The sequence below is a fragment of the Rhinatrema bivittatum genome, chromosome 14 (assembly GCF_901001135.1).
Source record: "Rhinatrema bivittatum chromosome 14, aRhiBiv1.1, whole genome shotgun sequence".
NCBI classification, from domain to species: Eukaryota; Metazoa; Chordata; class Amphibia; order Gymnophiona; family Rhinatrematidae; genus Rhinatrema; species Rhinatrema bivittatum.
In genome coordinates, this window is record NC_042628.1 from 39,959,554 (window position 1) to 40,103,732 (window position 144,179).

Genomic DNA, 144,179 nt, shown 5'->3' on the forward strand with positions numbered 1-144,179 from the left:
CCACTCCAACCCTTCAGATCTAATTATTTACAATTCCCCACCCTCCTGACACCCCCAAAACTTGCCTAAAGTCCCTGGTGGTCCAGTGGGGGTCCCAGGAGCAATGTCTCCCTCTCGGACCATCGGATGCCACTAATCAAAACGGCGCCGATGGCCCTTTGCCCTTACCATGTGACAGAGGCTATCAGTGCCATTGGCCAGCCCCTGTCACATGGTAAGGGCAAAGGGCCATCGGCGCCGTTTTGATTAGTGGCAGCCGACGGCCTGAGAATGGGAGATCGCTCCTGGAACCCCCGCTGAACCACCAGGGACTTTAGGAACTTTTTTTTTTGGGGGGGGGGGGGGGGTCGGGAATGGGGGTTGTAAATAATTAAATGTGAAAGATTGGGTGGTTGTTTTTTTTTTCCAGATCTGGACAGCTGAAAACCAAACCGGTCAGAACTGCGGGAAAACAAATTTCCCGCGGTTCTACGAAAACGAAACCGGAAACGATTGCTGATACCATACACATTTCTAGCCAGTAATGCCAAAGAAGGGAGTGCTGTGATGGATCCACTACCAGTCAGCAGGATTAGTGTTGGAGCTGCTGCCAATAGTACGGTGTGGGTTGCATGACTGAAGGTTCACCTAGCATGCCAAATACTCTTGAATCAGCCCTGGTTGTGCCACCCCTAAAACTGTGGCACGCAAGGCAACCACCTAGCCCTTGCGAGACTGGAAGATTGGGCTTCCAAATGGCAGATGAAATTTAACGTAGACAAGTACAAAGTGATGCCTATAGGTAAAAATGATCCTTGCTGTAGTTACACAATTTTAGGTTCTATCTTAGGAGTTATCACCCAGGAAAGAGACCTAGGCATCATAGTGGATAATACTTTGAAATCGTCGACTCAGTGTGCTGTGGTGATCAAAAAAGCAAACCAAATGTTAGGAATTATTAGGAAATGAATGGCAAATAAAACGGAGGATGTCATAATACTTCTGTATCACTCCATGGTGAGACCGCACCTTGAATACTGTGTGCAATTCTGGACACTGCAGCTGAAAAAGGATATAGCTGCACTGGAGAATGAACAGAGAAGGGTGACCAAAATGATAAGGGACATGGAACGGTGGCTGCCCTATGAGGAAAGGCTAAAGAATTTAGAGATGTTCAGTTTGGAGAAGAGATGACTGAGGGGGGATATAAAAGAAGTCTACAAAATCATGAAAGGACTTGAACAAGTTAATGTAAATCGGTTATTTACTCTCTCAGATAATAGGATGACCAGGGGGCACTCCATGAAGTTAGCAAGTAGCTCATTTAAAACAAATCGAAGAACGTTCTTTTTCACACAGCACATAGTTAAGCTCTGGAATTCATTGCCAGAGGATGTGGTTCAGCAGATAGTGTAACTGGGTTTTAAAAAAGTTTGGTTAAGTTCCTAGAGGAAAAATCCAAAAACTGCTATTACGGTAATTAATAAGTAATAGAAGCTTATGATTTATCTAATGATTGGGTACTTGCCAGGTATTTGTGAATTGGATTGGCCACTGTTGGAAACAAGACACTGGGTTTGATGGACCCTTGGTCTGACCCAGTATGTTATATCTTATGTTCTCATATAGCCAACTAAAATGTATCTCCCACCACTATCCTATGAAAATTGTTGCGTCCATCGGTTGCAGACGGCTGCGACCGCTCTGCCTTACCTCTTTTTCTCCCCTTTCTCTCTCTTTGGGCAAGATGGCTGTCTCCGGTGCCAAGTGCCATGGGCCTCGGCGTTTTCAGACCAGCATGGGCGTCCCCATCCACCATGCTCACTCCCGTGGTCTCCTAGGGCGCGAGCGCGCACATCTCCGATCCTCAAATACACATCATGGCGAGAACATCGGGGGTGGTCCCACCACATGACATCAGTACCTCTGGGTATAACTAGCCTCTGCTTCCGCTGCCAATTTGAGTTAGCAAAGACTTCGCTTCGCTAATCTGCCTGCTCTAAGCTGCCAGCTTAGACGCCTCCTTTCGCTAAGGGCCTCGCTCCAGCAGAAGCTCTAGACACCCGCTCCTCAGGGGTCTCTCGCTTCCAACTTCCCTTCAGGATCCTCACTAACCTAGACAACCACTCCTTGGGGGTCTTTTCTCATTCATTTCCAGGATATTGGACCATTTGGGTATTCGCTCCTCGAGGGCCTATCTACTTCATATCCTGCACCACGGACCTTCGGTCCCACCATTCCACCATCAGGAAGACGTCTTCACTCTGTGAGTACCTCTACGAACCGGCGCTCCAACTCCACCCACCAGCCGCGGCGTTACCCGCACTGCGGGCTCCTGCCTATCGTGAACATCTGGGTGAGACTACACTTCTGAGCCTGTTGAGCGCATTGGCACCTCGTGGATCAGTGCCTTACCTTCCTGCTTTACCATCTATTTACAGCAGTACAATAAAGACTCTATCCAACTGTGTCTGTTAACTGTGTCAGCCTATCACAGTGGTTCCCCATGGGGCTCCTCCCCATGGACGGAGTCATCTCCATTGCGACCAAGGGTCCACAATGCCTCAAACACAACAAAAATAACTGAAATGTACCTAACACTACTGTCATATGAAATAACCACAACCGAAATATAAAGAAAATAACTTAGCTTGTACAATCAATGAAGCCCATGAAAAAGTAGAATGCAAAAAAATTGTCCCTTTTCACTGACTCTTCGTGACTCAGAATGTCCAACAGGAACCCATGTTTTGGCAGACTACACTGCCTGCCTCAGGGGCAATGTAAATGGTGACAAACATATCATATCCAATCGCCCTAGAAAAAGGGTCAACAATCTTCAAACATTCTTGGGCAGTATATCCAACCAAATATAGGAATGATGGCAAAAAACATCATTGTTCTTGATTTTTCCCCCTTGGAGTTTCATATTGTGACCCCTAAGTCTACCGCTTCTTTTCTATCAGAAAAGGTTTGATTCTTTCAGGTAGTTAAAAGTCTTTATCATATCCTCTCCCCATACCTCTCATCTAAGGTGACATATTTAGGTCCTCAAGTCTCATCTCATATGTTTTTCAGTGCAGACCCAACACCATTTTGTTTGCCTTTCTTTGGATCGCTTCTGTCATATCTCTATCCTTTTTTAGATTATAGCCTCCATAACTGAACATAGTACTCCAGCTAAAGCCTCACCAACTTTTTCATGTTGATTATGCCTCTCTCTGTGCAGCCCATCATCCTTCTAGTTATCGCCTTGTCACACTGTTTTGCTACTTTCAGATTATCACTCCCACTCCATGCTCATCAACATCTTGCTCCCAATCACATACAACTCCTTTGGATTATTGCATCCCAAATGCATGACTCTATACTTCTTGGCATTGAATTCTAACTGCCAAACCTTCAACCACTATTCAAGCTTTCTTAGATCACTTCTCGTTCTCTTTTTCTTCAGGTGTGTCTACTCTGTTGTAGAGCTTAGTGTCATTTGTAAAAGGACACATTTTTCCTTCTAACCCTCTGTAATATCATTCACAAAGATATTAAACAGAATCAGCCCCAGAGCCAATCCCAGAGGCACTCCACTAATCACTCTTCTCTCTTCAGTCAGCTTCATTCACCATCACCCATTGTCCTCTATCAGTCAACCAATTTCTAATCCATTCCACCACTTTGGGACCCACTCCCAGGCTACTCAATTTATTCATGAACCTATGTGGGACTGTGTCAAAAGCTTTAATGAAATCCAAGTAAATCATATAACGTGCTTACCCTTGATCTAATTCTCCTGCAACCCAATGAAAAAATAAATCAGATTTGTTTTTACAACCATCCTCTGTTAAAACCATGTTGTCTTGGATCCTGCAACCCACTGGATTGTAGATAGTGAAGTATCTTTTCCTTCAGCAGAAATTCCATTAATTTTCCCATCTCTAGCCGGCCTGTAATTTTCAACCTCCTTTCTGTTTTCACTTTTGTAAAGTAGGACCATAACTGCCCTTCTCCAATCTTGTGGAACCACGTTCATCTCCAAAGATCTATTGAACATGTCCTTCAGTGGACCCGCCAGCATTTCTCCAAGTTCCCTTAGTTTAGTTTGGATTTGATATACTGCCTTTCCATAAAATCAAAGCAGTTTACAATTCAAATCACATAAAATTACAATATAAATATACAAAACACAACTTTAAACATAACAAAATTAATCATTCTAATCCTTCTAATACAATAATAAAACAGTAATAAAATGTAACATCTTCCCCTGGTATCTTGGAAGGTAACTCATCAGGCCCCATGGCCTTGTTCACTTTCAGTTTTGCTAGTTCCACGGTTATAGCCACACCAACTGATTTGAGGATACCCCTTAGGCAGGTGTCTGCGGGGGTCAGGAGCAGGCACGTCAGGCATGTGGTCTTATGCCTGACCAGCCACCTTCCCTTTAGGTTGGCCCTCCCATGCTGGTGGTTGGCAGGTCTTATGGATGGCGGTGCGCAGGGTCAGGGACAGGGCACCCACTGGAACCAGTAGGCAGCAAGAAGGAAGGGGATAGGAAAGAGCCCTGGCCAACTGAACACAAACAGGGGTGAGCACCAAGACAGGGACTGACCAATAAGCACAACTCAGGGTAGGTCCAGATACAAAACAAGGAAGCAGACAAAGCATGGAACAACAGAAAGCACAAAGGAAACACATGGACAAGGGGGTCCAACACAGGACAGAAGCAAAGCTAGGAACACATATGGGAGGCCTAGTACAGGACAAAGCAAGCTAGGAACACACAGGAAAAAAAAAGGCCACTGGGAGGTCTAAACAGAGCAAAGAATCAGGCAAGGTGTTCAAGAGCAAGAAATCCCAGAACAGGGATATTAGGCAAGGAATACAAGGTAAGGGACCACATGCAGAGAAGAGATTCCACACTGAGGTGGGAAGTAACCTGTGAGGGAGGGTTATATAAGGTTGGCTTTGCTGTGTCATGCAACATTCGAGGCAGAGGCTAATGAGACCATGTGGCTCAATGAGGACCCCTGCTGGCAGGGGGCCACTAGCAGCCAGCACTGTTATATCCATCTACGACCCCATTTACCAAAGAGAGTGTGTATCTTCTTTACACCCATCTGTACTCTTGCCAAACAGCAGCAGTCCCTCCTCCAAGGTCTTCTTTCGTGAACATCAAATTGAAATAATTGTTTAATATTTCTGCTTTTTCCTCATCTCTCTCCACACATTGCATCTCGTCAGCTTTGAATCTTACAATTCCACTTCTAGCCTTCCTCCTTTCTCTGACATATCTGAAAAATGTCTTGCACCTCACTTTAGCTCTTTGGAGATCCTTTCTTCCACTTGAGCTTTTCCTAACCTGATTTACTTCCTAGTCTCTTTCAGCTTCACTAGATATTCTTTCCTGTGTTCTTTTTTTAGATCCTTTGTACTTTTTAAATGCTGATGTCTTTGTCTTTATTTTTTCAGTCACCTCTTTGGAGAACCATACCGGTTTTCTATTCCTCTTACTTTTAATCACATAAAGATGTAGAAATTCTTGACAGTTATTTGATGCTGCAGTGCTGGGCGGCGTCTTCAAAGCTATGTGTGATTTGTCGGCGCAAAGTCATCACTGAAATACAAAAGAACTGAGTATTTTTAAAGGCAAACAATTTTTTTAATGTATTTTTGACATTAGCAGCTTGAATATTTGGGGTGGGTTGATGGCAACATGATTAAATCAATGTTGCTGAAACCAGTATTGTTATGGTAGCCAGTTATATATGAAGCTACCACCTTCCATCAAAAACCTTTTTCAGCAGTTAATGTGCTAAATCATCATGGTTGTATGATACACAGAACAGCCAGTTAAGTAGCTCAAGGGAGTGTTGCTTGATAGTTGAGGATAAAAATATTTTTTTACTTTATTATATAGCTCCTTTTAGTTTGTCCCACAATTGTTCCATTTCATCTATCTTCTTCCAGTCTTTCAGCTTCTCCTTAAAGTAATTCCTCATTTTACCAAAGTCAATATTTTTGAAGTCCAGGACTTTAATCTTCATTTAACTTTTCTCTGCTTTGGCCATTATGTCAAACCATACTTTGATGATTACTGGTTCTCCAAGTGTGAATACCAGATCTAATATTGCCTCTTCCTCGTGTGTTCCATCACCATTTGTTTGAGCAGAGTCCCTTGATGAGCATTCATCATTTCTCTACTTCTTACAGATTCTGCAGAAAGGATACTCCAAGCCACACCTGGCAGATTAAAATCTCTAACCAGCAAAACTTCTCCCTTTCCTCCTACCTTTTGGATATCTTCAACCAGATCTCTGTCCAATTCCTCTGTTTGAGTCAGAGGCTTGTAGATCACTGCTGTATAACTGGAAGTGCTATCACCTGTGTAACCAAATTTGGGTACATAAAATGATGGGAGGGATTTCCTGTTGGGATAAGAGTCACCCTCCCAAAATATATTTAGTGGGTTCTGAAGTTAAGTTATGCGGCTGGTGAAATGGACCTGTATAGAGATAGCTGGGGTGGTAGTATACAACCACTTTTTCCTCTGACTGGACAGAGAGAATACCACCAATCTCCTTTCTACAGTCCCCTGCTACTCCTTAGTGCTGGCCAAAACAAAGCATTGCAAACACCATGTTCAGAAAATCAACTCAAACTTTAATTTTGGGTTGCTCCAGCCAGCAACTATGTACATATTTAGCATAGGGTAAACATTGTCTATAGTGAATACTCAGAATTCATAGGATTCAACAGTCAGTAGCGCATTCTACCAACCATACTATAGGGTAATTCCCAGATTTAGAATACAGTCCCTCCACCTTCACTTAAAATTCCATTAGATCTAGGAACACCAATTTTCAGGAACATAAGGTTTACATTCCCCAAATTACATCTTGTTCACTGGCATGGCCGTAGGTACTCTTCCTTTCTTCATCACCTGACCCAAATCCCAGGGACAGATTCTTCTTCATTTTTACCCAGGTCTCAACCCTCTTTCTGTATCTTACTCACGACTACTCAAGTACTCAAGTTTCTCCCCTGTATACCCTATCAAAATTCACATCCAAAGGGGATGTGAATAGTTTGGGGAATTTCAATTCCCCAAACTATTCACGACTCCTCGGACATCACTCCTTCCCTGTGGTTTCCATACATCTCCATTCCCATGGAATTTCAAGACTACATTTGGAAACTTCTGATTAAGATAAGTTTTACTTGCAATTCAAAATTTAAAAAAAATGAGTTTTTGCCATATGATTAGTGATAGGGCAATGAAGTTTGAGAAATGACCGGTAGTGCCTATTATGAAAGCAATTTAAATCTTTGAGTAAATGAGTGAGCACTTCTATTTTACGTCTTCCCTACTCAGAACATCCTATACAACCAGAAACCAAAAAGAGGATCCAAACTTGGGGTCTCCCCACATCTGTTTTTAAGATGGCCCATAGTGCTTCCTCCTTTCATTACATCCATTCTACTGGGTTGCTGACCAAGCTTTAGCCATATGGCATATTATTCTTGTGAGGTCTGATAGGAAGTTCTCGCCTCCCACCAGCAGGGGCTGCTATGGGCTTCGGGAACTAGCTGGTCAGTTCTCCCAGCTCCTTGGCCTACACTTCCTGATGGGAGCTATCTTGTTTGCTGTCTGGACATATATAATATCCAGGCTTCCAGTCAACTGGTTGCCAGAGCTTGATTCTCATTCTGCAGCATTTTCTTTGCTTCTCCAGATCTGCAGATTTGTCTCATCTAGTCTTCCTGTTTCCAGTTTGCTTGTACTTCAAATTGTGTTCCTGCTTAGTCCTAGTTTGGGGTCTACTATCCAAGTCCTGCTGGCTACAAGCATCCAAGAGCTCAACCAGAGGGGAAGGTGGCTATTACAGGCAGAAGATGCCCTGTTGCTGTTCCAGTTGAAAACCATCTGACTTGCCTTGTCAGTGTACTGGCTACTCTAGCCTCAAGATCACATCCCCAGCAGACTATGTCATCACAAGTCTACATTGTAACAATATAAGGACCCAGGCACACTGTGAAGTAAAAAAAATTAACTTTAATCTATATCATCATCAATATTTGGCTCCATATTGGTTCCACAGGTATTGAAGGGAGGAAGCCTACTTTTGGAACTAGAACACCAGTATTTTGGTGATAACATAAAGTTAATTTTTCACCTTACAGAATAGCAGGGTTTTTATAAAGCTGCATCTTAACTGGGGATTTTTGCCTGTGGTTTACTGTAGCTCCCATAATCTTTTTTCTCTTTTATTTGTAGGACTTGTATTGATTGGAGCACCACCAGGACTTAATCATTTGGCTTTCTAAGGCTATTTTAAATTTAGTTGGACATAAGAGTTTCAGTGTTTATGTTGTCTCCATGCCTAATTATGAAATACTAGAAGGGAGTGAATCTCTTTCAACAGAAAGCTCCCACGAGCAGGCTTGCAGGCACATGTCTGTTTGACCAGATGCTTGCTTGCAGCTGGAATAAGACAGGAAGATGAAAACAAAAAAAAAAAAAGATGGGCAGCTGGTGCCATATGGAAATGCTGCTTATCCCACTGCGAGTTTCTCATGTGGTCACTCAGATTGCTAGAAAAACTGAGATAGGATCTGTGGGGATAGGGTGGGTAGAAGAACAGGAAGACCACAGCAGCTGTTACATAAAAATAGGTTCATACAGTGAAACAACTGTGTAGGTGGTAGGATACATCTAGCAGATCAAAGTCATGAGGATTTATGATAAAAGATCATAGGCAGTGAGCATGTGGGAGCTTCTCCTACCCATGCTGTACTGGGGATTTCAAAAGCTTACAGAACTGTAAGAGGGGTATTAGAGGAACTACAGGTGGAGGGTTAGAAGCTGAAGAAGTATAGGTGAGGGATTTTGAAGTACAGGCAATAACAATAAGCATATAGATGTACAATATTATACAGGCTATGTGAATAGTTTCCAAATGCTGGAGCTACAGGTTGGGGGTTAATAATGAAAATATGAGTGAGGAAGCTAGAAACACAGACAATATCAGCAGTTAAGGATGATACAACATATGGAGAAATTAATGGCTGTGAAACACGACACACTTTCCAAACATCAAAAAATGTGGGATCCACTCTTGGACTGCTTTGCGAAACACTAGACTTAGTTACATTTGGAGCTATATTGGCTGAGAAGTTAGTGCGAGTATTCAAGTACAGTATATCCATGGACTTGATAACTATGATTTCAATAGGATGGGGGATGAGGGAAAGGGAGGATAGGTGAGGGATAGGGAAGGAAGAGGGGTAAAGGGATGGAGATGGGAATAAATGCTGTAGGGTACTTCTATTGTATGGGGGAAAAAAGTTAATGTATGAGTGTTAATTGTTTGGAATTTTCTCTCGTTACGTTTGAATAAAATATTAAATTGAAAACAAAATATCAGTGAGGATTTCAGACGAGTTTTAAAAAGGGCACAGCTACATAAGCAAATTTAGATGTGGTGGCAGGAGTTATACATAGAAAAACTGTTGGAAGTTCTGTACAGAAGTCACACTGAATAAAGTAACACTAATATATGCCTTATTGTACTAATAACCAGCATTAAAAGGAAGCAGCTCCAAACAAATAGATACTGGTGGTGTAGCTCTTTAAACTGTTTCTGCATGCTTGTGGCTGGCCACTGTACCTAAAAAAGTCAGCAAACTTTAAATGATGTATTATAGTGCTACACCCATACAATTTCAGAAAGAAACCTGAGACTAGAGTTAATTTCCCTGTGGTTGTAGGGCTTGTTTCCTGCTACAATGTGCCTGGCTAGCAGAAGCAAATTGTTTCTAAGAAGCAGTATATTACTGTTGTATTTTGGGACCAAAAGCATGTTCATTTCGGTGCAGGTGAGTTCCTGATAGGGAGGGCAGGGATAGTAAGGGGTGCCCCTTGTCTGTTTAGCTAGAGGAATTCAGATTTGGAAGGGTTGAATTTGAGTCTGTTGAGCCATTGGGCTACTGCTGTAAGACAGAAGTTAAGATTGGCAAATGGGAGATACATCCAGCACAGAGATTTTGAACTGGGTTCCAGGATATTTTGCACAGTTATTAATATTCTCTATCAGATAATAAAATGGTGGCTCTGGCTTGATTTTCTCATTCTCTCTTCTAGTCTTTTATTTTTTTCTTTTTTCTCTCTGGTTTTTTTTCTTTTCTGTTTCAGGTCTCTCCTTCAGAGTGGATACTTTAATACTTTCTTTCTGCTCCTCCTCTTTTCTTCTCCTCCTCCTCCTCATCTAATGTTTCTATTCCTGCCTGCTCTTCTTTTCCATCTCAGAAAGAGATGGAGATGTAGTGGCAGGGGCCACTACATCTCCATCTCTTTCTGAGATGGAAAAGAATCTACTTAGGGAATAGCCACTGCTATTGATTGCATCAGTGGCATGGGATCTTCTTAGTGTTTGGGTGATTGCCAGGTTCTTGTGGCCTGGTTTTGGCCTCTGTTGGAAACAGGATGCTGGGCTTGATGGACCCTTGGTCTGACCCAGCATGGCAATTTCTTATGTTCTTTCTGTCCTCACTCTCTTATGCCCTCTTCCATTCTTTCTCCTTTATGTGTTCCATTTTCCCCACCAAATCCTTTCTCCCTCTCCCACCACCCAATAACCAAACCCTTTCCCGCTCACTCTATCCTTTCTTCCTCTCTCCCCCCCCCCCATTCAAGGTATCCTCTTTACTTCTTCCTGGCCCCTGCCACTACATCTCCATCTCTTTCTTAGTAAGTCCTTAGTTTGCTCCCTTCATCGCTTCCCCCTCCATTCTGGGTCCTCTACATCCCCCCTTTATCCAATGACCCTTCTCGCGCTCTCTCTGCCCCCCCCCCCAACCCTCACCTCAGTTCCCAGAAAGTTCTTGTCATATCCCCTCCCACCAACCCAAAGAAAGCTATCACTACAACCCTCCTCACCTGGGAGCTTGAGTTGTGCTCACCACGAAATGGGCATAGATTAGCTGTGGATGGGGGAGATTTGACAAGAATGTGCAAAGTTTCTTTCTCATCTTACCAGACCTTACCACATCGACATTCTTCCTACACTTAACCCCAGCACTTTCATCCCAACCCCACCTATCTCCATGCCCTTATATATTATTGATCTAATGAAGAAAGCAGTTTATCATATTATTTGTGATATGTTATAATAAATAAAAAAGATACGGAACCAACAACCAACAGCAGGAGGTGAGGGAAATTGAATGACTGAGATCTATAACCACGCCCTCCCCTGACGTCACTAGGAGCTCCGGCGACGGTTGAAGAGCACCTCACCATCAGGCGACGGCGAGCGGGGAGGCCACCCTCCATCCTGGGCCCCCGCGAGAACTAAACAACAAACTGAATGGCAGGAAGAAAAAAAAAGATACGGAACCAACAACCAACAGCAGGAGGTGAGGGAAATTGAATGACTGAGATCTATGACCACGCCCCCCCCTGACATCACTGGGAGCTCCGGCGACGGTTGAAGAGCGCCTCACCATCAGGCGCCGCGCGTTGCGCGCTGAAGGGGCACAACAAAGGGGCCCTCCCCTTTGTGCACCCCTTCGTGCAACCCTTGTGCTTGTAAAAAAAAAAATCTTTTATATTTTTCTTTTATTTAAACTTTATTCCAATTCTTTACCTTTTCTTTTCGCTTGTTAATAATTTTAATTAGAAATGTTCTTTGTATTAGACTATGGACATTTATTTCCTGCTATTCTGTTTAATGTAAACCGGTATGATTTACATCAGATGTAAGAATTTCAGTATATAAAAATTAAAAATAAATAATAAATAAATAATTAAAAAAATAGAAAATCTAATTCAAATATATCAGCTCTTTGCTAGAAACCAAGTACTAAGCAAAACACTCTTCATCCTATCAGTGCTTACTATCCCCAGTAAATCAAGCAACTGCCCAGGGACTCACACCTTAGGGGATCCCAAATTTTAAGCTGGGTGAAGATTTTGCAAGGAAGTGTCTTTATTTGCATTGTAATACTTTATTTAGCCAAGTACCCCAAAGAATATTAAAAAGGATCCACAATGCAATTTCATGGACAGGGAAAAGTGAACTGAAATAAAAACTATCCAACTTGAGTATAGGTCTTCATAACCTGGGCATGCCATATACTCCGCCCAGTATACCTTCCCTCTTGCTCCTTAAGCCATATACACATATGAATCTTTATTCAGTAAATGAAAAGGGCCACAGCAGCAATGCAAAAATCCAACTTTACATAACAAACCCTTATCAATGTGCCCTCACTAGCACAGGGAGGGGGACATAACCCATGCAATTTATATTTTTCTGACTAATCCCTCAGCTAATAAGACAGCTGTCACAAAGGGCATGCCACAATAGCTGTTTGCTTTTGGCTTTGCCTCACTATTATATAGCCTTCCCAAACCCCCCCCCTACCATGGACTGAGTAAACACTAAAATGGTATAATTAACTACCCAGCTCTCCCCCACCAACACTACTGGGGGGGGGGGGGGGAGGGGCTGGGTCACTAAAGTGCTCTTAAGGGCACACTGCCTGGTACTCCTGATCTGCCAATTTACTGTATAATGTAAGAATATGTTTTAATAAAATATTTTCAAACCTTTGCATTTCTTGCTCTTTTATTCCCCTTATTTTCATTGTGTTTCTTTCTTGTTACTTTCTCCTGGTCCCACCCAGATTTTCTTTATACTTAGTTTAATTTTTATATCTTTTCCTTATTTATTCATTTTCCATTTTTCTACATTTCCTCTCCCCTATGATTTCTGTTTTCTTCTCTTTTACTCATGCTGTTCTCTCAGACTTTCTTCTAGGTATTTCCACCCTGTTGACCCTTTCTTATTTATTTATTTATTTAACAGTTTTTTATACCGACCTTCATAGTAAATAACCATATCGGATCGGTTTACATTTTAACAAGGGTAAACTAAGATAACAATTCTGGTTAATAATAGATAACAAAGGAAAAAGGAATAAGTCAAAGTTACAATCAACAAGGAATGGAAAAAACTTGGAGGCTTGAAGACAAGCTGGAAGGAAGATAAAGGCAGGTAGAATAAATATAACGTGATACGAATAATTTAACGGGTTAGAGCATATGCTTTAACCTGGAGATGCCAGTGTCCATTGTTCAGGAGGAAGTGTGTCAAAGACCTTGTAAGAAGTGAGGCTTAAACTAGTAATTATCCGGTGGATCTGGGAAGGCTTGGTGAAAGAGCCACATCTTTAGTCTTTTTCTGAAGGTTAAGAGGCAGGGTTCCAATCTGAGATTTGCTGGGATGTTATTCCAGATAGATGGGCCTGCTATTGAAAAAGCAGGCCCATCTATCTGGAATAACATCTTCTCTTGCTTATCTTCTTATCTTCTCTTGCTGATCTCATTCCCAGATCTATTTTCTATCACTTTTTCCTTTTGCTTCTCTTTATCCTACCTCAGGATATATCCCCTTCTATCATTCCTTTTCTCTCTTTCACAAACATCCTTCCTCCTCACATACACATCTCACATATCCCTCCCCAACTCACACATACACACCTTGCCCCCTTTGCTCTCATACACTCATCTTCACCTCTTCTCACAATACTCATTATCTGCTCCTCCCTCACCTATCTTCCCCACCACTCCTTCCCTGAGCTCTTCCATCCCTATCTTCTACTCCTCCTTTTAATTTTCCCTCTTCTGCACTTCTCCCTTCCTCCCCCATCATCTTTTCCCCACCTTTCCTTCCTCCACCCCTCCTGTTCCCCCCAAGCTGTCCTGAACAGCGATAGCAGCACAGCACAGGTTGCAAATCTGAGCAAGTATACTGATACCGGTACCTGCACCTCTCATTTAAATAGGATGGAAGGAGATGGGCGACAGGGTGTCTGAGCAAGTGCAGCCCATGCAGCTGTCACTGCTCTGTGGGCTCTTGAGCAGTGCTGGCAGAAGGGAGCATAGAGTGATTGGGCCTGTGTTGCATTAGCAGCCCAAGTGTCTCTCATCTGTCAGGAAATGACCCCTCCCATTCGGGTGATAGACTCCAAAAGGAGACTCTCACAAGAGGTAGGAGACTTGACAGGACTTGTTTAAAGCTTTTTCAGCAAATAGCTTCTCTAAAACTATCCCTGTTCCCCTTTTTTCAGCAGCTTCCCCCTCTAAACTCCTCTTTATCTTTAACTCCCACTGTTGCCCTCCCCTAAGTATCAAAAAGTTCCCACTTTCTTCATCTGGCCCTCTCTTTTCTGAAATCCACCTAGCTGGTCCCACACCTTCCCTCTCCTTTCAAGCTTACCCTACTCCACCCCTCAACTGCAAACAGTAGCTCTGTAAGCCAATGTTTTGTTTAAACTCACAGCTAGAGCTGGCTGCACATCAGAGAGACAGACACCGCCCCCTCTTACAGTGTAGGAATACTTTTCTCTCTCCTTAGAGTGCTGCCAGCCGGGTTACCGAAGTTTTACGGGCTGTTCACGTCATTTCCTGTGCTCGGATGGGAGCACGGCTGGGTGTGATGTCATTTCCTTTGCTGGGAGCCATGGCTGGTCTTTTCCCTTTCGCCTCCGGAAAGCTGCTGACCTTGATTTCTTAGCGGAGCCGGCCCTTTGTTTTTCATCCAGCGGGCTAAGCGGTCAGGCAAGTGGGCGGGAAAGGGGAGGATGTGCGCGGCAGGCTGTGTGTGAGCTGTGCCGGCTTGCGCATGCGTGTAGGGTACAGGAAAAGTGGGTAGGAACTGGAGGGAGCTTCAAACTCCGGGAAGAGCGAGAGCTGGGATTCGGGGGTATCGGCCTCATATGCCCATCGCTAACCACGCTCCTGTAGGTGTATATTCCTGTGGATAGATGGAAGGGAGGAGCTGTATCATCGGTTTTCCTGTTTGTAGTAGATGTTACCAGTAAGCCTTATTAGTGGTTTCTTACAAATGTAAAAAAATTAAGCAGCCTGTAGAAGGGCGGCTGTCGCTTTGTGAACACATTTGTTCTTAGATTTCTGTCTCAGTTAAAAATGTTGTGCTGTTCCCCCTTGCCATTCAAAGCTAGCCACTGTAGTACTTGAGCCTGTGAATTTTGCATGCTGCAACAGGATCACTGTGTAAGATTGTTTTTTTTTTTTAATCACACACCAAATATGAACTTTAATTGCAGTAGTCTTATTTTGATGCGTGCAGCAATTTAAGTGTGTTATATTTTACAGAAGTTGCTGTCCCCCTCCTTATTCGGACTTCAAAATGCTGCCAACAGACTGTGCTGGCAGGTATGTGAAAAAGGACTTGTGTGCCATTATTGAATAATGCTTTCCTTTAACGGTACTGATACTAAATAATCAGGATGATCAACTAGATCCCTATTATTACACGTAGATCAGTCAGTGCTGCTATTTTAACTTCTATTTCAACGTTTTTCAAGTTCAGAAACTCCCAGAGTACAACTGAAACAGTAATTTGGGGGGGGGAAGAGTGTGTGTGTGTGTGTGGGGGGGCGCACATACCTAACTACCTGTTCTCTGGAGCCCAGGTATTTATTTTATTTATTTAAATTCTTTTAATATACCGATGCTCAAGACCAGGTCCTATCGTACCGGTTTATTTATGCTCAGTGGTGCCATACTAAGCAACATTAAAGGCCTGACTCATTAAGCTCTCCCGCCTCTGTACAGAATGGGAAAAAAGCCTTAATGATTCAGGCTGGAAAGGCTATGGGAATCAGTGATGCAGTAAGGGGTTACCATTTCCTTCATGACAGTGTTGAACCAGTGCATCAACATGGAGTTAATGAACACCATGTGGCTGAGGGTACTGTTTTAATGGACATGTTGGCCACTCTAAAAAAAATAAAAAATATAATAATAATAATAATAATAATAAAATAGACACATGCCAAGGAACCTTTAATTTTTATCTCCATTTTAACACACATTTCTACAAAATGTTGCAACATTAGGGATAGTATACGGGCATGTATAATCTGACATGCCAAATTTCTTGAGGAAACAAATCGGGCTCAAAGAACCTGTCAGACTGCCCCTAATTTGGGTGCCTTCCACCCATTAATTACCCCATTGTCTTCATTTTTTTACCTTTCCATTTTCCAAGTCACTCCTCATTTTTCTTTCACAATTCCCATCCTTTTTGTTTAAACCTTTTTTTCTTCTCATCACCTCATTTGGTCTCTCGCCTTTCTCCCAGCCCTTTGTCCCACACTTATTTTTAAAGTAGCACAGGAAACTAGTCAGTGTACCTATAGCTGCCTCTCCTCAAGACATATATTGCCTGTTGAGAAAGGAAGGGAATGGCATTAAAGGGGTAACCACCCAGATTCCGATGGCCATAATAATACCCTCTACCTTCTTCTTTGGTTGGTGAGATGAGGTCTGCTAAATGCAAAAGATGTTTCTGTTCAGTAGACACAACAGTGGTTTTTCCTTCAGCTCTGGCATGCCCCTTCTTCCCTACTCTGGATACGTTCCCAGGCATACCCTCTGCTTTGTGTACCACCAATCTAATGTACAGAACTTTGAATAAAAGCACAGTACAAATGAACTAATAGTCCATTAAGTTCCCTGTATGGCTATTGTCTGGAAAGTAGACTAAAGCAAGAAGACACAAAGGAGTTAATCAAATACAGAGCTTCTTAAGGAAAGCGTGCAGTGGTATATTCATAGAGGATGAGTTTTGAAAGCTGTTTCCATGGGTAAAACAGTCTTTGAAAATTGTAATGTGCTATGTGAGTAAAGGTATGCGCATAGTTTTGGATTTTCGTAACTATGTGTGTTTTCGTTGGAGAAAGTATCTGAGCAAAAGGAGGTGCAGATCTCTCTGCAGATACCTTTTCTTGGGTACTTGGAGAAGAGACAGCTGAGGGGGGGGGGATATGAAAGAACTTGAATGGATAAATGTGAAACAGTTATTTCCTGTTTGCACCCCTGTTCAGTTCAGACTAATGGGTTTATGCATCCCTACCAGCAGATGGAGACAGAGAACAAAACTTTGAGGCACTGCTACATAACCGAGAGTGCCCCCTAGAGATATTATCCTTAATAAAATTTTATGGAGCAGCAAAATTCCTTTTTAAAAATAAAATGTTTGTTTTGCAGACTGCTTGGCATGCTGAGCCAGGCCCATGAAGATTGCGCAGAACAGAGGAAGCAACTGGAGGAACACCTGAACATATCTCGTGCTTTAGCAGGAGACTGGTGAGTCTTTTGGCTAAGATCCGAGTGCAGTGTGTGCGCTATGAGCAAGGTTAGTTCCTTCTTGGCTTTTTGACTGAAACTGAGAACCTGCACAATATAGGGAGTTAACACCCTGCTGCCCAATGCCACTGGGACTACAGCTGTGTCGGAACCATAATAACCAATGCAGGAGCATTAAAACTTCTATAAAAAGGAGATTGGTGAAACTCAAAGTAAAATATTTTATGGTAAACATTTACTTTAAATAATTTGGATGATCTGTAAGCTCCAGGTTGTCCTGTATACACTAGTATTTTTTCCACTTGTACAGATTTTTAAAAATTATAGCATTTGCATAATGCTGGAGAAATGGAAGTTTGAGGGGTTCTCATGCACCTACTAATGTCACAGATGATTTTCTGAGAAGTGTAAAAAAAAAAAAAATAATAATAATTTGTGCATTTGACTTTTCTCATGAACACAAAAGTAAAGATGAAAATAAAACTAATGCATTTTAAAAATGTAAAGCAGGGGCAAGTGATATGCACTGCCATGCGGAAGACCTGGGTTTGATTATGGGACTGGTTTTTCTGTTGAGGATGTGTGTTCACAGCCCCTGGAGGGGGGAGGTAGTGATGAGGTCAGGGATCACACCTAAGGTTCACATTAATCAGGTTCTGAAGGAAGCATAGCTTATGGCCCATGATGACTGAGTTGGGAGGGAGATATAAAAATCGGGGGAAAAGCCCGCTAGTTGCAGATGAAGATGCATAGCCCTGTACACCAACAGATGCCAATTCCCACTGAGTAGGAAGAAACTGCTCTGCTAAAAAAAATAAAATAAAGCATCAATACTGTAGATTCTTAAGTATATCAATTCATCTGCTTCTTGGCTCAATACCTTTGTTGGGTTTTATTCCCATGCCTTCTTTCTTTCTTTTCTTACTATTTCTTATGTTTACTGTAACCAATTTTTAAAGAAGCCATGGGCCTGCAAATCGATTTTCAAAGGAAAATGCTCCATCTTGCTTTCCTTTGAAAATTCAGTGGCGGCAGTGTCCGGGGGCCCTCTATCCTTGCATGCAGTTCACCTCACCCACGCTAACTCTGTCCCCAGCAGCAGCACTTTTCCACATGGGGACAACGTGCATACTTTTCCCAGCCTGGGAGGGATGGCCCTTTCAAAAAGACTTTTTTTTTTTTTCTTGTGGGCTAACTCCTGTATAGATATAGAAATTATTTTTAAAAATGAACCCCCAAACAGCATGCCCTCTTATTATGGGTGCACCACTTGGAATAAAATTTCAGACCTGGAGTTGGATACCAAAGTCAGATGTTAAGCATCTAAACTTTTAGAGTAAATTTTGACATAGGCATCTAATTTTGGTACTAAAATTCCACCAGTTAAATGCATAATATTTTAGATGCATACAACAGAAGCTAATTTTCATGTTAGATGCTTATACGTTCAGTGCATGTAGATTACTTTATATATTCTTGAGACATGAGAGGTTGTCACTGATTACAGCTGGAGAGGGTCTTCCTCCTGCATGTGAAACTGTCAACTGCTGTGCACAGTGAAGGTCCCTCTGCCCATCGCACCTCAGCAGTGGAGAGCAGGGGCATGGGGTGGAAGGAGGAGCGGTAGTGACAGGAACTGAGGGGGAGGAGGGGTGGAAGGGAGCGGGGAAAAAAAGAATGAATGAAGGGTGGATTTTCTTCTTTCCTTCACCTGCCCCCCCCTCCCCCAACCCTGCCCAAATGGGATTGTAGGGCTGCAAGTTGAGCTTTTCTTTATTTCTTGTGGGGCTGGTTTGTTTCATACTAATCCTAACATGGTGAAAATATCTTAAAACAGAAAGAGGTACAGCCAGACTCCCAGGATTTTGTATTAAAGGGAGACAAGGTTAACAGTTCTGTGCAGCTCTGGCAGGCCAATATTCTCCTGCTGTGAGCCAGAGTAAATATATTTTGGGTTGAGGGCTTTTAGGGGGTGAGTTATAAGGGCATATGTGTGTGGGTGAATAATCTCTTATGGGCCAGTTTGTGAGGGGAGGGCATTGGTAAAGTAACTTTGACTTTTTTCTTCCATATACCCTTTTACTTTTTTTTTTTTTTTTTTGAGCCATGCTCAATATTTTTTTGGCGCCCCCTCTGCCTATATCCCCGGTAGATCTTTTGGGGGTAATTGTTAAACTCTTCACATTGGAACAAAGACTGCACAGATTTTTCCCCCATGGGCTTCTTCCTGGTGATTAATACCCTTATTCAATAAACATACACACGTTTAATGCGCCTCCAACATTGCTCTATGCTTCAAAGGCAAGAGGAAATGTGGGACAAAGGATTTGCATTCACAAATAAGCGTGGGAGTAGCTTGCTTGTTGCGGTGGTTACTATCCCAAACCAATTAAGCCTGATACTTCACTTTGAATACATATACAGCGCAGCTCACTGCTTCAATGGCAGAGGGGAATGAAGAAAAGAGGATTTATATTAAGACAACCAACAAGGACTAAATTGCACAGGCTGGGTAAACAAATAAGCGTGGGAGTAGCTTGCTTATGGCTGTGGTTACTAACCCTAACCAATTAGGCTTGCTACTTCACTTTATGCAGCTCCAGCACTGCTCTCTACATCAATGGCAGGGGTGGAAGGAAAATTAGAACCAAAAAGTTACCAATAAGGGCCCTGACCTCAGCGGTCAGAGTAACAGATAAGTGTGAGAAAAATAAATGGGAAAGCTTGCTGGGCAGACTGGATAGGTGGTATGGTCTTCTGCCATCACTTCTATGTTTCTATGTATCAGTTCTCCAAGCGTGTTCTTTCACTTTGAAATGTGGTGTGGGCACAAAGTACTATGCACAGTCACATGCACTTCCTTTTACCTACAGGTAGCGTTTTGCTGGAAAAGTAGGTGTGCATGGCCCCTGGAATGTCTCCTCCTATTGTGACTAAAAGTCATGCAAGGACTTATAACCGCATTGAGGGAGGGAAGTTTTGGACAGCTGATTAATGGGGTTAAGTCTCTTTGAAAATTTGTCCTTTATGGCACAAATATCTCCACAGATATTTGCCCTTTGTGCCTCCAAACAGGATTTGAAATGTTAGGTTCCGAAGGAAAATGTAGCCTATTCTCTTTTTTTTAAAAATAAAAATCTCCTTTCTCTTACTCCTGTTGTGCATACATTAGTTCTGATAAAGATCAGCGCAGCGGCATCCTGATTTCCTCATGTTCACTATGGGGAAGGGTGACTGATTAGGAGGCTCTTTGAACACTGTCGCCTCTGCTGTGTGGATCGGAGAAATTGAACTGCGCACATATCTGTCTAAGTTTCAGGTGCACGTGCATTTCACTTTGCACAGTTCGTTTCCTATATTAATGCATTTTATTTTGGTTCTTTATGCAGTCGCGGTGCATCTTGTCTGGCCCTTCTGGTTTGTAGAATTTTTCCTGGTAGTTCCTTCTGAAATGGTTGCCTCATTCTTCACTCGCTGCTCAGCTGAACCATTATTGCAACCGATTTGCATTTCTTCCTTCACTTCATTTGGAGCAGATTTGCAGATTTATTCATTTAGAGCTTTTGTCATCTAAACTTTATCCAAGATAGTCTTCCCTTTGGATTCTAGTGATCCTATTACTCTTGAAGTCTCCAGCAATATCATGAGGAGGGCTATGAAAATAGGTTGAGTATTAGCAGAATTGTCTGAGGACAGTGACATGAAAAGGTCTTAATGAAATATCAGTAGAGGACACAACACCTAGTGGAGAGAGACAATCGTTTGTTCTGTTTCCTTTTTTTTGTATTAGGAAGGTAAAACTCCCAGAGAATCCGAAGCAGGATGCGAGCAGTGAAAATGAACATGGTAAGCTGATTTAGCCATAAGAAGACTGTGGATCAGGGTTTCTGTTTTTATCCCAGACCTGTGTATTGGCACAGCAGTGTGTGGTGGACCAGGACTCTTAACCGCAGGGGATATTGTGGGTCACAAGTAAGTGGTATTTAGTTGAGCAGTAAAGATGCTCAACTAAACTAGAATAAATTAGAATAGCAGGGAGTAATACAGATCTGGATTGTGGTTTATTGGTACAATTGTGTGGAGTCTCGATACTGAAATAACAGGTAGCATAGGAGAGGATGGTAGAAAAAGACTAATGGCCCATCTGGTCTGCTCAGTTACTCCTGTCCACGCTGTCAAGGATGTATCCTAGCTGCCAGCCAGAGAATGTGACTATTTGTAAGATTTCACTCCTTATCTAAGACAGTTTGTGTCGTCTTCTTCCTTTACCATCCTAGGTAGAGGAGCATACAAGACCAGCCCCCCCACTCCATGTAGTTCACACCCAGCACCTCTCCCTTCTCATGTCTAACCAGCGACTTTGCAATAAAATAAGTGCCTGGACATTTATTTATCTATTTAACTGTTTTAGATACCGACATTCATTGGGAATATCACATCCAACCACCTGTCTCCCCTTGGCCTTTTCAAATAGTATCCCAGCTTTTTAATCTTGCTTCACCAACCTAGCCAGGGAAGTTTATAGCTTTATTTACACAATCGTAAAATTTAGAAGTCATCAGTAATTATTACTTATCATATTGCTTTTCTATTTACTGACTATGGTCAGGACCTGCTCTTATGGTTCATTGTTGATTTGGCACACACTATAATTCCAATTGATTACTACTGGTTTTATGCAGCCTGCCTGGCACATCCACTTGCAGTTAGTCTGCTAGAATTAGCAGAGCTAAGAGGAAGCTTCATGCTGGGAAAGCAGCGGCTGCTGTAAATCAGAGCCGTGTAGGAGCACGGTTCGGGACTGGCAAGCTGAAACATGTCAGGATGGTTCTGCACTTGGTTTTCCTCTCCTGGAGAGGGCAAAATATATTTACATTTTTTTTAAATGGCTTCATCCTCCAATCACTTGTATATGTTCTGCCCTTGCAGGTGATGAGCCTTCACCAGTGGAATGCCAGGAGTTAGAGCTATTGAACAAAGCTCTGGCAAAAGCACTAAGAATCCGGGAAAGGGCCCAGGGAGATGCTGAAGGGGTAGAGAAGGCAGTAAGCAGGAAACAAGTCCCCAGCAACTCTGCCGTGCATCAAAGAGCCATGTCTAAAGAGGGGACGTCCAAAACCATCACGCCAACATTGACTCAGAAAACCTCAGAGCCCACCAAAAAGCCCTCGCACTACCTGCTGAAAGCCCCTTACCGGACTGATCCTGAAAGGAAAAGAACTCGAGGGATGGCAACTACTAGGCCGATACCCACGGCGTCAAAGAGTGCTGGGAGGAGTGCAGCGAAAGCATCTGTACCCCACAAAGCCAGAGGGTCTGCCTCAGCAGATAAACTGCATCGTGATCAGAGCCACAGTATCGCTGAGATGGTGTCGCCTAGGAAAGAATCAAAGGATTCTAAGCAGCTGTCTGGCGGCCCAGAGACCGATCGTGGTCTCCCGGGAGAGCCTGTCGTGCCAGAGAGTCAAGCGACGCAAACCAACTTCAAGGAAAGCGCGGCGTCGATGCCTCCACCACCGCACACCTTCACTTTAAAAGAGCAGGGGTAAGTACTCAAAAGTCCATAACAATTTTGGTTTAACTGCAGCCTGAGGTCAGCGGTCGTGTCAGTCTGCACCCCAGTTCTGTGTGAGTGTCACTATGTGCGTATGCATAGACCCATTGCTCACCCAGAAACCCTAAACTTTTTATAATAGAAAGATAGATCCATATAGTTTTGTGTGGCACATCTCGATGACATTTTGCTGAAGATGGCAGTGTAAGCTGATTTGGCTGCTGTTGGAGAACAGCACAGTTCTGTAATTATCACAAATTGGAACCTCTTATTATTGGAGCCAAAAATGAATTTGTGTAGAATGTGTGTGTTTTTCCAAACTTGATTACTCACACTGTTTGTTAGCCATCGGAGCAAGGTATGATCTAAAAAATCATAACATATATAACTTTCATCTCATTCTGTAGACTAAAAGGACCATGACTGTCGGGCTAGTAATAACCAAATACTGCTGTTTAGTAGCTGTTAGGTGACCTGTGTAGAATAAAAGTAAGATACATTTGGTCAATCTGTCCACCAGGGAATAGGATGCCACTCCATTCCACCTGGGGTCCATTTTATTATAGTGGATTGTCTTTTTCTAAATGAAATAAATGTTAAGGGGAAAGGGCTTTCCTTAACCATTGGTGGATTGGTTATTCTTGCCATCCCCCTACCTTTTTTTTTTTTTCTTCAAAGATAATCCTCAACTAGGGATTCCCATTTGTGTGGCTGATCATCCTTGATGAAGGAGACAGCAGTACAATCACATCCCCTCCCCACCTCCTCTTTTTGGAGTTGGATTTCTAAGTTCTTATGCAAGATTTGAGGAGCTTATGCATCAATAGGGGTGTGCAGAACTCCCATGCGTACTCGGGGGGGGAGAAGCCCTCTAAGATTTCTGCGATTGGCACCATCAGCAAAAGTCACCCACTTGTGTGGTTGATTATCCTGCTGTCCACAGAGACCACCTGTTACAGGTAAGTAATGTCTTGTTGGATGCCAGGATCTAAACAATAATGGGACATAAATGCATGGACAGAAGTCCATGTTGCAGCCTCGCAGATTTTCTCAATAGAAGCTGACCCAAGAAGGGCAGCTGATGTAGCCATGGCTCTAACATTATGAGCCTTGATGTGCCCATCCAGTGTTGGAACATCCCCCCCACACACACATTACTTTGGGAGGGGTCCTGCCATGTTGCAGGTCCTTTCCCCTCTCCCATTCCTTGGGGGGGGGAAGCTGCCACGTCTGTATGCCAAGCTGTGTGTGTTTCTCCATCTCAGGCTGCCCCCCCTCCCCCCCCCCCGCCTAAGGGTGAGAGTCTTTCTGACCTCTGCTTGCCTGGCTGTCCCTGACACTTGCTTAGGATCTTAAGTCTGTTGCCTCTCTGTGTGCTTTATATTTGTACAGGAACTGACAAACAAGCACATCTGATGAGGTATCCTTCAGTGTATCAGGACAAGGCCTCTTCATTTTCCAGAGAGACAAGGATTTTAAAGTTCCCTTGGGCAAAGTTCCTTCTCTTGCCGTGATAGTGCCCTTTTGGGGCCTGTCAGAATTTGGCCTGTACATGGCTATTATAATTCATAGTTGGTGCATCAGTGGTAAACATGAGGTATCTCCCTACACTTTTGGTTCTGAGTGATCAGCTGGAAAAATTTTCCAATAGGATTGCTTTTCTGATGAATAACTCCTAACGGAATGGAAATTAAGTGTTTCTTGGTCAAGAAGGCTTTATGAGGATCATGGTGTAGAAGCACTGATAAATAATAATAGTATTAGCTTCTTGGTCCCTTCTGAGATCTTTATTAAGGTTTTTGCACCCAGGAATATCAGAGGATATGTACATGAAAGGCCTGTCCTCCAATGGAGGGGGGAAAGCATATGATGTTAGTGTGCTTTCTGACCCCTTCAGAAGCTGCAAATCTTCCTGTTTGGCCACAAGGCAAGCATACATATCAGGTGTCCTCCATCTGATAAAAATCTCATTAGTTTTGATTCGGGAACCACTCGTGGAGGTCCAAGACCAAAGTAGCTCATTTAAAACAAATCAAAGAAAATTCTTTTTCACTCAGCGCATAGTTAAACTCTGGAATTTATTGCCAGGAGTTGTGGATTCAGCAGTTAGTGTAACTGGGTTTAAAAAAGGTTTGGATAAGTTCCTGGAGGTTAAATCTATAAACTGCTATGATTGTAATTAATAAGCAATAGTAGCTTGTGATCTATCTAATGTTTGGGTACCTGCCAGCATGTGAATTGGATTGGATTGGAAACAGGATCCTGGACGTAATGGACCCTTGGTCTGACCCAGTATGGCATTTCTTATGTTCTTGTATACCAGGGCATTGTCATTTCCTGCCAGCTATGTGATTGTTAATCATCCCATGTGAAACAGCCCAGTATATTATTTATTTATTTATTTTTAACTTTTATATACCAACATTCTTGCATTAAATGCAAATCATGCCAGTTTACAGTGAAACAGAAAAAGCAGGAAAAAATTCCTTAGTCGAATACAATGAAACAGCTTAGTTAACAAAGGAAACATAAAAATAAATTTTTACATATACACAAAGGTTTGCATGAAGGGGTGCACAAAGGGGAGAGCCCCTTTCTTGCGCCCCTTCGGTGTGCGACGCCTGGTGTTGAGGCTGTCTTAACTGTCCGATGCTAGTGACGTCATGGGGGGGCGGGTCTAATGATCGCAGCACTTACATCGCTGCTTCTTTCCAGTTCCAGGTGAAGATCAAGCTGTTTCTTTCACTTCCCCTCCCATGACTGTGGGGTGAGAAGCGCTGCAGGGTGCCCCTTGATGTTATCTGGCTTCCCACACGCGACGCCTGGTGTTGAGGCTGTCTTAACTGTTCGATTATCTCTGAAAACACACATAAGTAGCACATTTCAATACAAGAGGAAACCAATAAATATACATTTCATATCTTATCAAAAATTGCATCATTTCATAGGGAAAACATAGATTTGCAGAAACAATTTTTTAAGAACTCTTCATTGAAGAAAGTGGTGGGATCATATGGAACAAACCACAAACAACCGAGCCGTGGCCAGCATTCAAACTGGTTATATATAAATCCAACACAAATGCTGGTAGTGAGTAATACAGTCCCAAACACTTCATTCAGGTATATAAGTATTTAGTTTCATTTATTCAGAAATTGGCAACTCCATTGTTATAAAGCATAGTTTTTCATGCACACGGGGTCCCCCGACACGGTCCCGTGTTTCGCCAGCGGCTGCGTCGGGAGGGATGCCCATAAACTTAAACAGGAAATTCTAAAAATAAATTACAAAGGACTGTATAAGAAATGGTAATGGTACAGAAACAGTACAAATTAGTGCACGCATACATTTTACCTTTAGACGGAGTTCTTAAGTTCCTGGCATGGAGTGCATTCAAGCAAAGTTCCGAACCAGCTTAAAAGCTGTCAAAACTCGCGCCAACCAGATTTTGCAAACCAATCAGAGAAGAGGAAAAGCCAACCAATCACAGATGGAGATGTGACAGCTGCAGCCTATCAAAATCATGTAAAATGAAACCATTCGATTTCTTTGTTGAGGCCCTTCGGTGTCACACAATCTAAACGATGTATCCACCTTTGTTCACAACGTGTCAATAAAATGTCAAAGTCACCACCACGCATTGAGGGTGTAACAATTTCTAAGACAAAAAAGAACAAGTCAGATATTGTGTGAGAATGTGTTAACCAATGATCAACTAGAGGGGCCAAGTTGCGGGAATGTTTTATATTTGATCTATGTTCAATCACTCGGGTCCGAATCTGTCTTTTAGTTTTACCTACGTATAACATGTCACAGGGACAACGGATGATGTATACTACGCCTACAGAGGCACAATCTGAGTTTTGACGCAGGGTATAGCATTTTGTAGTAAGGGGATCAGTAAATTGGGAGAGAGTGGTTGTGTGTTTACATACCGAGCAGTTTCCACAGGGACTGTGAGTGCCCATCTGTATGCCACTTGAGCGTGTTGATAGAAAATCTAAAAGACAGATTCGGACCCGAGTGATTGAACATAGATCAAATATAAAACATTCCCGCAACTTGGCCCCTCTAGTTGATCATTGGTTAACACATTCTCACACAATATCTGACTTGTTCTTTTTTGTCTTAGAAATTGTTACACCCTCAATGCGTGGTGGTGACTTTGACATTTTATTGACACGTTGTGAACAAAGGTGGATACATCGTTTAGATTGTGTGACACCGAAGGGCCTCAACAAAGAAATCGAATGGTTTCATTTTACATGATTTTGATAGGCTGCAGCTGTCACATCTCCATCTGTGATTGGTTGGCTTTTCCTCTTCTCTGATTGGTTTGCAAAATCTGGTTGGCGCGAGTTTTGACAGCTTTTAAGCTGGTTCGGAACTTTGCTTGAATGCACTCCATGCCAGGAACTTAAGAACTCCGTCTAAAGGTAAAATGTATGCGTGCACTAATTTGTACTGTTTCTGTACCATTACCATTTCTTATACAGTCCTTTGTAATTTATTTTTAGAATTTCCTGTTTAAGTTTATGGGCATCCCTCCCGACGCAGCCGCTGGCGAAACACGGGACCGTGTCGGGGGACCCCGTGTGCATGAAAAACTATGCTTTATAACAATGGAGTTGCCAATTTCTGAATAAATGAAACTAAATACTTATATACCTGAATGAAGTGTTTGGGACTGTATTACTCACTACCAGCATTTGTGTTGGATTTATATGGGATCATATGGAAGCCAGCAACAGCACATAGTGATGGTTCATAGGTAATCATCTGCCCCTAAAATTCTTTGAAGTTTAATTTAGCATTATGAAGCTTCTGTTGAAACTCTTCAATAAAAAAACTTTATGGGGTAGATTTCCAATGAGCTACCATTGCACGTGTGCTGTAGCTGGCTCCCATATGAGCTTCTCTTTCTCCTTAAAAGATTTCTTTATAAAAATTCTCTTAAATTTGCATATGTGTTTGTGCCTATGAAATAGTGCAATTTGAGATAAATTTGAAAATGTTTATTTTTGCTCCCCATTTCTTTTTAAATATTTGTGCACAGGTTATCCAGTGCATCTTTGTTTCATTTGCGTTTATGCACTGTGATTGAATCCATACTGTTCTCTAAATCAGAAGCTTCTCAGTACCGCAGTACAGTGCACTGTGTAACTAGCAGGAGGGGAATTGAAAGATCAGCTCCATTTTCTGAAGTGCGGTGTTCTGAAAAGTGAAAGCAGGTTGAATGCTATTTTAAACCCTTCCGAACGCAGGACGTAATTAAATTTAGATCTGATTTTTTTTTTTCTACCTCCCTTCTGTTACTGACTGTTAAAGAGCTACCATGTTCTGTTAGAGTTGCTTGTTAATTGTCTTCAGAGTTGTTGCAAGCTCTGCATTTCAAATAAGGTGTGATGGTGCTGGAAAGATGGGAACTGGAAGCGGTAGATGAAGTAACTCCAGGCCTTGATTTTCCTAGGACTGATAGGCCTGTGCCTAGAATGGCAAAATTCTGGGATGCAGCAACTTGCCACTGAGCTCTATTGAGAGTCATCACTAGGAACTGCTGCCACAATTCACTGCCCTGTTTGGATCTAAAAGGGGAGAAAGATTGGAGTCCAGGGGAGGATGAGCAGCATTGGTGGTCTAGATCGAGGGGGAAGAACTGATAGTGCCTAGGGGTGCTACAAAACTAATTCGGTCACTGAGTAACTCAAGCGCGATCAAGCTTCAACCATTCTTGGAATGAAGGGGAGGAACTTTTAAGGGCCATATTTAAGAATTCTGTAAAGGTAGGGCAAAAAGAGTGCAGGTCAGTTTGCTTGCACAATTTTTAAATAGCAAATCCTTTGCCTAAGGTTTTAATTTCTTGCAACTGCTGGAAGGGAAAAAATTTCACACAAAAAATTGTGCGTACAAAAAGCGCTGCGGCACTTTTGCCCCAGGAGCTAAATTTAAGGATCAGGCAAAAGTCCTGCAGCACTTTTTGTGTGTGTGTATATATATATATTTATTTATTTTTTTGGGGGGGGGGGGGTATGTAGAATATTCTCCCCCTCTTCTAAATATTCAAATGTCTAGCAAGTTTCAATAAAGTTCCAAAAGGAAACCTTTTCCATACAGTGGAATGCTCCAGAACAAGGGGATAGCTGATGATGCTGAAGGGAGGGAATATGAGAGAACACTTTTTCACAGAGAGCTCTCTGGACACCTGGATCAGACTTCCAGTGGGGGTGATTGGCAACATAACAGTGACAGAATTCATGCATGTATGGGGTAGACACAAAGGGGTCTTAGTGCTGGAAGGAGGACGGAGACCACAAAAGGGATTATGTCTGGTCCCAGCACACTAGACAGGTACAAATGGTCAGAATGGGTGAACCAAGTGGTCCTTTTCTGCCAACATCTTATGTGTTTCTCAGTTGGAGGAAATTTAATCTTGGGCAAAAGATGCATGCTTTCAAATTTTAGCAAGCAAGCTTATTTGCAGGATTTTTACATAGCCCTGTGAATATACTTCTCACCAGCAACATCGCCTGCTAGCCCATGTGTTCTAAGAATGTCCCTGCTGTTCCACTACTGGGGCTTTCTACACAGCTCAAATAGTATTTGGTAGGTCATTGTGATATGGTGAAAGGCCAGATCTGTAGTTGGGAAATGACAAGCATATTAATCTATAGTATTGGTTCCAGCTATAAGATGGACCTTGCATACTCTACTTCTACAAGCAGCTGTCTAATGGAAAAATTACTTACCTGATAATTTCATTTTCTTTAGTGTAGACAGATGGACTTGTGTTGTGCTTCCCTGCCAGCAGATGGAGACGGAGTTGGGTTTCAAAGCTGACCTCACCCTAGATTCACCTCTGCAGTGACCTCAGCCCTTCAATATTCTCTTCAAAAGCCACTGTGGACATACTATCGAAAAAACTTGATTAAAAACGGATAACCGTAACTGTACTCAACCAAACAAATCGAACCCCAATAAGATTATAGATGCCCTGATCTAGAGACTGGACGACTGCTTACCCATAATCTCTCGGAATGGATATCCACTCCATGGGCGAATCCTTGGCACTGTTCTTGGGTAGCCGGGGGTGGAATGCTAAGTCCATCTGTCTACACTAAGGATAACGAAATTATCAGGTAACTAATTTCTCCATTTCCTAGCGTGTAGCCAGATGACTCAGGACCAATTTGATGTACAAAATCTACTCCCGATTGGGGCAGGGGGCTGCCTTCAGTCTGGTTAACATTGCCCTTGCAAAGGCTGTGTCTTCTCAGGCCTGTACGTCCAGGTGATAGAACCTGGAGAAGGTGTGCAAGGAGAACCAGGTCACCGCTTGGCAGATATCAATGGGGACCGCAGTCTAACTTCTTCCCATGAGACTGCCTGAGCCCTGGTGGAATGAGCTTTAACCTGAGAAGGTAATGGATTTCCTGCTTCCACATAGGCTCCCATGACCACCTCCTTAATCCAGCGAGCTATGGAAGCCCACAAAGCTGGTTCGCCCTGCTTCCTTCCACCATGAAGGACAGACAGTCCGTCTTTCAGACTGATTCTGAAACTTCCAGATACCACACCAAAAGTCTACCGACATTCAAATGACAGAGGAGGCAGTATTCCTCCATGTCACTGTACTTATCTAGGAAAGGCAACGAAATGGACTAATTCAAATGAAACTCCGAGACTACTTTGGGCAAGAAGGTTGGAATAGTACGAAGCTGTAATGCTCCTGGAGTCATCCGGAGGAACAGTTCCTGACACAATGCCTGCAGTTCAAAGATGTGATGTGCCAAGCATATAGCCACCAGGAACGCTGTTTTCGAGGTTAATAAACACAAGGAAAGACTGTGCAGCAGCCGAAAGGAGGGCCCTGCCAAAAATTCCAGTACTAGATTAAGATTCCACAAGGGAACTGGCCACAGTAGAGGTGGCCAAAGGTTCTTCACCCCTTTCAGAAAACGGACCACGTCCGGATGAGCAGACTGGGAGGTTCCGTTCACCTCGCCCCTGAGCCGCTATCTGCACCTTCAAGGAGTTAAGGGCCAAACCTTTATTCAAGCTGTTCTGCAAAAATTCCAGAATAAGTGGGATTTTGACCGCCTGAGGAGGGGGGACACTGTTCCTCACACCAGGCCTCAAATACTCTCCAGACCCCCACATATGTTAGGGATGTAGAGAACCTCTGAGCGTGGAGAAAGGTGACATTTACTGCCGCAGAATATCCTCGCTTCTTCAGGCAAGCCCTTCTCAAGGGCCAGACCGTAAGATAGAATCAAGTCAGATTGTCATGAAGGACCAGTCCCTGCTACAGCAGGTCCTTGTGCAGTGGGAGGCACAAGGGATCTCCACCAGCAATCTCCGCATGTCCGCATATCACAGACGCCTGGGCCAATCTGGAGCTACTAGGCCTGTGGTGCTTGATTCTGCGAATGATCCTGCCCAGAGGGGCCATGGAGGGAGGCGTATAGCAACTCTTCTTCTGGCCAGGTCTGAATGAGAGCATTGATCTCCAGGGACCACAGATCTCTTCTGCGACTGAAGAATTGGGGAACCTTCACATTGTGAGATGCAGCCGGCAGGTGGATGGACAGGAGGCCCCAGCGATCTACTATCAGTACTGGGAAGTAGCAAGAGGCTTTGCACAAGGAAATCAGAATGGGATTCTTCTTTGGTTCTGTCATAGATTCTACTTCAGGAACTCCCAGCGTTTTCAGGGTCTGGAAAACCAAGGCCGGCAATTCATCTCCATGAAAGAACCATAACATTGTTCAATACGGTTCTAATCCCGGGGAATTTTCCCTTCTTCCAAGGGATCTTGCTCTTGATCTGTGCCATCAGGGTCCCCACTAGGGGGGTATCCTTGGTCAGGCAGGACATGCTTCAAGGTCTGCCAACAGGAATGGGAGAGGTGGCCGGCTAGGGTTCCATCCAAACAGGGGCAAGTGAGGAAGTAGGCTGTGCCTGTACAAAGGCCTGATAGTCCCTGAAAAAATTCCACCCAAGTAAAGGCCGCTGGGTCCATGCCTAGCCCAGGGGGAACTGGTATGGGCCCAACCAAGTTTCCCCCTCCCTTGGAAGACCCAGCCAAGGGGTTACTCAGATCCGGAGTATTTCCAGTTAAGGCTGCCAATCCATCATCTGAATGGGAGAAGCCGGGCTCAGCAAAGTCCAGGGAGGCCAAATCCCCTTGGGCTTCCTCACAGTGCTGACACAAGTTGGAATCCAGGTCCGGCTGAGAAGCCCTAATATGACAATCAGCGCAGAGAGCAAGGCACTTATGTTTCTTGGCTGCCAGCACCACTGGTGGCGGAAACTGTACATTCGATCGGCTTGTGCTTAAAAATTTATGTTCACAAATTTTGAGTGCTTAGGCGGGGTGTACAGAGGCATACGCACAGCCCGTACACCCGGCTTTTCCTGTATCCTGCGCTTACTTTATTGTGCGTGTACATATACGCACGATGTTATACCCGCGGCGCATGCACAGAGCCAACGTACTGTGTGTACTAACGACCTATGGTGGGCAATACGAGACGCACATAGACTCGTGCAAGATGGCGCTGCCGCAGCTTATCACATGGTGTGCTGACCAAGCTTAAAGCGGGGCTTAGCCCACTGGGGGGGCCGCTCAACTCGCTCATAAACCCACTTCCCTATGCCCCATGCAGATGAGCAGCTGTTGCAGCCCTTCCTCTCCCTCCCTGCAGCCCAATTGGCAGGATAGTGGAGGTGGTTACCTGGCACTTCTAACTTCCTCCTCCTGCTGCTCTGACTCTGCGCTCCTTGTAGGGTTCAAATTGCTAATCCCTAAACTGAATTGCCTGGGCGGAAGAGCCAGAAGCAGGTTAGACGTGCTGATCGCCAGCTCCACTTTTCCATCATTGGGCCACTGGTGAGTGAGGTCAATGAATGGGGATCTTCATTTTCAAATTTTAATTTTCCCCCAAAATTTATCACTGTTTATTACAGCAAGAACAAAACTGATATTTATCTGGGAAAACTGAGTCCTCCTTTTATTGATTTATTTTTTTTCCATTGAATTCTCCCGTTTTGGTTCTTGTTGTGATAAACACTGATAAATTCCTGGGTAAAATAAAAACTGAAAACCAAGGTCCCTATCAATGAAGAAAGGGCACAATTATGTTGCGTTTAAATAGTCGGAGCTGTCTACAGCTTGTTTGTTAACCTTAATTGCACATAGCCAAAGTGGTCTAACACAGCAACCACAATAACAGCAAGGGCACCTGTCGTCGAACTGCAGCAATGCAGTCAGCAGCTGTTTTTTGTTTTTTACCCAGGAACAATTTTCCCTTTAGAAAACTAGTGCAAAGAAAGATTGCCTAAACAGCTTTGTGCCTGTGTGTTGGGTTGTTACACATGCACTTATACATTTTTTCAAAATTATGTGTGTATATTTTCCCAAAGAAATTCTGCATGCAAATTGGGTATAATTCTGTGAGTAATTTGAGTGGGCTGATTTACAAAGCAAACTTTACATGCATAAATTTGTTTTGAAAATTAGTGTAACTCGTACGCATATCTGCTGAGTTCTTTATGTGGGCTGTTACAAAATTACCCCATATAAACAGATTCAAAGTCAAAGGCTTTCAGCTGCAGAAACAGACTGAATATGCAGAGATCCTCGAGCGGGTTTAGCATTAATATAAAACAGTCAATGGGCAGACTAATTATGTCTTAACCAGATCCAAGTATTCTTTTGTTGAGCCCCATGGATCAAGTTATAGCCCTGTGTGCTGCAGTGCAGCAGAATTGGGGTTGGAGCTGCTGCTTGATGGTTGGGTGCATTGGGAAATAACAGGCTCGATCCTAGAGGGAGAGAGAGAGAGAGAGACGGCATCTGACGCTCCTGTACTGGCCTCTGCTGGTCATAATGAGGGGTACTGAGGGATTCTTTCAGAAAGATGTGGAAATAGTCCCAAATGTCTTGGTTACCATCAGCCTGATTGAAAAAAGAACTTCCAGGCATACCTTGATATTGTTGACTGTGTGTGTGTTGACATTTTAAAACAAACTATATATATGTATATATAATTTGTTTTACACTGTCAATATTAGTATAATTTTATTTTTATTGGTGAAGAAAAGTATAGGTACAGGGATGGGGGGAGGAGTGTGAGAAGGAAAGAGGACAAGCATGGGGGGAGATGGGGATAACGTAAGAATCTGGGATTGGATGAGTAGAGGAAGGATTGGTGTCCCTACCATGCTCTGGTCCTGCTCCTCCTTGCATTTCCTCTCTAACATCCCACCCAATATGACATAGACACACTCCCCCCCACCTCCAATTATCTCTACTCAGCTCCTCTTAATCTCCCGAAAATGATCCCCCCCCCCCCCCCCCGTTTGTTCTGTCTGCTACTCGCTTGCTCCCTTTCCTCTCCTGTTCCCTCCAGGGCTGGATCAGGAAACAGTGATGTTCTCTGCTGAGTGAGATTCAGCACAGCTGAAAGGCAGCAAATCTTCATCCAGCCTGCTGCCCCCCGCACCCCCCCCCCCCCCCCCCCCCCCCCCGTTCCAGAATTTTGCTGCCCTAGGCCTAGTTTTTCCTATTGACAAATTCGGGCCTGTTATTTGGCACAATGCAAGTGTTAAGAGCATTAATAGTAGTTTTGAGAGACTGAGCTGGCGTCCAGTATCCAAACATAGAAATGTGACTGCAAATAAGACCATAGAGCTTATCATGTCTGCCTCTCCGCACCATTTCCTCAGCTCTACAATTCCTACCACTTCCTCTGAGATCCCCCAGCTTTTGGTCAGAGAGGTTTGGAGCCCAGCAGTTTTCGCCAGCTCTTGAGTTTCCAGCTTAGTGGGAACAGGGTTTTGGAGCAGAAGTTGTGAGCCTTCATTTGCAACTACACTCCCCCCCCCCCCCCCCCCCCCCCCCCCCCAAAACTCAGACAAGTCTTTGCAGCAAGCATAAACGCTAAATCCAACCACGAGATGTCTCTGTTGCACGACCCCCTAGAACTTCTATTAGGGGCTGTGAAAGCTGCCTCTGCAGCAGCCTTAACAATTTTGGGGATCAAAGATTTAAGGCTGATTTTTATGCTGTGCGTAAAACAAACTCATTTGAGGACACTAATGTGGAGGAGATATCCCTTCAGCTCTTGAAGAGTGAGAGTTCCAGTGCTGCCTGGGCATGCAAACTATATATGGAGGGTTTAAAGAGGGGAAAGGAGCAAAAGAAAATTAGGCTGAATGCCTTTGACCTGATCAAGACCGTCGACTGTTCTTGGGAGTTTGCATTTAAATAGAATGTTAAGTGCCTGTCCTTCATCACCATCATATCAGGATAATGGTTAAAGGAGTTTAATCAGGTTTGACATTACTACATATAAATAGTTAAGTAGCTGGAAATTGTTTTTCAAAATCTAATTATTGGCAGGACAGAATCTGGTGTTTTACTGACAATATATGTGTAAATATAGTTGCTTCTCATGTTTAAAATTCTGGCCACACAGTTTCAGATGCTTTGCTGCTTAAATGCCCTCAAGCTGCCACCGAAGCCACGTCTTTGATATACTGGTTTCTTTCAAATAGTATTTTATGGCTCATCAGTTTCCCCCCTTACTCTGTTCCTGTTAAGCTTGCATAATTTGGGAATCTGCTGGTTTCAGGTTGATTGCAGTTATTGTAACATCAAGAATGAGTTGGTGATTGAGCCATTTGCTGCCTCAGGGAGCTGTAATGACTTAAGCAATGTGGAATTCAGATGTGAGAGTGGCTGATTGCTTTGGGCCCTGCTGGCGAATTCATTGTCCATCCATTTTCCCTTGAGTGGGATTTTTCTCTATACTGCATGGCTAATCTTCTCTGACAAGTTTTAACATATACAGACTGGTTATCTTCCCTCACCCCTCCTGGTCACACCCCAGAAATGCTTAGGCCATGTGATTGCAGGAGATAGCAGTAAGTGGTATAAAGAGAGGGCAACCGTTTTATTACAGTGCTTATAAAACTGAAGCCTTGATGATTGGCTTCACAAGTTTCAAATTGTGTACATAATACAAAAATTATAACCTAACTATACAATAAAAACTTTCTAACTCACACATGTATGTATTATGTACACAATTTGATAATGTATTTGGTATAATAAGATTAAATAAGTTAACTACTTCCCCAAGGCAAGTAATTTCCCTTCCCGCTGGTCCGTTTTTGACAACATATCTTCTGTAGAAATCTCTAATGCACTAAAAAAGATGAATTCTGCTTTGCATCCTCTGGATCCAATCCCCATAAAAACCCTGCAGTCTGTTCCGGACATTTTAGCAAGGTCGCTAGCAAATATTGTTAATACTTCCTTGAATGAAGGCATCTTCCCCGACCTCTTAAAAGTGTGCAATCGTTAAACCTATTCTAAAGAAACCTCACTTGGACCCAACCAACCTGGCTAACTTTCGTCCCATCTCTATTCTTCCCGTGCTAGCAAAATTGTTAGAAAAGGTAGTCAATCAGCAACTAGTTGATTACTTAAACAATAATCACTTACTTTTCCCTACACAATTCTGCTTTCGAAAATTTTGTAATACTGAAACCCTGGTCATTTCTCTATCAGACACTGTTCTATGAGGCCTAGACAACGGTACATCCTGCTTATTGATTCTTTTAGGGGGTAAACAGTGGAGTACCTCAGGGATCTGTACTTGGACCGGTGCTTTTCAATATATATATAAATGATCTGGAAAGGGATACGATGAGTGAGGTTATCAAATTTGCGGATGATACAAAATTATTCAGCGTAGTTAAATCACAAGCAGACTGTGATACATTACAGGAGGACCTTGCAAGACTGGAAGATTGTGCATCCAAATGGCAGATGAAATTTAATGTGGACAAGTGCAAGGTGTTGCATATAGGGGAAAATAACCCTTGCTGTAGTTACACGATGTTAGGTTCCATATTAGGAGCTACCACCCAGGAAAAAGATCTAGGCATCATAGTGGGTAATACTTTAAAATCGTCAGCTCAGTGTGCTGCAGCAGTCAAAAAAGCAAACAGAATGTTAGGAATTATTAGGAAGGGAATGGTTACTAGAACGGAAAATGTCATAATGCTTCTGTATCGCTCCATGGTGAGACTGCACCTTGAATACTGTGTACAGTTCTGGTCGCCGCATCTCAAAAAATATATAGTTGCAATGGAGAAGGTACAGAGAAGTGCAACCAAAATGATAAAGGGGATGGAACAGCTCCCTTATGAGGAAAGGCTGAAGAGGTTAGGGCTGTTCAGCTTGGAGAAGAGATGGCTGAGGGGGGATATGATAGAGGTCTTTAAGATCATGAGAGGTCTTGAACGAGTAGATGTGAATCGGTTATTTACACTTTTGAATAATAGGACTAGGGGGCATTCCATGAAGTTAGCAAGTAGCACATTTAAGACTAATCAGAGAAACTTCTTTTTCACTCAACGCACAATAAAGCTCTGGAATTTGTTGCCAGAGAATGTGGTTAGTGCAGTTTGTGTAGCTGGGTTCAAAAAAGGTTTGGATAAGTTCTTGGAGGAGAAGTCCATTAATGGCTATTAATCAAGTTTACTTAGGGAATAGCCACTGCTATTGATTGCATCAGTGGCATGGGATCTTCTTAGTGTTTGGGTGATTGCCAGGTTCTTGTGGCCTGGTTTGGCTCTGTTGGAAACAGGATGCTGGGCTTGATGGACCCTTGGTCTGACCCAGCATGGCAATTTATGTTCTTATGATATATCATCTGCATTAGATACCATCAACCATGAGCTAATGATAAATAGGCCACAGGAAATTGGCATCACGGATTGCACACTCTCCTGGTTTAAATCTTTCCTTTCCAACAGATCGTTTAAAGTTAAATTAGGCCCCATGGAATCAGAAACAGTTAATCTCGTGTCGGGGGGTCCCTCAGGGTTCATCCCTGTCGCCCACTCTTTATAACATCTACATGGCCCCGCTCTGCAAATTTCTGGCAGGCTTGGGGTTAGTGCACTTTATTTATGCCGACGGTGTTCAAATACTCCTTCTGATAGAAGGTTCCATCGAGAAAACCCTGAAGCTCTGGAACATATATTTTGCATCATTGCAACAACTACTCACTCAGATGTTTCTATCGTTAAACCATACTAAAACAGAAATCCTATTGATCTGCAATAAAGTTATGGAAAAAATAAATGAAATTAAACAAACATCAGCAACGTTTCCCATTCTTCATGAAGTAAGAGACTTAGGCTGTCTTTTAGACAGTGAATTCAGTTTGAGGACATCTATAAAAGCCATAGTAAAGGATGGATTTTATAAGCTACAGGTTTTAAAAAAAAACTAAAACTGCTGTTGCACAATGCTGATTTTAGGACTGTATTGCAAGCATTTCTATTATCAAAATTAGAGTATTGTAACACCCTTTTACTAGGCCTCCCCGCATCCACCACCTGTCCCTTGCAGCTTCTGCAAAATGCCGCTGCTAGACTGTTAACCAATTGTAAAAAATATGATCACAGCACGCCCATTTTGAAAGAGCTTCACTGGCTGCCAATGCACTACAGAATCCAGTTCAAATGTTTGACACTAATTCACAAAACCATCTACGGAAATAAGATTGAATGGCTAAATGCGGCCCTACATATCCATACACCACAACGTAACCTCAGGTAAAGCACTCCTATCCATACTTTCACCAAAAACAGCACATTTAATCATGGTCCGAGATAGGGCTTTTTCACTGGCCGGTCCCAAAATCTGGAATTCTTTACCATTAGACATCAGGCTAGAGGCAAACCCACATAAATTAAAAAAAAAAATACCCTAAATACATTTTTATTTATTTAACAGCTTTTCTATACCAACATTAAAATACACATCATATCGGTTTACATTTTAACGTAAAAAAGGTAGAAAATTACAATAAACAGGGAAAGGGGGAACTGGGCAACTGATAAATACAAAAGGAAGCACAGAGAGGCGAAATTTAGCAAAATGAAAACTAAAGAGAATACAGTATGCAAAATGTAAAACACATCTACAAATATACAAGCAGTAGTATGTGGCTACATGGAGTCATCAGAGAGCAATTGAGAGGTGTCATGGAGCAACGGGAGGAGTAAGAGGTGCCGGGAAGATGTATAGTAGTCAAACGAGGAAAAGCCTGGTGAAAGAGCCAGGTTTTTAGCATTTTTCTGAACTTAAGAGGGCATGGCTCCAAACGAAAGTTAAGGGGTAGAGTGTTCCAGTGCATGGGGCCAGCAATCGACAGGGCGCGGTCCCTGGTGGCTGTCAGACGAGCCTTTTTTTAAGTGGGGGGACTTGTAAGGTGTATTTGCAGTTCGCTCTGGAGGGGCGGGAAGAATGAGTAAGTTGTAAGGGTTCACTGAGCCACAAGGAGTTATGGTTGTGGATGGCTTTGTGAATGATAGTTAGCGTTTTGAACAGAATGCGGTATGTTATGTTATATGGTTATATGAACAAGCTTTTAAACAGCAGGAATTATCCCCTGGACATGCTTTTCTTTATTTTACTTTGTTTATTTTACTCTTTTTTTTTTTTTATCTTTATTTATCTTATTTTATGTTACTTTTGGTACTTGAGACATTTTATGTGTCAGAGCTCCATACTTGACTCCTTCTTAATTTTACTAATGTGTTTATGAAATTTTTTTAGATGTTATTCTGTTTTGGTTTTTCTGAATTTTTTTTTATTTTTATCTACATTTTAGTTAAATTTTGTTAGAACAATTGTAAACTGTATTTTATTATGGATTGTGTTTGCATTTGGAATTCTATTGTGAACAGACATGAAGTCAACACGAATGTCAGTACATAAGAAGCGAATAAATAAATGGAAAGATGCCCACCTAAACACCACTGATCATCAGACAGTATGGTTTGATATCGCAAACATGATACAGAGAAGACACACAAAGACATGAGTTTTGAATTTCACAAATACAGACTTTGTCAAAATGGGAATGTTCCTAGAAGAAGAATTGGAAAACTGAGAGAAAATGAGTGAGGTGGAACAACAGTGGGCCAAACTGAAAGGAGCAATTACAAAGGTAACAAATCTGTAGGTTAGAAAAGTAAACAAAAGTAAGAGGAAAAAGAAACCAATCTGATTCTCAAAGGAAGTGGCTTAAAAAATAAAGGCAAAAAGAACAGCGTTCAAGGACTATAAAGAATCTTAAAAAGAGGAACACAGGGAAGAATACTTGGTGAAACTGAGGGAGATGAAAGAAATCAGGAAAGCAAAGGATCAAGTGGAAGAAAGGATTGTCAGAGGTAAAGCGAGGTGACAAAATATTTTTTCAGATATATCGGAGAAGAAGGAAGGTCTGAAGTGGTATAGTGAAATTGAAAGGTGACAATATATGGAGAGAGACAAAGAAATGGCAGAAATATTAAACAAATACTTCACTTCGATGTTCACTAAAGAAGATCCTGGAGAAAGACCGTTGCTGGCAGACAAGATTGTAGATGGGGATGGGGTAGACGAAACTCCGTTTACGAAACAATGCTAGGAAAACTGAAAGTGGACAAGGCCATGGGATTGGATGAGGTACATCCCAGGATACTGAGGGGAACCCAGAGATATGCTAGCGGGTCCAATAAAAGACATTTTCAATAGATCCCTGGAAACAGGAGTGGTGCCGTGAGATTGGAAAAGAGCAATGGTAGCAGAGAGGAGGCTGGAAACTACAGGCCGGTTAGCCTCATATCAGTGGAGGGAAAATTAATGGAGACGCTGCTGAAGGAAAGGATAATGAACTGTCTACAATCTGGTGGGTTGCTGGATCTGAGGCAGCATGGATTCCCCAGAGGAAGGTCCTATTAGAAAAATCTGATTGGTTTTTTTTTTTTTTTTTTTGGATTGAGGAAGAGCGCTCGATGTGACCTACTTGAATTTCAGCAAAGCTTTTGATACTGTCCTGTATAGGAGGCTTGGGAATAAAATGAGAAGCTTGGAGTGAGTGCCAAGGTGATGGTGTGGATTATATTGGACAATTTTGTATCATCTGCAAATTTGATTACCTCACTCGTCGTATTTCTTTCCAGATCATTTATAAATATATTGAAAAGTAAGGGTCCCAGTACAGATCCCTGAGGCACTCCACTGCCCACTCCCTTCCACTGAGAAAATTGTCCATTTAATCCTACTCTCTGTTTCCTGTCTTTTAGCCAGTTTGTAATCCACGAAAGGACATCACCACCTATCCCATGAATTTTTACTTTTCCTAGAAGCCTCTCAAGAGGAACTTTGTCAAATACCTTCTGAAAATCCAAGAACACTACATCTACCGGTTCACCTTTATCCACGTTTATTAACTTCTTCAAAAAAGTGAAGCAGATTTGTGAGGCAAGACTTGCCTTGGGTAAAGCCATGCTGACTTTGTTCCATTAAACCATGTCTTTCTATATGTTCTGTGATTTTGATGTTTAGAACACTTTCCACTATTTTTCCTGGCACTGAAGTCAGGCTAACCGTAGTTTCCCGGATCACCCCTGGAGTCCTTTTTAAATATGAGGGTTGCATTAGCTTTCTTCCAGTCTTCAGGTACAATGGATGATTTTAATGATAAGTTACAAATTTTTACTAATAGGTCTGAAATTTCATTTTTTCGTTCCTTCAGAACTCTGGGGTGTATACCATCCAGCCCAGGTGATTTACTACTCTTCAGTTTATCAATCAGGTCTACCACATCTTCTAGGTTCACCATGATTTGGTTCAGTCCATCTAAATCATTACCCATGAAAACCTTCTCCAGTACGGGTACCTCCCCAACATCCTCTTCAGTGAACACTGAAGAAAAGAAATCATTTAATCTTCCGCGATGGCCTTATCTTCTCTAAGTGCCCATTTAACCCCTCGATCATCTAACAGTCCATGTGACTCCCTCACAGGCTTTCTGCTTCAATATATTTTAAAAAGTTTTTACTGTGAGTTTACTGTGAGCTTTTGCCTCTATGGCCAACTTCTTTTCAAATTCTCTCTTAGCCTGTCTTATCAATGTCTTACATTTAACTTGCCAACGTTTATGCATTATCCTATTTTCTTCTGTTGGATCCTTCTTCCAATTTTTGAATGAAGATCTTTTCACCTCCCCTTTTAATCATGCCGGTAATCGTTTTGCCTGCTTTCCACCTTTCTTAATGTGTGGAATACATCTGGATTGTGCTTCTAGGATGGTATTTTTTAACTTTTCTGGGAGAGCATTACAATCATCTTTCCACAAAAAGTTTGTATTTTCTTACGTTCTTGAACCTACTACCTTCATGGGATTTCATATCATGATAAATAGTTCTTTAACTTTTTTTTTTCCACTGAAAAAGGTTTGTTTCTTGTGCATTAATACTCTTCAGATAATTAAATATTTCTATCATGTCACCCCTTGTCTCTCTCTTCTTCTAGATGGACATATTTAGAGCTTTCAATTTCAACTCATATGGCAGAGGTTGCCAACTCCAGACCTCAAGCCTCAAAAAGGTCTGTTTTAGGTTATTCACAGTGAATGTGCATTTGATAGATTTGCATAGAATAGAGAGTGCATGCAAATCTATCTAATGCATATTTATTTTGGATGGCCTAAAACTAGATCTGTTTGTGGCTCTTGAGAACTGGAATTTACTACCTGTCATGTGGCTTTTGGTGCAGACCCCACACTATTTTGGTAACTTTTCTCTAGCCTGCTAAAGAACCATTTGGCCTACCCCTGCCTATACTACTATACTACTCTAGCTAAAACATTTCTCAGCTGTCACCTGTATAAATTTGACTGGCTATGGTGCTCTTGTTTTGGTCATTATCCTTTTTTGCCCTTATTACCACTCATAGCACTAAGGATATTTCCCAGCTATCTCCCATACATGCTTCTTTGCCTGCAACAGTGTATTCTTTATCCTTTTTGCCCTTAGTTGCTAATCCAGCATGCTAGACAACTCATTATATCCCCCCACCCTTGATTATACCTAAAAATGTCCCTACTACTATGAAAAAAAGCAAAAATGAGAAAATGTCACCAGAATCCTGATTAATTTCCCACAAAATGGAATCATATAGAAGCTTATCTGATGGTAGGAATGTAAACGGGCCATTTCCTCCAAACTGCCAGTCCCCTGCTTGCTAGGTGGGGCTACCTTCGAAGCCAGGTAGGGGCCCCTTCTGATGATGCAGCTGTGGGAGAGCCACCTGTACTGCTACTGTAGTGGCGGCAGCAGCAGACATAAAGCTTTGACGCCCTACAGACAGTCATCAGTCTCACCTGCCTCTTCTAGTGGCCCTGACTGTAAGGCCACTGTACTCTTCCAATTTCAGAAACTCACACGCCATCTTCTTTACTTAGAAAATTAAAAAAAAAAAAAAAAAAAAAGGTTTGGTAACAACGATCTAAAACCCGATTACAATTATGGCATTCTTTTGACCATCAGAATTGCTAGTAATTATAATACTTGCAAAACTAGGGCAGTAATTTGAGAAAAATCAGACTCGGAGGAAAATGTCTCTGTGTAAGATGCAATTCAATCTATATGTCGTATACATTGTACCTTTTTGTCTGTACTAACAATACTTTACAGAAAATAGACACCTTAATATTCACCTTTCACTAGTGCTTATTTTGAGCTGTTGATAAATTCTCTGCATATGACATCACTACAGCTTCCATGGCAACAGACTAATGTCGCAGTGGGAAAATGATGTGATGTAGCAGGAATAAGTATTTGATTTATGTTGTTTTCTTTGTTATGGGATGATATGGGATGAAGAAATACTAAAAAAAAATGTTCCAGAACATGAGCCAGATTCTATATAAACATTATGGACTGTGCAGTCAAATCTTTTTCTGAGGCATCTGTAGTTCTTTAAAAAAGCATTTTTGAGGCCAATGCTAGAGTATTTACTATGCGGTGTGGGAAACTTTACCAATTACAGATCTGAATGAAACAGACGCCCACATGTTTCTGCTCCAGTTTATTTTTATCTATGTGAGCTCTGGAACTTTGTTTTCCTTTCTATTTGTATCATATGTATGAGGTTTTTTTTTTTCCTTGAACACATTTTGCTGAAGAACCAAAATTTCTTATCATCCCCTAGATCAGACCAGACGCATGGGTTTTTCCCCCCCCTACCAGCAGATGGAGACAGAGAAGAAAAGCTTTACTGAGCTATGGTACTTAAGCCAGGGTGCCACCTGCAGTCACTCAGTATTCTCTGTCTCCAAACCCTGCAGTCAGGAGAAATAAAGGAAAAGGATAAATTGCTCCTAGGGCTGCTAGGCTTGGTTGAGGGGTCATTCCCCTGGTAGAGTGTGGTGAGCAGGGGGGTCAGTGGCCCTTGATTAGCTTTCCTGAGTGCTGTGGGGAAAATGGAAGACTAGGGAACTGCTTCCCTCCTTTCTCCATGCTGCTCCTTCTGTCAGGATCAGCTCTCTGATCAGATTACTGGCAGGAAAGTATAACATTTTGCCTTTTACCTCAGGGGGGGGGGAACTGTTTCCTTAAAAGTAAATAAATAAGAGGACAGGTTTGGACAGCTTGGTTGGCTGTGCACTTGAGGGGGAGAGAGGCAACAGTAGGTCTTGCAGTGGAGGCCGGGGATCGGTTTAGAGGGACTGTAACTGTAGGAGTAATGAAGAGGCCTCAGACAGCTTTCATCGCAGGCAGGAAGAGAGAAGGCAAAGAGGGAAAGAGGGTTTGTCCTCCCGAGCCTCTTCCTTTTATTGTACATTCATACAAAGGCAGATGATGTGTCATTACATGATTGGCTACTTTCCCATAGCAACAGAAGAGTCATTACACCATTGGCTTTGGCTCAGGGGGTGTGCACGGATCATTTCATTGGCTGCTGAAATCTATACCTCCTGACTTTGTCCTGCCTCTGACTAGGGAAAACCCAGCCCTTCTTTCAGGCTAACAGGATTAATTATAGGCCAGAGAAATACATGAAGTCAGGTATCCTCTCCTAGGCAGAGAGGCTTAAGCACAAGTGATGCTTTTATTCAGGCAAAGGTCAGGGAGAAGGGAAGTTAGTGTTTAGCCCTGATGAAATGGCTTGCTGGCAAGCGCATATTTCCCACAGTAACGCTGAAAGGAAAAGACTAGGATTGTTTCTGTAACAAATCATAGTAACTATTTTGCTTGTAATATCATTGGAAAACTTTTCTTTGTCACTGACTACAAGAGGGGACCAGTGTTCCCTCTAATTCTCTACAGAATGAAAAGTTTTCAGGCCAGCACATGCAGTCTTGCTTACAGTGTGATGTGCCCACCTAAAGAAAAAAAAGCAATATCCTTCGACAGGGAAATATCTAGAGTACCTGCATGTAATCTGCTTTGAATGCAAATCAAAGTACAGAATGGAAAAACTGAGGCAACTGAATGGACCAATTGGTCTTTATCTGCTGGCATCTACTCTGTCATTATTTATTTTTTTGATTTGAGCTTCCAGCCCAACTGTAGCCTGTCCTAGTCCAGCTTACTGTCATTCATGATTAGGTTATGAACCTAAGAGAATGCTGGGTCAGACTGAGGATCCAAAAGCTGAGGTGCCATAGTCCTTTTGTTCGTATCCCCCACAGGCATTTCTTCCGTTAGCCCTCACCTTTACCTCTTCTGTAACCTGATCATGCTAATGATCACCTCTGGTCATGGCTCTCTTCAGAACCTAGTATGAATGCACCCTGACTCCTGCCTCCCACCTGCAGGGATCTCTGCTTTGCAATGGCTGGGATTCTTGTCCCCCAGGGGCTGTGAAAGCAGTCTTTGCAACATCCCTTGAGCCTTATAGCTTGATAAACTGAGAACTGAATCCAGATATCCCGCAAGGCCGTGTGCTGCTCTAGGGTGCACTGTAATCCATGTTTTGATGCAGTAGCATTAGTTACTTATTTATTTTATTTATTTATTTGAAAAGCATTTATTACTCATCTTTCCTATGTTCAGGGTGGGGATACATTATGAACATACATAGATAAGAACAAGATCATATAACACGTTACAGATTCTTGAATAAGGGAACATAGCCTATCATATGACAACATATTAATAACATGGTGTTAAATTCAGTAAAACAGAAGAGTTAAAAGGAGGGCCTAAAATGGGATATCAAGAATTCGCTGAGGTAGAGACACCGGGGGCTATTCACTATCACTTGCGAATGCTTTTCTTTTTTTTCTTTTTTTTTTTTCAATTTATAATTTTATTAAGTATTTAGTAACAAAAACCATGCTGAAGGCATAAACCAAGCCAACAGCATAGAGTAAGCATGTCTAACAAAGCAAACTTAAATTCCCCCTCCCTCCCCCCACCCCCCATCCATGAGCTCAAGCAAGCGATTCCTAGTGGATAGTCCTGCACTAACAAGAGCCCGAGAATAAAAGTGGAGAGTGGGATTGTAATTGTCCAGGGCATCTTCAAGCTTCTGTGTTGTGAAGTCCACAAGCATGGAATGTTACAGGGCTGCTTGTTGCCGCTCCCAAGTGATAAATGGGTGCCAGATGGCTTTAAACTTGGGCACAGAGTCATGTACCTCAGCTGTGATCGCTGCCATTTTACAATAAAAATGTACTTTCTTTTGTACCAGTCAAAGAGTGGGTGTCTCTGTCTGTTTCCAGAACTGTGCAATAGCCATCCTCGTTGCAATAAAGACCTGATGACAAAACAAGGTGTGATCCTTATTTGTAACCGGTGGAGGGAGATGAAGGAGCATAAAACCAACATCCTGTATGCCTTGGATTCCCAAGAGGCCTTCAGTCCACATAGCCACCTCCTTCCACAATAGTTGCACATGTTCACATGACCACCACATATGTAGGAAGGTACCACAGTGTCTGTAGCCTCTCCAGCACAGTGCACTCACATGGGCATATCTCTGGTGTAAGGTGTGCGGGGTGAGATACCAACGGGTAAGTAACTTATAGCAATTTTCTTGCAAAGAGGCAGACACTGAACACTTACGAGCATTTAAATAAATCCTGTCCCATTCGTCCGCCCTCAGTTCACGTCCCAGGTCTGCCTCCCAGTGCTTGACATGCGGGAAAGGCTGTAACTCTCTACCCAGCAATAAAGCATACAACTTAGAGATCATACCCCTCTTTGTATCTACGGCTTCACAATAGTGTTCCAGGAGTGTTTTACCCTATTGTAAGGAGGATAGAACCTGAGAGGTATGTAGTAGATGGGTAATCTGGCAACCAGCCAGGAAGTCCCGGTTGGGTAGCTGCATGTCTGCCCAAGTCATTGGGGATCCTCCGCTTACAAGGTGTTGGAAATCAGTGATACCTTTAGAGTGCCACTCTCTAAAAGTGCGATTATCTCGCCCCATTGGAAACTGAGCTAGGTGATGGATGCGGGTGGAGTAAAAATAGTCCCTCTTACCCACTAAGCGCTCTTTCCACCTGGACCACAATTTCAGGGTTGTATCTAAGGACAGTGGCAATATCCTATGTAAGGTTGTCCACGTATGTCGAGGTTGCCAAACTATAGCTGCCAGAGGCATCCCCCCTATCAAGTGCTCCTCAAAAGTCACCCATTGTTTTGCTATGCTCTACCTGTGCATATCTGTAATAGCAGTTAGCTGCACGGCTGCGTAATACCATTCTAGATTTGGCACCCCCAAACCATCCCTGTCCTGTGGTTGGTACAATAGTCGTCCGGATACCCGGGGTGGACGCCTGCGCCATATGAAGTCAAACAGAATTCTTTGCCATGACCGTAGGATAGCTGAACTAATATAGATTGGTAGGGTGTTGAAAAGGTAAAGGAACCTGGGCAGCACATTCATCTTAACAATAGCGACTCGCCCCAGCCAGGAATGTTGATCCTGATCCTAGTTTTGGAAATCTCGTTTTATAGTGTTAACTAACGGGGTAAAATTTAAATGAAAGAGGTCCTTCACATCGGGCCCTATATGAACACCGAAATATTTAAGGGATGTTGTGACCACTCTAAAAGGGTATTGCCGCTTCAGTGCCTGGAGGGTAGTGGGATCAGCTGTGACATTCAGGATTTCAGTCTTATCCATATTAATCTTAAAACCGGACACCTCACTAAAGGTTCGTATTTCCTCCGTGACGCCTCTGACAGATGAAATGGGATTAGTAAGGGTGAGTAGGATATCGTCTGCAAAGAGTGAAATTTTTAAATGCAGTGGCCCCATGTGCACACCCTTGATCTGCTTTGAATGCCGGACCCTGGTTGTGAAAGGTTCCAAAAAAAGTGCAAAGAGGAGTGGGGACAAGGGGCAGCCCTGACGAGTTCCTCTTTGAAGCGGGAAGGGGTCCCCATATCCACCATTTACCTTGATCCGTGCAGTCAGATCTTTATATAGACTACATACCCATCCCATGAATGTGGGTCCAAATTGCATCTTAGCCAGCGTTTGAAAAAGGAAGTCCCAGTGCACGAGATCGAAGGCCTTCTCCGCATCTATAGCCAGTAAGACCAGGGGGACCTTCTCCTTCGTCGCCCACCCCAGTATGTCCATAACCTTGCGCATGTTGTCTGCTGCCATTCTAAGAGGGATGAAGCCCACCGGGTCCCTATGTACCAGCTGGGGAAATATTAAATTTAGTCGCACCGCTAATATCTTGGCCAGTATCTTCAAATCTACATTTATTAACGATATGGGTCGATACGACCCGCACTGAGTGGTGTCCCTACCAGGCTTGGCCAAGACGGTAATGCCTGCCACATTAGAATGTGGAGGCAAGTGTTCTCTGTCCCTCAAGCTGTTATAAAAGTTAGTAAGTGGGCCGACAAGTTGCGAACTGCACTTCTTGTAGTAATCACTTGTGAACCCATCTAAACTGGGGCTTTCCCATGCTTAAGGTTGGAGATAGCCGTTTGGACCTCCGCTTCACTAATAGGACTGTCTAGGGATTGCTGTTGGGCGTCTGAGAGCGCCGGGAGTGTCACGGATCGTAAATATTGAACTGTAGGAGGGAGTAGAAGTGGCAGTCCATCCTCCGGTTTTCCTAGAATTGCATATCAAATTGTGGTCCCCTCCCCACAGTATTTGACCTTCCGCATAGTTGGTAAGTATGTTCCCTATTGATTGTAAGAAAGGACCCTGGCCCATATTTGGCACATAAATATTGACTAGTGTAAGGACCTTCTCATCTATTTGGATTTTCAATAAAAAATAGCGACCCGAGGGGTCCGCTAAATGTGACTGGTAGCCAAAGTTGATGTGTTGCGTAATGAGAATACCAACCCCCGTATTCTTAGCGTCTTTCGAGCTGGCAGCATAGTAACAGTTGGGGTATCCCCGGAAATGCAGCAGCCGTTCATGATGTTTGTGGGTATGCATCTCCTGGATCATCGCTATATCTACACGTTGGCGCTGCAGGTCTCGGAGTAACAATTGCCGCTTGGTTGGGGTATTAGGCCCTTAACATTAAGAGACAATAATTTCAAAGCCATGGTACCATCCTATTTCTCCCCCTCCAATCCCTCCTTATGCCCCTGAACAATAGTCCCCCTTCATCAACTGTTCAATACAATATACAGAAAAACAAATCCTTGAGCTCATGGATGTGTCCCCCCTCCCTTCCCATACAATGAAGGGTATATGTATCCATGCCTCTGATACTGCCTGTAAGTGGGGTCTGCGTGCCTTACGGGATGACCGCTTACCCGGCGTCTGAATGATCTCAGATCTCGAAGCTGATCTCAAGTCCCGAAATATCCACATTTCAAGCCATATAAATGGGCCAAATCTCAGTCAAGGTTCCAAAATTAAGAGAGCTTATGGTATGTGGCCAAGAAGAGTCCATCTTCCATGACAGTCCATCGCAATCTGTCTCGTCTCCTGCGATCAAGGATTCGCCCTGTGTACGTCCTTTTGCTTGGGAATTTGTATCGCCCCTTTCTGGCTCTCTAGCCGCTTGGTGTTGCCCACCCTCTGCCACCTGGGGGTAGGCACCATGTTTGCGGATGGGGTCTCTGTCCGCGTGGCTGATATTGCGAGTGGCAGACTAGCTTTAAGAAAGGCCTCTTTTGTTTCCCCTACGTTCTTTATCCGATGTGTTATACCTTCAACAGTGAATTGTAAGCCATAAGGGAAAGTCCATCTGTATCCGATGTTGCGCTCCATGAGCACAGTGGTTGCTGCCCTCGGCTCATATTGCTTGCGCAGCGTAGTTGCTGCCAAATCTTTTTTATGCTATGATGCATATGGAACAATTTTCCACTCGAACATCTCCAACACGCCGTAAGCGATTTCTGAGTGTTTGGGATCCATACATTCAAACTCTTCCTCATGCTGCCAGAAGTTGGATTCTTAATGAATGTGTATAGCTCAAGACTAACTATGCCCTGGAGGGCCCCTTCCTGACTTGTGTGGACAATGTTTGATTTTCTTTTTCACTTGGGATTGGAATACATGGGTCTTTTGTTACTGAGTATGGGGTGGGGGGAGGGGAGGGGGGAGGTTGGGATGATGTAACTATAGAGTTCTGGTTTTGTATTGGTTGACCTGGGCGAGGTGGATAATTAACCAGTCCAGGAAGTGTGTACCAAGTTTATTTTTGAAAAACCAATAAAAATTATTTCAAATAAATTTTATGGCCCTCCCAGAGCCACTCCCTGTGTTTGCGGGAAACATTGAAGAGTAGTGATTTTTCTTGGAACGTCTGCCGGCAGATGAGTATATCTCTGGGTCTCTCTACCACTCATGGATCCAGTGTTCTATGCGCCCTTTCAATGTGGAATGTGATATAATCAGTTTCTGGTTCTGCATCCGTTCCGTCGGCCATTAGAAATTGAAAGATTTCGCCGCCACTTCTCTGCAAACAGCATACTCCTGCAGCTCAGGTATCCCACGAATGCGGATGTTGTTACGCCGCGACCGGTTCTCTAAATCTTCAACCTTTTCCGCCAGCATGAGCTGCTTCTCCCAATATTGCTGCTGGTCTGTCGCCATTTTCTGGACCAGGTCCTCTCGACCCTCACATCCAATTCGTCTATTCTATGACCCATGGCTGCCAGGTCCTCCTGCACCTCGGAGATGGATTGCATTAAGTCCTGCTTGTGTTGTTTAAGATCTTTGCGAAGATCTACAAACCACTCTCGTAGCCCGGAGCGGGAGGGCAGCTCGGCGATAGACGCCGGTCCCACCTGATCTGGTTCCGTTTTGGAGGCCGCGTTCTCAGCCTAGTGAGGGCCGGGCTCCGCTAGCTCCTCGCCGTGTTTAAGGTAAAAAAAACTGGGCAAGGTCCGGTCTTTTCTTTTGGATGCCATAGTTAATGTCTCCTTACCCCAGTCCTCGGGTTTTGATCGCAGTTTTAGCGATGGATGCTACGGATTCGGGCTGATTAATAATTGAAACGCCGGGAGCTCTTGCCTCAAGCCGCCATCTCTGCTGGTGACGTCAGCGTGCCCCCCGGGAATGCTTTTCTGAAGAGAAAAGTTTGGTGCTTTCCCGGCAGCATCGTACTTCCTTTAGTAAGCTGTTCCATAAGGGAGGACCTGCAGAGAAGAAAGCACGCTTTTGGGTTTCATCGAGATGGGACATCTATTGGCATTAGGTTTGCCGACCAGAGGGACCTTGAGGGAGTGTGGATTTTTAGTATTGAGGAAATCTAGGGGGGGGGGTGTTTAACTTGTAAATAGTTGTGTATGATTATGGCGAGCTTGTATTTTCTCGTATGGTATGGAATTAGGAGACAATGCAATGTTTCGAGGACATGGGTGATGTGTTCATGGATGGGAGGGCCAGTTAAGTCTTGCTGCTGAGTTTTGTATCATCTGCAATGGATAGATAGAGAGTTACAATCGATACCAGCGAATAATAATGATTGAAGGACAGTTCAGAAATCAGTGTTGAAGAAGGGGCTTGAAATGACGGAGTAGACATAGCTTGTAGAAGGATGAGTTGGTAATGGTTCTTATATGGTCACGCAGAGGGAGGGGCGGGGGTCAATGGTGACTCTCAGGTTACTTAGTGATGGAATGAGTGTTGAATAAGAAATTGCTGGGTGTGTTTTCAATAGGAGAACGTGATAGGACAATGATTTCTGTTTTAGATATGTTGAGAGCTAATTTATTGCAGTGGAGCCATTTTTTGGATGGTTATGAGAGACAATGGGTAAGGAATGAGATGGTTATTGTGGTTGGTAGGGCAAAAATGGGCGCATGCATGCACACATTTACCCCTGTGGGTCCTTCCCGCTGTTTGTTTGAATCATGGTGGCACAGTAGGGTTTCTGGTGATGTTACAGGGTGGAGTGTTAGTGTTTGCCTTTCCCAGGACTATACATGAGGGAATTCCACCTCTATCATCTCTGTTAAAGGATGATTAAACTCACATAGTCTGTGATGCTTCCTATGTTTAAAAAAACTCAAAAAGAGACTATCTCCCTTATACCATTTAAAAAAAAAAAAAAAAAAAGACTCTTCCACAGTCTGGGGTGGTTGTGTGTGTGTGTGTGTTGCTCGCTGATCAGGATACCTAATATGTGACTGAGATTCTTTCTGTTAGTAAATAAAATCACTTGTCCCTAGTGCTAGTGTCTTGCTGTTAAGCACTGCACTCTTCTTCTCACTGGTACATAATTCCAAAGTTATAGAGAGGTTTTTGTTATTGGAGTGAAGAAATAGCTTCAGTGTTCCCTCCAAGGGGTTACTAGGTATGTGCAAATATGTTTTTGTGGGAGCAACAAATTTGTTTTAAACCAAAAATTTGAGTTCCAGCTAATTAGCGTTTCACGTCTATGTATATGTATGTGTGTGTGTGTATGTATATATATATATATATATATATATGTGTGTGACCATGTTAATGTTTTATTGCGGCTGACTGAGAAAGTGGTCAGCCATGTTAAAATAACAAAACCTGTTTAAAACGTGGTCTTGAGACTCCCACATCACACTTAAAATGCTGGCAACAAAACAGAAATAGTGCTGCAGCTAGAGAAAAGGTTGAGCAGGGTTCAGGGCTGAGTCACATGGCTGGGGCAAGGTCAGGTCAGCGACATATTGAAAAACGGCGCCAAACGAGCCAGGTGCGAGGGAGCACCCTGCCCCAATGAGGTACCTGTTCAGTTGTGGGGGGGGGTTGTCCCCGTAACCCTTATTTTATTTTTATTTTTTAATTTCATCATTTTGAACCCCCCCCATTAGTTTTATTGGAAAATGTGAAGGGGGGCAGTGAACCCCCCCAGTAGCACTATTCTTACACTTTTGGGAGAGGGGTGGGTGGGCCGGGGCCATAACCTCGTGGGGATTTTACTCATTTTTTTAAGTTTTGGGGATTTAGCGGGTTGAGCCGGGGGTCATCATTCACCCCCTGCTCAACTTCCCCATTTTGTTGCAGCAATTTTTTATTTTGCCAGCAGCTCTTTAAGGTAACGGCGATACCTTGAGGTTGGGGCTGCCATCGCATTAGAGGGCCACTCGCCGCGATCTTTTGTCCCATGGTCTTTGGCCACAAGACAAAAAAAAAACGCCATAGTGTCTGGATGTTATTATGGTGGAGGGGCCCCACTATTGCAGCCCCCCCCCCCCCCCCGCAATAGTGGGATCCCTCCTGCGAATAAACATCCTGGCTCCTTGCATCTAGGCCTTAATTGTAAGCCCTCTGGGGATAGGGAAATACCTAAAATACCTGATGCAATCCAGTTAGAAGTGGCTGAAAGACAGAATATAAATCAAAATAAATATACAGTACTGATTCACACAGAACTTCAGTCCTTTCTTATGTTCTTTAGGTAAATCTGGTTTCTCTACACAGTGGCCAAATCCTCAGGCACTTGGACAGCCACAGTACAACTGCTCCTATCCCTTCACACACACATGCACACGTCTGGATCTTCACAAAAGGGAATCTTGGATAAATTTGTGTTGCAGGAATGTGTGGAGTGTAATGGAATCAAGATCAGAGAACAGCAATAATAGCTACGGGAGGCTGCAGGGAGGGGGAAGGCATCTGCCACAAAAATGTTTGTGAATTCTTCTGATAGAAGGGGAAGGAATGGATCTGACACGTGACTGCAATCACATGGTGGATTTTCTTTCCCTTTACAGAGTTACACTGAGGTTACCGCTCTCCTATAGGACAGCATATGCCAAGAACGCCAGGTAAGGAGCCTCTAAGTTCAAGAGAAATTCCTGTGATAGGGCAGCATTATACAATAGGTCTGAGTTTAAACCATGGAGGCCATACATGTGGGTCTTGTGTAGAAAAGCGATCATTTAGTGGATTCCTCTTATCGGAGCACACTTGGAATCGTGTAAAGGTGTTCTTATGAGCAAAACACCCTTACAATTTCTAAGAAAGAATAAATAGAGACTTTTAAAAATGGTTCCTAATAAGCAGAGTATCCTTATTTCAGCACATCTGATGTAGAATCCATACTTCGCACTGTTTGATAATGTTGAATCCATTTATTCTTCTACTTCAGCAGACTTTATTTCCAATCAAGTTGGGATTAGAAGGGAAGTCGGTTTATTTTTTATACTCTTAGCATAGTTCTTAATAAGACTGTTTATATCTTGGGTATAAGTTTTGCGTAACATAGACATCTGCAAGGAAGGACCGCTTCCCGAAAGTGGATGCTACGGTCTGTGCCAAGTCAAAGCGAACAACGATTCCCGTTGAGGGAGGGGCTGCATTGAAGGGCACTCAGGACAGACGATTGGAATCCATCCTTAAGCAGGCCTTCAACGCAACAGCAATGATACTGATTGCTTCCTGCTGCACACTGGTGGCACGTTCCTGCTTGCTCCTCTCGAGAGAGGCAAATAACTCCGGAACGTATACCAGTGAGACGATGGAACCTGCAGCAGCCTTCCTCACGGACGCAAGCTCAGACTTGGTACGCACCTCAGCCCAGGGGAGTTGCCTCGGTAGTGGCAGCCAGAAGACAACTATGGCTACGGAATTGGTCTGCGGACGCTACATCTAAAGCGAATCTCACAAAAATGCCTTTTAAAGGATCTCTCTTGTTCAGAAGCGAATTGGAGAAGTTAGCCAGTAAATGGGGCGAATCCCCAGTGCCTCAGCTACCGGAAGATAGGAGCAAAAGATCTCAGTGTCCCTCCTTCAGAAGAACCAAGGGCAGAGAATCGCTGCGCTTTAGAGCCTACAGGAACTCGCAGTCCCAGGCACCTCAGTTCTTCGGAAGGTCCCAGCTCTTTCAGAACAGACAGACCAAGAGAGGAGCAGGCCTGGGGGCATGCTTCAGCCGTGCTCCACAATGAGAATGGGCCGACCCATACACAGAAAGAGGATATAGGGGGTCGACTTGCCCTCGTATACCAAAGATGGGTCGAGATAACGTTGGACAAATGGGTTCTAAACATCATTCGAGAAGGTTACTCTCTCTAGAGTTCCGCAGCATCCCTCGAGACAAATTTATGATGTCATCCTGCCACTCCCATTCCAAGAACGTTTTCTGATATAGTGATTTGTAAAATGTGTAATGAGGGGGCATGGAATGTTGGTCATGACACAGGGATTCAAGGTACAGCAGCTTTTTATCAGGGAGCTGCTTATTGAGAAGGACAGATGGAATCACTATAATAAAATTCTGGTCTCGGGTGCTAAGTACCCAGGCTTGCAAGAGACTTCATTCACTGTCTTCTAGTTTAGTCTTTATATCCTCTCAATTTCACAGCACTGAAAAATATAAATCTTTTTGTCTCCCAGTTTTTAATGAGAACATTGTAAAAGAAATGAAAGCAGCTGTCCTAAAGTCAGGGAGATATCTTTCCCGCCAAAAAGTCCAGGCAATTTCCAGATGAGGCAGTCAGTTCTGACTTGTTTCTCTTTGTCTCTTTCAGTGTAATTTTTTGGGGTTGTTTTTTTTTCATCTTACAGGCTTTGGGAGAAAAGTTACCTGTGCCAAAAGAATGGCGCTGAATGTGCTCCAGCGATGCAATTTATCCAGAGAATCCAGGCAACTGTATCCTTAGTGAGTGCTCCTACACACAATGCACATACATACATGTCTATGAATCTGCATGTCAAACAGTAAAAAAAAAAAAAAAAAAGGAAGATGTCAATATTAATAGGGTTTGTTCCACTAACCTTTTGATTTTAATATTTTTTCTCTCTGATCCCTGGGTAAATTTTGTGTGGGCAATCCCCAACCTGTATAAAATGTACCCAGGGGAAAAAGAAGCAGCACTGGGTTATTCCCAGGATACGGTTTCACTTTGTCGGCACAGTGCTGATATTCAGTGCTGCCTGGACGAAGTTAGCTGGTTTCAGTCTGAGATAAATCTCTGCCCTAAAGTTATTTGGCTATATTCAGCAGAGCACTTATCCAGATCATTTTCACACTCGCCAGCTTGCTCAGTATCCCACTTCTCAGAAGCAGTAAGGGCACGCCTTTACACATCTGCGCCAGATTTGCAACTATTTTGATAAAACATAACCTGGCTATCGTGATACACGCATTCATCACCGGCTGCACCGACAACTGTAATGCTCTCTTCCACGGCCCCTCACAGTACAATCTGAAATGTCTCCAACCCTTACAGACTATAACCACTAGAATTTTGGTAGGGCCAAAGCAACTGACTGTATAAGGCCAATCCTAAATCAGTTATCCTGGCTTCCAGTGAAAAACAATTCAAAACTCTGCTTTGCCCTCGGGTGTATAAACAAGAGAACTTTGTTCCTTGCAAAATGTCCCTTCTGTGCCCTCCTCTGGCTTCAGCCAGATCAACCTGCATCTGACCATGTGCATTCAGCTGCTATGCCCAGAATTATGGAACAAGATAATACAAATCCTACGCCTTGAGACATCTTACCTTACCCAAGAGTCTAGGCTTGGCTATTCGGCCAGGCCTTCCCCCTAAATTCCATTTCTAAAACCTTGAGAAAACTGTACCAAAGACAGTGACAGCAACAACCTTTCTTAATTTGCCCTCCTTCTTGTTCCCTTTGACTGTAAAATTGACTGTAATGTAATAAGAATTTAACTATACATTTGAGTGTAATCTGCCTTGAAACTAGCTTGGAAAAGGTAGAATTTCAAATGTTTATAAATAAATATGGATAATACATTGAAATCATCGGCTCAGTGTGCTGTGGCAGTCAAGAAAGCAAACAAAATGTTAGGAATTATTAGGAAGGGAATGGCAAAACGGTGCATGTCATAATGCCTCTGTTTCGCTTAATGATGACCCTGCACATTGAATACTGTGTGCAGTTCTGGTCGCCACAGATAAGTTCCTGGAGGAGAAGTCCATAAACTGCTACATCCTCCTAATTTCATTAAAGCTTCTATTTAGTTAGTTTTATTTTTTTATGTCAGCGTGCTGATCAGGAGGCCATGTCAACTATAAACTCCTTAAGAAAAACAGAAGAAGTTGCCATACTGGGTCAGACCGAAGGGCCATTAAGCCCAGGATCCTGTTTCCAAAGGTGGCCAATCCAGATTACAAGTCCCTGGCAAGAACCCAAGCATTAAATAGATCCCATGCTGCTGATGCCAGTAATAGTAGTGGCTATTTCCCAAGTCAGCTTGATAAATAGCAGTTTATGGACTTCTCCTCTAGGAACTTATCCAAATCTTTTTTTAAACCCAGCTACACTAACTGCCTTAATCACATCCTTTGGCAATGAATTCCAGAGCTTAATTGTGCATTGAGTAAAAAAAATAACTTTCTCCAATTTTTTTATATGCACTGCTATCTTCATGAATTGCTCCCTAGTCCTTGTATTATCTGAAAGAGTAGATAACCGATTTACATTAACTTGTTCAAGCCCTTCATGATTTTATAGACCTCTATCATATCCCCCCCTCTGTAATCTTTTCTCCAAGCTGAAGTGCCCTAACTCCTTTAGTCTTTACTCATAGGGGAATCATTCCATGCCCCTTATCATTTTGGTCGCCCTTCTCTGCACTTTCTCCTGTGTAACTATATCTTTTTTTGAGATGCAGTGATCAGAATTGTACACAGTTTTGAAGATGTGGTCTCACCATGGAGCAATACAGAGTCATTATGACACTCTCTGTTTTATTCACCATTTCTTTCCTAATAATTCCTAACATTGTTTGCTTTTTTCACTGCTGAAGCACACTGAGCCGACGGTTTCAATGTACTATCCACTATGATGCCTAGATCTTTTTCCTGGGTGGTAGCTCCTAATATGGAACCTAATATTGCGTAACTACTGCATGGGTTATTTTTCCCTATATGCAACACCTTGCACTTGTCCACATAAAATTTCATTTGCCATTTGGATGCCCAATCTTCCAGACTCGCAAGATCCTTCTGCAATTTTACAGTTCACTTGTGATTTAACTACTCTAAATAATTTTGTGTCATCTGCAGAATTGATCACCTCACTCATCATACTCTTTTCGAGATCATTTATAAATATGTTAAAAAGCTCTAGTCCAAGTACAGATCCCTGAGGTAGGGTTAGCTTTGGGTGTACGGTGATTGAGGGACAACGGGGGTGCCTCAAATTTGAACTTCTATTCTTTTTGCAGGATGAGAGATGGGGCTTTTGACACAGTTTTTGGCACTTTTTTTGGTAATCATTATCTTTATTGAAGCATCATGCGTAAATAGTTGCCAGAAAGCAGAAACATTGTAAAACAGAGAAACATTATAATCCAAGAGCTGAGCTTCACGTTACTACAGTAATTTTCATTTTTTCTCCAGTTTTTGGCACATTTATGGCCATAAGGAATGAGAGAGTCAGGGTGGGGGGTTGGATCCATTGGGACAACCAGGGATTTTTGAGAACACATTTTGGGATGGGGGGAGGAAGCCACCTTCGCACTGCTGTGAGGTCACTTTAAATAGGGGAGTTACGGACTCAGATTTTATGCCCTTTGGGGATAGAGAAATACCTAAAGTACCTGAATGTAATCTGCTTTGAAATGTTGAAAAGCAGAATATAAATCAAATATCGAAATATATATATATTAAAAAGCACCGGTCCAAGTACAGATCCTTGAGGCACTCCACTGCTTACCTTTTTCCACTGAGAAAACTGACCATTCAATCCTACTCTATTTCTTGTCTTTTAACCAGTTTGCAATCCACAAAAGGGCATTGTCTCCTATCCCATGACTTTTTAGTTTTCTTAGAAACCTCTCATGAGGGACTTTGTCAGCCTTCTGAAAATCCAAATGCAGTCCATCTACTGGTTCACCTTTAGCTATTTATTAGCACCTTCAAAAAAAAAAAAGTAGCAAATTTGCAAGGCAAGGCTTCCCTTGGGTAAATCCCAATAAGCTATGTCTGTCTATATGTTCTGTGATTTTGGAAACAGGATGCTGGGTTTGATGGCTTATCCAGGTAACTTTAGGATTTACCTGGACAAAACTCAAGCTATGAATATTTCCCCCTGCTCCTCGGCAAAACCTTGTCCAATCAACAAAATTTTGCTGGGTACAAAGAGGCAGTGCCTGGAACCAGTTTGTCTGGGCAGTGCTAATACCCATCCTAAAGTTACCTGGCTGACGACATCTGAGTATTCTCAGCAGAATGCTTATCTGGGTATCTTCCACTGAACATCTGGGTAAAATTATCCGCATAAATTTACCCAGATAACTTTTCTGCTGGTCAGATTAACATTACTCAAGATTTAAGTACAGAAATTTTGAAGTCAAAGTGCCTTGGGATCTTCAATACACATGGAGTGGACACGACCTCAGGTTTATATTCTGCCTGAAAGATAACAATCAGAAGAACAGTGGCCATATTAAGGTGCTGGTTAGGGGGAACAATGCCCTCTAATGCTGTTTTGGGGCACTGTAGAAATGGTGCTGATAGTGCTCTCTCATTCTGCCGCACTGAGTTAGTATTACCGGAGGAAGAAGTGAGTTCCATTATTGTTACAGACGTTGGATCTGAGTTGCAAAATGACAATTTCCTTGAGTCTCTGTAAGTTTGATTCAGTGCTGCCAACAGTAAGTCCTGCTAAATTAGAAGAAGAAGTAACCTGCTTGAATAATACTTATACCCTTATGAGCCAGCATCTTGAAGCAGAGCGGTTTGTGGAGAACGCAGGTAAGAAATTACATTATTCATGGATTTTACCAGAATCTTTCCTCTCTCTTTCCTTCCTCTAGTCTCTGCTCCTCCCTAGTCTGGTTTCCCTGAGGTCCTGGCACTTGTCTTTGCACAGAAAATTGCAGCTCTCCTATAGCAAAGGAAATATTTTCTGGACTTGTATAAAAATGTCGTCATTCTCTTGAAAAGATGAAGACCTTAATGTTTTTCAGAATGAGCATTCAAACATTGCACAAAAGAACAGTTGATAAATTCCCTGAAAACAAGCAGTTTGCCAAGTCACTTACGTGGGCTATTTGATCATTCTCAGCAGCAAATAGGTAGATTTTTTCAGAACTTTCTGGAAAAGGCAAAAAGCCTGCCCATGTGTAGTTGCGTATTGCAGCAGCTTTCTTGCAAAAGAGGATAAGGACAAAGTCTGCAGGAGGTCAGGGATCTTGGCAAGCAGTTGATTGGAAATAAGCTCACCATGCACAACACCCAGCACTGTGGCTGTTCCCATGGGTTGAGCCCGAAGGTGCAGGCCACAGCTGAGACTTGAGAAAAAAACCTGAAGGCACGGGAAGGTCGAAGCTTTGGGCCTACATATAGAAATCAAAAGTTTCTCAACATCCAGTCAGATGAATTCAGAACAAGTGAGTTATACATTCCTACCGGCAGATGGAGACAGAGTAAACTGACGTCACAGTATATACACCCCTGCAATTACATCAGCCTTCCTGTATTCTCTGTCTCCAGAAGATGGTGGACATGCATCTTCTCACTGAGTGATGCAGGCGATGTCTGTGATGGGGTGACTGACTTAAAGATGGCTAATGTCTCTTTAAGCCCAGATGACTGTTCAACTCCTCATCCTGTGACACGAGACATGGCAATTTGGACAGGAAAGAACAAGCCTGTGATAATTTCACAGGTTTCTGTTGTGTCATCTGGGGCTTGATCACACATTGTTTCATGATAGGAAAGAGCTGAGGCATTCCCAGAAAGAAGTGGAAGGGTCGGTGGTGAGTGCTTCTCCTGTGGGTTCTGGAGAAGTGGTGTCTGTGCCTTCTGTCATTGTATTTGAAAATCAGATGGAAGTTCCCCCAGAAGTATGAGCTATTCTTAATAAGTTGAAATCAAGAACCTCACTAGTAAAGCTTTCTATGGTTACTCTAGAGAGTGTTTGGAATATGCTTTCTTCCCTGGAGCTAGATTGTTTCATCTTTGGCCATGATAACTGTGGATATTTATTCTCGGTTACAAAACCAAGATACTACAGTTACATCATTGGAAACTAGAACTGAGAGCACAGAGGCTTCTTTGTCTCAATTGAAATGCATTAATTCATGTTAATTTAATGCATAGAAGATTGGAGAATTTGAGGAATTCAGCCAGAGGTTTAAATCTTCTTATACACAATTTTCCTGTTCATTTATTTCACCTTTGAAACTCTTTAAGGCCTACCTGAAGGAAGGTCTATCTATTCGGGTTTGCCCCTATTAGTAGAATTTTTTATCTTCCTACTGGAAGGCAGATAACAGAGGAGGCTCCAATTTCTGGGGATTTAGAAGCTGTTTCAGCAGGCAGTCTGAATTTATCAGAGTTTCTTGAGAGTTCCACAGAGGAAATATCCAGTAGGGCCACCTTGTTGGTTACGTTTGCCTTCTTACAAGATCATGACCACGTTTTGCGCTTGTATTTTCAGATTCCTCTTTACGTTGTTTAAAGGTTTGAAGGTGTATGGATTTTTCTGGACTTGGCTCGAATAACTCAAAAACTTAGAATGAAATAGTCTATGCAAAATGAAGTCTTGGCGCCACTTGTACTTTACGTCTTCCTGTTTTGGCTGCTGTTAACTTTACTTTCTTTGAACTGTTTCCAGTTAAGGTTTTTCTTAGGTTCCAGGAAGTAAATGAAACTGATACGTGCTTATTGTGAGGCTATTGTGGTGGCATGAGTTGCAATTTGTCTATGGTATGAGACTTTATCTCATTAAGTTTCTTTTTTTTCTCTATTGTGATATGCTATCTTTTAGCCCCTTTAGATATCTTTCTTTTTGAATCTCTTTTGTTACATTCTCTCCATTTTGTGTGCTAAATATGGTGGGAATATATAATATTTAGATTCTTTTCCTGTATGCAATTGAAATTGCTCTTTCAAATATTTATTATTTGATTGTCTCTTAATGTCAACTGTCACCTTCTATCTGAAACAGACTGAAGCCATAGAAAGCCTGCCCCATCCTTTTTGTTTCTTTTGATCCTTATCAGCCTGGGAGCGCAGTGGAAAAAGAGCATCGTTTCTAATTGCATAGCAGATTGTATTTCCTGTTGTCATTCCCAGGCCCGACAGATGCCTGTCAAGTCCCATAATGAGAGGGCCATAGCCAGGATAGTCACAGGTCTAAGGTCTATTTCCAGTGAGGAGATTGGCAAGGCTGTGACATGGAATTCAGTCCACACATCCACTTCCCATTACTATTTAGACCTGGCAGGATATTTGGTTTGGATTGTCTGTTCTCCACAGTCTGAGGGTAGAAACCTTCTCTCTCTCTCTCTCTCTCCTTGGGCTCATTTTTATGATTTTAGGCTGTCTTCTCTGTTTTATTAAAAAAATAAATAAATAAATACAAAAGAGAGGGGAGGTTCCCCAATATAAATTTCTTGCCTGTTAATGGTTCTTGCTTTTTTTTTCTTTCCTTTTATGTTTAGGTTAACCCTTAGCTGGGGAGTCCCATGTGTGTGACTTTGTGAATTGCTGTCTTCAAAGAAAGCAAAGTTGCTTACCTGCAACAAAAACCCTCTTTCCTCTCCTATGGTTTTGTTTTCTGCCCCTCCCCCCCCCCCCCCCCCCCCCCACCCATTCAAAGCTTTTATATTCAACCAAGGGGAGCTGCAGGGCCGCAGCGGCGTCAGAACTATTGTGCATGGGCAGTAAACAACTTTTTCCAGAAAGCTCTGGAAGACCCCATCCATTCAGTGCTGAGTACAGTCAAATGACCCATATGAATGACGGAGGAATTTCTGTCTTCAGAGAATGCCTATTACAGATAAGCAACTCTGCTAAGCTACAGAAAGAATCCTGAAAAAAAAAAAAAGAAACTTTATAAAGTTCAAACCGTGGTTGCTTTTCACCTTTCTCTAGAATTTCAAATAATGTGATTTTGTAATGCAGAAAATTATACCTCCTGCTTTATTCACCACAGATTACATTCTTGTACAAGTGAGCTCTTTTCTGAATGACCGTTAATTCAGATGTGCTTACCAGGCTGAAACTCCTGCTTCCTGACACCTGCAGTTCTAAAAGAAGCTAGGACTGATATGTCTTTGAGACATAGAGGCCGATGTAATAAGACATGCTGATGTTAGCATAGGATTTTACTCCTATTTCAGCATGCATTTTTTTGCAGTAAAGTTACAGTAACTCTAGTATTTAACAGGGTTTTCAACTGAAAAAATGCATGCTAAAGCGGAAGTAAAAACCAGCACTAAAATGCAGGCGCATGCAAATTCCTTGTTGAAGAAGGCATTATCTAGTCCACCGCAATACAGGGAGCTGCCTTAAAGGGCAGACGGCGTAAGGCACATTTTCTTAATGCTGGAAATTTAACTCCTGGGTCAGAGCAAGAATAAAAGCTAACACATTTCTGGTGGCCATCTTTTTCTATTACTGTGCCCAATGTGGTAATGTTTAGCTGCTTCCAGTAAACTAGACACAGTAATAGAACAACTTTGGCCACCAGAAATGTGAGTTTACTGAATCTTGAAAACAGGAGTAGAATCCCAGCTGAACAGTTCGGTGGTGCAGTGCATCCTGACTCTAGTGTACTGCTTAGATGTAGGTATCTGCCCCAGAGAGCTTATACTTTGTTTACTTGCCATGCCTTGTGTGAGGGCATGTACAGAAAACTCCCTCAGACTGCCTTAAAGGACCAGGCACAGCTGTCGTGCCCTGTCCTCCTTAAGGTTGAGATCCGCGGGGAATCCTGTGTGAAGGGAGGAACCCGTCCCCAGAGTATAAGACCTTAGGGCCTAGAAGGGTTAGGCAGGCAATCTGGGTAAACTCCACATTTTTTATGGCCAGTGTTGTTTATTGTTCTGCCTAGTGTGGTGGTGCATCTCAGATTCAAGGGATTAAATTGCCAGCATAAGGTCTCTGGGACAGGCACCTACAGATGAGCAGTATGCCAAAGTTGGGATGCAGAGCACCAAAAGTGCATACTGTTCAGCTGGAAATGCTTACGCTGGAAATGTAGCTCCTTCCTTGGTTTGAGGTAGAGTAAACTAACATTTCTGGCCGGAGGGAGGCTGGGCTGCAGAGAGGAATAACCAGCAGGAAAAGAGGTGATATTGCGCTTGTACAGGTCCTTGGTGAGGCCTCACCTGGAGTACTGTGTTCCGTTCTGGAGACAGCATCTCAGGTGGTCCGGAAAGAGGCAACCAAAATGGTGTGGGGTCTGCATTGGAAAACATATGAATAGAGACTGGAGGACCTAAATATGCATACCCTGCAGCCTGCTGGAAGAGCGTGCAATCAACAAACAATATTTTTATTTTTTTTACTTTTGCTTAATTTGCATCCCACAGTACTTCTGGTTTCGAGTGTGTATTAATCAAAACCCATGCTAAAATCTAACTCCCGTTTTAGCATGGGTTTTATTACGTTCTCATCTTGCCAACGATTCTGAGCCATTTGAAGAAGCCAGTCTGTGGGAAGGTCTCTCAGGACACACTTTCACTTTCTTTTCTGCTTCATAAATTTTGCATCAGCTCCTCTTATGCTTTTCGTCGCACTGTTCATTTTTTTTTTTTTTTTTTTTACTTTGTTGACTGTTTTCATTTCCTCAACTATGCTTTCCAATGGGCTTTAATTAAAAGCACTTCACAACTGTATAATAAATAAAACAAATAATCATTGCTTATGATCACGTTGAAAAGGATCAGTGGTTTAAACTACAGTATGTGATTAACTTTGCATCTTCTTTCATGTGCGATTTTAGACTGCCCTAGATCTTGGTATCTTATGAGCAAAGAATGGAAACAATACTGTGTATCCCAGCCCCAATACAAGATGTTTTTTTTATACCACAAGACAGATTTCTAAAAACTATCAACTTTAGGAATGAATTTTCAAAAGAGTTATGTGCAAAAAAGTATCAATTTTCAAAAGCTCACTTACATGTGTGTAAAGCCTTTTGAAAGTTCAGCCCTGTGGAGTGAATTTTCAAAGGAGTTGCATGTGTAAAAGTAGCAATTTTCAAAAGCCCATTTACACGTGTAAAACATTTTGAAGGAATAGAGTGTGTGTGTGTTTGGTGTTTTACTATCTGTTATTCTCGCCTTTACTTTTGACCCAGCAGTTTCTTCCAGCTGACTTAGAACCAGGGCTGGGATTCTGGCACCATGAGTCTTCATGTGCACCTAGCCAGGCACTTTTTCCCTCTTTTATATCCTCCTCCTTCCTGCCCCACAACATACCAGTGTAGCGATGGTCGCTATCTTTAATAAGAATAAATACATACATATAGGTTGGCCCCCATGGCTTAGGCTGCAGTACTGCGATGCAGCATGTTCAGATTTCATTCCTTCTTTCTGTCAAGGCTAGCTGGGATCAGCTTGCCTCATGGAGAGGAGGGAAAGAAGGTGACTGCAGGCCATACAGCAGTGCTGAGCAACATCTTGGGAAAACACATCCCTTCAGTCTTTGAGGACAGCAGGAGAATCCCTGGTGCTGTCCAAGCATGCTGTTTTGACAGGGGAAGGGCTGCAGAAACAAATACAGAACTCATGAGATGCAAACTTGTCTGCTCTTATGAAGAGAGACCCTTTGCTGCTGTTCCCTTGTAAGAGAGCAGGTGATATTTATTTATGGCCGTTTGATAGTCTGGCACTTCCCAAAGTTGGCCTCAAGACAAATTACAATAAATGTAAATGAACAGAGGCATTTGAATAGCTTACAGTCAGTCAGAATGTGCAATTAGAGTAGCATTGGGATCCAGCATGGGAAGCCCATTTGCAAATAGTTTGACCCAATTGGGTGCCTGCTGTGTATAACATATTCCCTTGTCAGGAGTTTGTGTAGTTTTGTCATTCAGTCATTTTATTCACCCATTAGCACAGTATGCTCCTAGAACAAGGAACAATAGTGAAAACAGCATGATAAACTACATTTGAAAGAAAAAATAAACCATTAAAATATTACAGATAATACATGCGGTGCTTGTATAGTCTGGCTATTTGGGGGTTTTTTTTTAAATTTAAATCTTTATTAACACAAACTTCCAGAATAGTGACAATAGATTATAGTGGATATGCAAAGCCAACAAATTATCCATAAGCAATACAAAGTGCCATAGAACATAGTAAAACAACCAACCATGATTTTCTATACCTCCAGCATCCCACATCTGACTATTTAATTGGCTAAATGGCTGCCAGTACTTCATAGAAACATAGACTATGTAATGGCTGATAAGGGGCCATCTCTTCTGTCTTGCTCCATTCCTGCTGCAGCGCCATAGACCTCAGCTGAACTCCATAACCAGGAATACTCTTCCTTTTCTGTTTTGATATTTCTAGGCTATAGAATGGCTTGATCATGTATGTTACAGCACTAAGAACTTCAGCAGGAAGTAGTAAAACAGCTGAGTAACTGAATCTTATTTTACGTGCCTATTTTTTGTGCATAGAGCTGGGGTGAAGTTAGGGTGCTGACAATAGAGCACAGATGAAAGCATGATTTCTCCTTGTCCCTGTTCATTACTTTTCCTCTCTGCTTTCCAAAATTGCTGTTTTGACAGATTTTTCCTGTTCGCATAAGCCTGTTCTTTGTATTTTTTGCTTGTCTTTTTATCTGTCCCCCATTACATCTGCACCACTAGCCTGTTTCACCGTGTCTCAAGCCTAGCTGTCCATTTCTCTTCCAGACTTTTTGACGTGGGAGGAGGAGTATAACAGTTTGCAGACCCTGGAGGGCCTGCAGACTGTAGAATCCCAGTGCCTGTGCAAGCTGCAGGAGCTGCGAGAAGGTGAGATTTCGTCACCGTAGTACACAAGGCAGGGACCACAGAAGTGCTGCAACCAAAACAGTCTTGATAGATGCAAAGTGCACTAGACCACACAAGCAGGCACACCCCCAGAAAAAAACACCTAAGTAAAATTTCTAATTATTAGCAGGGGGTGAAGACAAAAACAGGGATGGAATTCAAAAGGGTGTGGGATAAACTGAGAGTCTCCCTAATGGAAAGAGGATAGAAACGAAGCACTGGAGTAACTCAGTAACTTTTTTTTTCCTTAATGTGGGTAATCTGCAAGGAGTAGCAGTTATAACCTTGAATACCTTTGTGGACCAGCTGGATGGACCATTTGGACTTTATCTGTCATCATTTACTGTTATCATGTTACTTGCAGTAATGCAAAGCCTGGCAGCATGATAGCAAGAGGTCAGGTAATAATAGCCTAAGCTTAGCAATAATTTGCCATAGGCAGGATTTGAAAAAGTCACTTGACTGCTTACCTGGGGCAAGTTAAGTATTCGGCAGGCAAGATCCTAGTGACTTAGGCCCCAGTCAGGGCTCTGCAGGAGTAGAGCATATTTGGCCTTAATCAGGACCTGAGAGGAGTAGAAGAAGAGAGAGAGGTGGCTGTGGGGAAGGCAGAAAAGGAGAGTGAGGAGGTGGATGGAGGAGAGACTGGGCTGCATGGAGGTGGAATGGAGGGGGAAATTAGAAGGGTTAAAAAAAAAAATGTTCCCTCAGCATGACCGGGAACTTGTTGCAAGGCTTGGAAACATTTACAGAATCCATTTTCTGGGCCAGCACTATTTATTAACCTCATCTGTGAGGACAAATACCTATGATTTAGTATTCGTTGATAAAAGCCATCAACAATACAAATTACATTTGATTAATTTTAATAATAAAGCAAGTCTTAAGCCTGCAGGAAAACTTTCTTCAGGCTGGGAGTATAAATTTCTTCACAGCTCTTACAAGAAATGTATGTAAGCGTTTCATTGACTGATGATAAAGTCATTGCTTCTTTTTTAGCCAGGTATAATGAAATATGGGAAATGGAAATAAAATAGGTTTATTTATTGGATGCTGCATTTTCTTTTCTTTTTTTTAATATTTCATTTCAAGCCCCTTATTCCTCCAGTAGACTTGTACGGCAGCAAGGACAGAATCTACAAGGGTTCACTGCTTCATCTTTTCCTTTCCCTGCCGCTAGAAATATGAAAGGATCTCTGGTCCTTAGAAATCACACAAAAGGGAGGCATTAAGCTCTCCCTGGTAATGGGTTAGAGTAAGCCACTCTCCCATGGCAGTGTTTGCTGTGAGGTTATTCATGTACAGGAGCTGCCTTAACGCTGGCAGGAATTTGTTTTAGCGATTTATTCTCAGAAATCTAATTTCTTAGCTTCCTCCCATCCTTTAATTTTTAAGCTGGCGCTAAATACAGTCATAGCAATATAGAAGAGGATGACAGAAAAATGACCATCCAGTCTGCCAAGTAATTCCAGTCCACACATCAAGGATATATCCCACCGGCCAGCCATAAAACATGACTGCCTGTAGAGTATCACTCCTTGGCCAAGATTATCTTTGTTAGCTGCTTCTTTTGTACTTCATCCTCTTATAGAACTGAGCATGCGAGATTCCCTCTTTTTTTTTAGTTTTTGCCTAGCATGCCCTCCCCCCCCCCCCCCCCCCTCTCATGACCATTAGTACAAGTGGACAAGACAGGATCCTGCCTGAGGCTACAATCCAGGGGAGCACCAGAGGAAGGAGGGGCAAGCCACATACCTCCTGCCCCCCCCTTCTGATCCCTTCCCTTGTCCAGCTTCCCAGTGTGCCCATACACTCCTGGAGCTTGCCAGTAGCGACCTAGCCTTTTCCCGTGTGGGGCAGGCTATGGGATCTGCATAGAGGTTAAGTGGCCCCTGGGGAGGAGGAGGAGGATAGGGGCACAGGTGGCAGGCCTCACTTTCCTGCCTTCCATTTCCAGCTTAAAAGGGCCCACACTCCTTCTTTCTCCCCCCCCCCTAGATTTTCAGCCCCTGTTTTCTTTGTGCAGTTAACTCCAGAAATTTCTTATAACCACCCCTGTGAAACAGGTTTTCACTGTGTTTATCCTGCACAGTTAGTCCTGTTGTTCAGGGCTCAGCTGAAAACACATTTCTTTATTTTTCTTTTTTCCCCCCAATAAGGAACATAAGGAGGTACAGGGGAAGTACGATGCAGACCGTCAGATATCTGAAAGGTTTTAATGATGCGTGAACTTCGACCCTTTTCTGTTGGAAAGGAAACAGTAGAGCTAGGGGTCATGAATGAAACGTCAGGGAGGACGACTCAGCACCAGCATCAGGAAATATTTCTTCCACAGAGAGGATGGTGAATGCCTGGAATGCCCTTCCGGAGGAGGAGGAGAAAACAAAAACCGTGAAAGAATTCAAAGGGGCATGGGATAAACACTGCGGATCCCTAAAGACCGGAGGCTGGAAATGAAGGAAACCCGCTCAGTGTGACAGTTACTCACCTTAGCAGAAACACGGGGATTATACCCCTCAACCAGTAACCCTTGATACTTTTGACACAACTGCCACCTCACTCTCTGCTTTGACAGCGGGGGGGGGGGTTGGGGAGATGGGAAGAGGAATTGGATTCAGGCAGCGACCAACACGGGCCCCTGACTTTTACAGTCTGAGGGCACTGATATGCAGACATAAGGGAAGAAGCCCAGGACTGCTTCTACGGCCAAGTCCAAAAGCAAAGCAAGTCAGCATTGCCGGGATTTTCAGGAAGGCTCCTCGCCCAGTAAAAAATGTTGCTAGCAGTAATTTAATATTACTACCCTTATCATAAGGATTGGAGGGGTAACTGCAAGGACAAACCTTAAGAGAAAACTGGGAATGACCTACATGGCGCTGTAGATATTACCATAAAGCTTGCTGGGCATACTGGATGGACCATTTGGTTCTTTTCTGCTGTCGTTACTATGTATAAGAATTGCCATACTGGGTCACACTGACAGTCCACCAAGCCTAGCATCCTGTTTCCAACAGTGGCCAATCCAGGTCAAAAGTACCTGGCATCACAAACATTGCTGCTGTGGACGTAAGTTGTGTTACTCCTCAAACGTTAAATTGAAGAAAACAAAAAGTATATGGCAGGATCCAATGCTGCTAACACCCAGTGATAAGTAGTGGCTTCCCCAACTCTTCCAAGAACCCGTCCAAAACATTTTAGACCCAACTATGCCATCTTCCTTTACCACTTCCTCTGGCAGTGAATTCCAGAGCTAAATTGTGCGTTGAGAGAAAAACAAATTTCTCTGATTTAGTTTTAAATGTGCTACTTACTAATTTCATGGTTTCCCAGAGTTTTTGCATTTGAAAGAGATAACCGATTCACATTTACATGTTCTGTTCCACTCATGATTTTATAGACTTCTATCATATTCCACCCTCAGCCATCTCTTCTGTAATCTGAACACCCTGACCTCTTTAGCCTTTTCTCACAGAGGAGCCATTCCATCATTTTGGTTGCCTTTCTCTGTACCTTTTCCAGTTCAGCTATTTTTTATTTTTATTTTTTAGATGCTGCAACCAGAATTGTACATGGTACTCTAGGAGTGAAACAGATTCTTCATTTGATTCTCCATTCCTTTCTTAATAATTACTAACATTCTGTTTGCTTTTTTGATTGCTGCTGCACACGGAGCCGAGGATTTCAAAGTTTTGTTAATGATCATTTTCCTGGGTTGTAACTTCTAGCATCAAGTAACTACAGTGTGGGTTACTTTTCCCTATGTACATCACTTTGCACTTGTCCACAATCAATTTCATCTGCCATTTGGATTCCCAGTCTCGCAAGATGATCTTGCAGTTTCTCACAATCCACATGTGATTTCACTAATAATTTTGTGTTATCTGCAAATTTGATCAGTTTAGTCCTCGTTCCCTTTTCCAGATCATTTATTAATATATTAAAAATTGCTTGTTCCAGTTCAGATCCCTGAGACACTCTACTGTTTGTTTATCTCCACTGAGAAAACCATTTAATCCTGCTCTGTTTTCTATCTTTTAACCAGTTTGTAGTCCATTGCCTCCTATCCCAAGATTTTTTTAAATCTTTCTCAGGAGTCTCTCATGGGGCAGTTTATAGAAACATAGAAATGACGGCAGAAAAAGACCAATCGGCCCATCCAGTCTGCCCAGCAAGCTTCGACTTTTATTTTCTCATACTTATCTGTTTTATCAACCACTAACTTCAGGGCTCTTGTTTGATTCAAATTTCCTGCCATCTCCTGTCATTGATGCAGAGAGTAATGTTTGAGTTGCATCAAAGGTGAGCATAAGGCTTATGTTTAAGGGTTGTAACTGCCACATCAAGCAAGTTACCCCAATGCTTCTTCACCTAGACTTCACAGATCAATGCCTTGTTGGATGATGTCTAAATGCAAATCTTGTTTTCCTCACTTCCCCCTACCATTGAAGCAGATAGCAATATGCTTTCAAAGTGATGTATCAGGCTTAATTGATTTAGGGTATAACTGCCGTAATAAGCAAGCTACCCCCATGCTTATTTGTTTACCCAGATTATGAAGTTTAGTCCTTGTTTGTTGTCTGAATGCTAATCCTCTTTTCCACATTACCCCCTGCCGTAGAAGCAGAGAGCAACGCTGTGTATGTATTCGAGTGATGTATCAGGCTTAATTGGTTTAGGGTAGTAACCGCCGTAATAAGCAAGCTTCCCCCACATTTATTTATTTACCCAGATTGTGTAGTTCAGTCCTTTTTGGTTGTTAACTGAATGCAAATCCTCTTTTCCACATTTCCCTTTGCCGTTGAAGCAGAGAGCAATGTTGGGGTTGCATTAAATGTGCAAGGGTTTATCCCACGCCGCTTTGAAATCTTTCACAGTTTTAGTCTTCACCACTTCCTCCGGAAGGGCATTCCAGGCATCCACCACCCTCTCCTTGAAGAAATACTTCCTGACATTGGTTCTGAGTCTTCCTCCCTGGAGCTTCAGATCGTGACCCCCTAGTTCTATTGATTTTTTTCCATTGTAAAAGATTTGTTGATCATGAATCATTAAAACCTTTCGGATATCTGAAAGTCTGTATCATATCTCCTCCTCTCCTCCAGGGTGTACATATTTAGGTTCTTCAATCTCTCCTCATAAGTCATTTTATGAAGACCATCCACCTTTTTGGTCGCCCTTCTCTGGACCGCCTCCATCCTGTCTCTGTTCGGAGATACGGTCTCCAGAACTGAACACAGTACTCCAGGTGGGGCCTCACCAAGGCCCTGTACAAAGGGATCATCACTTCCTTTCTCTTACTAGATATTCCTCTCTATGCAGCCCAGCATTCTTCTGGCTTTAGCTATCGCCTTGTCACATTGTTTCGTCGACTTCAGATCGTTATACACTATCACTATCACCCCAAGGTCTCTCTCCTGCTCCGTGCACATCAGTCCTTCACCTCCCATCAAATACAATTCTTTTGGATTTCCGCTCCCCATTGGCATTGAATCTCAGCTGCCATATCTTCGACCACTCCTCCAGCTTCCTTAAGTCACGTCTCATTCTCTCCACTCCTTCCAGCATGTCCACTCTGTTGCAGATCTTAGTATCATCCGCAAAAAGTCAAACACCTTCTGAAAATCCAAATACACTACATCCACTGGCTCAGCATTATCCACATATTTATTAGCCCCTTCAAAATAAATGTAGCAGATTGGTGAAGCAGGATTTCCCTTGTGTAAATCCAAAGAATTTTGTCAAAAGGTGAGGATGGGGGGTGGGTAGTGGGAAATTGGCATATAACTGGGAATTTTGGATGACTGAATGGCAGTTCTGTATTTGCTATGTCAGTTATGGATGGCGTACACTGCATCTTTTCGCAACTTGCAAGTCTGGTTGGAAAATCAATTAAAAGATTTCTAAAAAGAAAAGAAAACACAGCTCTCCTTCCCTAGCAATTCAACTTGTTCTCTCTCTTTTTCTACTGCTGTTTTGTTTTGTTTTTTTTAACTTTTTTGAGGATTGTATGAGAGTTGAAGAAATTACAATCATGAATCCACTATGTAACTGACCTTCTGGTGGAAGGCCAGCTGGTATTCTTTTTTTTTCTTGGGATTTACTAAAAGGAGGAATACCTGGTCTCTGAGGGTTTACTTGTTCAGTCATCTGATAAGATTTACAACCTGCCATTCCATTCAAAGGCAAATAATTTTAATTTGCTGTGGTCAATGTAGCTTTTTAGCACCTACCCCAGCTGAGACCAGGTGGGGATTTAATGCAGAAACACTCTTAATAAACCATTCTGTGCTTGATAACAGTTCAGCCAAAGCAGAGACTATGTTTATATGTAAGACTCGGAGGAATGTGGCAAGCAGAGGTAGAAGTAACCCATCTTACCTTACTCTTTCATAGGACAAACTTGGGTGGGTTCCCCAGAATTAAATTAAATTCTAATATTTTAAGGGTACCACAAGCCCTGAATGACAGAGCCCAAAGGTTATAGAAAAGCAATGTTCCCTATAAAGCTGTGTGTGGTGGACTTCATTTCTTTTCAAATAATTCCTAAAATTCTATGTTTTTTGGCTGCCACCACACCCAGAGCTGAGGATTTCAATCCACAAGGACTCCAAGGTCCTGTTCCTGGGTGTTGATTCCTAATGAGGAGACCAGCATTGTGTGCCTATAGTCGGTTTTATTTTTCCCTATCTGAATCATTTTGCACTTATCCACATTACATTTCATCTGCCAATCCGATGCCCAGTCTCCTGGTCTCATGAGGTCCTTCTGCAGTTCCTTGCAAGCTGCTGCGGTTTTAACAACTTTGAATAATTTTGTGTCATCTGCAAATTTGATCACCTCACTTCTTGCTCCCTTTTTCCAGATCATTTATGTATTAACTAGCACAGGTCCCAGTACAGATTCCTGGGGTACTATTGACCACCTTCTATTGAGGAAAAAATGACCATTTTGTCTCCGTTTCCTGTCTTTTTTGTTTTAAATCTGTTTATTGAGATCATTTAAACACAGTATGGTCAATGAGAGCCATGAGCAAGAGCATCCCGCCCAGCTCAGACTTATTATAACAGTATTGTAAAACTATTTTACCCACTGCATTCCAAATCTAAAACAATAACAGCTAACATCGGCTGCCCAATGGAAAGGGGTTCTTCAGCCTATCAGGCAAGAAAAACAGAATAGGAAATACACATTTGAAAAGTCAGTAGCATCTCCCCCCCCACCCCCATCTAATCCGGAACCATTCGAACAGTATCAGTAATGATGTTACTTACACTTACTCCATAATATAAACAAGCTTGAAACATTCATGTAGGCAAATCGTTAATAAGCAACCCCCTCGCAAAAGAATTCAAGTACACCTCCCACCGTTTCATAAAATCTCGTTTTTTTCTTAAACCATTCTATTTTTTCGCTTATATTTATCCAATACGCACATTTGACGGAAGTTGTCATTTCTCAGTTGTGTCAGTGACAGTGGATCAGTAGACAGCCATTTCTGTAGGATACATTTCTTAGCCAGCAATATCGTCACTCTGCACTACCAGTTAACATATTTATTAGGGAAGACAACACCCCCGCACATCATCCCATAAAAATATATTTGCCATTAAGGAAAAAGAAGCACCACTCAGCCTAGCGAGCTAGCTATTTACAGCAACCCAAAAGCTGTGGAGTACAGAGCAGGTCCAGAATTGGTGGCCCAGAGTACTGTCTACTTCACCACACTTGGGACACTCACCTGATCCTGGTATTCCCATTTTACTTGCGGTTTTAGAAGCATAAAATCTGTGCAGAAAGTTAAATTGCAGTTCCATAAGAGTAACATTAACCGATAGAGACTGCACTCTTTTGAAGCCCCCTCTATATAATATGCAGAAGTCAGCTTAGTCCCCAGTTCCCTGTTTCATCCCTCTGTCAAGATATCCCAACTCGGGGTGGGCTTGTGTGTGCGTGCGCATTAATTTGTACCAAAAGGAAACCTTGTGCCTGCTCAGATCATCCAGATCCAGATGAGGGGCAGGTAAGGTTAAAGAATTCACATAATGCCGTAATTGTAAATAGACAAAAAAATTTGTTTTGGATCAAGATTATACTCATCTTGAAGGGATTGAAAAGCACGCAATTGATTTGTATTATCAACTACCTGAAGTATAGTTTGAATACCTTTGTCATGCCACAATCTAAATATTTTATTTTGCATGCTGGGTCTAAAATCTTTATTACCCAGCCAGGGCAGAAAATGAGTGACCTGAGGGCAAAGTCCCAGTGTGTTGCAAAACCACCTGCAAGCATGCAAAATAGGTTGTATGAGAACACTGTTCTGATGAGGTATAGGAAGCACATGTTTTGTTTTATGTAGAATAAAGCGTAGTTGTAGTGGTTTAACTTTTGTTTTACTATCTGCATTGGCGTATAATAATTGATATCCATAATCCAGTCGCCTATATGGCGCAAAGTACAAGCAACATTGTACATCCTTATGTCAGCTAAACCTAACCCTCCATGTAATTTGAGGCACAGTAATTTGGCAAGAGCTATACAGCTCTTATCTATACATGCAAATTCGGACTGTAAAATTGTTAGGATCTCTGTTCCTTTAGTCCAAATCATAAATATGTCATCAGTGGGCCAGTGGTAATTTAATTTTGTGCAGTGGCTGAACTAGAAGTATCTGTTGAAATACCATAGTAGTAGAAGTAGTATGAGTAAAGCAATGAGAAATACATTAAATGGATAAGTATTAATGCTAATTTTGTTGCATTTCTGATTTTGTGTTAACGCTTTGATGCCCTTCTCTATCTGGTGCACCACAGCAGCAGAGACGTACATGAAAATGGATAATGGGGACTGCACCAGGAGCAACACTCTGGCAGACTGTGCTGTGTTCAGTGAGCAAAGTTGCCAAGCTGTAGGCCCCATGACATCACCACTGCTCTTCTACTCCAGCGTCCAGGAGCTAAAAGACATGGCAGCACGGAAGCTGCAGGTGCAAGTTCTGCATCAGCGACTTCATATACAGAAGGTAACAAGACATCTAGTGGTGGTGTTGCTTGGGGTCTGCACAGAAAATGCAAGTTCTGAAGAGGCTGTAGAGCACTTCATTATGCATGGGGTCAGATACTCTTTATTAGGCAGCTAAGAGTACCATGTCATCAGGAGTAGCTCTGAAGACAGTGGTAAACTGCACAAAATCAAATGAAGTTACTACCATAACTCAAGGTGACCAGATAAGTCTGTCACGAGAGAGGCTGAGCCAATCCTGGCATGACCTGATGATTCTAAAGTCATGTAGTTGTGATTTTAGAAGAAGAATACTGCAAATCCATAGATAGGGTAAAGTCAGGACTGGCTTAGCTGACTCTTGTGACATTATCACCTTTAGTGAAGATTATAAATGAGGAGGACTCTTAAATCTGACTGTCTTGAGATTTGAGCATTGATTTCACTGCTAAATGGCTCGCTGGATCAGTATGTATTAAATATTTTCTTTCATTTTGTTTCTATGGAGAATATGCTTGGTATGTCTGGCCCACCAAATGGTAAAGATTCATACTATGGTCATTGAAAATCCCATGTTACTGTCTTTCTTTCATTCTTCTTTTATTTCTCTATATCACTTTTTTCACTGTTTCTCTTACATTTTATGGTTTTCCTCCTTTTTTTGTTTCCATCAGTTGCATCCTCCCAGTGTCCTGCATTTGGTAGAATTTGAGTTATGGAGCTATTATCTATTTTTTTTTAGTCTTTTGTTTCTTGGGGCTTCCAGCTCAATTGGAAGCAGCCTCTATTGGACTATAATGCCAGGAGCCTTCAATTACAGCTACCTGTGTTTTTTTTTCTTCTCTGTTTGATAAACCCCAAACCCTTCCCTCCCCCCCCCCCCGCTACCGCCAATAGCCAAGCTAGTGACAGCTCTTATCCAGGGGCCACAGACCATAGTTCCCTCCATAACTTTGTAAACATGCACCCTGATTCTGGCAAGTAGGGGGTCACCATTGAGCAATAGCTGAGACTCCTTCCCCCAAGGGGTTGTGAACACTGGAATTTCAGACATTTTAAAAATCTTCAGCTCTCCTTTCCCTGACACTTATGTAGATTTCCTCTGTCCTACCTATCTCCTTTGACCTCCCATCTGTTTCTCCTCTCCCTGCTCTCTTTAATTTTATTCTGCTCCAGCCTAACCCTTCCTCTAAATCTCTTAGCACAGGGGCCTGGTCTGGCACTACAAATTTATGAGTAGCTCATGTGCAGCACTAGGATTCAAGTTGTTGTGTGGGGCCCAGTCGAAGCGACAGAATGCTACTCTGGCTTCACCAGGATGCTCATGTTTGTTGAGCCACAGCAGACTTCATCCCGTTCTCCATTGTCTCTTTACCCCCACCCAATTCCTAGGCTCATGCAATGCATTTTAATGTGGTGTAAAGACACTACTGTGCAATTCTGGCAAAAAAAAAATAATTGGATTATCTATAAAGGGGAAAAAAAAAAGCAAAAGCCATCCATGAACCACTCCATCTTCTGATTAAAAAGTGGCAGACTAGATGCATTGCAACGGAGAAGGGGGATCAGCCTTTATTTCAGAGGTTATGCCAGAAGAACAATGATGCAATAAGCCCCAAGGAGAAAAAGGAAGACAGTGTGATCTACCAAGCCAGGGATACTTGAAGTACCTAATTTCAGATTTGGTTCGCTTGCAGGCAACTCGGATGCGAGCATTGTCCATTGTTGGATTTTAAACAAATAAATACTGTCCTTTGCTGTTCTGCAGGTTTTGGCATCGGAGCTCCTTCCATTGTTGGATTCAGACTGTCTTCAGTCATCTTCATGGCCGCTGCTGCACCGTGCAATTTACACGCTGCTCTGCGAGGCAGGGGAGCGATTCCCAGTGCTCATCCATGATGACCTATCAGATTGACGTGCTTGCTCTCTCCCTCTCAGGCAAAACACACACAATGACAGTCTTTAACAATGCAGGAAATCTTTGGGGATCCCCAAAGGGATCAGCAGCTGGCACGATGATTTCTTTAGGAAATATATGCTGAGAATCAGTTTCTATTGGACCTATCAATAGAGCAAGCTCATTGCACTTCTACAGATCCTCAGGTTGTACCCTTGCACAATTTTGATCAAACTGCTTCACTCAAAAAAAAAAAAAAAAAAAAATCCCCAGACTGACAAGACCAAATAATGTGATCTGCAAAGGGAATGAAATGTTCTTTTCAGATGATAGCTCTGGACTTGATAAAACAAGGCAGCAATTTATAGCGGTGAAGAAAAGGCTGCACACACATGACATTCAGTTCACTGTGTTAAAGCCTGGGAAATTGAGAATGAAGTGGAGAACAGAGAAGAGTCATCCTAACCTCTTTAAAGCATACACATCATTTTCTGAGCCTGCACTTCCCTAATGACCTGCCAGTTACAACTGCAACAGCAAATGGTTGTCATCAGGAGACCTGGAACCAAGGTGCCCCTCTTCAGGTCACACCAACTAAGTTACAGAGGTTATTGATTTTTTTTTTTTTTTAAACTAAGGACAATAACATTTTTTCTTTTTGTGTTCTATCTTTTTTTGTCACAAATTGGCAGAAAGGGTTATTTCCCTTATGTCCACTTGTTATTTTAGTGCCCGGTTCGGAAGCCAATGCTCAAACATTCTGGGATGCTCTGAAATAAGTATTTAGAGAGAGAAAGAGTTGTTTGAATACAGGTCCAATTTTAAAAAGTGGATGCACCCACTGAAAAGAATTTCTTTGGCCGGAACAAACATTACAAGTTCTACATTAAAAAAAAAAAAAAGCTCCTTCTTCCCAGGTAGCTCAATCCTAACTAGAGATGTAGAGATTATGGTGAGGATAACCAGACAGATTTATGGTGAGAAACACCCACGGTCTTTAGTCTGAATTTTCAAAGTGGATTTATACCAGGCTGCTTTGAAAATTCACAGGTTGTGAAGGTACGCATGGGGGGGAGGGTCATACACACAGAAGCGCCTGCTTTTAAGTAGATGCAACTTGCCATACACCCTTCTGAAAATTGAAAGCGCGGGCAGAAATGCCGATCCCAACCCCTACGCCACCCCTGGAATGCTTATTTGGTATGAGCGTAAAAGTACGTGCAAAATCACATTCTGCAGTTTACCTTTATGCCACCAGCGTTGTTTTCAAAACCTTGTTTTCAAATGCCTTGAAAATTACCGTCACTATGAGAAGGGAGGCTAGACAGAAAGGGTCTTCGCTATACTGTGGCAAGTACAAAGTTTCCCATATACAAAATGAGAAGGGGGGACAGTTACACAGAAAAGGAGTCTGCTTTGCTAAATTTCATCAGTTGTACTCCTCTGATCAACTAAATTTCTCATCTCAAATTCAGGATTTACTGAAAGTACTGCTTTATGAAGCAGGATTGACTAGAGCATGTGTACATATCAAAAATATAAAAAATGTTCTATGAACCTGAAATGCAAACCTAATTTATGAGTTGTTTTTCAGTTTTGTTTTTGTTTGTAGATATATAATTAATTTTCAGACTTTTCTACCTTCAATAAAAACTGAAAAGAAACAAACATTGCTCAAAACATGTATATAATTTAACAATCGAACCATACTATGGTCAATCATTTTATCTTTTTTTATATATATATTTATTGAGATGCAAATAATGATCTCCTTTTTGAGATGCAAATAATGATGATCTCCTTTTTCCCTTGGTTTAATTTCTCTCTCTCACCGTAGACAGTATGTCTGGGTGACTCAAGTAGCTCCAATAGTCAAGGGCCTGCAGGGAACCCTCAGTGCCACACTCTTTGATGGTAGAGGCTGACACGGCAATATCAGCTATCTTCCCTTCCTTCCTCCCCAGGGTTGGCAACATTGGCTCTGGCACAGCCTCTGTCATGCCTGATCCTAGCTGACCTCCATAGGACATGAAACTCAAACCTCATGGTCTGCCTGGATGACTTTGACTTCCCTTGTGGACTGAAGGCTGGAGAGGAAAACTTCTCAAAGGTTCTCCTCACGTCCCTTGCTGCTTTTGTGCTGGCAGAGGTTTCCACTGTAGTGACTTGCCTTTTCTTCTTCCTCAGTTTTTGCAATGTGCCTTGAAGCCTGCTGTCTCTGTCAGACAGGAGTCTCAAAATACATATATCCTGTTCTGCAGTCTACAAATTTACAGCCAGATTCCAGAACAGACCCATAATTGGAAATTTTAAAGAGCACATTAGACATTGAGGTTCCTTCTAGTATTATCTTTCTTTAAAAATTACCAGGAGCCACCTGTTCAGTAGAGATGTTTTGCTTGAAGCTGCTGGTTGCAGTGAGGCAGCTCCATTCAAATATATGGGAAGGGATCAGATTTCCTTAAACTTTGTTTTGGATGAGTTTACTAGGACAATCTGTTACTAAGTCAGGTCACTAATTAAGACTAACATAGACAAGATACATGAGAGAACCCATGCTTTGTTTCCTTCTAGTTGCTATATTGCTCTCCAACTCCCTAGTTGCTATATTGCTCTCCAACTCCCTCATCTTGGAAACGCGATTGAAACATCAAGCCGAGGACTTCCGGCGATGACGCGTGGGAGACGGAAGTGAAGGGGGAAAGCTCCGCGGCTCCGCTCCCCTGTATCTGAAAAATTTACCTTTTAAAACTTGCCGTTTCGCCGCCCTGACTACGCGATCGAGGGCTGGAAGTGCTGCCGCACAGCTGAGAGACCGAGCGGACCCGCGGGTGATGCGCAGATCGAGCGCCCGGAGCAAGCTTGAGCGCCGACCGCACCGACCACGTGTAGCCAAGATGGCCACGGCAGCCCAACCTGGAGAGCCCCTACTTGCTACGGTCACCGAGGAGGCCCTGCAAAAAATCTCGCAGCGAGTCACGGAAGCGCTGGATGGCTGCCTCTACAAATTACAGACGGCGATGGAAGATATAAAATCGGCGGTGGAGGGCCATGCGAAGCGCCTGGACACCGCGGAGGGCCTTATTTCAGACCTGGGGGACCGATTGGCCACGACGGAGCAGCGGCTGGTGGGTCTGCAGGGCAGACAGCAAGAGCTCTTGGCGCAGATGGAGGAACAGGAGGACAGGGGACCCCGGAACAACCTGAAAATAATTGGCCTCCCGGAGGAGGTGAAGGAAGGGGACCTTAAGGAAATTGTCGAGCAGTGGCTCCCGCAGCAGGTAGGCCTCCTACTGCCTGGAGACGGGATCCAATGTGAGCGGGTACACCGCGTGGGGCCCATGCGTGATGGCCTGGGGCGCCCGAGACCGGTCATGGCCAGGATCCTAAATTGGGACCATAAGACTCGCCTTTTAAGGTCATATCGCCAAAAGAAGGAGGTGGAATATAAGGGCCACAAGCTGTTGTTATTTAATGACTTTTCAGCCGCCACGGCAGCGCAGAGGAAGGCGATGGCTCCGGCCTGTACGGCGCTCTATCAGCGCAGGATTCGCTTTGCCCTGCTCTACCCAGCTAAGCTGCGGGTCCAGCATGAAAATAAAACCTTGTATTTCAACTCTAGGGAGGAGGCTGAAAGATTTGTGGTGAGCCTACCCTCTGCGGCTGGAGAATGAGGAGCCTAACTTTTGAGGCCTGCATCGCAGTTGGGAGGGCCTTTTTCTTGTCCTATTTCTTGTTTTTTTTTCTCTCCACCGACCTCAGTGTTTCTAGTTCTTGTTGTGGGGAACTTTGTTGTTGGATTCTCACCCGCTCTGGTTCAGAGGTCTGGATCGTGGGGTTTCAGTGATGAGACCTGGCGCCTCTTGTTCCGAGAGGTTGGGCTCCTTGCGGGGAAGGGACTTTTACCCCACTGAGTTTTTTCCTAGGTGGCACCCTGGACGGGAGTTCTGGTGCTTCGAGGCCTAATATATACGGATTGACTCTGTGGACTTTATTCGCTTTTACCTGATGGACATCATATATGTATCTGCTGTTGGGGGGTGGGGGTCCTAGGTGGGTTTGGGAATTTACTGATTAGGGTTAGCGGCAGCGGTAGGGGGGGAGCGGGGCAGGAGATGGGAGTAGGAGAGAACAAGGGTGTTCCTATGGTGCTTATTTGTTTGAGCCCTAGGGACCGCAGGGGGAAACTTATTTTGTTGGTGTGGATGTGTTGTATGTATGTGTGTATGAGTGTTCAGGGATGGGGGGGGGGGGGGTAGGGAAGAGGACTCAGGGATTTTGGTTTATGCATATTCTATTGCTGACACGAGTATGGATTGCAACTTCCCCTCAAGGCCTAGGCTGGGAGGCCGGGAGGGATTCCAACACTTGGGGCGGGGGAGGGGGCGGCTTCGGCTAACCCCTCCCCTTTTTCACACTGACTATATCCCTGCTATAACGTAATGGAGCCTGTTAAAATTGTTACTATGAATGTGGATGGTATCCACTCCCCAATCAAGCGGACCAAATTATTTGCACTATTTAAACGTATGAAAGCGCAGGTAGCGCTCTTACAGGAGACGCATTTGGAGGATGCGGAACACGCCAAATTAAACAGATTGGGTGGGTCAAGCCTATTATTCGTCCTATAATAGGCGCCAAAGGGGAGTTGCCATTCTTATTCACAAAAATCTACCGTTTCAGCTGGAACGGATTTGCCAGGATGTGGAGGGTCGATATGTTTTAGTGGCGGGCACCTTGTACCAACAACGTATTGTTTTTTGTGCTGTTTACGCACCTAATGTATATTCCCGGGGGTTTTTTGTATCCCTGATTACCCTCCTGACCGAGTTTTCGGGCTACAGTCTTGTAGTGGGCGGGGATTTTAATATAGTGGCCAACCGTCAACTCGATCATGCCCCCTCCAAGCTCACTTCCCGGGGGGAGGATACGGAGGGGGTAAACTTGCTTTGTCACGAGCTCCAATTGCTGGATATTTGGCGTATATTACATCCGCAAGAGCGTGATTTCACTCACTTTTCTCACCCGCACAATGTATATTCCAGGTTGGATTATTTGCTTGTCTCTGATCAGTGCTTTGCTAAAATACGGGAGGCTTATATAGGGACTATTGCGTTATCTGACCATGCCCCAGTGACCATGGTTCTGCATTGGGGGCTCACGGCTCGACCCCCGCACTCATGGCGCATGCGGCCCGATCTCTACTTAGACAAAGAATTTCATGTGTACTTGCAGGCCTGCTGGAAGGACTATGTAGAGCACAACACGACCCCGGAGGTTACCCCGTCGACTGTGTGGGAGGCGGGGAAAGTGGTCATGCACGGGGCCATTATTGCGTATGTGGCTAAGAAAAATAGACGCTGTAACGCCGAAATTTTGAGGCTTACGGGAGCTCTTAAAGCGGCCCAAAGCGCTCATATGGGGGCTCTGTCTGAGGATACTAAAGCCCAATTGGATCGGGTGCGGGAGGCTCTGATTAGTCTGCTTCATCAGCGGGCTTCTAAATCCCTTAGATTTTACCGATACCAGCTGTATAAGTATGGTAACCGAGCCAGTCGGCTTATGTCCCATCTGGTTCGACCACGAGGCCAGCGGGCCTCGATTGTGGGAATTAAAGATAGGAATGGGGTGCACCACACAACTCCGCAGGGTATAGCGAATCGGTTCTTAGAATATTACACGACCCTATATGCCTCCCAGCCAAAGGATAAGGGCCTCGCCGATACGCTGTTTGCGGACTTACCTTGGCCACAGTTAACTTTCGACCAGTTAGAGATGCTGAATAGTCCAATCACTACTCAAGAAATCTATGCGGTTATCAAAAAGCTTTCACTGGGCAAGGCGGCGGGCCTCGACGGGTTGGGGTCTGAATATTATAAAATTCTGAGTTTTGGGGTGCTTGAGCCTGTGCGCGCGTATTATGCTGATTTACTCCATACTGGTAACATAGCGCCGGCCTCCAATCAATCTGTTATCGTAGTTTTACCTAAGCCAGGGAAAGATTCTGCGGAGGTGAGCTCTTATCGCCCAATATCGCTGCTCAACGTAGATGTCAAAATCCTGGCTTCGGTTTTAGCTGCCAGGGTGTCTCCCGTCTTGCCCAGCATCATTCATGAGGACCAAACTGGGTTTATCCAGGGTCGTCAGGGGGTGAGGAATGTGAGGCGTTTGATAGCTACATTAAGCTATCAGGCAGAGGCTGAAGCACTGATCTTGAGTTTAGACGCGGAGAAAGCGTTTGATTCGCTTTCATGGGAATACCTGTTCTGGGTGTTACACAAATATGGGTTCTCAGGGGCGTACCTCAAATGGCTACAGGTGCTCTATCAACAACCTAGTGCCACTATCTTGATTAATGGTCTGCCCACTGGGGCTTTCCCGATCTCTCGGGGGGTGCGGCAGGGGTGCCCCCCATCTCCTGTCTTATTTGTTATGGCATTGGAGCCTTTGGCCATTTGTATATGGCGTGCCAAAGACATTGGTGGTATCAGTCTGGATGGGCATCCCCTGAAGTTGGCCCTGTTTGCAGATGACCTGTTATTATTTGTGGGGAAACCGCGTACCAGTGTACCCGCCATCATTCAATTATTTGATAGGTTCCATTTGGTTGCGGGTCTAAAAATTAATTATGATAAGTCTGAGGCCCTGCCCTTACATGAGACCCTTTCCGCTACCTGGGTGGGGGAGTTCCCCTTTCGTTGGGCCGCTGGCAAGCTTAAGTACTTAGGGGTAGTGATCCCGCGGGCCTTAAGGCAGTTGCACTCCTTAAATATAGCTCCCTGCATTGCCAAGTTCCAGGATCAATTGGGGTTGTGGAAAATGTTGCCCCTCTCCCTTTTTGGCAGGGGCGCCTTGGTAAAAATGGTGTTGCTGCCTAAACTCTTATATATTTTACACATGCTCCCTTGCTGGTTGACGGTAGCCGAGGTGCGCCGCCTCCACTCTGCCATACAAACGTTTTTGTGGCGGGGAAGACGGGCACGCTTGGCCTATGTGGCTATGGAATACCCGCGGGAATGTGGGGGGTTGAATTTGCCGGATTTCAGGCTTTATAACGTGGCCTGCCAGATGAGGTTCGTGGGGGAATGGCTAACGGGGTCCTATCGTTACTGTGATGCGGGGATGTTGGAGCGTATGTCTACCCCGGGGTCTCCACTGAATCTTATTCAAATGAGGGTGGATCAGCGTAGGGTAGCGTCTTATCCTGCTGTTCTGTTAACCCCGTGTATCAAAGCGTGGCGCTGGCTGCGGAGAAAATATCAGTTATCGGGTGGGCGATCTCTGCTGCTCCCTTTTTTGAATAATGTGGAATTTCTCCCTGGGCGTGATTGTAAAGCAGTCTTTCGTTACTGGGCAGAGCAGGGGGTGCTGTTTGCCTTTCATATGTATGATCCTGTTTCAGGTACTTTGCTGGACTTTGCTGCGCTGGCGCGGACCTTCCAATTGCCTGCCAAACAATTTTTTACCTATCTCCAGGCCCGCCACTACTTGACTGCCTTTGCTTGGACACGTCAGGCGCTTGAAGCTGAAATACGGTTTGCCAATACCGTTTTTGACACGGCGTATCTCCGGAACACCATCACCAGCTGGAAGAGACTGGGACAGAAGCTTGGGGATGCTGCTCCAGTGCAACGTATGGCTGTTCGGTGGTCAACAGTATTGGACTCTCCGATCACGGAGAGGCAGATGTCCAGCTGGTGTCGGGACCTATATAAGCTGTTACCTGATCTCAGTCTCCGGGAGCTTCAGTTTAAGCTTCTTCATGGCCTTTATTATGATGATGTTCGGCGGTTCCGGATGAAGTTGGCTACCTCACCTACCTGCATTAAATGTGAAGCTGCTGATGGTACCTTGGTGCACCGCTTGATTTCCTGCCCATCACTGCAATCCTTTTGGCAGACAGTGCTGGAGGTGGTGGGGAAATGCATAGGTGGGTCCCTGCGACTTCATGCCCGGATGCTAATTTCCTGTATGTCTCCTCGACACTTACCTGGCAGCGGTGCTAAAGCCCGTTTTGAGAGGGTTGCTGTTTTGATGGCCTGTCGCACGATCCTGGCTGGCTGGACAGAGCCGTTGCTTGCGCCTACCCTGGCCGCCTGGTTTGGAAGAATGGCCTCTTTGGCGCAATTGGAACGCCTGGACTACTTGGTGGGCAAGAGGTGGCCTGACTCCACATATTGTGCTTGCTGGGATAATTGTTTTGCTACTTTCCCCAAATCGTTGCAGGAGGAACTATGTCGCAATGGGTATACTCTAAATTGGTCCTCTAAGGTGCAGGGGCAAGGGAGGGGGGGGCAGTAAGGTGTGAATGTTGGATGGATGAGTGGGGTTTGGGGCGGGGGGGTTCGGGTTCAGGGAGGGGGGACCTAGGGGGAGGGGGAAAACGGAAAATTGGGCTGGGCAGTGCCTTGAGTTTTGCTGGTTCTACCATGTTTGTATTGTTGTACTCATGCACTTACGTATTGTGTTTTACGAGTTGTATGGTGTTTTTGCTGGTTGTCTCTGCCACCCTGGTTAATAAAAACTATTTTGACAAAAAAAATAAGAAACATCAAGCCACAGAAAACCGTATACAAACCCACATTGGATCAGCAAAGGTTTGAGCATGTGTTTGGCTAGGTTTTGGTTTAACAGGCCTCTCATCTCAATCTCTGACCAGTTGAGTCTACATTTGTAGGCTTATATGAACTGCATCTGCAACTTGTCTACAGAAATGAATGTCAGGACAGCTCTTCTTTGCTACTGGCTCCTTCCAGTGAGTGGCCAGATCTCCAGGTGTCACTTTCTTCTTGGAGGCCATGCTAACCTTCAACCCATGTAAGTAGCTTGTTCTCTTCTGATTAGAAGATGAGGAGCTCAAAATGGATTTTTATCAATTTTATGTTTTCCCAGTGCCATGACTGTTATGTGCTTAGATGCTTTTCGGTTTTCGGAAGTCATCTGCTATAACCACATGCATGTCCATAGTCTTAGCATTTATGTTTGCTGTGAGTGTAGAATAATGGTTGCAAAGTTGGTGGCCAGGTTATCCAGCAACTTCCATGATTTGTATATATTGGCCTGATATTCAAAGTGCATTCAGTGCTATTTAGTCAAATAAGCAGGAAATGTGTGGCTAAATAGTGGCCGCTGAATATGCGTCTACATTTAGCGCATATTCAGCAATATAAGTCCCGCGGCGAGGAGTGCTAATCCTCCATTGATGCCAGGGGTCCGCGACAGTCTCCACCGGTCCTGGTGCCAGTGGCCAATCCACCTCGGAGATCCAAGGAAGATCTTGCCACCCCTCCTGCCCCCCTCCAATCAGTGTTGGCATCAGCAACTTTTGAGGAGGAGCTGGAGCAGAGAGTCCAGCTGGCGGTGAAACAAGTGCTGCAGGGCATCGCGTGTGTGGCACAATCTGTGCCAATGCCTGCCCTTTCTATTCTGGAACCACTGCTGGAATGGCTCAGTGTGCTCATCGGTGCATTACCAACCCAGCTGGTGTCTGTTCCCAGGAGGCCATCTTTGCCGGACGGGGCACCAATGCTTCCCCCAGCCGATAAAGTGCTGCTTGTTGGTTCCTCCGAGGAGGAAGCTCCATCGAGGCCGGCAGGGACGCCAAGACCTGGACACTCTTGGGGGGGGGAAAGTACTTCAAAGAGCCATGCTTATTGCCCGCATTGCCTTCTACCAGCTCTACATGTGCTATTACTCACGGAACCTCTGGAAGCAAGTGCAGGATGCAGCTCAGCAGCTGCCTCAACAGCAGCAAGATGCCTGGAGTGCGGAAAACACGAGGTTCATACACCCTACAATGTTTTTGAAATAGCATTGAGAGTCTCTGCAGCGGGAATCAGGTCTGCAGAATGGCATGGCTGCAGCCTCGGATCTTTGGCCAGAGGTATAGGAATGACTTGCTGACTTGCCGTGTACGGGAGAGGATTTTTTCAGAGATAAGGTGAGAGATGTGGTAGCCCGATTGAGGGACCACCATGAGACCCTCCAACAGCTCTCTGCAAGCACTTCCAACCTGTCCTCCTCAGCTAGGAGGCTGGCAAGACAGGGTCAGAGGAAGTCTTTCTACCACCAAAGGAAGTACTATCATCTGGCCCCTCGCTTCCGTTCACAGTGAGTGAGCTCTTGTGGCTGTCCGAGGCAGCAGAGAGCTCCCAAGCCCCAGATGGCCCCCCAGTCAAATCCCAGTTTGGATCGTAGGGAGCATAAGCAAGTCGCCTGTACCTGAGATGCTGGATCCCCCAGTCAGGGGCAAGATACAGTTAAGAACATAAGAAATTGCCATGCTGGGTCAGACCAACGGTCCATCAAGCCCAGCATCCTGTTTCCAACAGAGGCCAAACCAGGTTACAAGAAACCGGCAAGTACCCAAACACCAAGAAGATCCCATGCTACTGATGCAATTAATAGCAGTGGCTATTAGCTAAGTAAACTTGATTAATAGCAGTTAATGGACTTCTCCTGCAAGAACTTATCCAAACCTTTTTTGAACCCAGCTACACTTACTGCACTAACCATGTCCTCTGGCAACAAATTCCAGAGCTTAATTGTGCATTGAGTGAAAAAGAATTTTCTCCGATTAGTCTTAAATGTGCTACTTGCTAACTTCATGGAATGTCCCCTAGTCCTTCTACTATTCGAAAATGTAAATAACCAATTCACATCTACTCGTTCAAGACCTTTCATGATCTTAAAGACCTCTGTCATATCACCCCTCAGCCGTCTCTTCTCCAAGCTGAACAGCCCCAACTTCTTCAGCCTTTCCTCATAGGGGAGCTGTTCCATTCCCTTTATCATTTTGGTTGCCCTTCTCTGTACTTTCTCCATCGCAACTATATCTTTTTTGAGATGCGGCGACCAGAATTGTACACAGTATTCAAGGTGTGGTCTCACCATGGAGCGATACAGAGGCATTATGATATTTTGCATTTTATTAACCATTCCTTTCCTAATAATTCCTGTCATTCTGTTTGCTTTTTTGACTGCTGCAGCACACTGAGCGGATGATTTCAAAGTATTATCCACTATGATGGCTAGATCTTTTTCCTGGGTGGTAGATCCTAATATGGAACCTAACATCAAGTAACTACAGCAAGGGTTATTTTTTTCCTATATGCAACACCTTGCACTTGTCCACATTAAATATCATCTGCTATTTGGATGCCCAAATCTTCCAGTCTTGCAAGGTCCTCCTGTAATGTATCAGTCTGCTTGTGATTTAACTACTCTGAATAGTTTTGTATCATCTGCAAATTTGATAACCTCACTCGTCGTATTCCTTTCCAGATCATTTATAAATATATTGAAAAGCACTGGTCCAAGTACAGATCCCTGAGGCACTCCACTGTTTACCTTTTTCCACTGAGAAAATTCACCATTTAATCCTGTTCTCTGTTTCCTTTCTTGTAACCAGTTTGTAATCCACAAAAGGGCATCGCCTCCTATCCCATGATTTTTTAGTTTTCTTAGAAGCCTCTCATGAGGGACTTTGTCAAACGCCTTCTGAAAATCCAAGTTCACTACATCTACCGGTTCACCTTTATCCACATGTTTATTAACTTCTTAAAAAAAAATGAAGCAGATTTGTTAGGCAAGACTTCCCTTGAGTAAATCCATGTTGACTGTGTTCCATTAAACCATGTCTTTCTATATGTTCTACGATTTTGATCTTTAGAATAGTTTCCAATATTTTTCCTGGCACTGAAGTCAGGCTCACTGGTCTATAGTTTCCCGGATCGCCCCTGGAGCCATTTTTAAATATTTGGGTTACATTGGCAACTCTCCAGTCTTCAGGTACAATAGATGATTTTAATGAAAGGTTACAAATTTTAACTAATAGATCAGATATTTCATTTTTGAGTTCTTTCAGTACCCTAGGATGCATACCATCCGGTCCAGGTGATTTGCTACTCTTTAGTTTGACAATCTGGCCTACTACATCTTCTAGGTTCACAGTGATTTGGTTCAGTTCGTCTGACTCATCACCCTTGAAAACCATCTCCGTAACTGGTATCTCCCCAACATCCTCATTAGTAAACACAGAAGCAGAAGTTTTTCTTATGAGTTTTTGCTTCTACGGCCAACTTCAGTTCAAATTCTCTCTTCGCCTTTCTTGTCAATGTTTTACAGTTAACTTGTCAATGCTTATGCTTTATCCTATTTTCTTCAGATGGATCCTTTTTACAATTTTTGAAGGATTTTTTGTCTAAAATAGCCTCTTTCACCATGCTGGTAATTGTTTTGCCTTCCTTCCACCTTTCTTAATGCGTTCTTCACATCACGTGCAACCGAGGCAGGTTGTGGCATCCCAGACTCCAGGCTCTGTTGCTCACACCCTGGATGATAAAAGGGTAATTCTTTTTTTTTTTTAATTTTTTATTTATCAATTTTTTAATTTGCAGTCCAAGAAACAATCTTGTGTAGAAAGCATTTTACAATATACAGTGAACATTGTGAAAACAATATGGGGCAAATCTTAAAACTTACGTGAGGGCGCAGATTTCTTCGTGCAGCCTGGCGCAAACAAATCTACGCTCAATTTTGAGGTTTTTATTAAGACTTAGCAGTTTTAAATATATTTTATGGCTTCACTTTTGAGTTTTAGTAACCTTGTTTTACTGCATGTCAGCACCTAAAGTATCAGGTGTTTTAGAGCACTTTTTTCCTAAGTCTAGGTAGACATCTTTGTGATGTATTGTTTTAAGATACTTTGTTTCAGTAAGTGGTTTTAATGTGTTACAGTATTCCCTACTGTTTGTCCTGAAGGCAATTGTTTAAACATTTCTAAAGAGGCTGAACTGCTGCATGGAGACAAACCACCAGCATTACACATAATAGGTATTTAAAAGTTGTTTAATTATATACGGATACAGATATAGGCACATATGGACTTAGACACTTTTCATGTAAGGAATAAAGTCCTTTTAGTTAATTTAGACCATGTCATCACGATTTTTGGCATTAAGTGTTGTCTAACGTTAATAATTCTGTCTGTTTTTTATTTTATATATTTTATATAATTTCATTATTTATGTTTGGTGTATGTGTTTATATTCACTTTTACATGTATTTGTTTTGTTCTGTTAGCCCCTGAAGCAGCTCCAAGAGCAAAACTCGGCCTGAGTCGGGCTTTTTATGATGTTTTGTGCAAAATAAAGAACTCCTGATGTTCACTGATCCTCTTAACATTCTTTCCCAGGCGCCATTCGCACCAAGGCGAATGAGCACTGCACAGTTTGGACTGCCAGAGAGCCTTAGCCTGCTATCTGGAGCGGACAGAAGCCCCTAGACAGTCCACCCAACTTTTTGTTTCTTTTGATAGGAATGGGTTGGGAGTTGCCTTTGCCAAACAGACAATATCCAGTTGGCTAGCAGATTGCATCTCCTTCTGTTATGCCCAGGTGGGGGCTGCATCTTGGGGATGTTTCCATGGCAACATTGGTGGCCCACTTGTGAGCAGCTCCTGTGGAGGAAACCTGCAAGGCTGCGACATGGAATACTCTCCACACATTTGCATCCCATAACAGTCTGGTTAAGGATGGCTGACGTGCTAATAGGTTTGACCAGTCTGTCCTCTGGAATCTCTTTGAGAATTAGAACCCAACTCTCTCTCTGCCTAAGGCCCATTGTTTGTGTTCAGACTGTCTCCCCCTCTGTTACCAAAAGCACTATGGTTGTTGGCACATGGTTGGTGCTTGTTAGTCCCCTTTTGTGTTGGGGAGCAGCCTGTAACTAGGGATTCACCTATGTGTGAGGACTACCATCCTGATTTTGTCCTTGGAGAAAGCAGAATTGTTTAACTGTAACAGGTATTCTCCTAGAACAGCAGGATGTTAGTCCTTACGAAACCTGCCCGCCATCCCATGTAGTTGGATTTCTCCTATTTTTTTCATTTATTTATAATTCTATGTTATAAGACTGAAGAGGAACCTTGTGTGGACACGTGTTATAGGGCATGCGGGGCATTCTCAGTGTGCCTAGTCAAAGTTCTAGAAACTTTGACATAAGTTTTCTGTGTCTGGCTCCATCCAATGATGTCACCCATATGTGAGCGCTTACAGCCTGCTCTCTTAGGAGAACACCTGTTACAGATAAGCAACTCTGCTATACTCAGTTTACTAAATATGGTAAAATGTGGTATAAAATTGTATAATCAACAAAGACAAATCACACAGCATCACAGCAATATTGCATAAATCAATAAAAGCAAATAGTTATTCCAATAACAAAGACAGGACTAAAGAAAAGATTTTATGCAAACAATATTTCCTTCATAGGTCTTCCTTTCTATGAGCCAGTGTATCCTATGAAACGAAAGACAATATGAGCTCGAGACCCCAAGAACTAGCTTACCCGCTCTTGTCCATGGATCATCCAAAGAATATTGTCATTTGCAGCTTCTTATATTCTTATTCTCTGGCTCTAATCCAGGGTCAGCAAGTTCATTGTTCTAATTAAGATTCACAGTTACAATAAGATTTATGGCCCGGCTATGGCTATTAGGGAGATATCCTGCCACTACCTAACTCCAGGCACTGACCTTCACCAACCTTATCTGACCGAGAACAAATATGTTCCTTGTTCTTATCTCAGTGGTTCTCCACTTATGTCTTACACATTGAAGTCAATCCTAGGCATGGTAAGCTCACAAATTCACTGAATATATTCACAAACATTCATAATTGGAAATCATAATGAATTATTTGCATCACATAGTGGCTATGGATATCTCACATCACTCAATGTTCTATAAGTCAATTTCCTATACATTATAAGACAAATGTCTAACAGGTTATTCCCTTAATCATTAGAAACAAATGGTATTGATAATCCATTCAGAAGAAATATGTAATCCCCCCCCCCCCCCCCCAATCTCACTACTACTAATGTACATAAAAGGATGTAACCAAATATCTTTTATTTTCTAGCTCTAAAGTGAAATACATTGAGAACTAAAACAGTGTAATGTATATCCTGGGTATGATGTCAAATTCCTGACAAGGCACTTGTTTTGCCGATATCTGCTTCTTCATGGGCAACCCCTGACATAAAGAGCACCTTCTATCCTGTGGGCTTCCACGATAACAGGAGGAGCCAAGTCACAGATGAGTTGCTAACATCGATTAAAATACCAGGAAGTAGAAGTTGGCTTATCCAAAGAAACCAATGGAACTGCTCAAAGAGGACAAGATGCACACACAATGTGATTGATGTCTGCATCTGGCAGGACCGCCTAGGCTGGTCGCTGACCACAAGAACTAGACAGAATGCTTAAAGGGCAATTAAGTACTGTGGATGTAAAACCACCTCTCTGATCTGATATAAGAATGTATGGATTGCCCAATTAGGATTATAAATGAAGCCTTCCTGCATCTCAAGTTTGCCAGCAGGAATTGAAATTTTATATGTGGTGACCCTTTGAGAATCACCACTATATATCCCTAGTTCAGGGGTGGCCAACTCTAGTCCTTGAGAGCCAAAACAGGCCAGGTTTTCAGGATATTTTCAATGAATATTCAAGAGATAGATTTGTATGCACTGCCTTCATTCGATGACAATCTATCTCATGCATATTCATTGTGGATATTCTAAAAACCTGGCCCGTTTTAGGCTCTTGCGTACCGGAGTTGGCCACCCCTGCCCTAGTTCTTGAAGCCTTTTTGAGCGAAGAATATGAGAGAGGTGATGGAGGGAAGGGGTGAACCATTTTAGAACAGCTGGAATGGGTAGATCTGTGCTGGTATAAAAGCAGCTTGCATCCTAGCTGGGAGTGGCAATTTTAGGTAGCAGTCAGAAGTGAAGGAGCTGTTTTTCTGAGGTGTTTGTTCCCCTATTCTTTGTACTAGACCCCCTAGCATGGAGTAGAAAGGGGGCAAGTACTTTTCTAGTCTTAGTCCCAGGGATTGTGTAGGGAATTTTTGGACTTTGTTTTTTGGATTTTATTTTGTGAGAGCCCTGATACCCCTAGTTCAGAGGATTTCCAGAAGTCCCTGTTCTAGATCAGATCAGGAGGTAGGGGAAGGTTCTGCTGCTCTCCATCTCACAAATAGTGGTTGGATCAGGGGTGACTTGCTGCAGAAGAGTTCCAGCCTTTTGCCTTATTGTGAAGGTTTTTGCCTTGTGTTTTTGGGAGGAAATTTGCTGCCACCCACCCTGCCTTGAAGTGGGAAAGATAATCGGAGCTGCTTTGTTCTTTGCTGCCTGGACTGTGTTCATCTGAAGAAGAAACCGTGGGTAAGATTTTTCATTACATTTGAAGGCCCCCAACTGAAGTCTTCATGCTGGGGGCCTGTGCCTGAGCAAAGATTGAGACTATTTTTGTCCATCAATATTTTGGCAGAGGATTTTTTTCCACCTGACTTAGGATACCCTAGGGTCCACCGAAGAAGCCTTGGTTTTTTTTTTCAAGCCTGAGGATGAGTGTGTTTCCTGGCCCAACTACTGAGAGACCCTTCCACAGATTAGAAAATTGGAGAACTGTGATTTCTAATTTGAAATGTTGAGTGTGTAAAGTGCCAATTTTTTTCAATTTAAGTTTTGTGGTAAAGACTAATTTGGATACTCAGCTTGAGCCTCCAGAGTATTTGTTGACATTCACATCCCTTACTAATGAAAGTGAAGTGATATCTCCCCAGGATAGAGACATTGAGAGACACCCTAACACCTTGGGCTTTGAAGGATTCATTCCTCCTCATCTCCCATCACTGGAAAAACCCCACCCCTGGGGCCTGTGTGACTGTGAGAGAGGATATAGAAGTTGGCCCCGAGATCACATGTCCTTGTCATCTAGGCCCAACCACTGGTGCAGGGGTTACATAGAAATATATATATATATATTTTTATTTGCTAATATTTATTTCTGTGCATTAACAAAGCAGCCAAACTACTTTACTCAATATCAGACTAATCATAGTTTTAGTTTCTCTCTCTCTCCTTCTGCATATATGTACAAACAGAAGAGTAATCTTCTCACACTATGGGGCCGATGCAATAAAAGCATGTAGAAAACGGGAGCTCGTATTGAGTGCCCGTTTTCCTAATGCGCACCCCATCCACCTCTCCTGGGTGCACGATGCAGTATGGTAACGAGGTGCCGCACTAAAAAGGACATGCAGGGCATCAACTGTGGGCCCCTAGCTCGTTCTTGGCATTGGGCACCCAGGAGACATGACTGTGCGTGGGGCTGGCGTAAATTTTTGTGGGTTAAAATGAGCACGTCAGGTGCACGGTGATTTTTTGCATCATGGTACTAGCTAATAGCCTCATCAACATGGTATTTACATGTGATGAGCGCTATTAGCTATGTGCTGATTTGGACGCGCATTTTTTGGATGCGCTAATCCCATTATTGCATCGGGAGTTATTCTAGAGCGTCCAACCACTTGTCAAGCTGTATGTTAGGCTGGGCGCACTATATTGCATCGGCCTGTATCTTTGCTGGTTTCCCTGAGAGCCCTGCTTACTGAGCATTTATGGCATAGACACGAAATAGGAGAGATCTTTAAAACCTAAAGCTCGAGGGCTAGGAAAAGGGAAATATCCTATCAGTCGTTCATCAGCAACCTAATCACGCACCATAACAAATCGGCAGGAAACGGAAAGAAAACTCAAGGCGCTGAGTGGTTGAGCAGGAGGGCTTCAAACAATGGGTTGTATTATGAGATGTGAATGAGGTTGTTCCTGGGCAGTGGGATGAGATCATTAGGAAGCATGGAAGGATGAAAGGAAGTTCTGAAAAAAGAAGGCTTTTGTTTCCACTGCCGTAGGTTTGCACAGATCAGCTTTAGTGCAGGATTCTGCACTGGGCCGAGACCGCAAATGATTTTTGTTTGTTTGTTTTTTGGTGTTAGAGTAGCACATTAACCTCTGGATTGTGCTTACCATAGTGCAGGAACAGTAGTGTATACACCCTTAGGTCCCATCCTGTAGTGTTTGGCATACTAAATGTTTACAGCAGTAGCAGTATCGTGGTGCCTGTGAAAACCTTATTTATAGCAGTAGCTACAAAGTACAGACTGCAGGCATTCCTCACCCCCCAAGGTATTTTGACACTTGGGCATGCATAAACTTTCATTAGTGCTTGTTTCTGCAGAGTTAAGCATGTACTTTCAGGTATACACAAAACCCCTCTGGCTTCAAATCCAAAATGCACACACAAGTTGACTTTTTAAGAGCTTGTGTTGCATGTGTGAGATGTGTGCCTGTAACCTTACTGGTTTCAAAACGGGGGCCAAGGTTCTGCACATACATGGCATGTTTAGAGAGCCAACTTTTAGGAATGTTTTGGGCCGGACTCCTAAATGGGGCCCCTATTTTGTGCATGCAAAACAATGGATGCAATGAACTTACAGCAATATTTGCAGGCTGCTGAAAATCAGCATTGTTCCCTGCTTTTACACATGTGAGTTCGTTCCACCTGGGCTTTTGAAAACGTAGCCCTTCCCCTTTAATTTGTACCCGTACAGCAGTTTTATGTGAAGCCCGCAGAGAAACGAACGTGATGTTCATAAAACAGAACTCTTGAGATGTTAAAGAACTGGTGGGATTTCCGCAAGCATGCTTGGATTAATACATGGAAGGGATCGCCTGATGCAGACATCTGTTGAAATGCAGCCCATAATCAGGTTTCATCCAGCTGTAGTGTTCTGATCGCCATGGCAGCTACAAATAGTTGATTCTGCTTTGGGAAGTATTTTTTTTTTTCCCTGTACATAATTTCTTGAATGAATGTTTTCGTTTATTTTGAATTGGTTTGCTTTTGGTACTACTTTCCTTCCATGTGAATGAGCTGCTTTTGTGCTGGTTTTCTTTTTCCTATACAGCTCACATTGGAACTCTTGTCTATGGTTATATGCTAAACAGGTACTTGGCATGCTAATGAGCTCATTAGTTATTAACACACTATGCAGTGAAGCCCTTAGAGCAGAAGTTGCATAGTAGATGTAATGGAGTAGATGATGGCAGAAAAAAAACCAATTGGCCTATCCATTCTGCCCAGTTATTTCTAGTCTACACTGCCAAGAATAAGATTCAAGCTGTGACTGCCTGTAGGATATAACTCCATTTCTAGGGCAAACAAACAGTTTTTTCATCTTCCTTTATTGGATAGCTGAGCATACAAGATCCAACCCCCTCTTTTTTTTTTTGTTCACAACCAGCAACCCACCCCTCCCATGTCCAACCACAAGGTTCACACAGTAATTCAAACACCTACCAATGTGCTTCTCTTGGAACGTCTCGTTATTACCGTACTTACAGCCTACCTGCACACCCAGCTGCCAACAGACCTGAACACACTTCAGTTTTTTGCAACTTAAGTTCCTGTGTTCTTGTCGCATGCCTTCTTGAAATCTATAGCCCTTTGAGCTGCTTCCACCTTCTCCAGGAAGGTAGTGCAGGGGTACCCCATCCTTTCCATGGAAAAATACTCCTGACATTTCTCCTCAGAGAGCCTCCTAGCATTACTCCTTGTTCTAGAACTTCCTTTCCACTGAAAGATGTTTGCTTCTTGTGCACTTTTAATACCTTTCGGGTATTTGAATGTTTTTAGCATCTCCGTTTTGTCTCTCTTCGTGCTTTAAATTTAGCTTCTATCTGAGGGCTGTAGTTGGTTGCCAGCACACCAATCCACTCGATGTGGGGTCAGAATTAAGAACTTTGGGGGGTGAAGGTTCGGGAGCAAGGTTTTTGGGTTTTTTTTTGTTTTTTTTTATATATATCTGGTGTTATTTTGTGGTATGTTGGGAGGGTAGTTGGGGGATGGAGGAATTATTTTCGTGGTGTTATGCTTACTGCACTTTCCACCATGCACGTTTCATAGCATTTGTGTACTATGCATATTCATTAGTTTAACACATCTTAGTTTACCAAACTAAGATTAACACCTGTGCTATGAATGTATGCAAAATTTAGTGCAGTTTTAGTACACTGGCTCCACGGAGAATCGCGATTTTACCTGGTGTGCAGTCTCTCCATGCCAAGTTTCAGCCTGCTGTGCAGTCTTGCCTCTTCATCAAGTCACCTTGGCTCCCTGACCTGGTCATCTTCTCACTACCCTCTCTTGCCTTGCGTCCTATCCAGGCCTCCTGCCTTACCTTTTGGCATATCTTGGCCTCCTTGCTACATTTTTTTGAAGGGGATGAATAAACATGGACAAAGATGAATCAGCAGATGTGTGGTGCATTTGGAAGGTGTTTGGCAAAGTCCATTCCTAAAAGGTTTCTAAGAAAATTAAAAAGTCATGGGATAGGAGGCGGTGGCCTTTTGTGGACTGCAAACAGGTTAAAAGACAGGAAACAGAGAGTAGGGTCTGTTTCACAGTGGAAAAAAGTAAACAGTGGAGTGCCTTAGGAATCTGTACTTTGGACCGGTGCTTTTCAATATATAGATATAAATGATCTGGAAAGGAATACGATGAGTGAGGGTGATCAGATTGCAGATGACACAAACTTATTCAGAGTAGTTAAACCATAAGTGGACTGTGATACATTGCTGGAGGACCTTGCATGACTGGAAGACTGGGCATCCATATGGCAGATGAAATATATGTGGACAAGTGCAAGGTGGATGCATATAGGGAAAAATAACCCAAGTTGTAGTTGCACGATGTTAGGTTCCATATTAGATGGTGGATGTCATAATGCCTCTGTATCACTCCATGGTGAGACTGCACCTTGAGTACTGTGTACAATTCTGGTCACAGCATCTCAAAAAAGATATAGATGCACTGGAGAAAAGTACAGAGAACAGCGACCAAAAATGATAAAGGGCATGGAATGGCTCTCTTATGAGGAAAGGCTAAAGAGGTTAGGGCTGTTCAGCTTGGAGAAGAGACGGCTGAGGAGGGGGGGGGAGGGGATATGATAGAGGTCTAGGAAAATAATGAAAGGACTTTAATGGGTAAATGTTAATCTGTTATTTACTCTTTCGATTAATACAAGGATTAGGGGGCACTCCATGAAGTTAGCAAGTAACACATTTTAAAGGAATCGGAGACAATTCTTTTTTCACTCAGCGCTTAATGAAACTCTGGAATTCAGTGTTAAGAGGATGTGGTTAAGGCAGTTAATGTAGCTGGATTTAAAAAAGGTTTGGATAACTTCCTGGAGGAGAAGTCCATAAACTGTTACTCAATAGGAAATAGCCACTGCTTGTTGCCGGCATTAGTATCATAGGATCTATTTAATGTTTGGGTACTTGCAAGATACTTGTGATTTGGTTTGGCCACTGTTGGAAACAGGATACTGGACTTGATGGACTCTTGGCTGACCCAGTATGCCCATTTATGTTCTTATGACTTCCTTTGTGGGCCTCCTTATTTTGCTCTGTGGCCTGTGAGCCTGCTGGGTTTTCCTAGCCTGCCTTGTGCCCTGTTGGGCTTTCCTGTTTGTTGTTGCCTGTCCTATCCTTAGACAGTTCTGTCATTGTCTAGTCCTGTCCTTGTTCTGTCTTCCACCGCCCTCTCCATTCCCTTGTTTGTTTCCCAATCCTTGCCCCAGCCAGGACCTGTATTCAGCTTCCATCTTGTGCCTGCCCTCAGCTTCCATTCTGCCCTCATCTTGTCCACCTACACTTGAACTCAGCTCCCAGCCCATATTCAGCTTTCAGTCCATACCATGAGATTTCTCATAAGACAAGTCCTACGAGCCCCAGAACCCAAGGGCTCAAGCTGCAGGGGAGGGGCTGGTTAGGCAAAAGGGCAGCTCCAGTCCTGCCCTGTACTGCAATCTGGAGGGGTGCTCTCTGACTCCAGCCTGCCAGACCATAACACGTCAAAGGGCATGTCTCACACACTCTCTGTAGGTGGTACCTCAGACAAATGGTTCATCCGTTCTATCTAAGGTTACCTCAGAGGGGATTTAGATATAGATGAGTACTCGAAAGCATACCTCAGAGCAACAGTACGCACCTCAGTGGAGTAATGCAATCGGGCGGCAGGTATGAATAAGATACATGGCCATCGTGTTCTGTTTCATGAGAAGTAACAGCCCAAAGTATCTTTAGATAAATTGGACCGATATAAACCTGGTCGAGATTTGGGAATCTTCTCAAATTAACAGTGTCTTCAGCTCTGAAGATTCAGTTGAAATGTTATGCGAATCGAGCTTTCTCAGTTGTGGCCCCGCACAGATATGAAATGGTTTACCAGTTTCATTAGAGCAGAGTCAAATTAGTTGGAATTTTGCAACCAGATAAAAGCACATTTGTTCCTTAAGATAGCATAAAAAACGAAGAGGAAGCAGTGGTGGTGGTTACTGTTTTGTTATTTATAATTTGAATGATTAGTTTGTTTTAGTTCATTTTTTAAATGTTGTTTTAGTATATTTTATTGTGGATGATTATGATTGTGTTAAATAATAAATCAGATGTACATATATGCTATGGCAAGCAAACTGCTAAGGTGACATCACTTAGTATTCCTGCATAATTATGAACAATTGTCCATAACGCAAATATAAATTGCCATGTTTGCTCAGCAATGGTAAAACATTGCCTCCCTTGACATTAGAATTCTTTATCTATCTCTATACCCTTTGTTATGGCCAAACGTTTCCATTATTGAACTAGGTGGCAATTCGTATTTCCTATAAATATTGTATTATGATCCAAAGCAAGCCTAGTGAATGAATTCCACTCCTGTGTGGTATCAAGCACTAAAGCAGGATGAGATCAGGAGAACATGCAAGTATCTGCTTTTTGTCAGCTCTTAGAAAATCATTCCTTTTTTTAAGTAGCTGTTGTACATAGCCTGTTGTTTTTAATTATATTTGATTGCTGTGTGTACAGAACAATGAGTACATCCTGAACTTTGACATGCAAAGAAAGATACTGTATTTCTAGAAACCCAAATTACATGTTGGGGGTTTTTGTTCCAGGTGAGTGCCCTCTTGATCCTTTGGGTATTCATCTTATTTGGAACCGACTCTTCTATATTTAAGGAGCTATGAACTCTCATCCTCAGCTACTTGAGGTTTCCCCCATTTTTAATCTTCCACTTGCATCTAGCCCAGCCATCACAGTGACCATCCTTGGCCAGGGTAACACATCTTAGGCCTTATGCAGCCTGAGTCTGATGAGTATGCTTTGATATAAAGTGATGGCTGGGATTCCCTTCCCCTCCGTTCTCCCTAGGGGCAATCTCTAGAAGTATAGCTGTGTCCTAAACTGCTTGCATCTCCCTAATAACTCCTGACCTGTTAACAGAATCTAGTTCATGCAAGTGAAATTTCACTGCATTAACACAATGGGGTGGAGCTGACCCGTAAAACATTCCTTAGCAGCTACCAAACGTGGTGTGAGATGCTCTAACTGTTCCAATTCTTTTCAGTTCAAGGTCAAAGCAACTTCTGACCATAAGACTGTCATTTATGACAACTGCAGCCTTCGTTTGGCTCATTTTATGGATAAGATTCTCTAAACAGAAATGCAGATATTGACTGTTGTGGCTAATAGCTCTATAAATAACATCCCATTTTACTGCCTCTGAATCGGGTCCTGTCCTCGTGTCTTCCTCAGTTTCTCTCGTTTTTGTCTTTTTTCCTTCATCCTTGACACCTTGTGAACATTCTTTCCTTTCCCTGTCTGATTTATTTTTTCTTTTTAATTGTTTTCTCCTGCAGTGGAGTATCAGATCCTTTACAAGGCAAGCTCTGGAGATGCTCAGACTGTGCCATAACGATGGAGCTAGCATGGAGGGAGATGTCACCTAGCAACCTGTAACCTCTTCCAGTCTCTCTCTCTTGCTAAGGCAGAATCTGTCATTTGGTTTCTATTATTAGATTTCCACTACTGCCTAATGTGTGCAGAGGGGTTGGGGTGGAATAAATTTATTTTATTTATTTTTTTTTGCCTTTCATGACGTCCATTGAAATGTGGGTTGCTTACTGCAATCTTAGAAGAGAAATTACCACAGCTTCCCTTGGGGCAGGTTTAATGCACAGCCTCGGTCTAACTAGCGATCCCCAGGGAACATTTTAATTCTCTGAATCAGAAGCTGACATTCGTTTTCATTATCAGATAGTTTATTTGATGTGAGCACACGACACTGTGAGAGTGAAAGCACTAATTAGAGCAGGCATTTGGAGGGGTAAGGAGACAAAGCAACACCAATCATCCCCACCACTGAAGCAAATGCAAACACTGCTGCAGTTTATATTTGTGCTTTCAGTAATAATTTGTTTATTGCCCTTCATTCTAACAGGAGCACAATGCCTGTTACAGGAAATATATTGTAAATATGCTTTTCCCCATACACCGTAGAAAGTCTTGCTTCCTTTTGGTACCCGATCTTCATGGCTGCATCAGGAAGGGAGAGAAGAAAGGGAGCAATGTTACCGGCATGGACAGTGTTGTTTTTCAGTTTAGGAGCTGCATCCATCCTTCCTCTAGATGCAGCCACTGGCTCTGATGTTTACTGAACAGAACTGCGGACAGCTTGCTGTAAGAAGCCTTTCAGAAATGAGCACCCTGGCAGCCGAGCTGCTGTTCCCTCAGGAACATTCATCGCCTGTTTCATTTTTGGGGTTTTTTTGTTTCCTTATTTAAAACAATGAAACAAAATTTTGCAGGATGTGCGAGAGTGCTGCCACTTTGGGGGCTGAAGAGCGTATTAAAAAGTCTACACCAGTGTCGTTTTGCCTTAATTGCATACAAGTCAGGATGCTATCTCTCGCCATCTCTGAACATTCTCATTGGAGTCCATTTTTTTTTTCACTGTAATTTAAGGACGAGGTGTGATAGAAGGCCTGGTTCACCAGTGTCTTCTCTTTTTCGTGCTGGCAGATCCCTGTCCACCTCCCACCCAGCGAGAAACTTCACAAAACACACTTTCTTAAACTTTTAAAAATTTCTCTTGCACCAATTCACACAGAACTATGGTAATACTTCATAGACCACATTTTGCAGTGTCTTACTTTACAATCAGTATAAATATGACTTTTTCTTCTGGTTTGCTACCAGACAGCTCATATGTATGGTACCTTCCTCTGCTAAAGCCTTTTATTTCTTAGCTAGCAAACGTCCCTTAAAACTCACAACAGGCCTTCTTTTGCTGTTGTACAAAACTACACAAACTTCAAATAGTTGGTGTCTTCAACCTTCAGAGATGTGCCCTACCCGTTTAAGCTTTCAGGGTATACTGGTTATAGGTGTAATATTAGGGGGCAGTGCCTTCCCCCCAAGCACTCTAGCCTAGTGCTGAATTGGCTCCCTTGTTCCATCTCCCAGACTAAGCCACACTAAGTTTACGATCCTAATCCATGTTTCTGTGGAGCCCTGCCGTTCCAGCTTATTGGCACCTGAGCTAGTTTTTCCAGTGTACCTTTGGGACAACCTTCCCCCTAGAGTGGGAGCCCTGACTGACCACTCTCCACACCGCATGCACTTTTCTGGACCTCCTGAGGCAGGTGCCAGCCTCCAATTCTTGTCCTCCCTTCACTGTCTCCTTAGAGCAGTGGTTCTCAACCCTGTCCTGGGGACCCCCCCAGCCAGTCGGGTTTTCAGGATATCCACAATGAATATGTATGAGAGAAAATTTGCATACACTGCCTCCATAACATGCAAATTATCTCTCATGCATATTCATTGTGGATATCATGAAAACCCGACTGGCTGGGGGGGGTCCCCAGGACAGGGTTGAGAACCACTGCCTTAGAGGCTTTCTTTCCTTTTCAAACCATGCCCTGTTTACCTTCAGCTGGCCTTCCCAGTCAAGCTTCCCTAGAACTACAATACCCATAATTCTCACTCTTAGATAAGGGAATTTCCCTTTCTTGTGCTATAACTCTCTTGGACTATGATTTCTAGTAGTTGCCTCCTTTTTATTCATTGGGCTGACCACTCCATGTCTCTGTCTGGCAAGCCCTTGCTCCATCACAAGAGGTCATAGGGAAATGTTCAGGTTTTGGCATTTTGGGGGTGTAGTAGCCTGCTAGTGGTTAGAGCAGAGGGCTATGTAGAGCAGATATGAGGTAAATTTGCATATACTGAGACTGATATGCAAATTTAACTCATGCATATTCATTGTGGATATCCTGAACCTCAACTGGCTATGAAGACAGTAGGACAGGTTTGAGAAGCCCTGGCCTAGAACATGAGTAGCAGCATACTCCTGATAATCCGTCTCTATTCTCTTCCCCACCAAAATGGTTTTATTGCTGACATGATCACCTCTGGCTGGCATCGAACCCCCAATACAGTTCTTTCATGGCACGTTAACCCGGACTCATCATCTCCAGCACAGTTCCGCTAGTACACTTCATTTCTGCCACATAGCCCTGCTAGTTCCAGGGTCTATCTTTCCGACAATATCCCAGTAAACCACAGAGTCTACCTTAACCCCAGCCGGAAGGATCCCCTTGTATTCCAGTGAAGGTATCCCTTTCCTTACTACCTATGCACTTCAGCACTACAGCATCCCTGAGTGCTGGAAATCTGGAGTGTATGTAGTGTGGAGCAGCAGTGTTTCCCCACTAGAGGACACTCTATACTTGCTGTGTGTTTTCCCTGACACCCTAACACTCGACTCCCATCAGCATGGGGTATGGGGAAAAAAAAAATGTCTTTCATGCTCACCATGGCAGTCAGTCCCAGGTTGTCAAGACTGAATCAGAAGCAGGAGGGGGAAATTGACAGTCTTGACCATCTCGCTAAGCTATGGAAAGGAAATGGAAAGTACTTTGAATACATAATTATTGAATTCTTATGCATGGAAATAAAGGTTAACAAAAAATATATATTAGAGAGAGAGAGAGAGAGTGTTTTTTAAAGTAATACATTTTTTTGACTCTCTTCCTCAGGTCAGGATAGAATGAGCAAAAGATGACATTTTACCAGAAAATATAAGTGAATCATAAAAGTATTCTAATGCTAGTGGGAAGGGAGGTGGGGGGTTTGATGGGTGATCAGAAGGTGACGAGGCACGATAATTTTATGGTTCATAATGATATAAGAAGCTAGGTCTTTATTGAATCTCTCTTGTCCGTATCCTGTTTCTGATCATTTTAAATGCAAGTCTTACGTTCCTGGATCATGTTAAATTCTCCTTTAGCTTTTATTTTCAAGAAAACAGGGAGCCATATGCAGAGGGATCTCTGATAGAAAAGGAGCTATAAAGCTGAGCAGGAAGTGTGGATGGGCTGTATGGTACTTATCTGCTGTCGTGATTTATGTTTCTATTTCTATGCATTCAAGAGTAATAACATGCAGCCGCACTCCTTTATCCAAGATGGATTTCTTACAAAGAGAGGTAGCAAATGGGTAGGATGGAAGAATGCAAAATGTAAATCAGGATGTACAGGAGTCTACAAGCCCAGCTAAGAAGCTATCAAAAGACCCCTGGAATCATTTGTTAAATGCATGACTTTGATATTATTGAACCAGACTTTATTTTCCAGCAGTTACATTCAAACACATACTTCATTTGTACATATTGTCACGGGTTCGTGTACTGTCCACTCTCCCATTTGTAATCTGGCTGCACCACTGGGTTAAGCCTCTTGGGGGGCCACAGTCCCGCTGCCTGACTCTTCCTCGCAGCTTCCCTGGTTCCACCCTCGAGGTTCCTCCAGGTCAGATATTCCAGTCTCTATTGCTATACTTTAACCCCTGTTCCTATCAAGTTTCAGATCCTCTCACCCAGGTTCAAATCCTCTCATCCTGGTTAGAGAGCTGGGCTTTGCACACATAGTCCAGGTTATCCGCTAGTTTAAAGTCTCTTATAGCTTTATTTTACTCTGTTCCAAGGTGTTACAACTACGGGTTCAAATCCTCTCACCCCAGTTGGTGAGCTGGATTTAAGCACAACATACCTGGGGACTCTCCAGAATTTGATCCAGAGGCTCTGGAATTCTGAACGGAATGGCCGGATCTTCCAGGCCAAGACACCCGAAAACTTTGGGGGCCCTGCTGCAGAAGGCTGGAAGAGAAAGTGCCTTGGAGCAGTGTCAGCACCCGTGCCCCCGGAAGACGACATGAAGCCCGGTGCCGCATGGCAAGAATGAGATGAGCAGGAGCGTTGCCCTCACCCTGGGAACCCAGAAACGGAAGATGCAGGAGGAAGGGGCAACAAGATCGAGCCACATTGCCGAAAATAAAACCAGCAATAAATAAAAAATTCTGCGACTTATGGCTCATGTAATATTATATAGGGAGGTGTGGATGACCCATCATATGTGTCTTGTCACTGGCTATATTGGTAAAGCCTGCAATGACACTGAGACCTGGTATTGTGGGTGCTGCAACAGGCTACAAATTATATGGTATAGCCTTAAAGCACAATATCCAGTTTAATCATCGTTCCATTCCTCACCAACAGGTCTTTGTACAGGCTCCAAATCGCTTTGGCTATGATAACTTAAGATAGTGCACAAAATGACATTAATGTGCACTTATCTGAGTCCTGAAGTTAATCCTCCAACTCTGCAGGGTTTCGGATTGAGTAACACTCCTTCAGGGAGCTTCAGGATGACTCGGATGAGTTTACTTCAGCTTCCAATAGCCTATAGTGCTTTAAGCAGTGTGAACTCTGCTGTGGTTACCTTTCTACTGCGTCAAAGACACCACAAATACCAGGTCTCTAGTGTCATTACAGGCTTTACCAATATAGCCAGTGACAAGACACATATGATGGTCATCCACACCTCCTATATATAATATTACATGAGCCATAAGTAGCGGAATTTTTTATTTATTGCTGGTTTTATTTTCGGCATGTGGCTCGACCTTGTTGCCCTTCTTCCTGCATCTTCTGTTTCTGGTTTCCCAGGGTGAGGGCAACGCTCCTGCTCATCTCATTCTTGCCATGCGGCACCGGGCTTCATGTCGTCTTCCGGGGGCATGGTGCTGACCACTGCTCCTTCGAGCCCACGCTGCTCCAAGGCACTTTCTCTTCCAGCCTTCTGCAGCAGGGCACCCAAAGTTTTTCTGGGTGAGCCATAAGTAGCAGATTTTTAATTTATTGATTGTTTCAAAATTTCTGCTTTATACAGGGGTTTTCCTAACTCTTGTTTGAAAAATAAACCAGGGCAGAGCGGGCTCCACGCTGCAGGAGGAGGAGTAGATCTCGTGTCCTGCGGGCCTGGGGAAAGAGGCAGCTCTTGTGGCTAATGGAAATTAGTTTTAGTTTATTGGTTTTCTATACATCACATGGGCAAGGCCATCACAATGGTTTACAATTACATTAAAATAGAGAAACACAATAATATCATAAAAGAGATAACAGCTAAAATTAATGAAAAGAGACATATATAATTAGCTGCTAAAAAATATAAAACTGCTACTATAAAATATAACAAAAACATGATACATTATTATCTAAGAACATATATTTAAGAACTAAATAAGATATTGAGGTGAGAAGCGAGATTGAGACTGTATGTGTGTATGGAAGAGGGAGAGAATGAATGCGTGTATATGTGTGAATCGGGGTGTGTGTGTAAAAGGGAGAAGACCTGAGTGTGCAAGGTGTGTGTATGTTGAGGTGCGCATGTATATGTATGAAAGAGGGAGAGACGTGAGTATGGTGTGAGAGAGAATGCTGCTTAACTGCCCTCTGCGTGCCCCCACCCCCCGCAACAATCTCAGGGTGACAGGAAATCAAAAGTTCCCAGCTCTACACAGTGTCCCCCAGTTATCCTTCTACTTTAAAGTCTCTCTATCTTTACTTTATCAAACCACATCAGTTTCAAATGTACATGATAAGAAAGCAATTCTCTCCTTAATGCTCCTGCTTTCTGCTCACAGTTGCTTCCTCACAGCCTAAGCTTGGCTGTGCTCTAAGGGTCACGTTCTTAGGGAACCAGGCCCTACTGCCATCTACTCACCATAGTCTGCAGCTGGGTTTGTGCTCCCCCTTTTACTATGGCTGTTAATTACATCTACCCACAGCAGTGTCATTTAAAACTCCTGCCCTGCAGTCTCCATGAATGTGTCCTCTTCTGAAGGGGGTCACCACTACTCTTCCCAAGTCCCATCAGCTCCAGCTCGCCCTTGGGGCTGGCTCAACACCTCCATCTGGTTCTAGTAGGACTCCTTCCTGTTCCTGCCCTGCCCCTCTTTTAGACAAGTTCTGACCCTTCTCCCACCACACGTGGGCTCTCTTTGTCCTCTCAATAGAGCAAAGCTGGGAAGTTCCTCCCCCTACAGAACCCCTGTGCCCCTCTGAGAATTGCAGTCTGCCTCCTATTCTGATTTCTTTTACATACTGGATCTTCTTACCACGTTTTTCCTTACAGCCCACCTTCTTGTATTCACCTGGGGAATATAACACCCATCACAATATGTATATCTACATTTACCCTAAAAGCAGTATTTTTGACATAAATGAATGAAGATGATGCCCCCAAATGGATAGATTAAATCTACTTTGAGCATGGAGTTGCCAAAGGTCACAGTCTGATGATGGAACCCCAGGTTTCACAGTCGTCTCATAATCCCGAGATCAAAAACACTAAAAAGCATTCAATGACTTTACTAGAGGTAATACTATAAATAGCTACATTATAGACCTTCATAACACCTGTGTATATGTTTTAAACAGCCACACACACCACATAGCCAGCTGTCCATTTGCTACAGATTTATTGGATTTTCACTGTACAAAAAGGACCAAGGAACACACTACTTCTAAGATTAAAGGTAGGCTTGATGTGCAATTAAAATATCAATCATTGACTCTTGAGATAAGAGACAACAGCTCCACCAATCAGAAAGCAAGCAGACCCTCTATTGGTAATGTTGTGTTATCTTAGGGGCAGGCCTAACCTCAGTGTTGCTAGATTGGGCGGGTTCATGCTAGATAGGAAAAAATCTCTTTGGCCAGGCTTCTAAATTCTGGGTTACTCTTGATGGTTGTGCCATACTCAGCAAGTCATTAGTGCAGCACAGGCATGCTTGGGTTTTCATAATGTGATGTCATGTCTTGTCCTCCTGCAGTTAGGCATTACCATGCCTCCCTACTAACATTACTACTGTCAGGTCTGCCACTAAGTTGCTGACTATGGTTTGTAGGACCCTAGAGGCAACCTTTTTAGTGGCCAGTATACATATATTTAATAACCTAATGAAAGGCATCACCTTGCACCGACCTTAAAAGGACAACATTGACTGACAACAATTAATTACCTGACTGTTTTATATGGTTATTGCTTCGTTCACATCAGCACTCTGTAATTACTCTTAGCTATACTCTCTACCACCTTCGCTGAACTTCCCCCCTCCACTTACCTTATCTCATCCCTCTTCCGCCCAATGGCTTTGTACACTATCCCTCGCATTCACCTCCCTCACAACAGACTCCTTTACCATCAACCCCCCAAATTACCCCCCCCCTTCATAAATCCCTCCTTCCCATCCTCACCACTCCCCTTACTCAATACTAGGACTCACTACCCTCTCGATTATCCTTTTTCAATGCGCAATCCCTCTCCAAAAAAACACCAATCCTCAACGACCTCCTCACCGATTGCAAACCTGATATCTGTGCCATTACTGAAACGTGGCTCAGGGAAACAGACACGGTCCTCCTTAATCAGCTACCCACCACTTCCTGTGATATCTTCTCCATCCTTAGACCCAAAAAAAGAGGAGGTGGGCTCCTCCTGGTTTGTCAAAAACACCTCAACCTTAAGTTAGCTCATATAGCCTCCCCCCCAAAACTTGAAATCGGCCTCTTCAGATCCCCAAGCTGCAAATCTGCCTTATCTATGCCCCCCCCAGGCTCCATAGAGCGCAATCCCTCCCCTGTTATTGAATTCCTCTCAGACAACATCAACATAGAATCTCCAGCCATTGTTCTTGGAGATTTCAATCTTCATGTTGACTCCATTCCCCTCACCTCATCCTGTGATACCTTCCTCACCTCCCTCCAAGCTATTGGTTTCAAACAGATAATCACTGCTCCCACCCACCAAGCTGGTCACTCGCTAGACCTCATCTTCATTAACCACTGCTTCCAATCTTCCCACTCCCCTAAGTGCTCCCAGGTACCCTGGTCAGACCATTTTCTCATTGAAGTTCTCCTATCCTTAAATACATCAATCACTATCAACCCAGCGCAAAGTTCCACCATTGTCTTTAGAAACCCTGCTCCAGTGAGGAACTTTCTGTCTCAATATCTAATGCCATACCTAAGCTCGACTGCTCCAACTCGGAAGCTGCGCTGGCATCTTGGAGTAATATCACATTAGAAATAGCCAACAAATGATGTCCTATCTCCAAACGTGAACTACAACCCACTACAAAAAATCACCAACCTTGGTATACAACTGACCTAAAAACCTTGAAAAACAAGCTTAGACAGCATGAAAGAATTTGGCGTAAAGACCCCTCACCACAAACACGCCTCCAGCTACAAATCTGCCCTTCACCACTACAGAATATCCACCCTTAACATTAAGCGTGACTTCTATGCAGCCAAAATTCACGAGTACACATACAACCCAAAGGCACTATTCTCTTATGTTTCTGATCTCACAGTCAACCCAGCCTCCCATTCCCGATAATGAAGCCTCCTCTAGATGCGAAGAAATTGCTCAGCACTTCCTTGCAAAAATTGCCCAACATACTCCTCAGATTCCAACACACAGCCCCCTTAACCCTCACCTTCTCCCACTCTAGCTCAGACCCCCATCACCACTACCCTCGAAGCACTGGAACTTACTTCGGCCAAGGAAGTTGAATCTATCCTCAAAAAAATCAAACCCGCCTGTCACCCCTTCAGACTCCAACCATACGAAAACCCTCCTCTCCATCCCGAACACCATTGCCAAACCAATTGCCGACATCATTAACTCCTCCCTCTCCTCAGGCTCTGTCCCAGACACTCCTCAAACAAGCAGTTGTCAAACCTCTTCTTAAAAAACCCTCGCTGGACCCTAAAGACCATTCCAATTTCAGGCCTATTTCTAACCTCCCCTTCATCTCTAAGATTATGGAAAGGATAGTTAATTCTCAACTCACCGATTACCTTGACAACAAAAACATTCTGCATCCCACCCAGTTTGGGCTTCTGCAAGCACCTCAACACAGAAACACTCCTACTCACCCTCTCCGATCACATTATCAGAGGCCTGGATCAGGGTAATTGCTACCTCCTGGTATTTCTTGACATATCTGCCGCCTTCAATACCCTCAATCATATCCACCTCCTTACCCGGCTATCCGAAATAGGCATTTCAGGTCTAGCCCTGCTATGGTTCAAATCCTACTTATCTAACAGAAAGTTTGCCGTCAAAATTGGTAAAGCAAATTCAGCACTCTACCCTCTCTCGCAAGGCGTTCCACAAGGTTCCTCCCTCTCTTCCACCTTATTCAACATATTCCTTACACCCCTCTGTCAGCTGCTAATGGACCTAGGCCTCAAATTCTATCTTTATGCCGATGATGTGCAAATCATCATTCCTATTCACGACTCCTTATCCGACGCCCTGGCACACTGGAAAAAATGCCTCACCTCCATAAACAACTTCCTTACTAACCTTCACCTTGCCTTAAACACAACAAAAACAGAACTTCTACTCATTTCCCAACACCAACCCCCACAAACCGCTGATTTCCAACGACCCAGCCTTCAATGCCATATCCTCCAGCCATGCGTAAGAGACCTGGGGGTCGTCCTGGACCAGCAACTAAATCTAAAAAAATACATCAATGCAATTCTCAAGGCTTTTTTTTTTTTTAATTTTTAATTTTCAAATTTCAATTAATTACATGATATATTCTCATATAGAACACGGTAGATATATTTCATAACATACATATATTCCAGGTATAGTTCTAATACTCATATTTAACATTGCCAAGAATATATATACCTAAATATAAGCAATATGGGGGGCATATACATACAGAGCAAAATAAAGTAATCCTATTAGTAACAAGATAGGAGAAGCTGCCTCCCTTCATTCTGTGTCGATCCCTCTCTGGGGGTACTTTGTGAATGACCAGTCAGAAAACCCCTGAGTTGTTCAGGTTCAAAAAATACATAGTTATTATTCAAGTATCTGATACAACATTTACTAGGATATTTCAATACGTATCGGGCCTCCATACTTTAGAACCCTCTCTCTCATAGCTAAGAATTCTTTTCTACGAATTTGTGTAGACTTAACTACTCTGGATATACCCAAATTTGGGCTCCATAAAACTTGGCTAACCTATTTCTAAGAAATAATTTTAATACATGATTGCGGTCTGAAATGAATGCAAAAGAAACCAACATAGATTTCCTTTCTCTAATTTCGGAATCTATAGATAATTCCAGTAATTCTGAAATATCCAAAGTATTACTCCTTTCTCCTTCTCGATCATCTCTTCTTTGAGGTAAATAATAGATCTTAGTACAAACGGGTAAATTGGTATCTGGTATGTTTAATACCTGTATCATGTAAGATTTAAATAAATCATATGGAGATATTGTTCTTATAACTGGAAAATTGATTACTCTTAAATTTAATATTCTAAGAGTATTCTCCATCTTCTCCATTTTCCTCTCCAAAGCTATATCAGTCTTTACAATGTTCTGCTGAATATTCTCAATTTTTATTATTCTTTCTTCATGATTCTCAAGCTTGGTATTAAATGTAGTAGTCAGAGAATTATTTATCATAGTCTGGTTCTTAGTTTCCATTGTACTCACCAAAGATTTTAATGTGGTTTCAATGGCTTTCAGAGCAGTCCAAACATTTTCTAAAGTAATTTTCGCAGGCTGGTCAAGATGTATATTCACTGTCCCGATTTCTGGCTGGCCCTCTTTCCCCTCCCCAGAGGTTTCCGGTCGTTCCATGACCATCGATGGCTCCACATGTCTCTTTTGGCTCTCCACCTCCGGGGAGCCAAACTTCTGCGCAGAGTGAATAACTCCTCTGACTGGGGTTCCTTCTCCTCCTCCTTCCTCGGTCCCGGTCCCGATCTCTGACCGGTTTGATTTCCCAGGTCCTTGATAAAACTCTCCCTGGGGCTGTGCTGTTCCTGAGGGCTCCTCAGGTCTGTGCAGGGTGCGCCAGTCTAATTGGTTCGCCGGGGCTTAGAGTAACATCCAGGGTCAGAGGGGACAGTGTGTCGCTCCTCTATCGTCCCCCAGCAACCATCCCCTCCGGCGTTCGAGCAGCTCACTCAAAGAAGAAACCCTCAATGCGCGTCTGTAAGGGGTCCGTTTCGGGTAAGCCAGATAATGCTCCTCTTACTCGCCCCTTCCTCTTAGTGTGAGGCATTTTATTTTCGACAGAAAAATAAGATTATAGGTAATCGCCGAGAGCCTCTTTCCTCTGCTTCCTATCGGGCGGCCATCTTGCCCCCCCCCCCCCCCAAAGAAGGCTTTTTTAAGCTCAACATCCTCAAGAAACTCAGACCCCCTGCTCCATTATCACGACTTCTAGACTATCATCCAAGCCACCCTCACCTCCAAGCTTAACTATTGCAACTCCCTGCTGCGTGGGCTCCCTTACTCTATCATAAAGCCCTTACAAATGCTCCAGAATGCAGTTGCCAGGGTCATTACCAACACACGGAAATCTGCCCACATCACCCCCATACTCAAAGACCTTCACTGGCTCCCCATCCCCTCACGCATTCTTTTCAAAACTCTTTCTATAATTCTTAAATCCATTACTGCCACAACTCCAATTGGCTAGTTGAACCCTTCCACCTTACACACTCGAACCGGCCTACTAGGGCTAGCAATAAAGGAACCCTCCAAGTACCCTCACTCAAAAAGGCTCATCTCTCTTCCACAAGGGATCGTGCAATCTCCATTGCAGGTCCCAAACTCTGGAACTCCCTACCTACATTGCTCCACCTTGAACCCTGCACCTCCAAATTCAGAAAGAAATTAAAGACCTGGCTCTTTAGGCAACCCTTCCCTGACTAGACACCACCCTCTGCTCAGTTTCCCAATTCCCTGTACTACTCTAGCCTCAATCACCTTAGTTTCAATTACCATAGATCGCCCCCGCCTTACACACTTTTATATAGTATACCCATTGTATATATTTAACTTCTTACCATCCCCACTGTATATACGTTATTTACCATTATTCATTGCTACTCTATAGCATAAGAAGTTCATAGTTTTGCCTCTATTTCCCACTGTCCTTTCTAGTTTCTGTTTTTTGCAATTTTTATTATTTCCCTTCCCCCTACCCCTGTTCTTTATATTTTCTACCTGTCAGTTCAAATGTAAACCGGTATGATGTTGTACACTAATGTCAGTATATGAAAGGTTTTAAATAAATACATTTTATGAGGAACTGTAACAGCATCACCCCAATATCCTAGCTGCAGGAGATGTACAGATGTGTACTTTTCCTCCTTTTACCCTGGTTCCAGCAGAAGTGGATCAGGTTTTGTGAGAGGCACTAAGATAGCAAGTCCTCTTTAAAAGGTGAATGCAATATCTGCGCTTAGGCTTAGTGCACTGCGCAGCGCGCAGTTGGTCGTCTAGACTAATGCCTGATGCAATGCAGGGAATAGCGCGTTCAAACAAGTATGTAGCTAATAGAGCTAATATATGATGAGCTAATAGAGCTCATCATATATAAATTCCATGAAGATGAGGCTATTAGCTACTACCCGGCAAAGCAAAAAATCCCCGCTCACCGAACGCACCCTGTTAACACTGCAAAGTTAACGCCAGCCCGGGAGCTGGTGTTAAGCCTTACAAGTACGTATTGGGCTGAACGAAAATACAAAAAATCATGCTTTCTGTTGCTCCTCCTACTTAATATCAGCGCTCGGCTCGCTCATTTTCCCCGCGTGTCCTTTTTAATGAGGGCAGCTCATTAGCATTTTGCAACGCACGCCCAGGAGAGGTGGGATGGGCATGTGTTAGGGAAATGGGCACTCAATACAAGCGCCTGTTTTTAGCACGTTTATATTGCATCGGTCTCTAAGTAAAGCTGAGCAGGGGTCTGTGAGGCAGCAGCGGCATTAGCGGACAATGTGTGTGACAAAAGAGGGGCAAGCACAGCATGTGTGGGAATCTGACAAATTGGAAATTAGGGAAAAGAAACCACCAATTCAGAGCATGCACTCTCAGTTGTTACAGTGAATAGCAACGCAGCGCCTTGCCTGCCTAGCACCCAATCCCAATGTATGTAGGTAAGAATATGCCACCCCTCTGCTTTGAATGACCACATAGTAAAGCACCACATGCTGTGCCTGGTGATTTGCTTCCTTTAAGTATGTGTGACTGTGGGTGGGCCCTGCCTGTACAGACAGAGTTGCTTGCAAGTGCAAATGCAATAAAGGCACAGGTGGAAGAAGAGACGGGTGTGATTGGCTTCATGCTCCTATGTTATTTTATGTTAATGTAATTAAGCTGGGCCAAGCCTCTCTTCCTCTTCAGATTCATTTGTATTATAAATTGCAGCAGTAGATAAGGGACGGGAGAAACAGAGAGAGGCTGTTTAAAATAGGCTAATACCATAGGAGACCACCAGGAGTATAAGTGTGATCCTAATCTGAATAAATGGATTGCCCTCTACAATGTATGAACAAAGATCCATTCTATATACTGTTGAGCAGAAATTCATAAGCATTATCACAGCTTAAATGTGCCTACAGGGACAAACATTTATCACACTTATTGCGTGCCTTCTGTGGGAATTGATAACATCTTTTAGTGCAGTTGCTACTCAGTCAAGTCTATATCAAATAACCAGAAATGCTGTGGCTTAAGAATAACAATTTATGTTGTGGCTAACACATCTATAAATGCAATAGATGAGTTAGGAAAAATTCTTAAGGATGAATTTGGATCCTTTAAAATATGTCAAACAAAGGCACAGAAATTAACTCACTTTTAGGCCCACAATTCAGATAGCTGTTACTTGATGATGTTGGCAGATCTCCATATTCTTTACTTCTTGACAAAACAACTGACATTTCAATGCAGTAACTGCTTTGCATTTGTTTTAAGGATGTCAGTACTGTCAGCCCAAAGTTGTTAATACATTCCTTGGGAAGAACAAATTATCACATGCAAGCACCATTAATAATATAGCATATATGATTCTGCGTTTCATGGAAGAGATTGACCTTATAATTGAGAACCTTGTTGGAATTGCTACATGTAAAGATGCAATGTCTGGTAGGAGTCACACTGTCTATACAGCTTTGAAAAAAACAATTTAAAAAGCAGCCGACTATTCATATACTTTATTTTCTGTTCCCTTGAGCCCATGCAATACCTTCCTGACAACTTGGATGATATGATCAAGGAAATGAATGACTGGGTTGCATATTCTGCAGAAGACCTGAATGCAGGGAGCGTGTATCAAGAACATTAGATGGCCCCCCTCACTGCTTAAGATGATTTTTCCAAACAGAATCCATGATATACAATATGATGTCAAGGCTCTGTTTTCATTTGTTTCACAACTCACAAAACCCTCTGCCCCCCACCATCACTGATGAACATGCTCAATCTAAAGCAATGATCTTGCACGCTTCTTTCAGGATAAAATTGCAAACACATTGGCACTTCTCCCCACTAATACAATAACCTCAGTTTTCAACTCCAACACCAACTATCACCCAGAAACACCCTTGACTCCTTCGAACCCACTACCACCATGGAGATAGAATCCGTTCTCAAGAAAATGAAACCCTCCATCCATCCGACAGACCACATCCCTACGAAACTTCTGCTTCTCAATCCCCAGCACCATCTCCAGATCACTCACCAATATCATAAATTGCTCCCTAGCCCAAGGAATCTACCCCGACGAGCTAAAAACAGCATCTCTCAACCCCTCCTGAAGAAAACCCAATCTGGACACAAAAGAACTCGCCAATTTCAGACCCATATCGAACCTGCTGTTTCTAGCGAAGCTCACAGAGAAAGTTGTGAACACACAACTCTCTGACTACCTTGAGGAAAATAAAATACTTTACCCTGCACAGTACGGTTTTCGAAAATCAGCCAGCACAGAAAACCCTTCTCATCTCCCTATCAGACCACATCCTCATGGGACTAGACAAAGGGCTTGCATACCTACTGGTCCTTCTAGATATCTCATCGGCCATTCGATACGGTAAACCATGCCATCCTCCTAAATCGTCTTTCAGAAATTGGAATCACGGGTCTTGCCCTCAATTGGTTCAACTCATTCCTCAACAATAGAAGCTACAAGGTGAGAGTCAACAACAAAGGATCACCAAGTTATAAATCAACGCTAGGCGTTCCACAAGGCTCATCATTATCTCCAACCCTTTTCAATATCTACTTACTACCCCTCTGCCAACTACTCACTAACCTACAATTAACATACTACCTCTATGCAGATGACGTTCAGATATTGATCCCCATAAAAGAAACCCTGACAAAAACACTCGACTACTGGGAAAACTGTTTGAAATCCATAAAAAGTCTCCTCTCCCAGCCTGAACTTGGTGCTCAACGCATCCAAGAACAGAAATCCTGCTCATCTCCCCTGAACACTTGACCAACACCGATTTTACGTCCCCGGACACACAGATTTCTCAAACAAGAGATTTAGGAGTCATACTAGACAATCATCTGAACCTAAAAAAATCAATCAATAATATCACCAAAGAATGCTTCTACAAGCTTCAAGTGTTGAAAAGAATTAAACCACTCCTCCACTTCCAGGACTTCAGAACTGTCCTTCAATCTACACTATTTTCAAAGACGGACTACTGCAATGCATTGCTCCTGGGGCTCCCCATCTCAGCAACAAAACCTCTACAAATGCTCCCGAACGTAGCAGCCAGAATCTTAACTAACACTAACCGAAGCGCCCACATTACCCCCATCCTCCGTAACCTACACTGGCTGCCAATAAAATACAGAATTCAACATAAAGCACTCACCATAATTCACAAAACCATTCACAAACAACTCACCCTAGACCCTAACAGACCCCACTCAAACTCCATGCCTCAGGACAGGCCCATCAGAGAGGCATATAAAGGAATGCTGCAAGTCCCACCTACCCAAATCCACCCGGCTAACAACCACCAAAGAACGTTCCTTCTCTACAGCAGGACCAGTCCTCTGGAACAAACTTACCGACTGATCTAGACTGGAACCTTGCCTCCACACCTTCCGAAGGAAACTTAAGACGTGGCTTTTCCTCCAAGGCCTTCCCCTAACTCAAATTAACTCGTCATACCCAGATCCAAGGAAACTGAATGTCTACTAATTTCATTCCATATTATATGATAATTACCTAGTTAATTTCTATCGCTCTTACTCCTACTTCACTTATTCTTAGCTACTCTAGCTCCCAAGTTCAACACCCCTGTTGTTATTGTAACTTTTGATAGTTTCGACCTTTCTTATTTATGTTACATTGGTTTCCCTTGTTCCATGTAAACCGGCCTGATATGAATCCCATTCATGAAGGCCGGTATAGAAATATTTTTAAATAAATTTAAATAAATATACCTGGCTGGCTATAGCAGATTGTATGAAATAGATATTTGCAACAGTTTGAACTTTTGTACCTCAGCCATGCTGCCTTCATGGAGCACTGCTATTCTGGTAGTCTCCAAAAGCAATGTTCAACCTCTAGGTTGAATTCTCTACTTGTCTGACAGCCTGTTTCTACTTGAAATGAAAGCAGTCAACAGCTGGAATTAGAAACTACACTGGAAATATTTTGTGACATGTAAAGCCTTTACATACTAACTTTACATAAGAACACAAGAAATTGCCATACTGAGTCAAAGCGAGGGCCCATCAAGCCTAACATCCTGTTTCCAATAATGGCCCAATCCAGGTTACAAGTACTTGGCAAGTCCCCAAACAGTGAATAAATCCCATGCTACTAATGACAGTAATAATTAATATGATTAATAAGTCTATGGACTTTTTTCCAGAAACTTGTCCAACTTAACTGCCTTAACCACATCCTCTGGCAATGAATTCCAGAGCTTAATTGTGTGTTGAGTGAATAAAGAATTTTCTCCAATTTGTTTTAAATGTGCTACTTGCTAACTTCATATAGTATCCTGAAAGAGTAAATAACCGATTCACATTTACCCATTCTTTTCCCCTCATGATTTTACAGATCTCTTATTATATCCTTTTTCAGCAGTCTCTTCTCCAAGCTGAAAAAGCTCTAACCTCTTTAGCCTTTCCTCATAGAGGAGGCATTCCATCCCCTTTATCATTTTTGGCGCCCCTTCTATGAACCTTTTCCAATACAATTATATTTTTGTGTTGTTGCAGCAACAAGAATTGGCACACAGTAGTCAAGGTGAGGGTCACCTTTAAGCAATTGCAGAGGCCAATTATACATTCTCCATTTTATTCTCCATTCCTTCCCTAATAATTCCTAACATTTGTTTGCTGTTTTGACACTGCAGTAGTCTAAGCCAATGATATTCAAGATATGCTCCACTATGTTGCCTAGAGCTTTTTCCTAGCTAGTATCTCCTAATATGGAACCCTAACATCTTCAGTGCCGGGAAAAATAGTGGAAACCTATCTCAAGATCAAAATTGTAGAGCATATAGCAAGACATGGTTTAATGGAAACACAGTCAATATGGATTTACCCAAGGGAAGTCTTGCCTAACCAAATCTGCTTCATTTTTTTGAAGGGTTAATAAAAATGTGTATAAGGTGAACCAATAGATGTAGTGTATTTTGGATTTTTCAGAAGGCATTTGAACAAAGTCCCTCATGAGAGGCTTCTACGAAAACTAAAAAGTCATGGGATAGGAGGTGATGTCCTTTCATGGATTACAAACTGGTTAAAAGACAGGAAACAGAGAGTAAGATATTAAATGGTCAATTTTCTCAGTGAAAAAGGGTAAACAGTGGAGTGCCTCAGGGATCTGTACTTGGACTGGTGCTTTTCAATATATAATATATATATATATATATATATATATATATCTATAAATGATTTGGAAAGGAATACGACGAGTGAGGTATTAAATTGCGTGATGATGCAAAATTATTCAGAGTAGGTAAATCACAAGCGGACTGTGATACATTACAGGAGGACCTTGCAAGACCTTGCAAGACTGGAAGATTGGGCATCCAAATGGCAGATGAAATTTAATGTGGACAAGTGCAAGGTGTGTTGCATATAGGGAAAAATAACCCTTGCTGTAGTTACACGATGTTAGGTTCCATATTAGGAGCTACCACACAGGAAAAAGATCTAGGCATCATAGTGGATAATACTTAAAAATCGTCGGCTCAGTGTGCTGCAGCAGTCAAAAAAGCAAACAGAATGTTAGGAATTATTAGGAAGGGAATGGTAAATAAAACGGAAAATGTAATAATGCCTCTATATCGCTTCATAGTGAGACCACACCGTACAATTCTGGTCGCCGCATCTCAAAAAAGATATAGTTGCGATGGAGAAGGTACAGAGAAGGGCAATCAAAATGATAAAGGGGATGGAACAGCTCGCCTATGAGGAAAGGCTGAAGAGGTTAGGGCTGTTCAGCTTGGAGAAGAGACGGCTGAGGGCGGATATGAGAGAGGTCTTTTAGTATCATGAGAGGTCCTTGAAAGAAGTAGATGTGAATCGGTTATTTACACTTTCAAATAATTAGAAGGACTAGGGGACATTCCATGAAGTTAGCAAGTAGCACATTTAAGACTAATCGGAGAAAATTCTTTTTCACTCAACGCACAATAAAGCTCTGGAATTTGTTTGCCAGAGGATGTGGTCTAGTGCAGTTAGTGTAGCTGGGTTCAAAAAAGGTTTGGATACGTTCTTGGAGGAGAAATCCATTAACTGCTATTAATCAAGTTTACTTAGGGAATAGCCACTGCTATTAATTGCAACAGTAGCATGGGATCTCTTAGTGTTTGGGTAATTGCCAGGTTCTTGTGGCCTGATTTGGCCTCTGTTGGAAACAGGATGCTGGGCTTGATGGACCCTTGGTCTGACCCAGCATGGCAATTTCTTATGTTCTTAGGATTGCCAACTGCCTGATTTTGGATCAGACCAGCCAGGTTTTTCAGCTGTGCTGAAGAGTGTCTGGACCGGACACTGAAAATCCATATTTTACAAGAGGCTCCTCCTCTTTCCCACAGCTTCCTGGTTACAGGGAAAGACAGAGCCGAGAGCTGAGCTGTGTTCCTGTCTGCTTGCCTCCTTTCCTGCATGTGATTGGATGGGATGGGGAGAGGAGGCGGGGCACAGCACAACCCTCAGTTCCCAGTGGCCTCCACAGATCTCTGCAGCAATGCCCTCTGGGTCTCTCCCCCTCCCTCACTGAGTGTTGGGCCAAGACCTGAGAGAAGGACTGCAGTAAGCCCAGCCAAGGGACACAGGAGCGGAGGAGGGGGAAGGTAGAGAAAGAGATAGTCAGAGTCACAGAGTGAGCAGAGGGGGACACAGAGAAAAGGGGAGGGAATGGAAGACAGATACAAGGGAGCAAGGGAAGAGACACAGGGGATATGGAAGGAAGGTCACAGGGAAGGGGAGAGGAACAATGGGAGCATGAGGAAAGGAGGGCAACAGAGGGGGGGAGGGGAAAGAAGAAGGGGAAGGGGCACAAAGGAGACAGGGACATAGGAAGAAAGGAGGAAGAGGAAGGCACTGGGGAGGAGGAGACAGGAGAGAAGGACTAGAGACAGGGCAGCCCGAGAGGAGTGCACAGAGGAGTGGGAGGGAATATTGAGAGGCAGATGACACAGGGGGAGACAGATGAAAGGTTGGGAAGGTTTTAAGGAAAGAGAGTGAACGTACCTGTGTCTGAGAGGAGAGGTTGTGAGTTTGGGAGTGTGCATGTGTGTATGAGAGAGGAAGTTGTGTGTTTATGGGGAAGTATGGAAGGTGGTGTATATTAGAAAGCTTTAGCTGTGATAGAGAGCCAAACTGCATGGAGAGAGGCTGATGTGTTTATGATGATAGTTGAAATAACATTTTATAAAAAAAGATTATTGAAGGGGTGTTTGAAAGCCAAGTAATGAGTGGATCGACAACTGAGTTACTACCTTGGGAAGCTTGCTAGGCAGGACTAGATGGACCATTTTGGTCTTCTGCCGTCATTACTATGTTATATGTTATGACAGTAGTCTGTAACCTCTCCCCCCCCCCCCCCCTCCCAAAGCATGAAGTTTAGAAGGAGTGTCTAGTTATGGTCCATGGAAAAGTTGGCCACCCTACTAACATTGTGTAACTTCAGAATGGGTTACTTTTTCCCTATGGTGCAGCACCTTGCGCTTGTCCACATTAAATTTAATCTTCCCATTTGGATGTCCACTCTTCCAGTCTCGCAAGGTCTTCCAACAATTTCTCACAAAAGGTTGGGTAACAGTGAAAACAGCTGCATATATAGGACTTCACATTTTGCTTAAAAAGTGAATATTGTGTAGGAAGATAAAAGCTTGTGGGAAGTATATGTTCTGTTCATAAGTAATTAATATGGATTGAAAGTACTTCAGGATTTCTGCTATTCTCCAGTTACTACAAAATTTTGTATCCTGACATAGGTACCGTTTGTCAAAACACTGGCTGCATCAGTGCTTCTTTTAGCATGAATTATGTTGGATTTTTTTTTAACAGTAGAGGAAGAATATCACTGTGTAAAATTATTATGAGCTTGCCACCCTGAGAAGTATTTTTTTTTTTTAATTCTTTATTTTCCAATTTTTGAAAATTTTACCAAGAACATTACATTCTTATACAGAAAAATCAATGTCACAACCAATATCCATTAATTCAGGTATATAATCATATATCGTATTATAAGACATCTAAATTATAAGAAAATGTTTAAAGCAATAGGGGCAGATCTGAGCAAACATATTAAGTAAACTACAATCGCAAAAACATAGATAAACTCACTGAGTATAGCATCTATTACATTTATTCACACCTAAACTGTGGGAGCTATAATAGGGGTCCGAGCAGCTAGAAATGATCTCAATTGTATAGGATCTAGAAAAACATAATTTTCATTTAAGTATCTGATGCAGGCCTTGCGATGGGTATTTTCAGATCAAAACGTGCTCCCAACTTTAATGCTTCAGGACGAAGCCTAAGAAATTCTTTCTTCGCAACTGAGTGGATTTAACCACATCAGGGTAAATCCAAATGGGGTTTCCATAAAAATTTACTTTGTCGGTTCCTAAAAAACAAGCGAAGTACATGATTCCTTTCAGAAAGGAAAGCAAAAGAGACTAACATTGATCTCCGTACATTTATCTGAGCATCTGAAGACATTTCTAACAAATTAGTTACATCCAGGGATTGTTCTTGTTTTGGTATTTGTGTTCTCTGTTGTAAATAATATGCTTTTACACCAGCTCTGGCAAGGCATTCTCTGGTATCTTAAGAATCTGAATCATATAATTTTTAAACAATTCTAATGGAGAAGTTAATCTGATTAAAGGAAAATTCAATATTCTAAGATTGTGTGCCCGTAAAGCATTTTCAACTGACTCTAACCTATTTGCTGTATTAGTTTCAGATATAATCAATTTTGTTTGCTTATTCTCAATTTGAACAAGTCTTTTTTCCACATCGTCAGGTCTTTTTTATATATGTTGTCATCAAATTGTTGTTTGCAGTCGCTTGTTTTTGTATCTCCACAGTTGGTTGCTGAGAGTATTTTATAGAGCTCTCTATGGAGCTAAGCATTGTCCAATACCCTCAAGAGTCACTACATCAGGTTTAGCTGTTAAGGGGAAAGAGAGAGTAATCTAAGCGTTCCATCCCCATTTCTTCCACAGTTCCCAAACTCACCCTTGTACCTGGTATCGATGAAAGGGGGGTTAATCTCTGAGGCCAGCGGAGAAGAAGCCCATTGCTGGGCTCCCCATTTCACCTCCCTCACCTGGAGGCGCCTCCTTCAGCTGTTGTTGTGCGCTGGTACACATGGCTCCTAATCGCTGATCGCCAGGGTTTTCCTCCAAGGCCATAAACATGGCCACTCCTGCTTCTACCGAAGTAGGGCCAGGTAGTCTCGCTGTCTCCAGGGTGAGCGGGCTTCCTCGGTGATCCGGGGCTCAGAGTAGTCTCAAAGGTCAAGGGGGAGGGCTCATGCTCCGAAGCAACTCCTCCAGCGACCGAGCCACCCGGAATAGTAGATGCTACACCAGCGAAAAAACCAGAGATTTGTGGCTGTCGGGGGTCTTCTGCAGCGGGATAACACTCTCACCCCTCAGTCGGCCCTTTCTTTTCGTATGCGGCATTTCTTCAAAGCGTAAGTAAGTTTAGAGGAAAGTGCCTACAGCTTCCCTCTCCGGCGTTTCTCGCTGGAACTACTCACAGCGGCCATCTTGCCCCCCCCAGTATTTTTATTTAATTCACTTTTGTTTATTGGTATGATTGAATGTGAAATTGTTTTTACTTTTGGATATTTCAGCACTTGCATGACATTGGATGTACAGCATGTCTTCTTCACATGGACTTTATGCACAAAATATATGCATGTAAACTGGATTATGATTATAATAGTGAGAAAATGAAAATATCTTACATTTTATATGACAGGCCCATGCTACCCAATATTCACTTATTATATAACATATGTGTGAAAACCTATATATGAAAAAGGGACCACTAGTTTGCTTAAACCCACATTCGACACTATTAGATGTTAAACTGTCCATGACTGAACTTCCAGGAATGTTTTTACGTGTCCAACAGAAGAATATCAGTGGTAGGCCATGTATAGCAAAGGAAAAGGTGGAAGGATATTGGATTGAGGTGTACAGATACATGGATGATACTGGCAACCACTGCTTTCCAAAGATGGCATTAGGTGTGAGCTAGATGCTAACGTCTGTGTTTAAAAGAGAGAGAGTATTTTCCAAAAGGACACTTCTGATAGGTAATACTCATAATAATAAGATGGACTACACATATTTACTTATATATGTATATATTTACATTTATAGCCCACACGGTCATAACCAAACAGCACTCTAGGTAGGTAATAGTAAGGTAAGAGCATCACAAAAGATGCACAATATAGAGAAAATATAAAACCGTAATAAAAAGAAACAATATTACACTTCACCCAAAGCAATGTCAGCAAAAATACTTAACTAAAAAATGATACAGAAACAGCCTAACCTTGGCATCATTTAGCCCTCCTTGTGAGCTCAAGCCCTTTACTTGAGCTATGGCAGGATCTCGGAGTGATGGGAGCTCAGTCTTCTCACCTGACCTATAGTAAGAATATCAGACCCTGCATTTGATCTATAGTGAGAGCTCATTCCCCTTGGTTGATCTCTGAGAGGAGCTCAGTCTCATCCCCTGGCTTGATCTGTAGCAGGAGCTGAGGCCCAATGCACGAGGTATAGCAGAAGCAAAGTCTTCTGTGTTCATGATGTTCAGAGAGAGCTGAGTGCCGTTTTGATCTGTGGCCAAAGCTTGTCTGCAGTGTGTGATGCGCATTCAGCTCTCACTGTAATGACCCACTTTTCTCTGTCAACAGTCAGGTAATTCGTATTATCTCTTTTGTATTTCACAGCGAACATTGTGAAAAAATGCTGTTTACTCGATAGCAAAATATTTGAAATAAATAACTGGAGCTTGCATAAGGAGGCTGGGTGTTTGGCAGGATTTTTATAGTAATCACTGATTTTTCTTCATTCTGAACTGCCCACACACACCCTTTCCTCCACCCAACATCCACACACACATTTCCAGCTGTTTATGAGCTCTGCCCTTGTGGATACACACAGATCTTGATCTCTTAGCCACATTCCTATTGTTTCATTACATCAAAGTAATGGGAGTGTTGGGGGAGCAGTGGTGTGTCACGACGTCCTGGGAGGTGTACTGTAGGGCCAGCAAGAGCCTGCTGTTGAGAGAGCCTGGGATGGATTGATTCTCTTTTATTGGGTATTGTTCTACGGGAAACCACTAAGACCTCTGCTCCCTCTGGCTACCCCTAGCACCTCGCCTGCCGTTCAGTAACAGCGCAGCAACTGCGGACATTGTGGCCACAGGACCCAGAACCAGCTATGCGCTCAACCGCTGTCCGCCAACAAGGTGGCCGACCGCCACCGACGACCAGCTCCCACCTATCAGCCGGGAGAACCGAATCTGGCTCAGCACAAGGAACATCCATCTACGCCTCCCATCACGGAGATTTGCACCCAGGTTCTGGGCCCATTCCGGGTTGCTGAGAGAGTGGGTCTGGTTTCATATCGGCTGGAGACTGCTTCAACTCTCCGAATCCACAATGTCTTCCATGTGTCTGCTCTTAAACCCGTGGTCCTCTCTCGCTATCACACTTACGCCCCCGGATCCTACTTCAACAGCCATTGACGACGACCCCACTTACCAGGTGCGTGAGGTCTTGGACGTCCGCTTCCACAACCGTAGATGGGAATATCTACTGGCATGGGAGGGCTGCGGTGATGAGGATACATCTGGGAACCCAGCCGCAATATCCTCGACAAAAACTTATTGCAGCAGTTCCATCAGGACCACCCAGAAAAACTGGGGCCTCTCAAGAGGGGCCGTAAAGGGGGGTACTGTTGCGGTCTCAGCCGCTTCCCCTTCGCTAGGACTGAACGGTGCCTACCTCCGCCGCTGGAAACGCTGCGTTCCGCATGGGCTGGGACCCCGGCGGCGCTGCCTGCTCACCGTGGCGGCCGCCATTGCTTGCCCGTCCTCTCCGCTGCCTCGCACGTGTGCGAGGACGCCCACTTTGTGCGCACAGCTCCCGGAAGTCTAGCCCCGCCTGCGCTGATGACGTCACGCCCTAAGGCCGATATAACCGGCGTCCGGGCTCCTTCTCTTTGCCTTGCAACGAGGTTCACTACTGCCTAGTAGTTCTGAGTTGCGCTTCGTCTGTTCTTCGTTCCTGCCTTGATCCTTGGACTGCTTTTGACTTGCTTCAGCCTGCCGCCTGCCTCTGACCTTGGTTCGTTCCCGACTTCGCTTCTGTCTGCTGCCTGCCTCCGACCCCGGCTTGTTCTCGACCTTGCTCCAGCCTACAGCCTGCTACAGACTCCATTCCAGTCTACAACCTGCTTCAGTCCACAGCCTGCTACAGACTCCATTCCAGTCTAAAGCCTGCTTCAGTTCCAGCTTCCTACAGACTCTGCCTCAGTATCCGGTTAGCTACAGTTCCCGCTGCCGCCCGCTGTCCTGCCTTCAGCTGGCCCTCGGCCTGTACAGCCGATTCTCGGACTATCAAATACCTTTGGACTTCCTTTACTGCAGTTCCGGCCTAAGGCCATTCCTGCCACTGGACATTCAACCTATTCCCCAAGTCCCAAGGTTCCAGGACCCTACGGGCTCCTCCTAGGGGGCTCCTGGTTCCCGGGTGAACACCGCCAGCCTGTGGCTCCGCCTCCCGGCCTACCCTGTCATCCTAGGTGGGCCGGCCCAAGGGTCCACTACCTCGCCTGCAGTGTCAGACTGCAACATACAGTGCTTCCACGTCGAGAGTGACCAAATGTATTAATGAGAAATCCACACAATCATCATGATAATCATCGAGAAATTGTATAAGATGTTGAGAATCTCTTATGTATGATTTTAATTGAGAAACAAAAGGTGCCAGAAAAAAATCCACGAATTGGGGGACAGTGGTTCTAACAAAGAGCCTTTACTGGAGACAATTGGTCTCCTGGGGGGTTGGATAATGTCTTTGTGAATATTCACAAAGACATGATCAACCCCCCTGGAAAACCAATTGTCTCCAGTAAAGGCTCTTTGTTAGAACCACTGTTCGATCGAGATTGCCATGTCTTTTTTTGAAAAAGATTGCGACCACATAGGATCCCCTCCTTCTTTCTAGAAGCATTGACACATCTAGCTTTGACAAAAAATTTTTTTTGCATGGGAGGGAATCTTTTATCAACAAATTTGCGGTACGGCCATGGGGGCAACAATGGCCCCCGATATTAGCCAATTTGGTTTATGGGTTATTTTGAAGACGAATGGATATATGCAAATAATCCTTTCTCTCAATACATCCCCCGTATGGAGAAGGTATATCGATGATATTCTTTGTTTTGGATTGGACCAGTTGAGGTTTTTTCAAGATTTTCTGACATGGCTTAACAATTGTAATAATCATTCGAAATTTACAGCTAATGTGCATGAAACACAGACTTGATTTTCTAGATATTCACATTCCAAAACAACAACAGGTTTGAAACTACCTTGTTCAGGAAATCGGTAGCAAGTAACACCCTGTTACACTTCTCCAGTGCCCATCCCAGATCACTAAAGAGAGTCTGCTACCAGTCAGTTTTTTAGGCTGAGGCGTCTTGTACCACATTATCTGATTTCAAACACCAAGCTAAAGATCTGTGGATGAAAATTTCTCCAGAGAGGATATCCATCCAAATGTATTAAGAAGGCATATATGAGAGCGAAATACACTCATCGAGAATGGTTATTCTTACCCCGACCTGATGATAAGATGATTCTCTCACCTGCATTTACCTTTTTCATCAATGGCAGCAAAAATGAAGTCCATCATCTCTTATAATTGGAATATTTTGCAATACATTCAGAAATCCAACAGATTCCAAGATTTGCATACACACGTGGAGCCAACCTAAAGGATCAGTTGGTACACTCTGACTCCACAGTCCGTGATATGACCCATCACTTAGGTTTGCATTTGAAAATGTGTGCTCTTGCACTGTCTGCCACGTTATGATTGTGACTTCAGTTTTACATTTTTCAAGATTGAACACAAATGTAACTTTACATCACACCACCAATTGTTATCATCAGGGGTCATATACATTATCCAATGTCCCTGTCAATTATGCTATGTGGGCAAAACGAAGAGTGACTTTAAAAACACGACTGATTGAACATTGATCATGCATTAATATGCATAGAATTACTGCTCCTCTAGTGACCCACTGTTTAGATTGTTCGCATACTTTCGATGAACTGAGAGTCTGTGTACTCGAGCAGCTGATTCCATCGTGGCGGGGGTGGAGATTAGACAAGAGACTTCTCCAGGCGGAACAAAGATGGATTCATCGATTGAACACAGCTCATCCCCAGGGTCTGAATAAACTCTTTAGAATATAATGTTTTTTTTATGACTAATTTCAATTTCCAATTTGAACACAGCATACATCTTTTCTTGATGGTTTTTCTTGATGGTTTTCTGCTGTCATTTCGCGTCTTGTATCCATGACTACTGAATACGTCCTTTCTGACAGTCATGACGTCCGCAAAAGAGTGGGCTATTTAATCATGTAAACCAGTTGAATGTGGTCTCTAGGCTTGGCGTTGGCTGATAGGATGACACTCGAGACTTCATGTCCTGCTTGAAAGAGGTGGCCACACCGTTGTCAGCTAAGTACTGGTTTAATTTGGGTATTACATTAAGCCCCCAATGGTTTGTTTTTGTTTTTTCACAGATCCATATATTAAGAGTTCTTGACTCCTGAAGAAGCAGCCGTAAGGCTGCGAAACACGGCCGCTGTCGAGTCGGCACCTATATTTTTGAGTATAAGTCATACACTGTCAAGCACACAAATTGAAGGACCAGAGTGTGTGAGTTTCAAAAATATATGCTGTTCCATTCTGCTAGAGATGAGTGCTTGAGGCTACTGCACCGTGGGATTTTTGAATTATATTGCATATTATGAACACATTAAGTTATATACACTAATACAAATTGAAGTAACACCGGAGAGTGTGATGTAACACCGGAGAGTGTGATCGGAATAAACACAGGCGCTGCAAATGATAGATAAGACCGGACGGCTCAATGTGGTTACATTGAACACGTCGACAATGGCTTGCTGATGCAGTCCTGTTCTTCAAAAAAATTTATTTACATATAATTCTTGGAGCAGACGGTGTTGTATTACAAAATTTCTTGGCGATTACCTTTTGTGTATATTGTTTAGTTTCGACAGGGTTCGCGATTTTTTGCTCTTTGTGTTTTTGCTGGGTTTTCAGGATTGCCACAATTATAATACATAGCATTGATTTGCATATCCTGGATCTCCAGTGTATGCAGATCTGTCTTATGCATATTCATTATGGATATCCTGAAAACCTGACTGATCAGGTGTGCCTCCAGGAGAGGGTTGGGAAACACTGGTCTGTGATTGCCCTAAGAATAGTAGAACAACATCTCTATGCATGCAATGGAACAAAAACCAGAACTGGATTGGCCTGTTTAGATTAATCTGGGTGTTGCGCAGGAGGTGGACCCTTGGGCCAAGGTGGGGTTGACGCTACCTGCAGGGCAAGACTTACGGTTCACCACCGTCAGCAGGCGGAGCTGGCTGACTGACGGAGGCCAGCTGGAGCTTTGCCAAAACCAGCCCTTGTTCTCCACAGGTTGAGCCCTTGGGTATTGGGGCCGGCTGGACTTAGGTGGGCCTCCATCTGAGGTCTTCTCTGGGACGATAAGGAGGTCAGCCAGGGGCGAGCAGCGGGTAGTAGGAATAGGTAATCCAATCTGGACGAGGCGGAGTCCCGGAGACCTGGGCGCCAATGAGTACAGGGCAGAGGGGCGCCTGCGTAAGAACAGGCCGAAGCCTGAGAAGCCAAGTCCAGAATGAAGATGAGAGGAGCGTCATAGAGCAGGCTGAAGTCAGGGCAAGCGGCAGGCAAGGAAAGTAGTAAGGCAAGTGTGAGTCAATACCAGAAGTCAACAGAAGAATGGTCGGAAAGGCAAAGGTCAAACCAGGAGATGGGCAAGAATCTTAGACGAAGCGGAAGTCAATCCAAGAGACAAGCAGTAGCATGGTCAGGTGAAGCAATGGTCAATACCAAGAGACAAGCAAGGTAGCGTGGTCAGATGACGCAGTGGTCAATTCCAGGAGATCAGTCAATGAAACAAGCAAGGTAGACACGAACACAGGAGCAGGAACACGACGAATCAGGAGCCAGGAACACGAAGGAGACGTAGGAACAAGCAACTCAGGACACGACCAGCGTGGAGACCTGTTGCCAAGGCAAGGAAAGCACTGGCTGGGCCCCTGCCTTATAAACCGGAACCTAGTGATGTCATCATCCGGGTCTGCGGGTGAGTTTCCCGCCGCGGCCCCTTCAAAAGAACAGCTGAAGCGCGTGCATGCCCCTAAGGTGGGGCATGGCGTGAGATGGCGGCGTCTCCCCACGGAGCAGGAGCGTCCGCTGCGGAGCTGGGAGCACGAGGAGCGGCCTGGGTTCGGAGGCGGTGGCCATCGGCCGCGAGAGCAGCAGAGCCAGGCGCTGGAGCAGGCAAACGGGGGTAAGAGGGCCTGGCCGTGGGCCTGCCGTGGCCGGCACACGCAACACTGGGAGAAGCAGAAGCCCTATTGTGGACTGAGGCAAGGCCCAAGCAGGGCTCACCTGCAGTCAATACCAGGCTGCAGTACACAAGAACTCAGAAAAGCTAAAATGGAAGACACCACAGTCCTCTAGGTAGCATTGTGTATTTGCTGAGAGGCAGTCTGGGCTACTTGAAAAGGCTCTAGCTGCCTTTACCATTGGCAGTAGGCTAGTGACAAATAAACATAGAGAACCGACAGAGTAGACAGGGTGAGATGATATCTTTTATTAGGCTAAGAAATGCAGAATTTGGGGACTACTAAGATCCCTTCCTCAGACAGTCTCGCTGAGTCAGATTTTACAGCGGCTTCTGTACCACAACCTCCAAGAATATCAGTGGCAATTTTCCACTATGTCTCTGGCAGAAAAAGCAGAATAGTAGCCAAGATTTGGGAGACTATTAAAACCCTGTAAATGAAATTTAAAATGTCCTCCTATCTCTTTTTCATAGAAATCTTATAAAACCTGAATTCTAGTACAAATAAGAGCACTTTCATTGTAAGAAAGAGGTAGTAGTATATTTGTGAAAGACTAACAACCGTGCCACAGATAAAAGCAGAGAAGAAAGAGACCGACTGACAAAAGCACACTGCCTGATAAAGAAAGGAGAGAGACAAAACACACATGCAGAAAGAGAAGAAACAGACTGACAGAAGCGCACGTGCACACACACACACACACACACACACACACACACAGACTCTCACTTACACCCAAGAGACAGAATGACAAACACGAAAGAAGGAGGCAAACAAAACCCAGCGACAGAGGCATAGAGGAGGGGCAATTTTTTAAACTATATGGGCATTTGAAAAGGCCACTGGTACTTTTACATGTGAACTTTGCACTAGTTCTCACAGGAACGTCTCCTTTGAAAATTGCCTTGAGATAAAGTGAGCACAGAGATCTGCACCTGCTTTTTCTGCTGAAAAACAATGTGTACAGTTTTGAAAATGCAAAACTATGCACAGTGTTGCATCCTCTGATTTAACTCTCTGACCCCTGCCTACTTTTCTCATAGGTAAAAGTATACGTTTTGTTGATCCTTGGGCATCCATTCTCCTGCTTTCAGGATGGGCAATTTTCAGACAGCCTATTTACCTAGGTAAGTAGCTTTTAAAAATGTCCTTCCCCATGAGAGAGCAGAGAACAAGATAAATATCTTGCACATAAAGAGAGAAAGAAAAGGCATATAAACACATACATGGGACAAAATGGGAAGAGGGATGATGCAAACAGGACCATCCTTGGGTGGATGGGGGATGAAGCGGGGGTGGGGGGGGGAGGCTATTGCCCCAGGCCCCGGGCTTTAGAGGGCCCCACACTGACATCAAATCGGGAAAAGCTAATGGGACAGAGCTGAAGAGACAGGAGCTGTACACCATGATCCCCCCCCCCCCCCCCCACACTCCAATTGTTCATCCTCTGGGAGGGAGGACCCGGCTTAGGTACATTTGCCCCAGGGTCCGCATTCTGCTAGGATCAGCTCTGGGTTGTACAGGAAGAATGAGACAAGGAAGACCATTCTGGTTTCTTGGCTACATGCTACCATCATGGTCCTACTTCTATTAAAAGAAACTGGGGCAAAATATATTTGCACCTTCCTTCTCTCTTTCTTGATGCGTCTACCATTATTTCCTTAAACAGCAGTTGTCCACAAATTGTACATGTTACATAAATGTGAATTTATTTATTTATATTAGTTACATGAATGTGAATGGTGGCTTGACTCTTGTTGTTTGACTGTGAATGGTTGATGTGTTGTCATTGTGAGACTGTGAATGATAGCTTGGATGTTATCTGACCTTGACTGGTGAATTGATTGCTGTTACTTGTTTGTATTAAACTGTGTATGTAAGTTGTAAATGGCTTAGGCATCTGTAAGCAATTAACAAATAAATAAAATATGAATATTGGATTGGCTGTTTATGTATATACATAGTAGGAATGCTTTTAAAGCACAGGACTGTGAACCTGGAGACCTCATTTCATGCCCTTCCACCTCTCAGTGTGTGACCTTAAGTTAATGACATAACCTCTCCATGCTTTCTGGGTAGAAATCCCATGTGTTTTTGGGGAAGAGTATGACAATAGGAGTATACTAGTGTCCACCTGGCCAAAATTGATAAGATGGACAATGAAATGCTAAGAGAAATCAGGGAAGCTAACCAATTTGGCAATGCAGTAATAATGGGAGATTTCAATTACCCTAACATTGACTGGGTAATTGTAACTTCAGAACATGCTAGAAAAGTAAAGTTCCTGGATGGAATAAATGACTGCTTTATAAAGCAATTGGTTCAGGAACCAACAAAAGAGGGAGCTATTTTAGATTTAATTCTTAGTGGAATGCAGGATTTGGTGAGAGAGGTATTAGTGGTGGGAGCCACTTGGTAATAGTGATCATAACATGATCAAATCTGAATTAATGACTGGTAGGGGGACAATAAGTAAATCCACAGCTCTGCACTAAACTTTCAAAAGGAAATCTTTCATAAATGAGGAAGATACAGAATGCTGGGTTCGATGGACCTTGGTCTGACCTGTCTTCCTTATATTCTTAATATTGACATCAGTCTTTTCTGCACAGGTTCCCTGAGGCAACTTTTCAAAACACTGGTGTTGGGACTAGAGCCCAGATTTAAGAGTATGAACGCCCATAGGCAGAGGACTGGGCATGGGGATTTGTTATGGCTCTGGTGCAGGCATAGTGTGGGGAACACCACCCCTGGAGTCACATGGGATGGCAGGGCGAGACATAAAAGCATAAAAAACTGTAATCTAAAAATAATGTATTTCAGAGAAAGACCATAAAACTAAATCAGCAATCATTAAACAAGTCTGTGTTCTCAAATATAAAAAATGGAGTTTGATGTACCCACCTCCCCAAGTCCCAAGTTGTTGGCTTACATTATGATACCTAGAGGGGGGCAAGTTTGTCCAATTTCATTGTGAAGTTGTTTAGTTTTAAAATACTGACTCCTTCTGATGAGAAAACATTCCACATTCTCACCACTCTAAATAAAAATCCCTTCCTGTAAAGATAAATCGATTTCCCCTTAACCTTTTAGGATTCCCTCTTATTTTGTTTGTTGCTGATAAAAAAAAAAAAAAATCACTTCTGGATTCTCTGCAGAATCCATTGGTATTTTTGGATGATGTAATAAAATAATCTCTCAGCTATCTTTTTTGTCTAATGTAAATAGCCCCAGTCTGGACAGTCCTTCAGCATATGAAGGACTGTCCAGTGCTAGGCGATTAATAAATTTTAATAAATGAAATGAAAAGCCATTGTACCGCCTTTAATAGCTTAGTGATCCTTGAAAGGGATCATATTTTCATGTTATAATTGATTTCTTTTTTAGCATCATAACTCATATGGACCAATCAGATCTATTTTGACTTAGTTTTTTGGGTACTTGCCAGGTTCTTATGGCCTGGATTGGCCACTGTTGGAAACAGGATGCTGGGCTTGATGGACCCTTGGTCTGACCCAGTATGGCATTTTCTATTTATAACACTGTTCTAAACATGGATAAATCATGGGGGAAGTCAACAGTGGCTCAGAAACACATGGTTGGAGTGAGGTATTTTCAAAGGATACTGGCATAACAGAGACATTAGAATATCCTGATAGAGAAGTTCTGACAGGCAGAGTAGCCCGGGTGCATTTAAATAAAGAGTAGGCAGTGATAAATGACTCAAAATTACCTCTTTCAACTGCTAGGCAGGTTGTGAATTCAATTTAAAAACATACTTTGAATTGTCTGTATGGAAATGCAAGATCAGAGAATTGGAATATATGGCACTGAATGAAGTTGCAGACTTAAATGGCATCTCAGGGACCTAGAGGAAGGAGGATAACAATGGTATACTATGTTACCAGGGTACAAATTATATCAAAATGATAGGCCAGGTCAAATTGGTGAAGGGGTTGTATTATGTGTTAAGGATGGAGAAAAGTCCTACAGGAGACCAAATTAAGCGTGGAATCTTTATGGATAGAAATTCCATGTGTGATGGGGATGAGTATACTAGTGGGGGTATTACCATCCACTTGGCCAGGATGGATCAATAGGCAACATAATAATAATGGGAGATTTCAATATCCCAGTATTGATTGGTAAATATCTCATTGAGTCATGAAGAAAGTAGGGAAAGAGCATAAGCACTGGCAAGTAAAATTTAAAACATTAATAAGGCAATCAAAAGACAATTTGAAAAAGAAGCCAGGGAGACAAAAACTCAAAATAAACATTTGCAAATATATATATATTAAAGCAAGAAACCTGTGAGGGAGTTGGTTGGACTACTAGATAACCAAGGGGTAAAAAGGATGCTCAAGGAAGACAAGGCCATATCAGAAAAACTCAATGAATTCTTTACTTCAGTCTTTACTGAGGAAGATGTTGGGGAGATACTTATGCTGGAAAAAATTCTTTGAAGGGTGATTATTCAAAGGAACTGAACCAAATCACAGTGAACCGAGAAGATGTAATAAAGTGAATTAACAACTAAAAAATAACAAATCACTGTGACCAGATGATCTACACTCCAGAGTTCTGAAAGAACTAAACAATGAGATTTCAGACTTATTACTAGTAATCTCTAACTTCTCATTCAAATCAACGACTGTACCTGAGGATTGGAGAATGGCCATTTTTACAAAGGGTTCCAGGGTGATCCAGAGAACTGCAGCTTGGTGAGCCTGATGTTCAAGGCCGGCGAGTCCATTAGGTGATTGGCCTATGGCGCCGACCCTTAGGGTGTGCCGAAGAGCAGCCAGGGTGGTGCTACGAGCGGAGCCGCTCGTGGAAAAGAGGAGTAAAGATTGTCAGGCTGCTCGCAGCCCTGAGAAGCATATAGTGGCGATGTGAACAAGGGTAGCAGGAATCGGGTCCGCAAATGGGGGGGGGGGGGGGGGGGGGGGGGGGGGGGGGGGGGGGCACAAGGCAGAAGTCACCTAGGGCACCTACTACCCTTGCACTGGCCCTGGCTGATGTTGGTGTAAGGCAAAATGGTAGAAATTATTCTGAAGAAGAAAATTACTGGCCATCTGGATAGACACAGACTTATGGGGCAGAGCAAACATGGATTTAGCAAAAGAAAATCTTGCCTTACAAATCTGTTAGATTTATTTTTTTTTTTTTTTTCGATTTAAATTTTTATTAGAAACTGCATGAACAAAAGTACGTAACATTGTATATGTCAAATATAACATGCCAGAATGCAATAAACTCAATACACAAAAATGAGTTTCCATATGATTATTGTGTTATTCCCCCAACCCCCTCCCCCCCATCTTGCAGAAACCAGCATAACACCACAACCAATCTCATGAGCATACATTCATAACATAACGGAGAGCCATAGTTCAGCTCCGGACCCCATACAGAATAATAGAGAAGCACCCCCCAGAATACAATCTGGGATCTGCAACATTTACTGTGCAATCAGTGCCGCTCGCCAGCGCTGGTATGGCTGCCAAATCTTCTGGAAAGAGGGGCAAGTTGTGTTGTTTGTGAGCTGTAATCTTACACATAAGATAGACCTTGTCCACTCTTGCCTTGATAGCCGCCACCTGTGGCAGTACGTTTCCCTTCCAATGTCTCGCTATTTCACTCCTGGCAGCCGAGACCACAAACCTAACAAACCTAGAATGATGCAGATCCCCGGACCCCAGGTCCCCATTAAGAAAGGCCTGCAACGGTGTGAGCAACACAGACTCCCCCAAGACTGCCGTAAGCCATGCAGAAACATCCTCCCAAATCCGAGAGATCCTGGGGCATTCCCACCATAAATGAAAAAAGGTACCCGTAGCCCCACATCCCTTCCAGCATTTGTCCGACACCTGGGGGGAAATACGGTGGAGTCTTTCAGGGGTATAGTACCATCTATAAAGCATTTTAAAATCGTTTTCAATGAGAGTAGCAGAAATGATACCCTTCCCCATCTTAGAATAGATATCATCCCAGGACTCTGCATCTAAAGTCACCCCCAAATCATTCTCCCCACGCAGCTACATACGCCGGAGGGGAACACAAGTCCTGGTTGAGCAATTTATATATTTGGATAGTAGGACTGGGGATTTCTCTACCGCCCTGCAGTAAGATTCGAATAAGGAGACCGGAGCCTGAAGATCACTCCTCAAGCCGGAGTGCGCACAGTAATTTTGCAGCTGATGATAGCGATAGCTATCCCAAGGTTCTAGACCAAATTTAGTCTTGATAGTCTCAAAGGGCAACCACCCCCCCATTTTCCCATAGATGGCCACAATTAGTGATGCCCCTATCCAGCCAACCTTTGAATTCCTTATACGCTTTCCCGTTTAGGAAATCCACATGAAAGAAGGGGGAGGAGTTAATAGACCCAAGCCGCTTACCCAAGAGAGCCCGCCTCCAAAGATACCACATTTGAACGGTATGCTGCATAGGCAGAGACAAATCCCGCATAGGGGGCCAATCCGAGCGAGGCCGCCATACCAGAGATGGCAACGGCCGGATCCCCACAATGGCTTGTTTCTAAAGCTATCCAAGGTTTCCCCCTCCCCGGGCCGATGCCATTCCGCCACTACACGCAAATGTGCGGCAGCATGATACCACACCAAGTTGGGGACCGCAAGCCCCCCATGGAGCTTGGGACGGAAGAGTACCTTACGTGCTACCCGGGGACGTTTACCCTGCCATATGTACTTCATAAAACGTCTCTGCCATTTCACTAACAGCACATCCGGCACCCTAACAGGTAGGGTCTGGAACAGGTAACATAACCGCGGCAGAATGTTCATTTTGAAGGCTGCTATACGCCCTAGCCAGGAAATGTGATATCTGCTCCATTCTTCAAGTTCTCTATAAATTTTAGCTAATAAAGGGGGGTAATTAAGAGTAAAAGCATCTCCCTTGTTGCCAATATACACCCCCAAATACTTCAATTTATCCTTAGCCCAACGAAAGGGGAAAGCTGCCTGAAGGGCAGACACCTGGGAACCCGATAGGGAAATGTTGAGAATCTCAGTTTTATCCCAATTGATGGAGTACCCAGATACCTTACTAAAGGCTTTTATGAGATCCACGACCACTGGGAGAGAACGCTGAGGATGCGTGAGTGTTAAGATCACATCGTCAGCAAACATGGCCAATTTGGACGAAAAGGTCCCCACCTCAATGCCGGTGATGGTCGCCGTCTCCCTGATCTTCTGAGCTAGGGGTTCAATAAATATGGCAAATAACAGAGGAGACAGCGGACACCCCTGCCTGGTACCCCTTTCCACCGAAAAATAAGTGGAGTACCCACCATTGACTTTTATGCATGCTTTGGGTCCCTCATACAATCTTTGTATCCATTGGATGAAAAAGGGGCCAAAACCCATAGCAGACAAAGTCCGAAAAAGGAAGGGCCAGTGGACCAGGTCGAAGGCCTTTTCCGCATCCATGGCCATTAACAAAAATGGGGAGTTTGTTATGCTGAGCCCACCATAGAGAATCCATTACTTTCCGCACATTGTCGGAGGCCATACGCCCCGGAATAAAGCCCGCCTGGTCGGGGTGTATCAGGTGCGCTATATAATGGTTAGAGCCGGTTAGCCAATATTTTAGCCAGTAGCTTAAGGTCAATATTCAACAGGGATATAGGCCGATAAGAGCCACACTGAGTGGCATCCCGGCCCGGCTTCGCCAATATGGTGATCCCCGCCACATTGGAATTAACGGCTAAGTGACCCTCCCCTCGCAGGGCATTAAACATCCGTGCCAGGGGACCAGAAAGCTCGGCAGAAAAACATTGATAAAACCGAGCCGTAAAGCCATCTAATCCAGGTGCCTTGTTCACCTTCAGCTGCTTAATGGTGAGAGAGACCTCCAAGGGAGTAATTACAGCATCCAGAGCCGCGCTCTGACCATCCACTAATCGGGGCAGGGAAATATCTCTTAAAAAGGCCTCTATGTCCTCCTCTACAATATTGGGATTGCTTTGGTAGAGAGTGGCATAGAATCTAAGAAACCGGGAACGGATATCCTCATTAGAGGTAAGAGGGGCACCCTGTTCATCCTTAATTTTGGTAATAAGGTTCTGCATGCGTTTCACTTTCAATTTATTAGCCAAGAGCTTACCAGCCTTGTTGCCCCCCTCAAAATACGTTTGCTCCACCCGCTCCAAAGCAAACGCAATCTGAGCAGCATCCAATGCTGCCACTTGCGAGCGACAGCAGTCAATCTGCTCTTTCACGGACTCCGTGGGCTGTAATTTATGCCGTTGCTCCAAAGCCACTAAGTTATGTATGAGAGCTACCCGCTCCTTATTCTCTACCTTCTTAACAAATGAAGCACGTGCGATAAGTTCTCCCCTCACCACCGCCTTCAAACAATCCCATATAGTTATAGGAGAAATATCCGGGGACTCATTAAGCTGTAAGTACTCTTGGATACGGTGCTGACATTGTGACACAAACATTTTATCCTCTAGAAGGCCATCGTTCAACTTCCAAAACCTCTGCCCTTTATCGTATAGGGGAAACGCTAAGTCTACCCACTGAGGGGCGTGATCAGACCATGTAATGGCGTCCACTGTGGGACCGATCACCCTGTGGAGAAAACCCCTATCAGCAAAAATATAATCAATTCTTGTATAAAGATTATGAGGGTGTGAATAAAATGTATATTCCCTTTTCTGAGGGTGAAAGAAGCGCCAGACATCCTCCAGCATAAAGTGGCGAAGAAAAGTTAAGAGGCTACGCCTATCCTTCTTGGGAATAGATCCTCTTCCCGCAGATGAATCCATCTTGGGGTTGAGTAAAATGTTACAATCGCCTACCAGTAAAAGATGGCCCTCTAGGTGATTCTGAACAGTCCTAAAACAATTTAGTAAAAAAAACTGCTTGACCAGTGTTAGGAGCGTACACATTGACCAACGTGTATTTTTCCCCTGCTACTAAAATATTGAGCAAAATAAATCGCCCCTCGGGATCAGCAACACATTTGAGCAGTTCAAAAGCAAAGTCTTTGTGAAACATAATTCCCACTCCTGCATATCGTGAGAGCTTGGAGCTCGCTGCCCAGAACTGTTGAGGGTAGTGTGGCGAGCGCATCAGATGCTCAAACCGTCTCTTGAGGTGAGTTTCTTGCACCATGGCCACCGCTACCTGCCCCCGTTGCAAGTCTTTGAATAACAGTTTGCGCTTTCGTGGAGAATTTAACCCTTTCACATTCAAAGAAAAATAGCCGAAACTTCGTCATGGCGGGGGTAAGGGTAAAGTAATGAAGACACTGGCTACTCCACTCAGCCGGAGAATGGTGCAAAATCCAGGGCCTCAGATGAGGAACCAGGCCCGAAGTAGAGATTGGATACCGAAAAGCGTAACCCACATGGTCCTGCAAGTTTTGAAAACCCCCTCCCCCCCTTCCCCCCCCCTCTCGACCACAGTCGATGGGCACACGGCCCTACAAGTAGAGGCATGGCACAGCAGAACGCCCGCTGTCCCGTCCGGTGGGAATCAACAAAGACAAATTAACCACTTTCAACAACGCAGCCATCCAGGTTGCAGAAAACAGGAACTGAAGAAATTGCTGGATCCGCCAATCCCATCAAGTAGTATCAACTACCGGCTGTACCGGATCCGGTGTTGGGGTGCGACGCAGTCTTTTTCCTCCCTTTCCCATCCTCTGCCATCTCGGTTCCTCCCTCTGCAGGGCCGCAGGGGACGGCGGAGAAGGGGGATCTGGAACACTGAGCCCCGCTTCCTTCAGACAGCCAGCTGCTTCCCTCAGAGACTGGGCCTTATAGGTCCGGCCTTGGCTGGAAAAGCTGAGCCCAAAAGGGAACAGCCAGCGGTACCGGATATTTTCCTTCATCAATAACTCCGTGATGGGTCGCAATTCGGCACGCCGTTTTAGCGTTATAGGAGAAATGTCCGCAAAAATCTGTACCTCGTTCCCATCCAGCATAATGGTTCCCTGCTTTCGCGCTGCCATCATCACCCGGTCTTTCACTGCATATTCATGAAAGCAGACAATAATGTCCTTCACTCTGTTTGCTATTCGGGGACCCAGGGCCCTATGAGCCCGCTCAATTTTCACAATGTGGGGTATGACTGATCCTTCGCCCCCCCGGAGATTCCTGCTTTTGCAGGATATCAATGCAGAGTTTAGAGATAATCTGAGCACAGTCCGCATATTCTGGGGTGTCCGGGATGCCGCGGAATCGCAGGTTCAGTCTGCGGCTCCTATTTTCCAGGTCCTCAACTTTCAGGGAGAGTAGCTTAAGATCCCGGGAGATATTTTTATTATCAGCAGCTAATGTTTTTACTGCTTCTGCCTGGGCTTCGGTGAGCGTCTCGTACTCAAAAATCCTCCGGCCCATATCGCTGACCTCCTCCCGGAGCTCTCCCACCACCTCCCGAATTTCCGACTTAAACGCCTGCAAGTCATGTCTCAGTTCTCTAAACCACGTTTTGAACTCACCCCGATTAGGGATGTCCGAGTCGGCTGCCTCGTTGTGTTCTTCCTCCTCCTCCGAGAGCTCCGTTGCAGTTGCGGCCCGCCATCTTGGATTTTCGGCCCGCTGCTCCCGATCCGTTTTTGATACGAGAATTTTTGGAAGTCGATTCCTTTTTTTGCGGCTCGACATGGGGCTGAGTGCTGTTGTGAGTTTCGCTGGGTTGCTCGTGAAAAATGAGCGCTGGATGGCTGCCGATTATTGCGATTCCCACCGGTTTCAGTCGGGAGCCGTGGATCAGGCGGCCACTCGCTCCGCTGACGTCATCAGCCTCCCTGTTAGATTTATTTGAAGGGGTTAACAAACATATTGACAAGGGTGAGTCAGTTGATACAGGGTATTTTGATTTCCAGAAGGTGTTTTAATAATACTATTTATACGGATAAATATTAGAAGTTGAAAGAGAAGAGTGGTTTGATCTTGAGGTTGGCAACATCGGATGTTTTAAGTCCATGTCAAATAAATAAATAATACATTACACCAAATATTGTGTTTTGTGTGAGCAGGTTGCTGTTTTGGGGATCATTGTTTGTTTTATCATTATATATATGTGAATGGAAGTGCACAATGTATGTTATGGAGAAGTTGTGTATGTGGGAATTTTTAATATTTTTTGTAACAATGTTTCATAAAATTACATATTGAACCATTTGTGATGGCACGACTGAACAATGGTATAGAAAAATTTGATAAATAAAATAAGTATATTTAGTGTCACTTAGTTTGTATCATATATATATATTGTATCAATAAATATTGAAGATATATTTTGTTTGTTAATAATTATTATTAATATTTTGGGTGTATTTAGACATTATATAGTGGGTTTAGATCACTCTCCTCAGGTTTGCTACCAGTGCCACCTCCAGCCTGTTTGGTTTTATTCTGGTGCCACATGACTCCTCAGTGAGTTTGAGCCCAAACTTCCACGCTGTTTCTTACAATGTCTCAAGAACAGTTCAGGAGGTCAAGCATTGTGTGGCTCAATGAAGAAAACAGAAGTACTGTTCCAGAGGCAGCATTAGCATCAAGCCTCTGGAGACGGTTGGGGAGAGAGTGTGTATTGGAGTAAGAAAGTCAGGGAGCCGCACTTAGGTCAATGAAAAGCCACCACTGACTCCCAGGCCTTACGATGAAGAACACTGGGCTAAAGAATAGGAAACAGAGAGTAAGACTCAATGAGAAAAGTAAATAGTGGAATGCCCCAGGTTTCTGTATTGGGATTGGTTGTTTTTTAAGTAGATTTATAAATGGTCTGGAAAGGGAGTAAAGAGTGAGGTGATCAAAATCGCAGATGGCCATAAAATTATTCAGTATTGTTAGATCAATGAGCCAATTATGAGTAATTGCAAAAGGTCTTTGTGAGACTGGGGATTGAGCATCTAAATGGCAGATGTGGGCATCTAAATTTAATGTGACAAGTGCAAAGTGATGCATATAGGGAAGAATAATCCAAACTATGAGGACAAAACGTTGAGTTTCATATTGGTCATCATCACCCAGGAAAAGAATCTTGAAGTTGTCATTGTGAACAATACTTTCAAATTCTTAGCCAGTACACAGCGGTGGTCAAAAAAGAAAACAGCTTATGTTCTAGCCTGATTGGCTACAGCTTGGCTGAGCTCTTGCCACAGAATCCTTGCATAAAACCATCTTCTGGTTCCATCGCTCTTCTTTTTACAAATGTCACAGGCTAAGAAAACCAGCAATCAGTCCCTGCCCTCGGATGTGGATAGATCACGGTGTTTAAACATAAAAATAAGAAAATGATTAAACTTGCCTGTGTGGGCAAAAATGACGTGATTGGATGATTCAGCCTTGGAAGAGAATGCAGACATGGAAATTAAGGTAAGCCTGTCAGGGGAGAACGTGGCTTACCTGCACCAACTGCTGGAAAAGTTCATAGAAAAGATTTCACAAAACCTGGATACGTGAATGTTGGTTATCGTGGACAAAGTAGTCCAATTAGTGCAGTCTGTGCAGGACAACACATCCCAGCTCAGGTAAGTTGAAAAAAAGGACAGTAAACCTGGAGCTCACAACAACATTGGTCAATGTTAAAATTGATAAGCTTGAACGAAATGTGGTTGGCATATAGGAGAAATTGGATGACCTGGAAAACAGGTCTCGATGCAGCAATATTAGGGTGCTCGACATCCCAGAAAAAACAGAGGGCGCTAATGCAAACCAGTTCTTCCTCAAAATGGCTCCCAGATGTACTGAACATTCTTTGTGATAAAGGGCTGATAGTGATAGCGCACAGGGCTCTTGCACTGGCACCAGCACAAGGGGGACATCCGAGAGTCGTTATAATAAAACTAAAACATTTCTGGGATAAGCACACATCCTAAATGCTGCCAGAGATCTGAAAGATATTACTTTTCAAGGTAGCCATGTGATGTTTTTTCTGGATTTTTCAGGGGACTTACTGGAAAAGAGGCAGACATTTGTGAACATCAAGAAAGAACTGTAAAAGCACAATGTTAAATACGCTATGCTTTACCCGACCAAGTTACAGTTGTTTGTGCAGGGTAAATCTACTATATTCTCTTTTTTTTTTTTTATTTCTTTTCATTTATAAATCAAAGCACTTACAAAATACTTTGTACAGAGTTTTAAATGGAAATAAAGAAATAAACACACAGAACATATATAATCACCACATATATCGTTAACCATATGAAATAAGAAAAAGAGAAAGGAAGAAAAGAAAAATGAGATTATAAAGCAACTATAAAGAAAAGGCCATAGCATTATGCTCCTATCTAAACCATATGCAAGCTTTACTGATCCACTAAGGGAACGGGGGAAGATGTTAAAAAAACTTTCCTTGCATCAATAAAGGATCTGAGCTGTTTATTTATTTTTATTTAAAGTCTTTTCTATACCGTCGCTAATTTATAT

General features: G+C 43.3%; 1 protein-coding gene and 1 long non-coding RNA gene across 7 annotated transcripts; one reads left to right on the top strand and one right to left on the bottom strand.

Moving 5' to 3' along the window:
- Positions 1–14,469: 14,469 nt before the first annotated feature.
- TEDC2 (tubulin epsilon and delta complex 2) lies at positions 14,470–101,417 on the top strand. Of its 6 annotated transcripts, none has more exons than XM_029577045.1 (11): positions 14,470–14,599; positions 15,158–15,217; positions 17,057–17,155; positions 20,946–21,001; positions 22,085–22,700; positions 53,706–53,759; positions 55,501–55,585; positions 59,540–59,660; positions 66,571–66,672; positions 75,501–75,709; positions 77,456–78,486. In XM_029577045.1, the coding sequence occupies exons 2-11, from the start codon at positions 15,192–15,194 to the stop codon at positions 77,600–77,602; spliced, it is 1,515 nt and encodes a 504-aa protein (XP_029432905.1). In that variant the 5' UTR covers positions 14,470–14,599; positions 15,158–15,191; the 3' UTR covers positions 77,603–78,486. The 6 variants fall into 6 exon arrangements, with proteins under 6 accessions (XP_029432905.1, XP_029432906.1, XP_029432904.1 ...); XM_029577046.1 differs by lacking the exon at positions 14,470–14,599 and adding an exon at positions 14,649–14,781; XM_029577044.1 differs by lacking the exons at positions 14,470–14,599; positions 77,456–78,486 and adding exons at positions 14,704–14,858; positions 101,200–101,417.
- A 179-nt stretch (positions 101,418–101,596) lies between these two features.
- Positions 101,597–105,714, bottom strand: LOC115076003. Its single transcript, XR_003852667.1, has 3 exons — positions 105,388–105,714; positions 104,153–104,231; positions 101,597–101,875 (listed from the first exon to the last, which is right to left on the bottom strand). It is a non-coding gene; the product is annotated as an uncharacterized LOC115076003 (long non-coding RNA).
- Positions 105,715–144,179: the final 38,465 nt, after the last annotated feature.

Excerpts from the sequence above, each read along its gene's own strand:
- TEDC2 (XM_029577043.1), top strand. The coding sequence starts at position 14,806 with ATGGAAGGGAGGAGCTGTATCATCGGTTTTCCTGTTTGTAGTAGATGT. Across the intron at positions 21,002-22,084 it reads GAGCAGTGAAAATGAACATG|GTGATGAGCCTTCACCAGTG; the intron begins GTAAGCTGATTT and ends CTGCCCTTGCAG. Across the intron at positions 55,586-59,539 it reads TCCAGAGAATCCAGGCAACT|TTTGATTCAGTGCTGCCAAC; the intron begins GTATCCTTAGTG and ends AGTCTCTGTAAG.